The sequence below is a fragment of the Danio aesculapii genome, chromosome 23, assembly GCF_903798145.1.
Source record: "Danio aesculapii chromosome 23, fDanAes4.1, whole genome shotgun sequence".
NCBI classification, from domain to species: Eukaryota; Metazoa; Chordata; class Actinopteri; order Cypriniformes; family Danionidae; genus Danio; species Danio aesculapii.
The window spans coordinates 18,533,026-18,660,129 of record NC_079457.1 but is presented as its reverse complement, the minus strand read 5'-3'; the positions used below and the strand labels follow the sequence as shown (position 1 = coordinate 18,660,129).

The following is a 127,104-nucleotide window of genomic DNA, read 5'->3' as shown; positions in this document are numbered from 1 at the left end:
GCTACCTAATATTTTTGTGCAAACCACAATGCATTCTTGCATTTATTATTCAAATAACTGCATACACATAATAATAATAATAATAATAATAATAATAATAATAATAATAATAATAATAATAATATAATAACAATAATAACATATTCATGTTCATAATATATTCTATCATCATAATAATGGTAATAATCTATTTTTGCTATTCATTTAAAATTTTCCATTTAATATGCTGCTCAAGAAACATTTACTATTATTATGGCACAAAAATAAAATGCTACCTAATATTTTTGTGCACACCACAATGCAGTCATTTTTTATTCAAATAACTGCATAGACATAATATAAAGGTGCTGTTTGTAAGTTTTTGACTCTTCTAAAGCATAAAATACCATGATATGTTTGCAGACATTTAAGAAACATGCCAAGTGACCATTCTTGTTTATCTAAAACACAATGCGGAAGTCAGTTATTCAACTTTTAAAATGCTTTCCGTGCCAGAACGCTGTATTTGTTTTGGTCCCATTAACCCACCCAATGCCAGTTTAGCCAATTATTTTTTACCACCCTGGGTTGCCTTGATGGGAAACTGCGTATTTCATTCATTCATTCATTCATTCATTCATTCATTCATCATTCATTCAGAAAGACTCTCAAAGCTTGCACTCGTGACTGAAACACGACCTCCGATGGACAGTAGAGACTCCGAAATGAGACGCAGATTCAGGGTTCCACATGCGGTTATTAATTAGCAAATAATATAAATATTACGAACGTAAACATTAGGTGAGGAGCTTACATTGTAACCATAAGTCCCAACAACACACTACGTGATGAGATTTGCAGGGATAAGCAATTTGTCATTATTTTCACCAGACGAACAGTAGTATGGCAATAAATGTCATGTAAACGGCATTCAAAACTCACTTTGTTAGCATTTAACACTGAGAGGCAAGAAATATATGCCTTTTGTAATATTTCAATTCGAGGTGTTAGTTAAAACAAAAACTCCTTTTAATATGGAAAATATTCCGTCTATAGCATGTCGTTAAATCTACCTGCGCTTGCATTTGTTTTAATTCAGGAATGTAATACCTAGTTCAACTTCTGGGTGACAAACTTCCATACTGCACCTTTAATAATAATCTATTAACATAATGATAGTAATAATCTATTTTTAGCTGTTCATTTTCATTTTTTTCCAAAATCGAATGTTCATTTTTTTGATGAGCTGTCCCTTTAAGATGATTATAAAATGAAAGTGTAGTATGTGCCTTTCTGCATGTACTGTCCTCTACACTGTGAAGGACACAGGGAGATGCGGAGCGACCAGAATGACCTCGGCTGTAATACGACACTGACTGATGCTGCTGATGCTCTCACAGGCAGCAAGGGCACATGCTGAGAAATGGCACACTGTCTGCTGCACTCACACCACTGGCATAAATAATCCTGCGAACCCTCTGACTTACAGTGTCCTCCAGTAATACTAGCGCACATGGTAAATATATGGGCAAATGCGGCAACAAAAAAGGGTCTTAAATCTTTATTGTTTCTGGAGATTTTGATTGCTCCTGCAAACAGACAGACTGTGATGACACTTTTCTGGTTTTTAATTTTCCACATATGTATGAGTGTGTTGCCTTTAGGGCTGAACGATTAATAACAATTAAATTGCAAAAATTATTGATCATACACACAACAGTGTTGGGCAAGCTACTTGAAAAAAATGTGGTGAGCTAATATATAAGCTACTCTACTTAAAATGTAGCTTTTTAACTAAATACTAAATTTAACTAAAAACTACACTAAAAGCTACCCCCTGGGAAATGTAGCAAGCTTAGGTAAAAGCTACATTTCTCCAAAATGTTACGTCTTCAAAGCTTGTGAAAACAAAAAAACACAGCATACGTTAATGCTTCTAATTTATAGAAGGTTATTTATTAAGTATCTGTACTGTACATGACATGGGCCTGTTGGTTAGAACATTTGTGCAGTGGTTTGCATGTGTCAGATTGTAAAAGTAGACTTTTCAAAAATATAAAAAATAAATAAATAAACAATATCGTACTTAAAAATAATAATAATCATCATTATCATTAATATTCATTCATTCATTTATTTTATTTTTGGCTTAGTCCATTTATTAATCCGGGGTCGCCACAGCGGAATGAACCGCCAACTTATCCAGCATGTTTTACGCCTTCCAGCCACAACCCATCTCTGGGAAACATCCACACACACTTATTCACACACATACGCTACGTACAATTTAGCCTACTCAATTCACCTTTACCACATGTCTTTGGACTGTGGGGAAAACCAGAGCACCCGGAGGAAACCCACGCGAATGCAGGAAGAACATGCAAACTCCACACAGAAACGCCAACTGACCCAGCCTACTGAAAAGCTATTTGGTTTAGAAACAAGCGACGCTACCCGCAACGCTACTGAGAAATGTAGTTAAGCTAGTAGTGTCACTACTTGTAGCAACACTACTGTCCAACACTGCATACAAAATTTATGCATATCTTGTAAGGGAACCACAACTCTGTGTTCAGTAGTAAACCAGAACAGTTATCTTGACCTTCATTACTGTCGGATTAAATAGATTTTGATTTTAAATGTGATTTAGCCTAACTCATCAGTATAGTATGACTCTGTAGTAAATGCTGCTCCATCTGAAAGCATGTGCTAAAAAATCACCTTTGAATAATCGCCCAATAATAATAATTTGCTAATTTCCTATTGTCACTTGTCATTTTGTTCAAGCTCAACAATCCCTCAGCTCGGTTGTTTGGTCGTACTTATGGAGATCAAGTAGACTAAGTGAGTTTGGCCTTTGTGTTACAGTACATCATATTTATACCATATTTTTATCAAGAGTAAATCATTTCCCTCATTCTAGTCACACTAAAAAGATATCAATAGCAGATTAATATCAATAGCAGATATCAAAATAATTTTCCTTGTATTACTTCATGGTTCATCATCTCACATATATCTAAAAAATATATTGTTATGTTTTTCAGACAAAACTGCTGTATGTAATTATTTGTTCTAAATGAAAGAATTTCTTTACTGATCACTACTATTATTTATCTTTCATAGACTTCGGTATAACAAAATATGAGCAAAAATGTATAATAATAATAATAATAAATAATAATAATATTAAAATAATAATGAGAAAGAGAGCGCAAAAGATTGAAAAACTTTTCTTTTCTTTTTTTATCTGCTCATTTTTACCAAGGGTGCCAATATAAGTCAAAGGTTAGAGTCTTAAAAATCATAAAAATATAGAGAGCTTGTAATAAATTATGTCTGTTTTACTTCTCACAATCTGCAGGTGAACTGAAATGAGATGGAGTTGGACTGATGAATCAATAAAACACAATGGAGATTAAGACAAGCAGGGTTTATAATATGGTGTCTTTGGAATCGTTGACATCATGCTATAAGAGTTATGGTGTTGCAGACTGAAGCTGAGCATATGCGTTAAGAGACATGCGATTGGACAGATTTGGGGTGATCAGGAAAGACATGGGCAACCTGTCAAAGGCTCTGAGAGTGTCTCAGTGTCATTGTCATGTCCTGAGAGGTCTGTGAGTAAGACAGAAGAGCAGGAAAACACCAGGGCTTAGTAGAGTCAGACAGTTATTTGTATTGAATCATGTGCAATTTATGTTTGATTTCGGTACGGTGAAAAAAAGTGTTTACATTTCCGCTGAAAGACATTCACAGCATTTTAGAATAGCTCTAATTTTCCTGAATACAAAGAGGTAACTTTCCTTAATTCACAATGGATTTAGTTTTTAACCCTCTTCTTGTAATTTAATTTATTAACCTTAATATCAAATTGTTTGCCAATAAGCCTTTGGTGCTAGTATTTGATAGTACAATAGACTGTAATTACTATGCATTTAATGTGGTTTTTAACCGCTGTGATAGTTGTAAATATTTTGTATGTGAATATATTGACGATTAACATCTGAGAAGTTGTCAGTGTTTTTTTTCTTTTATAATTTGTCTTATTTTATTGCATTACAAGTTTTACAAATAGAAAAAACTGCTTTGATTATTAAATTGTCCTCATGTGTGCACACTTCTAGACATTATATAAAATTCCACACTGCAGTTATTTTTATATGTAAATGTCATTTTACCAGAACATTGACTGACTTTTGAATCTTTTCTGAATCATTACGCTGCACCAAGGCATATTTTCAGAGGTAGATTCTAATAATTTTAGTCTTTAAGCACTAGGTGGCGCTCGAGTCCAACAGTACTGAGGTCTAATTGAGCATCAACACTGGCCTCATGAAAAATGAAACGCCTGAGGAAAGATCAAGGTGAATCATTAAAAACCCTTTGGATTTGAAAACATTTCTTTCCTTCCAACTTAAGAAAAGGAGGATGGTATTTTTTTGTAGCAAATAAAACAAAATTATTTAGGCATAAAAACAAGGCCATATACACATAATTTGTATTGTATAATATTCATTCATTCATTTTCTTTTCAGCTTAGTCCTTTATTAATTAGGGGTCACCACAGTGGAATGAACCACCAACTTATCCAGCATATGTTTTACGCTGCGGATGCCCTTCCAGCCGCAACCCATCTCTGGGAAACGGCCCCACACACACTCACTCACACACTACAGACAATTTAGCTTACCTAATTCACCTAAACCACATGTCTTCGGACTGTGGGTGAAACCGGAGCACCGGAGGAATAAAGGGACTAAGCCGAAAAGAAAATGAATGAATGATACAAATGTATATTTATGTAAATATGCAGTGTTGGGGAGGTAACTTTAAAGTAATGCATTACAATATTGAGTTACTCAAAAAAGTAACTAGTTATTCGTTACTTTTTATGGAAAGTAATGCAGTACGGTACTTCTGAGTTACTTTTTTATACCTGCCTGAGACTTTTTTTTTAAATAGAGGAGCTTCGCATTTAACAACACACTGTATACCCTTCATTTTACAGTTAAAGTCAGAATTATAGCCCCCCTGAATTATTAGACCCCCCCCCCTGTTTCTTTTTTACCCTATTTGTTTAACGGAGAGAAGATTTCTTCAACACATTTCAGAACATAATAGTTTTAATAACTCATTTCTAATAACTGATTTACTTTTATTTTGCCATGATGACAGTAAATAATATTTAACTAGATATTTTTCAGACACTTCTATACAGCTTAAAGTGACATTTAAAGGCTTAACTAGGTTCATTAACTAGGCAGGTTAGGGTAATTAGGCAAGTTATTGTATAACGATGGTTTGTTCTGTAGATATTGAAAAATATTATAGCTTAAAGGGTTTAGAAAATTAAAACTGCAAATAAGACTTTCTCCAGAAGAAAAAATATCATCAGACATACTGTGAACATTCCTTGCTCTGTTAAACATCATTTGGGAAATATTTAAAAGAGAAAAAAAATCAAAGGGGGTTTAATAATTCCGATTTTAACTGTACCTTTAAAAAAATAAGTAAAAAAAAAAGATTATAATAATGTTGCCTGCTGAGAACTTCCTGACGCTACACATGCCGTATATACAGATTAATGAAAGTTGTAAGCAATTGTTTGCTACTTTTGTATTTTTTTTTCTTATTAGTTTAGTAAAATCACTGTCCATTGAGAATATAATCTCCTTGTCTTCCATGTGTTCAGAATAATGAGGATACTTCCAGCACAGAAATGTAAGGCTCTGCCATTTTGGTTTCTGTCTGTTTCCGTGGGGACTGCATTCTCTCATTGAGGTGACTCAACGTGATTACACAAAAAAATTACACACATTACATTTCTTAAAAAGTAACTCCCCTTGACAGCCCTTTTGTTATTTCAGAGAGAGTTGACTCGACTGTTGCATTCTCGCCAGGTTATTTCTTTTTCTACTCTTTTAGCTAGACGAGTCATTCTTATCAAATGGAAACAGGTGATTCCTCCATCACATGACAGGTGGATCAGAGAAATCTTTAGCTGCATAAATCTTGAGAAATTAAGATGTTCATTTGCAGGATCTCTCAAATCTTTTTACAAGACCTGGAATCCTGTTTTAGACTATCAAAGGCTTACCCTGTTCGGTTAATATCAGTTCTAATTCACAGTAAATAATTAAAAGAGGAAATAGTTGACTCAATGCTAAATTAATTTTTTTACTCTTTTATTGTAAACTTGCTCAATTATTATTGTTTAATCAATTTATTTTTATTTTATTTTTTAATTTTAATTTTTTTTCTCAGAGGATATATTGGTTTATAATTCCTAAATTTATTTATTTATTTTTAGAGGATAGTGGGAAATAAGAAACTAAGACTATTTTTCCTATGTTGTATACTAATGTATGGTCTTGTAAAAAACACCAATAAAATAAATAAATAAACAAAAAAAGTAACTCAAATATTATTACTTAATTTTTTTAAGTAATGCGTTACTTGTTTACTTAGAAAAGTAATATTACTACGTAACTTGTGTTACTTGTAATGCGTGACCCCCAACACTGTAAATATGTACAATGCATGCGGAAAATATTCATAGCGCTTCACTTTTTCCACATTTTTTATGTTACAGACTTATTCCAAATGGATTAAATTAATTTATTTCCTCAAAATTCTACACACAATACCCCATTATGACAATGTGAAAACAATATTTTTTGAAACTGTTGCAAATTATAGTAATAAAAACCTGAAAAATCACACGTACATAAGTATCACAGCCTTTGCTGTGAAGCTCTACATTGGAGCTCAGATACATTCAGTTTCCACTGATCATTCTTGAGATGTTTCAGCAGCTTAACTGGTGTTCACCTGTGGTAAATTCAGTGATTGGACATGATTTGAAAAGGCCATACACCTGTCTATATAAGGTCCCAGGGTTGACAGTACATGTCAAATCACAAACCAAGCATGAAGACAAAGGAATTGTCTCTGGACCCCAGAGACGGGATTGTTTCGAGGCATAAGGCTGAGGAAGGTTACAGAAAAATTTCTGCTGCTCTGAAAGTTCCAATGAGCACAGTGGCCTCCATCAACCGTAAGTGGAAGATGTTTGGAACCACCAGGTCTCTTCCTAGAGCTGAGTGATCAGGGAAGAAGGGCTTAGTCAGGGAGGTGATCAATAACCTGACGGTCTGAGCTCCAGCATTCTTCTGTGGAGAGAGGAGAACCTTACATCTGTGCATCAATCCACCAATCATGCCTGTGTGGTAGAGTGGCCAGACGGAAGCCACTACCCGCCTGGGATTGCCAAAAGGCATCTGAAGGACTCTCAGACCATAATCTCTGGTCTGATGAGACTAAAATTCAACTCTTTGGAGTGAATGCCAGGCGTCACATTTGGAGAAAACCAGGCACCGCTCACCACCAGGCTAATAGCATCAGTGAAGCATGTGGTGGCAGCATCATGCTGTAGGGATGTTTTTCAGCAGCAGGAACTGGAAGACTAGTCAGGATAGAGGGAAAGATGACATAGACATCCTGAATGAAAACCTGCTTCAGGCTGCTCTTGACCTCAGACTGGCGCGACGGTTCATCTTCCAGCAGGACAATGACCCAAAGCACACCACCAAAATATCAATGGAGTGGCTTCACAACAACTCTGTGAATGTCCTTGAGTGGCCCAGCCAGAGTCCAGACCTAAATCCTATTGAACATCTCTTTAGAGATCTGAAATGGCTGTACATCGATCCCATCCATCTTGATAGAGCTTGAGAGGTACTGCAAAGCTTATGGCATCATATTCAAAAAGACTTGAGGCTGTATTTGCTGCCAAAGGTGCATCTACAAAAGTATTGAGCAAAGACTGTGAATACTGATATACATGTGATTTTTCAGGTGTTTTATTTTAATAAATTTGCAACAATTTCAATAAACCTTTTTTCACATTGTCATTATGGGGTATTGTGTGTAGAATTTTGAGGAAATAAACGAATTTAATCCATTTTAGAATAAGACCGTAACATAAAAAAACAGAAAAAGTGAAGCGCTATGAATACTGTCCGGATGCACTGTATATATATTATTACAGCAGTATAAAAATCATGTTTGTACTCAGGTAAAAATGCACAATGACAGAAACTACGCATAACTATCATTAATAAAATGCCAATAATTTGCTCTCCAACACAGCTTTATTCCCATCTCATCCTTTATTTTGGTCATGAGCAAGCATCAACTTCACTACAATTATTCCTCGGAATAATAGAAAAGTGAATGAGCTGGAAGGCAGCATCCAACAGTTCTACGACATCCCCATGTTTCATTTCTAGAGCAAAAAAAAAAAATCCAAAAACGTGAACAATGACCACCGAAGGCTGCGAATCTGTGACAGATAATCTTTGATTCAGTAGTATATCGCCATCTACACCACTCCGACACACACGTCCATGTGCCAGTTTACAGCAAATATTCAGATCTGTGTTACACATGCAAAAAAACAAACAAAACAATGCCCCGATAAGACTGCAACCATTCGCAGCGGTTCACATCCAGCACAAACTGCTTGTTTAATATGGAAAGTTTCTGCGTCGGTGTCTTAAAAATCACATCGTTTTCCCTTGAGAACCTGCAGATGAATATATTTGCATCAGGGGAAAAGGAGGGAAGATAGAAACAATTGTGCGATTTTTATTTTATTTCTAAATCTTTCAGTACAAACATTGATTCTACTGAATTTGGTCTCATGGAATGGTCTACATCGATCAAACGTCTCCAATACACCGTGAGCGACTATTACATTTGAGTGAGAAACGGTCATGTTTTGGCTCCTCGTGAATTTCATGCTGCCCTTCACAGCGTTTTCAGGAAATACACCTTTCACTATACACATATATGCAGCCTATTATAATAATAATGTACATCTTTTCAAAGTGAATCTCCTCAAACAGGATTTAGTACAATATTTATTGATGATAACAGTATGGATCTATTTCTATACACATCGACATGAACACGAGACATCTATGCAGGACAATTAAAACGTCCACTCTTGATAAAACTAGCTGTTGATCCCTATGGTTACGAAAATAACAAACAGAATTGAATAAAATCACTTCCCCATACCTGTACCAAATCTAAGATTAAATAATTAAAAATTGTAAAGAACTAAAAAAAATGGCATGGATGAGTGTTTGGTTAGTTGTGTTATTAATGCGCTGTGATAGGCAAAAGGCACTCCCAACTCCACCAGCTGAATTATGGACCATTATTATTCACTTGCTTATTTATTATTTCTTAAAAACCTCAATTTGTGAAAGGGGACCTGATAAAACGCCTACTAATAAAAGGGGTCACAAAAATAGACCTTCTCATTGACTTGTACCTTTTCTGACATGACATAAAATAATTTTCGATCCACCAATCACCGCCACATATTTAGGCTTTAAACTGAGAACAGACATGCATGTAAACAAACGAAGAAGGAACTGAATGCAGTACCCTAAAGCTTCACATCCGTCTTTTACGAAACAATCAGTCAATGTACAATCTCCTAAATAACTGACATTCTTTTTTCAAGCCCAATGGGAGCGGAATAGTGTTTTCCCCAATAACTGACCACTTTCGGAGGGGGGTGCATCCCGAAATGCCCAATCACAGTAAGGAAATGAAATGATGGTACGATTCTGAGAGCGACTACCAGGAGAAATGACCTGCAAATCTGGAGTAGATTGATAGCGTCACCCAAAAAACAAAGGAATAAAAGTTTACCAAATGTAAACAAATATCTTTACACAACTCTGCAGTACAGTTCCATGTACAATAAAATCTAGCGGCCATACTGCAAAAATAGTTGAAAGAGTTGAAGTTCATTCTTTTAACGTGCTGTGATAGGCAAAATAGCCCTTGTTATGCTTTTAGGGGCTTCGAAATGACTAGAATCATGTGGGTTAAAGGAAGAGTTCACCCAAAAAGGGCATTTTCTCAATTGTTCCAAACCTGTATGAATAAAAACAAGATATTTTGAAGAATGCTGGTAACTAGACAAATCAATGGCTACCGCTAGCTGTTTGGTTGCAAACAATCTTCAAAATATCCTTCAAAGTAAGTCTGAAACAAGTGAAGAGTTAATGAAGACGGTTTTTGGGTGAACTCTCTTTAATCCTGAATTATATATAACAAAAATAAACCCCCGTTATGTAACTGAGCATCTTAAGCCTGCACTTCAGCAACTGAAGTCTGTTGCAATGCTCACATTGTCGATAATCACCAGCACACCCATTTTTTCCACATCATTTCAGTCATAAATGTTATTCAGGACTGGGTTATGAGAGTGCGTACCGTGATTCCAAATTGATCTCTATTATTTATTGACAGAAAATACAAGCACTATCACTTCAGAATGGCTTAAATAACTGCAGTGTGCCTAAACTGTACACATACAGTACCACGCGAAGAAGAAGAAAACAAAACAAATAACAACAACCGTATATTCATCACCTGAATGTTGATTATTAGTCACTGGATTTAAAACATTGAAGCCTTGGTGTAGCATTTGTGCCATTGCAAAGCCCAGCTAAAAATTAGCATATGTAAGCACTGAACCAACTCGACAATACGAAACCAACGGAATGAAAGGAAAAGATGCGCACGCACCCACCTCCAAGAGAAAAGACAAAATGAACGACACTTTGCCACAGAAACCTCAGCCTCAGTCATGGGTTTCTCTCCGTGAAGCGGACGTCTTTTTTTGTACGAGCGTGAGATTTACCGAAGTTTTCTGAAACATGCTAAGAGCATCTGACATAAATATTCTACAGCAGGTACACTGTGCCTTTTTTTTTAAGATACCGGAAACCGCTGGTTAGGCTTTCACTAACACACTGACTAATTACATGGTCTTATTTACAAAATATCAAAAAGCGGTTGTATTCTTCCATACCCATGATTGCAAATCTTGCCATGCAATATAAGAGGGAAAAAGGAAAAGTCATCGGAAAGCATCCTCAGAGCAAATCAACCCTAAAACCTCATGGTGCAATATGTGGAGTACACAGTAACTCATTTCCGGAGAAAAAAGAAGAGTGGAAAATGCAAACGTAGGCCAAAATTCCAGAAAAAGGCTGAATAAATTAGGAAGTTGTATTGAGATAGCTGTGATACTATACTACACTGAATACCACCACAATATGATGTCATTAGGGAAGCCTCAGCGGGTGGGAATGAAGCGGACTGCAACACCTGTCACGACAGACACCGGATATATTCGCTTTTATATTGTACATATATCTGCGCTTATACGCATGGCTCCTTGGGTAGGGGGAACACGGGCGTCCCTATTGGCAGAGGGATGTGACTGTGAGGGGTGGCTTTATAGTTGTGTTTGTGTGAGTGTGTGTGTTTGTGATTGTAGTAGTGTGTACTGTGTGGATCAGTAGGTGAGAGTGGAGTCGTCCCACTCCAGCTGCTGCTGTCTGCTGGAGCCCTGCTGGTCCTCCTGTTCTCCGGCCTCATCCTCGCTGCTGTCCGACTCTGCGCTGGTGATGTCGTCTTCCTCCTCTCCGTCCTCACTCTCCTCCTCTTCCTCATCTCCCTCCTCTTCGCTGCTGTGCTGGTCCTCGTAAGTCTGGGAAGAATGAAAGAGTCAGCTGAAATGTTTCCTTGAAGTCCACCACTTTACTTTAGTGTTTCAATAATTTAATAGCAATATTGCATTGCCATGATGCTCTGATGCTGCAAGTACCTGATAAAATATATACTATTTTTAATAAGTGTTTTGGATAGATAGATAGATAGATAGATAGATAGATAGATAGATAGATAGATAGATAGATAGATAGATAGATAGATAGATAGATAGATAGATAGATAGATAGATAGATAGATAGATAGATAGATAGATAGATAGATAGATAGAACTACGGATGGATGGATGGATGGATAGATGGATGGATGGATGGATGGATGGATGGATGGATGGATGGATGGATGGATGGATGGATGGAACGACGGATAGATGGATGGATGGATAGATAGAACGACAGACAGACAGATAGACAGATAGATAGATAGATAGATAGATAGATAGATAGATAGATAGATAGATAGATAGATAGATAGATAGATAGATAGATAGATAGATAGATAGATAGATAGATAGTAGAACAACGGATAGATGGATGGATGGATGGATAGAACGACGGATGGATGGATGGATGGATGGATAGATAGAACGACAGACAGACAGACAGACAGACAGACAGACAGACGGATAGATGGATAGATGGATAGATGGATAGATGGATAGATGGATAGATGGATAGATAGATAGATAGATAGATAGATAGATAGATAGATAGATAGATAGATAGATAGATAGATAGATAGAGAGATAGAGAGATAGATAGATAGATAGATAGATAGATAGATAGATAGATAGATAGATAGATAGATAGATAGATAGATAGACATTAGAAATGTGCTTAAACATGATAAAAATATTAAAGCTGAACATCCAGCAAGAAAGGTCCTGAAACATGCTAAAAATGTTAAAACATGGTAAAAGTATGCTAATGCATATTAGCGATGTTTAAACATTTCATACATGTTAGCTACATCAAACAAACATGAAGATGGTAATAAAACAAGGTAACAATATGCTGCTAACATGTTAACTACATTCAACAATTCCCTTAAAATCTGCTTAACATGATACAAATATTAAAACATGCTAGTAACGTTAACACATTAGCTACATCCAGCAAGAAATGTCCTGAAGCATGCTAAACATTTGTTAAAACATGCTAATGCATATTAGCTATGTTATAACATGGAAATGCATAGTAGGATCGTTGATTATTTATGTTATCTACAGCAAACAAACACGACGACTGTGATATAAAATGCTAATACTATGTTAACACATTAACTTTCTCCAACAAACACATTAAAAATGTGCTTTAATATGATACAAATATTAAAACATACTAGTAATGTTAACACATTAACTACAACCAGCAAGAAATGTCCTGTAATGCTAAAAACATGCTAACAGTATGCTAATGCATATTAGCATATACCATTTCATACACATTAGCTACATCAAACAAACATGAAGACCATGACAAAACATGGTAACATAATGCTAAAACATTAACTACATCCAATAACCCACTTTAAATGTGCCTAACATGATAAAAAATATTAAAATATGCTAGTCATGTTATCACATTAGCTACATCCACCAAGATATGTCCTGAAACATGTTAAAAATGTTAAAAACATGCTACATACAGCAACAAATGTCCTAAAATGTGCTGAAACAGTATGTTATTGCATATTAGGGAAGTTTATTATTAGCTAAGCAAGCAAAACAAAGTAAAAACATCTAAAGTGGTCTGATATTAATCCGTCTAAGCTTTTGTTGCTTTCCTTCACAATACCTTCTTCTAGTCTGCCTTCACAAAAGTGAGGTGCGACATCTTATTTACAAAAACAGAGGGATTCCAAAGATTTTATCCCCAGCTGCTAAAACAGAGTCCCACACTTAAATGATCTCTCTACAAGGGCCTAGTTGAAATGGTCTAGTTTAAACCATGCTGCAGAAGTACAGAAAATCCATAGTTGTGGACAAGTGAACTAAAGAATAAGATATTTTTACACCAGTGCGATGGTGTGGGTTTTGCATTAATTATGTATGAGTGCACAGAGTGACTGAGTCCTGCTTTAAGCACGCACCTCCATTGGGTTGACAGTGATGGTGAGGGCAGAATCATCCCAGTCCATCTCATTCTCTTTTCCGTTCTCTTGGTCCCGCATGGTGCGCTGGTGGGCCGCTCGGATACGGAAGACGCCAAGGATGATCATAAACACCAGGAAGCTCACGCATACAACGATAACAATGGTGGCAGCACTGGGGACGACTGCAAAGATGGAAGAACAAAAATCAGAATTTAAGGTGGGTATAAAAAATTAAAGAGGTTGTCTGAGGTGGCCCTCGCCATCTGTCCAGATGTTGTAGCACTCCTTTATAATCCCTTAAAGTGCGCCATTAAAAACGGGCTAAGCACACGGCGCTTCATAACTGCCCTACTTTTTAAGCGAGTGGCAAGACACTGCATTCAGCTCAACATTATACAGATTATTCGTTTGATTACAAGTCTGGATTATCTTTAATGAGAGATTAGCGCAATAATCTAGGAGAGATGAAGCAGTCAATGAAGCGTCTTTCTCTCAGAGGGAAGCTGAACAGATGGATCAGGGGTAGAGAAGGTGTACCTGAGGCCTGATGTGTGTTGACCAGGTTGTGTCCAGACAGGTCCACTGAAGCGTGCTGGACTTGGCTGATGAACTGAGGCTGCACCATAGCGTTGTTGGCATGATCCATAGGGTTGGCTGTGTGGATCACGTTGACCTGATTACATAAAAGATCAAGACTGTCATACGACTGGCAGCTGCATACTACAATACAGTACTTGTTACAGAATCAATTTGTGTGTCTGCTTATTTGCCTTATTTTGATAGTCTTGTGTAAAGCTTTTTTCTTCTCACATTCACCTGTTTTATATATATAATTTATAAATATGCTGTTTTAAATGACTTTTATAATACTTGTATAAAAAATATATAATATTATTTAAACTGCATTAAACTACCAAAATCAAACAAAAATTGCTCAGGGGTAGCTTAAATAATGTGTCGGTGCTCTTTGGGTAAGGGATTCATCAGAACAAACAGCAAAAAATCTGTCCAAGGCACTCGAAAAATATGAAAAAAAATATTTTAAAAAAACTTTATTTACATGGCTAATTTTCTGTAGGATTTAACAATTTTTTGTTTGTTTGTTTGTTTTAGGTAGTGGCAGATCTTTATTTAATGCAGGGGTGCCCAAACTTTTCCCCAAAAGGGCCAAAAACCAAACTTATTGAGGGCTGTGGGCCAAATATATACCAAACCATATTACCATAAATTTCCCAAGGGGAATTTCCTAATTTATTTGGTAATATTTGAAAAAAATCACATCATTAAATCATATTAACTAACACAGTATCATTTTTAACATTTTGTAATGAACTTATTATAGTAAAAACATAAATAATTCCATTTATAACACAATGGTGTTCAATGCTGAATACACAAGTCAAGCTGCTCCTGCCTTTACATTGACTTGTTCACAGATGTCTTGTGCATTGTCCTCTATCTATCAAGTGACAATATTTCCACTTTAAAAGTCTGATTCATTTACAACATTTAATATGAATCATTTAATTTCAGTTGGCTTTTTTTGTAGATCAACAATAAAACAAAGAAACTGAAGGTTACGTTAAATTTGAAATGGCATTTACCTCAACCAACACCCCATCATTCTCCCTCTTTTCATATGGGATGGTGGGCCAAATCAAAGGTCACCACAGGCCAACGTTGGCCTGCGGGCCCTACTTTGAGGATCTTTGATTTAATGTATAATAAGTAAGTTCTTATTTGTTTATTGTTGACTGGAAAATATTCTTTGTGTAGACAAAAGGTAATTCTGGAGGAGCAATGCCCCCCCTCTAGTCCTCTAGATTTCCAATTATTTAAATCACATTTTTACATTTTGAAGTGTCCATTTAACCTTAGTGTGTGTCTGTGTGTGTGTGTGTGTGTTCGTGTAATTCCATATCTGTAACAAATATGTCATGACAAGAGTACTGGGTGAAGTCAGCCATACCTCGACTTTGAATTCATTGCTGATGTAGCGGCCGTTGAGCTCAGAGCAGACGAGTTTAAACTTCCTGTCAAACAGAGCCTCTGTGTGCCAGTTCCTGTAGCGGATCAGATGCAGGACCTGTTCATAGTTGGCCATGGTGTTTACCCCTGTGGACAGACGCAAACTGTTACTACCTGTTCTTAAAGGCACAGTTCACCCAAAAATGAAAATTCTGTCATCATTCATTCCAAACATATTTCAGTTTCTTTCGTCTGTAGTACACAAAACAACATATTCTGAAGCAAGCTGGACAAATAACAGCCATTGACTTCTATAGTACTTTTTGTTCCTACTATGAATGTCAATGGTGTTTTCCCCCAACATTCTTCTAAATACCTTGTTTTGTCTTCAACACCAGAAAGAAATTCGTAAGAGTAAGTGGAGCAATTTTATGAATGTCAATGGTGTTTTTTCCTTAACACTCTTCTAAATATCTTGCTTTGAGTTCAACACCAGAAAGCAATTAATAAAAGAGTAAATGGAGTAATTTTATGGATGCCAATAGCGTTTTCCCTAAACATTCTTCTGAATATCATGTTTTGTGTTCAACACCAGAAGGAAATTCATAAGAGTAAATGGAGTAATTTTATGAATGTGAATGATGTTTTTCCCCAACATTCTTCTAAATATCTTGTTTTGTGTTCAACACCAGAAGGAAATTCATAAGAGTAAATGGAGTAATTTTATGGATGCCAACGATGTTTTTGCCCCACATACTTCTAAATATCTTGTTTTGTGTTTAACACCAGAAAGAATTTCGTAAGAGTAAATGGAGTAATTTTATGAATGTCAATGGTGTTTTTTCCTTAACACTCTTCTAAATATCTTGCTTTGTGTTCAACACCAGAAGGAAATTCATAAGAGTAAATGGAGTAATTTTATGGATGCCAATGGCATTTTGTTCCCCAACATTCTTCTAAATATCTTGCTTTGTGTTCAACACCAGAAGGAAATTCATAAGAGAAAGTAAACTATCTCTTTAAGTTTGTAGTACTGATATAGTATAGTACTGATTGTTGCCAATAAGATCTAAACTACTAGAAGCAGTTCTCCCAAATCCAATCCAACAGAAGTGCACAACCACACAGTATAAGTCTGTAGATGTAGAGGAGCACCTGTGATGACCATGCCCACATTCGAGGAGCTCATCTCCAGAGCTCTCTGCTGAATCTGAGCCAGATCCACCTCCAGACTCTCATGATCTCCATTCAGATCCTCTCCCACCACAGTCACCTCACACGTGTCCAAGTTGTGCATGATCTCCTCAGACACCACCGTCTCTTGTACTGCCAAAAACAAAACACAATCGTCAGTACATTAGATCAGACTGTCTCCGTTTCATTAGTCTTGTTCAGAAAGAGTCCACCATGCAATTTGATGTCAAATATTGACTGAGTATCTGTAGGAAATACTTACAATGCACTTAAACTTATCGATGAACTGAGAGAAAATCTTTTCCTAAAGCATGAGCTACAAATTTAAGCCCAGAATCCATTACATGGACTGATGATGGCATCAGTTTTTTTAGGCACTTACTCTAATATGAACGTTCACAATATCACTTCAGAAGCAGTTTAATCATATGCATTTTCATTTAATATGCTGTTCCTTCTTACCTGCTTTGCACAAATGTCATACTGACTTTAAAATATGTTATGATAGAATTTTTAGGTTTGAGCTGGACATCCAGGTGGGTCTTAGCTGGTCTTAAATCACGTGTTAAACTCAGTTCTTGGAAGGCCGCAGCTCCGCACAGTTTAGTTCCAACCCTAATTAAACACACCTAATCGAACTAATGGAGTGCTTTAGGCTTGTTTGATACCTACAGATAGGTGTGTTGAAGCAGGGCTGGAACTAAACTCTGCAGGACTCCGGCCCTCCAGGAATTGACTTTGACACCCCGGTCTTGGATGGACAGCAGGCAGATTTCAGAGGGATTTCAGTCTATCTAGTAAATCTAGTCAGTCTGTTTTCTGATGTGTCCCAGAATTCATCATAATAACTCATTTGGATGCCAACACCAGAGTTTCGTCAAAAATATAAATTTAAAGAATAAGTGAACTTATTAATCTTGCACGGAGGACATCAAAATGTAAATAAATTGAAAAATTTAACTATTGTTTTAAGTTATTCCTCCTGTTGCTAATAGGAAATATTACTCGTAGCCGATCATGTTTTTTTGTTTAAATGCATGCATGTGTTATGTTGGAAAAGACAAACTTATTTTGTGTGAAATTGACAGTGCTGTTTAACAGAGAACATTATTTTTAAAAGTTTTATTAGAGTGGTTATTTTTAAACAATAGTTTTAATAACTGATTTTTAATAACTATTTATTTTGTGACAGTAAATCACATTTTACTAGTGTTTTTACAAGATACTTTAATTTAAAGGTTTAACTAGGTTTGTTCTGTAACCAATAAAAAATATATCTAAATAAATAATATATTTAATTATTTATTCATTCATTTTCTTTTTGGCTTAGTCCCTTTATTAATCTGGGGTCATCACAGCGGAATGAAATGCCAACTTATCCAGCATATGTTTTACGCGGGGGATGCCCTTCCAGCTGCAACCCATCACTGGGAAACACGCATACACACTCACTCAAACATTTACACTACAGACAATTTAACTCACCCAATTCACCGTTACCACGTCTTTTGGACTTGTGAAGGGGAAACCAGAGCACGCAGAGGAAACTCATGCGAACACGGGGAGAACATACAAACTCCACACAGAAATGCCAAATGACACAGCCGAGGCTCGAACCAGCGACCTTTTTGCTGTGAGGTGATCGTGCTACCCACTGCGCCATTGTGACGCCCTATTTAATTACTATAATAGCTAATAATATTGACCATTGCAGTTTTTTTTTAAGTTTTACAATATTCTTTCATTAAAGCCAAACTAAAGGAAAAAAAAGATTCCAGAAGAAAAATATTACAGGAAAAATGTCATTTCTCTGTTAAACAGCATTTGGGAACAACAATAAAAATTTCACAGGAGGGCTAATATTTTCGTCTTCAACTGTATATGTCTGCGTAAATTTGTCAGAATGGCTATTTTCTACTATATTTTCTACTTTTCTATTATGCTATGGGGTTTTTCATTTGCCATCATTGATTAATAAACAAATTAGTCAGCATATGCAGAAAAGTCACCACTCAACACTGCAATCCAGCCTAATTTGTCAAATAGTAACAGACTTCTTCTCTTTAATTAAACTTAAAGGTCCCGTGAAATGAAAATGAAAATTTTAGATGTTAGCTTCAGTCTTTTCATTTTAAGCGATATCATACGATACTCTAGTGCGCTCCAAAAACAGTGACACTTTATAATATAAAACTGATATAAACATCCAAAGCTTGCAGTTTGTCACTTTTGTCTAAATGGATCAAGGATTTTTTTTATTTTCACGTCACCCCATATTTCAGTTTCTCATCAAATCTTGACCAATCAAATGCTCTCCAGTATCTGATATGCCCAGCCCCCTTCAAGACGCTTCTCATTTGCTTTTCATTTGATCTCAACCACTCTCACTGGCAGAGCTGCGATAAAAACGAAACACTATTGGCTGTTTATTTAAAGGGGAAGAGCTACTTTATGTCTCACCCTCTCTTCATTTTTAGTTTGAGGTTACGTTAAACATCGAATAAAAAAATGCACATTCAAAGCACTTCACTGGCCCTTTAAGTACTCCTCTTGAACTCCAGCTCAATCTGTTTTCTATTACAACATTTTCTCTCCTTGATTCTCCATTTCCTCCAGTATGTGAATCTGGAATTCCCAGCATACCTGTGGGATCATCCTCTCCTTCAGCCTCAGTCTCGGCCTCCACCTCCACCTCTCGTGTGATGGTGCTGACGATGCGCAGCTCGGGGAACAGCGTGACGCCCTCCACGCTCTCAAATTCAGCTGCTCCACGGGCAAAATGATCAATTCCACTCAGGCTGATCTTTGGCTCCTCTGGCTGGAGAACCATCACATAGCCTTCAGAGTCCGGCACCGAGATACACGTCTCCTCGTTGAAGCATCTAAAAAAGGTAAATCATGATGCATTCATTGGTGTGCTTGTTCTTAACATTCACTTTCTACATTTTGGATGAAGTGAAGGAATGTAAATTTACTTGACGGTGGTGGAGACACGGAGATGGCGTATTCCTGGAGTGGGGAACTGTCTGGAGTTCAGGTAGGAGATGTGCTGCATGACCTTCTCAAAGCTCTCAATGTCGTCTCCCTCTAGACTCAGAGATGACTGGTTAGGGTTAAACTCCACCTGGAGAGACACAGACAAAGAAACATTTATTAAGTTGGACCCCAAGGTTTTTTTATTGTTACTAACTAGAGGATAAACTGAATATAATATTAATAAATAAAAAAATGTTTTTTGTTTAAGTACTAAAATTACTAAAACAAAAATAATGTTTCTTAATAGTTTGAATTAGGTCCTACAGCAGGGATCACCAAACTTGGCACCGGACCTCCAGGAACGAGATTGGTGACCCCAGTCTTACAGTATATTATTTTCAAATTTTGTTAACTTATATATATATGTGTGTGTGTGTGTGTGTGTGTGTGTGTGTGTGTGTGTGTATATATATATATATATTCATATTTATACACATACACACACACACACACACACATATATATATATATATATATATATATATATATATATATATATATATATATATATATATATATATATATATATGTGTGTGTGTGTGTGTGTGTGTGTGTGTGTGTGTGTGTGTGTATGAATATATATATATATATATATATATATATACACATACATACATACATACATACACATATACATACACATATATGTATTTTTTTTGCACACACACACACACACACGCACACATATACATATATATATATATATATACATATATATATATATATATATATATATATATATATATATATATATATATATATATATATATATATATATATATATATATATATATATGTGTATATATGTATATATATGTGTATATATGTATATATGTATATATATATATATATATATATGTATATATATATATATATATATATATATATATATATACATACATATATACACACATATATATACATATATACACATATACACATATATATATATATAAAGGTTTTTAAAGGAAATAAACATTTTAGAGATAATGTCAGTCAGGTGGGCCTTCAAAAATTTATCAGAGGCAGAAATGGGCCCTGTAGTGAAAAAGGTTGAAAACCCCTGATCTACAGAACAAACCACTGTTATACAATGACTTGCCTAATTACCATAACTTGCCTAATTAACCTAGTTAACCCTTTAAATTGCACTTTAAGCTCAATACTAATATCTTGAAAAATATCTAGGAAAATACTATTTACTGTCATCATGACAAAGATAAAAGAAATCAGTTATCAGAAATGAATGATTAAAACTGTTATGTTTAGAAATGTGTTGAAAAAAATATTCTCTCCGTTAAAACAGAAATTAGGGGAAAAAATATACTGGGGGCTAAAAATTCAGGAGGGCTATTAATTCTGACTTTAACTGTTTATTGTGTTTCGATCACCATTCACAAACACTCACCTTGACAGCAGAGGCCACTTCTTCTGGAAGCTGCACGTCGAGCCCCTCCTTGCAGGTGTACAGGCAGTCGATCACCTTCTTGTTCTCCAGTTTTCCAGAGCGGATCATGAGTCCAGCCAGGTTTCCCCGGAAGAACTGAGTCATGCGGGCACTGCCACCTACACAAACCCAGAGGAGGACAGAAGCAGTTAGATACTGAACACGCGCACACACACACTCTCTGCTGAGCTCAAGCATGCTCTGTGACTGATGCTCATGCATGTTAGGAGTTCAGTGCTGGTGCTGCCGATGATGGATGACCTGCGCTTTCATGCAACTCTTGGTGGGAGGAAAAAATAGCAAATGAATGGGAATGAACAAAAAGAAGCACATAAAAAAATAGGCAACACAATTTCATATATTTGCATTTTTCTAACTGTGGGTTTTTGAAGTACGTCTGGTTATGAATATTTGAGGAATGGGTGACCCAAAAAGAATTTGTATTATGTCATGTGAAATTCAGCATGCTGTTATTATTTGTATGCCACATAAAAATGAAGTGTTTTTGAAAAGCCTTGTGTTTTGACTTTTATAGAATGACAGGTAATAGCGAGCACATCTGTCAAGCTTCAAAAAGACAAATATTCACTATCAATTTTCCTACAATATCCTAAAATAAGACTATTTATGTGGTCCAGGGTCACAAGTGTGTCCTATATTATATAAAATGCTGGAATATTCAGAAAAATAATTTATACTGCTGTTTAAAAGTTTGGAATTGCTAGCATTTATTTAGAATTTTATTTATATTTCTAATATTTCAAAAGTCATTTGTGTTCACCAAGGCTGCATTTATTTGATTAAAAATAGAATATTGTGATGTTACAATATAATGTATAATACAATAATATAATAGCTGTTTTCTGTTGTAATGTAATTTATTCCAATCATGGCAAAGCTATATTTTTCAGCTTTCAAAAACATTTTAATGTTTTTAATATTATGATACGAAAATAAAATGCTACCTAATATTTTTGTGCACACCACAATGCATTCTTGCATTTTATTATTCAAATAACTGCATACACATAATAATAATAATAATAATAACAATAAGAAGAAGAAGAAGAAGAAGAAGAAGAAGAAGAAGAAGAAGAAGAAGAAGAAGAAGAAGAAGAAGAAGAAGAAGAAGAAGAAGAAGAAGAAGAAGAAGAAGAAGAAGAAGAAGAAGAAGAAGAAGAAGAAGAAGAAGAAGAAGAAGAAGAAGAAATCATCATAATAATGGTAATAATCTATTTTTTGCTATTCATTTTAAATTTTCCATTTAATATGCTGCTCAAGAAACATTTACTATTATTATGGCACAAAAATAAAATGCTACCTACTATAATTGTGCCCACCACAATGCAGTCTTGCATTTTTTATTCAAATAACTGCATAGACATAATATTAAAGGTGCTGTATGTAAGTTTTTGACTCTTCTAAAGCATAAAATACCATGATATGTTTGCAGATATTTAAGAAACATGCCAAGTGAACATTCTTGTTTATCTAAAACACAATGCTGAAGTCAGTTATTCAATTTTTAAAATGCTTTTCGTGCCAGAACGCTGTATTTGTTTTGGTCCCATTAACCCACCCAATGCCAGTTTAGCCAATTATTTTTTACCACCCTGGGTTGCCTTGATGGGAAACTGCGTATTTCATTCATTCATTCATTCATTCATTCATTCATTCATTCATTCATTCAGAAAGACTCTCAAAGCTTGCACTCGTGACTGAAACACGACCTCCGATGGACAGTAGAGACTCCGAAATGAGACGCAGATTCAGGGTTCCACATGCGGTTATTAATTAGCAAATAATATAAATATTACGAACGTAAACATTAGGTGAGGAGCTTACATTGTAACCATAAGTCCCAACAACACACTACGTGATGAGATTTGCAGGGATAAGCAATTTGTCATTATTTTCACCAGACGAACAGTAGTATGGCAATAAATGTCATGTAAAACGGCATTCAAAACTCACTTTGTTAGCATTTAACACTGAGAGGCAAGAAATATATGCCTTTTGTAATATTTCAATTCGAGGTGTTAGTTAAAACAAAAACTCCTTTTAATATGGAAAATATTCCGTCTATAGCATGTCGTTAAATCTACCTGCGCTTGCATTTGTTTTAATCCAGGAATGTAATACCTAGTTCAACTTCTGGGTGACAAACTTCCATACTGCACCTTTAATAATAATCTATTAACATAATAATAGTAATAATCTATTTTTAGCTGTTCATTTTAATTTTTTTCCAAAATCGAATGTTCATTTTATGATGAGCTGTCCCTTTAAGATGATTATAAAATGAAAGTGTAGTATGTGCCTTTCTGCATGTACTGTCCTCTACACTGTGAAGGACACAGGGAGATGCGGAGCGACCAGAATGACCTCGGCTGTAATACGACACTGACTGATGCTGCTGATGCTCTCACAGGCAGCAAGGGCACATGCTGAGAAATGGCACACTGTCTGCTGCACTCACACCACTGGCATAAATAATCCTGCGAACCCTCTGACTTACAGTGTCCTCCAGTAATACTAGCGCACATGGTAAATATATGGGCAAATGCGGCAACAAAAAAGGGTCTTAAATCTTTATTGTTTCTGGAGATTTTTGATCGCTCCTGCAAACAGACAGACTGTGGTGACACTTTTCTGGTTTTTAATTTTCCACATATGTATGAGTGTGTTGCCTTGTAGGGCTGAACGATTAATCACAATTAAATTGCAAAAATTATTGATCATACATACAAACAGTGTTGGGCAAGCTACTTAAAAAATGTGGTGAGCTAATATATAAGCTACTCTACTTAAAATGTAGCTTTTAACTAAATACTAAATTTAACTAAAAAAAACTACACTAAAAGCTACCCCCTGGGAAATGTAGCAAGCTTAGGTAAAAGCTACATTTCTCCAAAATGTTACGTCTTCAAAGCTTGTGAAAACAAAAAAACACAGCATACGTTAATGCTTCTAATTTATAGAAGGTTATTTATTAAGTATCTGTACTGTACATGACATGGGCCTGTTGGTTAGAACATTACTGCAGTGGTTTGCATGTGTCAAATTGTAAAAAGTAGACTTTTCAAAAAAATAAAAAATAAATAAATAAAAAATATCGTACTTAAAAATAATAATAATCATCATTATCATTAATATTCATTCATTCATTTATTTTATTTTTGGCTTAGTCCATTTATTAATCCGGGGTCACCACAGCGGAATGAACCGCCAACTTATCCAGCATGTTTTACGCCTTCCAGCCACAACCCATCTCTGGGGAAACATCCACACACACTTATTCACACACATACGCTACGTACAATTTAGCCTACTCAATTCACCTTTACCACATGTCTTTGGACTGTGGGGAAAACCAGAGCACCCGGAGGAAACCCACGCGAACGCAGGAAGAACATGCAAACTCCACACAGAAATGCCAACTGACCCAGCCTACAGAAAAGCTATTTGGTTTAGAAAGTAGCGACGCTACCGCCACGCTACTGAGAAATGTAGTTAAGCTAGTAGCGTCACTACTTGTAGCAACGCTACTGCCCAACACTGCATACTAAATTCATGCATATCGTGTAAGGGAAGCACAATTGTGTGTTCAGTAGTAAAACAGAACAGTTATCTTGACTTCATTACTGTCGGATTAAATAGATTTTGATTTTAAATGTGATTTAGCCTAACTCATCAGTATAGTATGACTCTGTAGTAAATGCTGCTCCATCTGAAAGCATGTGCTAAAAAAATCACCTTTGAATAATCGCCCAATAATAATAATTTGCTAATTTCCTATTGTCACTTGTTATTTTGTCAAGCTCAACAACCCTCTGCCGCAAATCACAGCTCGGTTGTTTGGTCGTACTTATGGAGATCAAGTAGACTAAGTGAGTTTGGCCTTTGTGTTACAGTACATCATATTTATACCATATTTTTATCAAGAGTAAATCATTTACCTTATTCTAGTCACACTAAAAAGATATCAATAGCAGATTAATATCAATAGCAGATATCAAAATAATTTTCCTTGTATTACTTTATGGTTCATCATCTCACATATATCTAAAAAATATATTGTTATGTTTTTCAGACAAAACTGCTGTATGTAATTATTTGTTCTAAATGAAAGAATTTCTTTACTGATCACTATTATTATTTATCTTTCATAGACTTCGGTATAACAAAATATGAGCAAAAATTTATAATAATAATAATAATAATAATATTAAAAATAATAATGAGAAAGAGAGCGCAAAAGATTGAAAAACTTTTCTTTTCTTTTTTATCTGCTCATTTTTACCAAGGGTGCCAATATAAGTCAAAGGTAGAGTCTTAAAAATCATAAAAATATAGAGAGCTTGTAATAAATTATGTCTGTTTTACTTCTTACAATCTGCAGGTGAACTGAAATGAGATGGAGTTGGACTGATGAATCAATAAAACACAATGGAAATTAAGACAAGCAGAGTTTATAATATGGTGTCTCTGGAATCGTTGACATCATGCTATAAGTGGTATGGTGTTGCAGACTGAAGCTGAGCATATGCGTTAAGAGACGTGCGATTGGACAGATTTGGGGTGATCAGGAAAGACATGGGCAACCTGTCAAAGGCTCTGAGAGTGTCTCAGTGTCATTGTCATGTCCTGAGAGGTCTGTAGAGTAAGACAGAAGAGCAGGAAAACACCAGGGCTTAGTAGAGTCAAGGGACAGAAAGGCACTTCATAAAGACAGTCAAGGAAAAGAAAGGCATTTCATACATGTTGTCATGCATTACAGTCAAGAAAAGTTTTCATTTCAAAATGGTTATTAAATAAATATTAGTAAAATATAAAGGGGAAAATACAAATACTCATTCATACATATAATCAAACATATTTTCCGTCAATTTTCCGAAATAGGGAAAAATGAAAATACATATTCAAGTATTTAAATTATTATTATTATTATTATTATTATTATTATTATTATTATTATTATTATTATTATTATTATTAATAATAATAATAATAATAATAAGTATTGTTTTTTAAAAAAGGAAAACATTACTATAAATACTGACATGGAATTAAAGCCAAATCTTGAAAAAGTTCTCATTTCATACTGATTATTAAACAAATATTAGTAAAATATCGTGGGGGAAAACAAATACTCATACATACACATAATCAAACATATTTTTGGTCGATTTTCCAAAATAACGAAAAATGAAAATACATATTTAAATTAATCATAATAATAATAAATTTGTATGTTTTTATTAAACAAAAAGGAAAACACTGCTATAAATATTGACATGGAATTAAAGCCACAAAACAGAAATAAGATTATTATTATAAATTAATATAAGACAACATATGAGACAAAAGATATAATTTTATATATTTTAGAACTATTAAAAAATTAAGAACATATGTGGCCAATTAATGCATTGATTTATCAAGTGTTTAATTCAATTTATTAAACACTATTTATTTTATCTGCATCTGGTGACTGAGAATTCAAGTGTTAAGCTGAGTTTGAATCACACTGCGTGTGTTGAATCAATGATCATTAGTGTCTTTACCTTGCCAGCAGGCGCCGATGGTGAGCTGGGTCTCGATCTTGGAGGTGTGCAGAGGGTAATCCTCTGTCACCAGGAACGGCTCAAAGGTGCTTCCATCCACAAACAAAGTCACAGCCGGGAACTCGATGTTCAACACATAGTGATGCCATTCTTTATCACACACCTGGGAAAAGAAACAGGTCTCAGTTGTTTGTTTAATACCATACACTATTTGTCTATTACCATACCAGCTTTATTGGCTATTACATGGCAGATACATATTATTATTATTATTATTAAACATTTAACATAATTTCACAAACACAAACAATGCACTAAAAATAAACACCTTCTCAACTTCAACAGAAATCAAAAACAGTTAAGAACTAAATGAACTTCAGAAAGATTTCAATGAATTTTTAATAAAAATGGTAAAATCCAAGTCCATGAACACATGTTTAAAGTTTGTCCTGCTCAAAAAAACAGTTGTCTTATAACATTAAAAATTGGGCAGTCCAACAAAATGTTTTTAGAGAAAAGTTCGAGTTTAAGTTTGTTTGTTTATTTCTGTATAGAGATTATAGCTGCAGCAGTTGTAGGCGGTCTAACGTCAGACTAAAGCAGAAAATTCATTCAGATAAACTTCTGCGTTGTAAAAAGTGGAAACCTACTACCCCAAAGAGCTATTAGTCTATTTAGAAACACATTAACTGAGGCTCATTGAAAATTCGTGCCTCAGACTAGATTTTTGCAAAACGTAAAATAAGTTGTGCAGAGTACATTTCATTGTGTGTTTCAGATACACACATATGTTCAGATCAACAAGCGAATGACTGACCTAAACCCTTCTCTAAACCTAACCAATACTGTTTTCAAACACAAACAAGAGAGGAAAGTGCTCTGTGACCTCATCGTTTTACCTTGATTTTGCATTGCTTTTATCTGTGGAATGTGGATGGAACCATGCTTCACCGGACTTAAACCAGAACTTAAACTACAAAGTGAGCTATTGAACAAAGGTACCATGCCAGAAAAGTTGTCCATTTGAAATAGAAGAGGCAGACGCATTCGATTACAAATCAGGTATTTACACATCAGGTATTTATTTAGTGTTGTGCACAGAACTCATTTATTCATTTCCCTTCGGCTTAGACTCTATTTCTGAGGTCGCCACAGTGGAATGAACCACCAACTATTCCGGCATATGTTTTACACAGCGGATGCCCTTCCAGCAGCAACCCAGTACTGGGAAACACGCATACACACACGCACTCATAAACTACAGCCAATTTAGTTCATCCAATTCACCTTTAGCACATGTCTTTGGACTGGTGGGGGAAACCAGAGCACCCGGAGGAAACCTACACGAACACTGGGAGAACATGCAAACATGCCACCATGTTGCCCTGTGCAAAGTACTATATATGAAAACAATATTTAATTCTTCAAAATTTGTCTCTATAAGTATCATTAATGTGAACAGGAACAAAAGTCGCTCAATTCAGTGTTTATTTCACCTAGAAACTGTAGCAAAGCATATGCTTAATTACATTTTTACAGTTTTTAAGCAAGTCTGAAGCATGTATTTCCTATGAGTCTGTTGCAAGTCTCTCTTAGATCTCTGTTCTAGCTTAAACCCCTTCACCATTTAAGCAGGTGAAACAAGTGTATTGCTAATGCCTTATGTAATGCAATACATAACAATATTAAAAGCTATGAAATGTTGACAATAGCCGATCACAGCTAAATCCTTTGGTTTAAAATGTTAAAATGCATGACTCAAAATAAATCCGAACTATATATATACGCATCTAAAGTCGAATGCATTTCCCTGTAATTCCGTCAGATTTTGTCCACTGCACATGGACCACTTCAACAGAACAACTTTCAGCATGTTTTTCTTTAATTTAACACATGAGGTGACCTATTCATTCACCACTAACTGGTTAAACATAGCATCTAGTAACACACAAGAGCGTCTTTCACAAACTGTGCTTCGGAGGGCCTTTAGTGGACTCACCTGATCGAGTTTCCAGTGGAATTCAGCAGGTTTGTAGCTCTCTGATTCTGTGGGTTCTTGACGCAGCAGCAGCACCAGGCGACAGTTGTGCACGTATAGAGAATAATGGTGCCTGTTCATCTCTGCACATACAGAAGAATAAAACCACACTTGTTTATCACATGACAGATGGCATGTGGCAATAGTTGATGCTTTTTCACACTCAGATGCAGATGAAAGGATTTATTAGGAACTGTACACCGTGTGCTGTATTTGCTGCAGCCACACTCTTCTAGAAAACAATGAAGCAAGTTGCTATAAACGAGGACATAACTGTGATGTAATCAGCCTTACATAAGACCCAGATGATGAGCTTTTTCTAGCGCATTGGATTTCACTTGACTGACCAGAGAGTGAGATTCCGAATACTACTACAATAAAGCCCTTTAATAACCATCTAAAACATCAAGATGCTACTCCAGTTGTATTTCGCCAACTAATGTGATTTAATATATTTAAATATTTTTAAATCACAGTTTTCCTTTTCAATGAAAGAAAACCAACTGCTGTGCATAGAAAATATAGGGTATTTCTGAAATGATTAAACTTCTTAGAATATTGTTAATAAAATGTTGGACAAAGTGTGATGAAAATGAATTATATTTAGTAGGGCTGCACGATAAATAGTTTTAGCATTGATATTGCATTGGTCACATTAATAATAGTCACATGGCAGGATCTGCAACGTCAAGTTGGGATTATAGCTGACCAGGAATCACATTTCGGAACATTGTGGATAGGCCTGTCACAATAATCATTATATCAACTTATCATGCAATATTTGTACAGGACCTCAATAATTTTTGGCATTGCAATATATATTTACAAATTCATAAATGTACGCCTCGCGCACACACACACGCAGACAGAGTGCGTGCGAGAGAGAGTGAATAGTGGAGGTGAAGACGACAAAACGCAAACTCACTGACTCCTGATTAGAAACTACAGTCAGTTAGGATAAACAAGTCACGATGGTTTCAAAGGCACAGTCTTCAGCTCCGGTGTGGGAACATTTTGGCTTTAAGCCGAATGAGAAAGGAGAGTCCGCTAATGTAAACGAGCTGATATGTCGAATTTGTTTCAAAACAGTGGTAATGCAAAAAAGGCATCACAACTAACCTTAAATCATACCTAAAACATAACCACCCTACCCATTTTTTCAACATGGGAACAACAACTGCAGTTGCTACTGCAGAGGGGTCTTCCAGACAGTTAACTGTAACGGATGTATTTACCTGCCAGTGCAAATATAAACGTGACAGCACGAAATGGCACACAGACAGGTACCATTATATAGCTAAAGAGATGTAGCCATTAATCACGCCAACTGTATCTGTATTTTTAACATTAGCAGGTGTATCACTCTCATCATTCTGTCCTGTGTGTGTGTGTGTGTTCTGTGTATATGTGTGGGTTTTGATGGTTTGTGTAATGTCATAATTATAATTTGTCAAATGACCTGGGTGTGATGTAGGTATTACAACACTGAGGTGGTTTATGAGGACATATGTGTCCTCGTAAACTGTTAAAAATCATCCATAATGTTTTTTTCATTCAAAATTTGCCACCTGTTTCCTGTGAGGGTTGGGTTTGAAGGATGGGTAATACATAATACTGATGGAATGTCCTCATAAACCACCAAAACAAATTATGTGTGTTTAGTGTGTGCGAATGTGAATCACCAGTCTTGTCGGAGTTGCAGAGGATGGTCTCCTTCTCTCGTCCCCCAGGCCCGTGTCTCATCCACACAGAGATGGTGAAGGGTTCCTTCAGGGTGGTGCTCACCACCCCCTCGGGAACCTTGATGGCCTGGGTGCCGTTGAACTCAAACACCTGGTCACTGTCATGCCCATTGTCAGTGGGCAGACCTACAGTCCAATTGGCAGAGTTGCTGGGAGCAGGCAGAAGCTCCACAGTGCCAGAGCTGGCACCTGGATGGGCACACAAACAGATATTCATCAGAGCAGCCCAAATTACTGCTTACATTGTGCTTCAGGATGTACCTATGGGATTACACATGTAATATGATTATGTAAATGAGTTTGAAACAGTTTACACTTGAGTTGATTGTTGCAATTTCCATCTCATTTAAATGACAGTACATATTTCTAAAGGACGTTTTCTCGAAATGCGTTTTTTTCCTGGTATAACCATAATTCTACACTTCAGGATTATTCATTTCTGTATTTGGAAGGTATTGAGGGATTTGTTCATACTAAATTTCACTGATTACATGTAACATTTTATACTATCAGAGAATAACAGAAATCAGAGAGTGAAATTCAATGCCCTTTAAGACCTTTTTTAAGACTCTTTGGGTTTCAAGCAGTAACATTGGTGACATTATAACTCACAGTATATTTACTAAATATTAATTGTAAGAAACTAAACCTAACCTAAAACATTATTCACATACAAAAAAAAAAATGCTAATCAAACAGGTTTCCTCGGTTACTGCAGTAAACAAAGCAGCGAGATGTCAAATTTATCAAGATTTTATAGATCTCATAAACTACACAGCATCCTGATATTCACAGATTAAATTCAGGCAAACTTTAGTATACAAAATTCAATACCTTGTAAAATAGAATTTAAGACTTTTAAATACTTTTTAAGGGCCTTAAACTTCTCTAAACTGACTTAAAAAGTATTAAAAGTTAATAAGACGCCACGGACACTCTTGACTTTAAAAAAATCAAAAACAGAAAACTATCTGGTTTACTGTGGAGCGACAATTTTTTTGACGGACCTGACAGATTTTTGTGTCATAAATATATGCAAATAAGCAGATATTTAATCACACAATGCCTCATTTACATATTTAAACATAACATTTTAAAATGTTTTGCATATTCAATCAGCAGGGAATTACAGTGATTAACTATTGGCAATGTTTTACCCTTATCACCTGCAGCATCTTGCCTCAACATGCATTTCCATAAAATCATAATCACATTTAATAATCTTGATGTTAATCCATTATAATCATATGGTTGGAACTCACCACACAGCTTGTGCAGGGATTTTTCAGAATAAGTGTCTCGATCGCAGCCCTTGCCGATGTGGTTGGTCTCCAGCATGATGCTGGCCTGGATGGAGGTGATCGGCTCCTCACAGGTCTCCAGATGCATGCTGGGAAACAGGGCTAGGCTTCCTGTGCCGGGCTCATACTCGATCCTTTTGTTAAATCCTGTCAACATCAGGCAGAAAATGTGTCATGCACAAAACAGACCGAAAGGCAGTGTTCAGTAACACTTTGTATTAAGCTTGTAAGCTTGAACAAATCTGACCATTTTTCCATACACTTGCATTTTTACAATAACTTTTTTTTCAATTATTTGAAAACATTTTGAAAAGTACTTATTCCTGTGATGGAAAAGTTGAATTTTCAGCCTCACTGTGCATAATCCTTCAGAAATCATTCTTATATAATGATTATCAGATTAGTTCTGGAAATAAAATTCATGAATTTACGTCCAAATTCCACTTTAGATAGAATTAACCTTACAGTGTAAAAAATGCTGGGTTCCACACAATTGATTTGTGTTGAAGGTGACATAAAGGAATTAAATTAACTTTTTTACACATTTAAGTGGACTGAACATAAAAGATTAAGTTGCCCCCCACAAAACTCAAGAATTGTGTTGTTTCAGCTCATTTAAAATAAATAGTTTGAACAAACAGCAAACAATTTTTTGGAGTATAAGTTGAAAATGTGTTCATCTTTTAAATTCCACACTTTAATAAAATCACAAAGTTGTGCGCTTCATCTTCAACAAAACTGACCACGCCTGGCTTTCAGCTTTAAAAAAAAGAGAAAATTGAGCTGAGTTAATTTGAGTATCTGAGGGACAGAAGAGCCAGAGGTCACAGATACCTTGCCAGCTTGGTTTGCATGTGGGCTTGATGTTGATCTTAACCAGGACGTCCTCGGATGCTCGGTTTTTACCACAGTCATACGCAGTCACTGTGAGTTTGTACATGCGTTCCTTGCCGTAGTTCAGCTTCTCTGTGTTCTTGATGTTGCCTGTTTAAAAGCAGAAGTGACAAGGAATGACTTTACAAGCTAAAAAAAGCCAAATCGAAATGATCATGCTTAAAGTCCTTGTGAAATCAACATTGAAGTTTTGGGGTGTTAGTCGCAATATATTAGTCTTAGGGTTATCTACTGTATAAGCAAGTGTGCTCCAAAACAGCAACAACACTTGAATTCAAGCATTAAAGATAGGGATGTGCTGATATGGAATTTTCAGACATTGCTGATAAGACATTACCGATAGCCGATACTTCAGCCGCTAAACATATACATTTTATCATTTTTCTGCATGATTGCAAAAACAAAAAGTAAACACATATAGTGAACATCTGGTTTTATTTTAAAACCTGACCTTTAAAAAGGTTTGAACTGTTCTATTTGACTATTCTTTCTATGGCCAACTTTCTTTCCTATAAAAAGCAAACCAAAATACCAGTAAAATATCTCGTATGCAACAAGCATGTGAAGTGGTTCAACAAGCAGAAATAATACATCATGTATCACCTTAAAAATACAGGCTTAATTTTATTGTCAGCACAATAACGATAACTTTAAAAAGGCATTTATTGGCCAATATCAATATGGCTACTGATATTTTGTCCATGCCTACATATAATACAATATAATATAATATAATATAATATAATATAATATAATATAATATAATATAATATAATATAATATAATATAATATAATATAATATAATATAATATAATATAATATAATATAATATAATATAATTTTTGACCGATATCTCTTTATATTTGAAAGCCGATATTTTAGCAGATAAAACTTTTTTTTTCAATCTGTATGATTGCAAAAACAAACACCCATAGTGAACTTCATAATTTATCTATTTTAAGATATATGCCTAATTTTGTTATCAGACCAATAACGATAACATAAAAAAGGCCTTTATCAGCCAGTATAGATATAGTCGCTGAAAAATTTTGCACCCCTAATTAAAGATATTAGAATTCAAAACTTGCAGTTTCTCACTTCCGCCAAAATCAATAAATTATTCAACAAATGTATATCACCAAAAAAACTTCAGCTTCTCATTGGCTCCTCTGACCAATCAAATATATCTGAATCTATTGCTTCAGCAGAAAGTGGTCATTTTCAAATGAAACCTAAACACTCTCATTTATTAAAAAATAATAAATGCTAGCAGAAAGAGAGCTACTCCACATTTATTGGTTGTAATAATATGGAGAAGAACCCAAAAGGCGACTGAGAAGTGCACTCACCTGTACAGCAAGCACTGAGGGGGGAAAATTATTTCACTGAATAACCACACACACATAGTCAGCATTCAGCCAACTAGGACATTCAAAATGATGCCTGTTCTACATGGTGAATAACATTCTAAGAGGAATAAATGATGGAGACAGAGTAAATGTGCTTTCCTTTGGGGTGAATGAAGCAACACAGGCTTATTAGAAATACATGCTACAGCCTACATTTTTGTAAAAACATAATTAAACATACAATTGACTGCAGTTTCTAGGGTAAAATGAACACTACAGGGCAGTATGATGCCAACAACTTTTGTTCCTTTTCACACTAATGATATTTATAGGGACATATCAATAGATGAAGGACAACAACAAAAAAACTAAAACAAAACAACTTAATGTTGTCCATGATTTGTGTCGAATATGCAGCCTTGGCTACCTTTGTTTGGGTTTCAGTAGGAGAACCATGATTCCAATGTAAAAATCAAGGTTAAACTATGTGGTCACAATGCATTTTTTCTTTTACATTTGCTTTTAAAGTCATTATTGGTTGGGTTTAGGTCAGTTGTTAGCTATGTCATGGATAGGAAGATCACAAAATTACTCTATATGCAGTACCACTTTATTGTGCGTTCCAAATCTACTCACTCTCTCTAGTTTACTCTTTACACTTACTGACATTGTTTACCTCACGCAAATTTCCCGCTCAATTTGAACTTGCACAGAAGACACGATTTGGTGCTGTGCATTCCACATCCTTCAAATTCTTGTTCTAAATTGTAAATGCTTGACAACACCTCCCCAACACCCCTCACCCCACCCGGTCCATGACAAACAGAACAATATGAACACTGGTCAGTGCTTTGAATAAGGTTGGAAACCACTGTGCTATGTGATCTGTAAAACAAGCCCCACCTTCTTGTGGACATGATTTGAAAATATGTAGACAGCGCCCTCTAGTGAATCAGTTTTCTGAAACGTGCAACAAAATGTACCATGAGAAACGTATTTTATGTTTAGCATGAAATGTAGGCTGAGGCACATATTTACTATTAGCCTGGGTTAAAATAAAGTCCGACAAACTAACAAAGTAAAGGCTGCACTGGTCTAGAGACATGATAATACAGAACGGATGATTTACGCAAGTCAGCGAAGACCACATACCATATCAGACCCAATAGAATTCAACACTGTATGCTGTATTTTAAAGCAAAGAAACAATTAGACAAACCTAGCGTTGCTATTATAGTCAGAGCTGCAATATAAACAGAGCGCTATTGGCTATTTTAAAACATGGGAGGAGCTACTTCATATAACTCACCCTGTAATTACGTTTCAGCTGAAATTACATCACACATAGCTTTCCAAATCACTTTAGGGAGTCTTTAAATTCCGGCCACATCTCAAGGTGACAGATGGCTAACGTCAACATTAGAGTGCTACGGCTTGTTTGAACAAATCAATTTTTATATGCGCATGAATAACAATGACCTAGAAGTCAATATCGCTGTTCAGGCTGAGTTTTGGCAGTCACTTACCATCCTTATCAATGGTGAAGGGCACATCCGGGGTGACAATCTCGTAGCTGCAGATCTGACTGAACTGGAAAGAGCAGTCGGCGTCCACGGCCTCCACCTTCAGGATGCTGTCGTACTTCTTGCCCTCGATCACCGTGGCTTTGTAGGACTTCTCTTTGAACACTGGAGAGTACTCGTTCACGTCATTCACTTGGATGTGGACGGTGGCCCTGAGGGACATCAAAGGCTGATTAATAAACTAGAAGTGGATGTGAGGGAATAAGCACACAGCAGTGACGCAGATCCTGTCTGTTAGCAGATGGATGATTCATTTACACATGATCTAAATGGACTTTGAGTAGAGAGCGGCAAAACAAAATAAATAAATAAATAATTAAATAAACAAACATTTATGGTTAGAATATATTTGATCTTTCTTCAAATATAATACCTAAAAGGGGCAGTGATAAAGATCATTTACTGCAGAGGGAAGCTTTTTATATTCGCACAATAAATACCTTGGCTTCTAATGGTTTAAATTTGGATTTTGACTTGAAATCTTTTTTATAATTATATACAGCTGAAGTCATAATTATTAGCCCCCCTTTGAATTTTTTTTCTTTTTAAAATATTTTCCAAATGATGTTTAACAGAGCAAGGAAATTTTCACAGTATGTCTGATAATATTTTTTCATCTGGAGAAAGTCTTATTTGTTTTATTTCGGCTAGAGTAAAAGCAGTTTTTAATTTAAAAAAAAAACATTTTATGGACAAAATTATTAGCCCCTTTAAGCTATATATTTTTTTCCGACTGTCTGCAGAACAAACCATCGTTATACAATAACTTGCCCAATTACCCTATTAACAGTTAGTTATTAAAACTGTTATGTTTAGATATGTGTTGAAAAAATCTTCTCTCCATTAAACAGAAATTGGGAAAAAATTAAACAGAGGGGCTAATAATTCTGATTTCAATTGTATGTGTTTATGCATTTTTGTGCCCAGCAAGCAATTTTGTTTTTAAAAGATGTCTAATAGATGTCTAAACATAGTCGTCTTGGCTAAAACAAGGCTAAATTTGGGCTTTCAGTGAAAATCTAATAGATGTCTAAGAATAGGCCAAAACTAGACTAGTCATCAAATAAAAAGAAATGACTGCTTTTATATGTGACTACACATATAAAGTCTGTCTAATCTGTCTATTTAATGACCATCTAGTTTTGAGCTATTCTAAGATGTCTATTAGATTTTCACTGACAGCCCAAGTTTAGCCTTGTTTTGGTCAAGCTATGTACGTTTAGATGTCTATTAGGCGTCTATTAAACAAAATAGTTTGCTGGGTATATTATTTTTGTAGTCATTTTCTGTTTGTTTCAACTTATGTATTTATTTACTTACTCATAGGGTAATTAGGGTGATTATTGTATGCAGGTGTGATGTGTAGAGTTTGACTATATCTTGAATTCTCATGCATTTCTTGTGTGACCTGATGAAGACCATGTTAAAACGTTGTCCAATTAAATTTGTCTTTTGAGAGCTAAAGTGGGAGTGTGCCTATTTTTTTTATTGGTTTAATCAAGTACCTGCCTTTAAGATTTTCCAAGATGTGCGCACACTGATGTGTTTCGTAGAATATTTTTTACACATCTTGATATTCTTTAATTTATTATCCCCTCCATCTTTACTCTTTATTCAATCAACTTGTGTATCCAAACAATATACGCACTTGTGAGATTTCTTCATGTTTCCGCCGTCGGGTCCCTCTCCACAGTCGTAGGCCTGGATGGTGAAGGTGTGCTCTTTCTGCAGCTCACAATCCAGTTTATCCTTGGCCCGGATCACGCCTTCCCCAGTGGACTTATCCAACACCACCGCCTCGAATGGCACATTCTGCCCATGAATCCTGAAGCCGCAGATCTCTCCTGCAAACGGGCACATGCATGTTTAGTCAAGCCCACCTGTGAGCCAAAGCAACCAGATGCTGCAAATGAGATAAAAAGAAAACCCACAATGAAACCAATAACACGCCACACTTAAATAAGAACAGCCAAAGTTGGTTTGGCAGCCAAAAAGGATTGAAAAACACTGAGGGGAGGTGAAGGTGGAGGTGTCTGTGGAGGAAGCCAGAAGCACTGTGGGATGGGGTGAGTTTTTTAGGAAGTGGAAGGGAGAGTTAAAGGGGGGGTGGGTATACTGAGTGTCTGGTCCAAGCCATTTGATCAAATTGCATCCATTCATGCAGTAAGAAACCCAGAATGCGGACAGGCATTTCACAGGAATACTTAATATACAAACACAGAAAGGAAATGATATGAACCAATGAACAGTTATAATTAATATAGTATTTTAAGGGTCAGTTCATCCTAAAATTAAAATGTGTATTTGCTCACCTTCACATCATTACAAACCCATAAGAAAACACAAATGAAGATATTTTTATTGAAATATGACAGATTTCGCTTTATATGATCAGTATACATATACATACATACATACATTTATACATACGATTTATGGTCATGACGTTATTTAAATGGCGGACTTTGTAAGCAGAAAAACTGAAGGCTTCAATAGACTGATTTCACGCAGCCGCCATTTTAAAAGAGAAATCGAGGTTGCGGTGGGAAGAAACCCGAAAGTATTGCCTGGAGTCACACAGGAACATTATGTACCTGGCTGTATATCTTATCAGTGAAGAGAAAGTGAGATAAATTTATAGTTTCACCGCCTTCAGAGTGACCGAAGGTCCATTCTGAATGGATAGGGAAAATAAAAAGGGATATCAGACCTCATTTTAAGGGAAATTGCACTAGTTAGCTAACGTTTTCTTTCTCAAACACACGTTTTAGATGCCATTTATCAAACTCAAGTTAATGAACTGATTATTTCACTTTATTAAACTTCAGTCACAATACTGAATTTCGGTACTGAAATAAAAAAAAAAAAAAAAACGTCCATTTCCCACTAACATTTCAGCGCCACTGAGCACGTTCTTAAACAGTGCTGATTTGCCATTGGATTCACCAGTGCTCAACAGAAATGACATGACGGTCATCAGTTTAATCGCTCTTCACTGATGTTTACAAAGTGCAAACAGATGAGTAATCGACTTATAGCGTATAGCGAGCATATAGCATATAGCGAGGAAACAGATGTGCTCATGTGAGAGGTTAAAGGTTTAATAATGTCTGTGCTCACATCAATTATGCCATTCAATAAGCATATAAAACAAAGAAATTTATAATAGAAGCCCACATAATTCAAGTTAGAGAAGCGAAAAAGGCTTGATATATTTATGAATATTTAAGTAATATTAAACCCGCAAATGTGTTGTTTTCAATTAATATTTTGTACAAATGCATCTGAAGTGGTTCAACCAGCTGAAATGAACCACAATTTTCAGTCTTTAAGTAATATTACACAAGAAATATGTTTTCTGTTTTTGCTGTTTTGAATTTTTTTTCTAATTTTTTTTTCGTTCAACCAGTAGAAATAATCCACAATTTACTGTCTTTAACCCTTTAACATTTATCCTAACCACATTTATCAGAGTTGTGTCAGTATTATTCAATGCAAGACGCTGGCTAAAATGTTTTTTTTTTTTTTTCAAGGAGTGCACCCTAAAGGGTTAATATGTTGGGCTGATAATTTTATTTTAAAAAAATTATGTTTTTTAGATAAAGATTCATATAATATAGTTACATAATATTAAACAAGCAAAAGGTCCGTTTTCAATCATTTCAACCAGCAGAAATAAACCATCTTTCAAATTTCTTTATATTGAACTGATTTATTTTTTCTTTTTATTTTACAGTCTCTGAACCTTTTGAAACATCAGGAATTAAAGGAACATAAGTCTCTTAAATTTCTTTCAAAATATCTTCATTTGTATTACGACGATTAACAAAAACCTTATGGGTTTGGAATGAAATGAGAGCAAGTAAATGATGGCACATTATCCATTCAGGTGTGAACTAACCCTTCAAAGATCTTTAATGCTGAATTTTGGTTAAAAGTAACACAGTTAAACAGGACAGCAAGGTTAAAATGTTAAGTTACTCATGGGGCGATGAGGAGGATTTATGACAGAGATCCAGCATCCTACCAAAAATTCACAAATTAAAGCAAATATACAAAAACAAGCAAATAACCCTCATTTGGAGTTTAGAATTCCTATTAAAGCTAGATTTTGGTGTGAAGGAAGTCTTCCTGTGCAATGTTGTCTCTCAAACCTTCAAAAAATAAAAATAAAAAAACGGAAAGGATGAAACAATAAAAGAAAACAGAGAGGAGCAGAGGCAGTGAAACTTAAAGGCTGGATGAGAGCCGGGGTTAGAAATATCCATTAGCTTGACATCCACATCTACCAGCAGTATAGTTGCCATGCTGTGTTTTTCAGATTATTGTAGAAAAGAGGCTCAAACTAGAGATCAAACCACACCACAGACCAGACAGCAGAGAGTTTGCATCATTTAACAATCTCAGCGTTTTCGTTTCAGAGTAAGAACTCAACTTGAGATGGGTTGCGCTAAAAACAACCACCCAAAAGATATCTAAGAAAACACACTTTTAAGACGTCGGGATTTGCGTTCCACCCCCCTGAGAATCTGGTACATTATTACCATTTATTTATTCCGTTTTGCAGCTGAAATACTGTTAGGGTCTGCAAACTTCAATGGATGTCTCATGCATAGATATTTCTAGACTCTGTTATCCCCACAAACACACTTGTCATCCAGTTGCTAAATTTTCATTTCCAACAAATTCAAAAGTGAGAGAGAAAAATAACGAAAAACCAAAAGAAAAGACGAAGAAGAACTGGGATTTAAAGAGCATGACAGGAGTTTCCGTGTGAAGTGCCGATTTCTTTAGTTTTTTTTGCGTTAGTGGGTTAATAAAACAGATTACAAGGCAGTAGAAAGAGCCTGTCATCACCTTCTTTGGTGAAGGTCACCTCAAAACTCTCTACGAGAAGGGAGAAAAGATAAACCCAGGTCAGTCAGAGAAAGAATGAGATGCACAGAAACACAGAGACAAGAAAGAGAGAAGACAGATGTTACAGAAGCAGTCCAGGACTCAGAACACCTTATACAAGACTTTTTTTTGCATTGGTACAGATTTTAAGGCTGGATGATATATTTTGAATAGCACCAACGCATTTCTGCAACACTTGCCTTTATCAGGGCATCTACCCTGATGAAGGCAAGTGTTGCCGAAATGCATAGCTGCTGTTTTATAAAATAGCCATGTTAATAAAGGCTTTTACATTTTTTCACATACTTAGAGTGACTTAGACTTATTATTTCATTATTTATCCTTATCAATCCCTTATTCAAACAGCACTGACATATTAATGACCCCTGTAGCACTTTTGGTTTGATTTTGGACTGATATACTTTGAATATTTAGGATCATTTTGCTGTAATAATATAAAATTAAACAAGGCATAAATGTGAAGGCATAAATGACTTGAAGTGCTTTTCAGTCCATTTATTTAAAATGCAACATACTAAAATAATCAAATAATTTAAATATAAATTCATGTTTTAAAGATATAAATAGAAACACATTTGTTTTTCCAGATGTCTCATAATTCAAACCAATATAAAAGGTTCATTCAGGAGGTATAACATACAGTAAATAGTAATAAAATAAAAGGGTAACACTTTATTTTGATGATCTGTTTGAGTATTAGTAGACTGTCTGCTTAATATCTGTTGATACTGCTCCTTCAACAGACAATTAACTGTCTATAAGAAACTTAGCAAGTACATGTCAACTTACACTAACCCTAAAGCTGGGTTTATACTTTCGCCTGACGCCGCATCGCGCACCTCCGCTGACTGCGCGCGCACCTCACGAAACGGATGAGGCTTTTATAGATGCCACGTTCGCCATTGTGATAGTCTTTAAAATGACAGGGGGCGGTCATAAGAAACTGACCGTAAAGATGGATAAACAGAGAAGTAGAAAGTTTCCGGAACTATGTCATATCGTTCAATGTTTTTAAACAAATTATTTTCATACATTATTTTAATGATTATAAGGATTTTTATAACTGTTCAAGATTATTTTTAAATCAAACTTTGAAGCATCACTTGCTTTTGTTCATATCTCGGACAAGTTTATTAAAATATTATCTACGTCAGAACATGTGTTACTCTACCAATATATATTTTTATTAGGGCAAGAATAAAAGCAAAACAAGTACACAAAAAAATATGTTTTTTTTTTTAGATTTAGCCTGCTTCACAATTCACACATTACTGTCTGGCTAGTTTCTGTTCTATACTATATGCTAAAAAGGCAATAATGATCCAACATTCCTGACCATTATCACCAATACAGTCTAGAAAAACAGGGCATCAGTATATTGTAAACCGATAGGTTCAAATACTCCTTTCCAGTTATCAAAGAAATTATTTGTTCCTTAATTATGGTTTTGTTGCTATTAAATTGTTTTAAATTTAAAATTGTAATAAATACATCAGAAAAACCTATGACTGGTGGAAAAACTGTTCTGTGTTTGTGTAACTGGGTCTCCACTTTGCCATGTCCACTTTTGGCTTAAACAAACTTATCCTTCAGGTTTTTCCAAACTTTTTAACAAAAATTTTCCTTCTTTCCCATGGCTATTGCAATTTCTAGCCAAGCATTATTGATCATCTGGTTATCTCTATGATCACGGATCATAAAGATGTACGTACAGTACCCGTTTCAGACAAAATCTCTTCAAAGTGATTCATATTCAACTCAAATCAAATGCGGTCCCGTGCTCGCTGTTCGATCGAGTCTCAAAAAAATCATGCGCTCCACCAGCCGAAATCATGTCGCGAGCACCCAAAGCGAACCTCCACAAACACATCGATGACATCATATTCGCTCCGCGCACTCAAGTGAACTAGCGGACGCGTCGAATATAAACCAGGCTTAACCCCAACCTAACAGTCTACTTATAGTCTAATGAAAATTAGTTGGCATGTAAATGCAATGTAACTTCTATTTAAAAAAACAGACCATCAAAATAAAGTGCGACTAATAAAATTAAATAAATCAAAAATGAAAAATTTGTTCAGGGAAAAAAATACAATGATTAACAGTTAGATTAAATTACAATTAAAATGATTTGCATCTTTATTAAAATGGAAAAATATTAAAAAGTAAATACTGATGATTAACATTTGCCTAGAGGTTTTTTTTTTTACCAAAACACAAAAAACATTGCTGTGTAAAAGTAAAGTCTAGTGTCTAAGAAACTAAATAAATACTGAATAAATGATTAAATAATTAGAAAATGAAATACAATAGAATAATTAAAACAAGCTTTTAAACATATTATTATTCATTAATTTTCCTTTGGCTTTGTCCCTTCGTCCCTTATTTATGTTCAAATGCATAAATTCTGAACTATTTATAATGAATATAATTAAGAACAAGGGGGAATTTTGTTTCCTTGGGACGGTGGCCTATATCAGCTAGCCCTATAGCACAAATTACTTTTACCCTCGTTGGCACTGCAAATGTGTGACACAATCTGCACTGCAATGAGAAAACGCACATCTGTACATCTGCATCTTGCTCATGTTGAAGGTATTCTGAGCCCTGTATTACTGCCAACAGCACAAATATACTCTGATGAGTCCACATTAACAGGCACAGAAACACCAAAAAACAGACTTGACCACAGGAGCAAATAGCCATAGCTTCCCTGTTAGGGTTAAAATACTGAATGGTGAAACTGTATGAAACATTAAAGATTAGCCAAAAAAATCCTTAAGGGTACTGCCATTTATCATAACCTGACCAACACTAAAAGTCTAGGCTTTTTTCCTTTGGGATCTTTTCTGCTTGGCTAGCTACTAAGAGTCCAGTTTGACCCGTAGATCAGTGGCCCCATCCACCCCGTTTTTACCCCTACAATTAGAGATGGATTTTCCATTAGGATCCGCTGTTCAGAGCAAGTCATGCGGAGGAAGCTTTGTGCCTCATCAGTGCATTCTGAGGCTTTAATAACTGTACATCCCCAACACTCCTCCCGAAAACCCAGACCGTTGCCAACCAAGTGCCAACTCCAATCGCCCTCCATTTCCCATCAGGCGAAACACAATGAATATTGATCCCTTCCCTCAGACTGCTATATTGCGCGGAGGAATCAATGAAGACGTAACAATAGCTGAGACGTGAGAAACAAGGCTAACGGAAGGGCTTAATTGTTTATTTGATTTGCTTCAGATTTTTTACCTAGTTTTAGCTGTCTGAAGAAGTTTATGGCCAATGGGTGGATGGGAAATATTGAAACTGACATTAAGCTGGCACTGGACGGCCCTCCACTGATGGGACTGACTGTAAGAGCTCTCTAAAGACTACATCATGTCTGCGGAGGAAATCGATAACTGGAGCTGCTTTATGAAAGGCCAGCAGAACATCAATCACAGTGCTGTGTGCCTGCACCTAATAGGACACTGCGACCTTTGAACCAACTTTTTTTCTTTATATAGACTACATGCACTGATATTTACTTGATAAAATCCTCGAAACATTTTGCACAAAACTTAAGAATAGTAAAATTAGTTTGTAGATATTATGTGAAATTAACTAAATGCTTAATTAAAGTAAATGAAGTAAAAGTGAATCGATTATTTTAAATTTTTTATTCGATTTATTTAAATTAATTTAGTTTTTTTTTTTTTTTTTTAGTATTTTGGCTTTGTTGACAGGACAATATATAAACAGGAAGTGACGTTGGAAAAGAGAGGGTGAGGGGGAAATCAGGAAAGGTCCATGAGCTGAGACACGAACTCAGGACGCCTGAAGTGTATTGCCTCGATATGTCAGGGCACTGCTTACTAGGCTATCGGCGCTAAGATATTAAAATCCTATTAGTTACAGTTAGTTTAACTGTTTTTGCTGACGACATTAATACTGTACTATTAACATTTACTTCATTTTACCATGTTCATTTGCAATCATTAGAAAACATTTGAATAATTCAAGTAAATGAATTCAATTAAAATGTTAATTCATTACATTATGTTGTAATTTTTATTGTAGTAATTAGGAGTGAACATAGAGAGGTCTCTTACACAGGACACTCATGTAAATTGGATCTGTGAAAAACTCCACCAAAAGCTTTATTTTTTTTGCAAAGATAATGATTTTATGGTGTTGATAAGAAAATCGTGTATCTTTTCGCATCAGTCCATATTCAAGAGTGTTATCAAGTGTGGTTTTCATCCACATTTTTAAATAAAAAACCTTTGTTAGAACTGCTATGAAAAGTATAGGTCTTCAAACCTTTACCAGCACTCTGACTCTACACAAGCAATGCACTTTGAATAAAGCGAAAAGAATATATCTCATGTACTCTTCCCATGTTATGATCTTCTACCTTCTGGCAGAAAATACAGAATCCCTCGATGCAAGCGGAATATGCGCAAAAACTCTTATTCCAGTCAATCAGACTGTTGAACACTAATCAGTAATGCGTATGTCTATGTATGAGTTTCATGTGTATGTTTTTAATTCTTTACTGTATCAGGCTATGCTAAAATACTAAAAAAATAACAAAAAAATACAAGTCCACAAAAAAATTCTTTAAAAACTATTTCCACTTCATTTATTACATAAAGTAAATGTGTAATTGTTTAAAGTTTTACATTTAAAAATTGTGACAGCCAAAAAGGTTTTTTTCAGTGTATAAAAGTGTTTTTCAAAAGTTATTTTTCATGCAGTGAGTTATGTAGCTGTTGGTGAATGTAAAAGGCCTGCAAAGTGATTTGATATTGAAATGAGTCGTCAGCAATTCCAGTTTGACTTCTGTAACTGATCCATGTAGATTCACAACACGCTTGCATAATGCCAGTCTACGGTCTTTATTGACTGACTCCAAACAATGTCTACTCTGACCCCTCTCAAACACTTTAGTTTGTTTGTAAGTCAGGAAGCATTTACTGCTGAGAGAAAAACTGTGCAACTTTTGCACTTTCACTAAAAAAACTTCCATTATAATTACTTAAAGCAGTGTTTCTGAACCACGTTCCTGGAGTACCACCAACACTGCATGTTTCAGATGTCTCCTTTGTCTGTCACACCCATTACAGGTCTTTCAGTCTCTGCAAATGAGCTGATGATCTGAATCAGGTGTGTTTGATCAAGGAAACATGAAAAATGTGCAGAGCTGGTGGTGATTGAACATGATTGAGAAACACTGACTTAAAGAGATAGTTCCACCAAACATGAAAATGTATTCACAATTTACTCGCACTAAAGTGGTTCTTAACTTTAATTTCTTTCTTCTAAAGACAAAACAAGATATTCAAAAGAATGTTAGTTAAACCAGCAGCCATTGACATCCATAGTAGGAACAAAAAAAAAACACTATGGAAGTCAATGGCTGCTTTTCCCAGCATTCTTTAAAATATCTTCCTTTGTATTCAACAGAAGAAAGATACTCAAGTAGTTAGTATATTTTCGTTTTTGAGTAAACTACACTTCAAGAAGTTTTCTTATATATTAGAATGTGCCTTGTTTAGTTTTTTTTATCATGAAACACATTAGACATCCTACTGAAATGTAATTCAATGACAGTATTTTAAGTTATATATACGATCAAGCCTTTTTAGAACAAAAAATATTTTGTGAAATATTAAAAAGAGTCCATAATGTACAGCCTGAAAAATTAATTATTTGTCCTTTTAAATTTTCAATTATTATACTTTGCCACTGTACATCAATAGGTCTCATTCGATTGTCAGTTTTTAATAATTAAAAATATAAGAGTTAAGATGCAAAAGCTGCTAAACGCCACTTCCGCTAAAAATGAGCTAAAAACACTGAGTGAATGCTTTAGGCACGTAGTACACGTTCAACAAATATTTTTGCTTCAAATCATCTAAAAATCGCAGCTTCAGCCTATTCAAAAGTAACAGTTTGTTGGCAAAAGCCTCTAAACGCCACTTGCCTTTGAGAGCAAAAGCCGATACGTCCTGAAAACCAATCAGAAGGTGCGAATCGAATCATATGTTTTTAAATGTAACGGCACGCTGATACGCCAGCTTCTTGGGGAGACTGTTTTATTCTGCTCCCTTACCTCAAACTCTGTGCATTATAAGAAAAAGAAAACACAATGTACAGTCGGAAGTGTAACATGCATTCATAACGGGGTTTTTTTTGCGTAGAGACGCTAGTTTGAATGAGTCCGATTTACTATACATTAAATGGCAACTCCATTTCACAAAAGATGAAGTTAAGGTGTCGTTCTTTTATCCCACATGGATGTTTTGAGGATAAACAGGAGACGAAATTAACCACCGCTTACTTGACAGATTTATGTGTTTTTAAATTTTAGGTGTTTTATGTTTGGTGAAATAATTTCTAATTGCATCTTTAGTGATTTTTCAACTAATTACACTGTCTTGTGCTAATAGGTGGATGTAGAGGTTTTTGCAAAAAAATCATAAGTGGAATTAGCTGGTTTTGATGCATAAGAAAATCTACCTTGTTAAAAAGCAAAGAATTGTCTACAGTGACATTTTTGAAAAAAAGGTATTTATTTACTAGCTAATAACCTTATCATTAACAATAAAATGAAACGTCTGATCCCAATTATAGGAGCCTGATGCTATAAATAAAATGCTCATTTACAAAAAAAAGAGGTCTGATGGATTTAGAAGGTTTTGCATCTGAACCCTTCATATATTATCCCTTATTCATTTGAGTATTTTAGAACAAATACGTTGCTACAATTTTTGTATGCAAATATCTGTTATAAGTGGGATGGTAGTCAAACATTTAAGTTATTGTAAAAGGTACTGTAAAACATTTAATATGCTTTTATGTGCATATTTTATATATGTAACTTTATAGGGGACACCAAAATCAAAGCTATACTTGAGTGCTTGTACAGCTCAACAACCTTTTAAAAGTCTGCTCTGCTTTAACCAAATCTTAATGCCACAACAGTCCTCCACAGCTTCTGCCAAGCTTCCTGATCAGAATAAAGTGAGTTAGTCAGCATGGCACCATGTCCTGAGCGAGCAGGACTGGCAGAGAAGCCAAGACTGCAGCAGTCACCCACGCAGCCATGTGATGCTTCAAAGTGAATTTAACACAGCTTCTTAATATAATCAGTGAGCCAAATGTCTGCTGGCTCCCACAAACAAAGCCCGCTCAAACCATTCCTTATGGAGAAATCCTATATTATTTATGAGCTACATCGGGGGATGATTAGCAATGAATAACGACCCAAATGCTTTGAAATATACAAATAACCCAAGGTAAACCACATTAGCGCACGCGGACCAATCTTTCTCCCAAAAGTTAGCTTGCTAGCTGTGTCCCATATTCAGGAGAGAACTAAAACCTTGAGAACGAGGGAGTGCGTTCACAATAGACCGCTGAGATCTGAAATGAGGTCAAAGTAAATCTCCAAGTGATTAAAAATGGCCAATGCTAAGGCTGCACACTCCCTTTAGCAGGAAAACAAGCCGACGTCATTGATCTTGGTATCAGAAGAGCTGGAGAGCAGATGCTTGGCCAACGAGAGGAGCAATTTATTAAAAGTGGCAGGTTTATGGATCGCCTGTACTGATTCAATATGAACTTATTAGTCCAGCATGCTTAAAAGTACCTCAATTGGATCCTCAAACTGACTATCTCCAATATGTCGGGAAATGATAAGGGAAAAGCTTTGCATTCCCATTTATCATATTGGCTAGGGCTGTACAATATTGGAAAATATTACATTGTAATATTTTATTTTTCTGTGACACACATTAAATTAAGTAGAATTTCACCAGATGACTTGAATGCCTCTCTTTGGGGGGAAAAAAAATCATACTTCTGAAGTATTTGAGATATACTGGGAACTACAGTACTGTGCAAAAGTCCTAAAAACTACACCAGCTTTGTTAGCCTAAGACTTTGGCACAATCAGTCTCTTTATTAAAAACAAACAGAAAATAAAAGAATTATGCACAACAGCATATTTCCTCTTAAAGCCTGTTTAATGTGAGATCTTTAGGTTTAAAATGTCATATCTTTCTCTTTCTGTCCAGATGATCTCATACAGCCTCTATAATATTCAGTTCTTGGCTCTGTGGAGGCCATTTCATTTCACAAGTTTTCTTTCTCTAACAGAATTCTCTAAACAGAATATCACTGCAATTAGTGGAACATTATCGTGCTGAAAATGAAAACTATTACCACTGAAGTCTTTTCCAGATGGAATGGCATAATGGATTAAAACCTATCTGTACTTTTCAACATTCACAATTCCATCAATTCAGACAATATTGCTAACAACACTGGTAGAAATGCAGCTCAAATCAGGACAAACAGTCTCTCTCATCAGTCTTTCCCTTGTCTTAAACAATTAAACCAAAATAATTCAAACTCCAACCTAACTATCCCAGCAAACCATACATCAACTGAAAGACACACTCAATATACACTCAATTTTAAAAAATTGACAAAACAATTTACACTTTTGACTTATATGATGGTTTTGTGGTAAAGGGACACATGTATCCACTATGCCATCAGTGAAACAACAGATTTAATACTGGTCTAAAACTTTTACACAGTACTGTATATTAAATAAATAACAAGCATTGAGAAATACAGTAGAGCAAAGACAGAAATATAAAATAAATAGTGCTTTATAGTTTAATGGGAGTCTACCACTATTCAGGTACACAAATTGAATAATCAAATGTAAAATAACATCTTCATCATATATTCATAAATACAATGAATCTTTCATAAAAGCTACAAATATTGTTATTTATTGTGCCCAAATGCTTTAAACTGGCTTACAATGCTTATATAAGCCTTTAAAACACATTCAAATTATACATTGTTTGGTAACATTGTGGAGTTGTTGCAAAGTGTAACCATAAATCATGTGTTTTTTAATAGCTCTAATATTGACTATTGAATTTTTTTATATCAGTGGAAGTGGTGTTTTAAATATTGAGTTTGGCCTACATCTACACGTCTAGGCGTATGAGTAAATATTAAGTCTTGAAGTATAACACAGTGAAACAAACAGCATCATTAACCTATTAGAGCCCGCAAGAATATCTATGAACCATTTAGCATCGAGAGCTGCCTTCACCAATCACATCAGTGCATTATTAAGTTCAACAGGCAGACTGATGATATTAGCTTTTTTATTCAAAATGTAATTATGGTTCATTATAGGGCTATTTTAAAAGTTTAACCCAGTTTACTGAAGATAATGAAACAAATAAACAATGAAGGGAGTAGGAAAGCTTTGTCATATCATCGGTTGTGCATTATTTAACCAAGAGTCCAAAGAAAAGTGATTGAAAACAAATTCACTGAAGGCTTTAATTACACTAGCTAGCTGACTAAATGAACACAAGATGACTTTTAGAAAGTAAAAACTCTTCTGTCAATACCATGATTTATATATTCCATCACAGTCCAAGCAAGTTTTGTTACTTTTAATCAGTTAACTAGTGGGTGTAATATATAAACTGTTTAATAATCTTAAAGTATCAAATGACAAAGAACTAGTGGGGTTTTAAACAATGTCAGAAATCTGCCAACTTTCAGAGAGCCATTGCAAAATAGCTACTTTAGTCTCGCTTATATATTATTAAATTTTTTTGCCAATATTTTCACTTCCATTTTTTAGATGTTCTGTTTTTGTGTTCATTTATAGTAGGTATTTTTATAGTTAGCTTTACATTTATTTGTACATTTTAATCAAATATCTATATAACTTTAAGCTTTATTTTTTATTTGTCAGAACTACAATTACATGATATTGTGAAATGTTTCAGCTAGATTAAATAAATAAACAGAAAATATAGGCAATCTTTCCAAAAAAAACAAAACAAAAGCACAACATTACCTCTTCAAGCAAAAGTCCATGTTTAATGTGGCTTCCCTTGGCAACTCTTTTGTTTTAATTGTTCTGACATTTGCTGAAATAATTTGCTGTGTAATGTCAGGCTTCTTTTAGCACTTTCCAGAGATCTTTTTTTAGGTTTAGAGTGTCATATTTTTCTTTTTCTGTCCAGGTAATGTCACACAGACTCCATAATATTTAGGTCAGGACTCTGTGGAGGCCATTTCATCACTGTCTGTGTTCCTCTATCGATTTTCTTTCTCCAAACAGGATTTCACTGCAATTAGTGGATCATAGTGCTGAAAATGAAAACTATTACCACTGAAGTCCTTTCCATCTGTACTTTTCAACGTTCACAATTCAACTAATTCAGACAATATTGTCTAAATATTATACACTTTATTCAAAATATCTATATAACTTTAAGTTATATTTTTTATTTGAGTTCTGTTAGAACTATAATTAAATGAAAGTGAGAAATGTTCCAGTTAGAAGAAATAAACAATATTTCAGCTTATTCAATTTAGTTTTGTTTTTAAATTGTATTTAAATTAAGCAAATTTGTGTGTGTTTTATATTTGTTTATGAGGTTTTAATTTTAGTTTTTTTTGTAGCTCTCGACCTAAACTAAATATACTAAACTAAACTTAGAAATGAACATTTTTGTTTTCCTTTTATTTTAGTAATGTTTATTTTATTTTAAAGTAATAACATGTTTATGGTATGATTATTATTATCATTTGTGACAATATCGCTGTAGCAAAGGGGACAATCTCAGAAAATGAACAACTTAATTATTTTTTTCTCATTTTAAGATATAACCTGTCTTGAAAAAAAGAAAAATTTATATAAATAGTATATAATCAAAGGCACAAATATATAATTGGTTTTACTTATTTATTTGTTAGTTTGCTCAGTTGTTTGTTTTAAATCTTTACAGTCCCATTCACTTCCATTACAAACAATATGAACCTACAAGACATTTGTTAAAAAAATAAGTAACTAAATGAACATTTAATGAAAGAAACAACAACACAACTTTCATTGATTTATGTGAATACCCCTTTAAGTTTCAGAAAGCATGAGGAAGCAAAATGGCTGCCATCAGAGACCAGAAGATGGAGGATCTTACCTGCGTAGCGCAAAGGAGCATCTTTATCCAAGGCTATCAGAGGAGGGTCCAGCAGAACTTTGTCGTCGTTTTCTGTCACGATACCATGATACGTGGTCTCTATCCACGGTTTGTGCTTATTTACTGTGAAGATGGGAAAAAAAACAAGACAGAGAGAACTTTTGTTTAGTCACCAAATAAAACCAAGGCCAGACAACAACCAATTATTTGGTATTTCTCTGAGGATGTGTGATGTGTCAGCGCAACTGTCCGCCAGCTTAAAGGCAGAATCGCAGGCTGGCGTAACACAGCAGTGGTGTGTGTGTGTGTGTGGTGGCATTTACTTCTCTCAGCAGCTCATTAGTGTTGACTGAAGGCTTTGAGCTCTGAAAGTGGAGAGGACAGATGCGCTGCACAATCACTGCAGCTAGTTTAACCCGGTTTACTCAAGATAATTGACAAGGGAATAGGAAAGCTGTGTCATACAATCAGTAGTACATTATCAAAACAAGAGTCCAAAAGAAAATGGTTTAAAATAATAAAACCGCTTGTGAAACACCCCAATACCCTTCTATTAAATATATCTATTAAAGCTAGCTTTTTCATGTTAAAACTAGTTTTTGTCCTATCAGCGACAGCTACATGCGAAATTTCTAATTTAGAAACAAAAATTTAAAATGTTGCTGCAAAACAACACCATACACAACAATGACAATTATCTCCTCAGGTACCGATCATGTGCTATTTTCAGTGTTACCAATGTGAGTTTGGATACCATTTTACGTGACGCTCATTGCCATACTACTGAAAGCAGCGACAGTTAGTTTAACTCCGATCTGGAAAACGGTTTGAAAATGAATGTCAGTAACAACATCAGCTTATGTACTTTTAATCATGTTAAATAGGCCACATGTGTCGTGTTTGGTACATTCACCAGCAATCTAGTCCATACAGATCACTGGAGAACTACAAATCTACAAACAAAGGAACTACAAATCATGTCATGCACCACACACTCACACCCGTTCCGGTTCTTCTTTGATTACACACACACAGCTGTTCAAAGACTAATTACATGGACCATATGTACAGCACACAAACACACAGACTTTGCTGATTTTTGTTGTCTTGTAACACTACGAAGTGTTCTCTTGTCTTGTCTAGTCTAGCCGTGTTTTGAACCCTTGCCTTGTTTTGTTGTTTTGATTCCTTGCCACCTGTATTGAGTATTCACCTGTTTGTGACTACGATTCTGGATTACCTATATGTATCAGTTTACCCCTGTTTTAACCGTTGCCTGTCTGACTAATTTTATATTGCCCGTTTCCACTGAGTGGTGCGGTATGGTATGGTTGAGTTCGGTATGCTTTTATGGCCATTTCCACAGTTAATAGGTAGCTAATGAACCGTATTCACTGAGTGGTACAGTACGGTACAGTTCGGTACATTTTTTTGGTCATTTCCACTGTCAAAAGATATCTAAAAGCAAACCGTACAGTACCACTTTTTGGGAACCCTTTGCAAAGGGTACCTAGCATGACAAACGGGTACCAAAAGGCGTAGCTAGATGCGCAACTGCGCGCTTTTGGTTTACAGAGTTACGTCACTCGCTCCTGCAACAAGCCAGGAGAATGAAAACAAAGAAACCACCATTTTTAAAAACACAGCCGAGACATTACACCGTAATAATATAAACATAGAATAACAAGTCATGGTTGACCTGAGCTCAAACAAACCTTGTCGTTGTCTTGATGAATAGCCACAAAGCCAAGAAAAAGAGCAGAATCCACCCTGTGCTCCGTAGTTTTTTACAAAGCCGTCTATAGCGGGATCGGTTTGCTTTCTTGCGTGCATTCGCCGCTCGTCTATATTTGAAATAACAACCTTCTTGAGCTGATGAAAATAACGTGCGCGTGATAATTGAAGTGCTTCTGACATCCGATTCTTTCAGAAATGAACAAACGCGAGACTAACGTGCGAAAAACAAAGGAGAAGCCAGAACAATGATTGTTTCAGCAACCTAAAACATGGACAAACTGCCATGTTTAACTATTTTCATCACCTTTTGGACTATTATGAACTTGGAATGACTGAATTACCTTCTAACAGAGGTTAAATGTGCTGGTGAACATTAAAGATACAGATGAGGGGTTTGCACTGACTGTGAGCTATATGTTGCGTGTTGTTTTTGAACCCAAATAAGGACTAAATGTATGTTGTGTGTAGTTTTTCTGTAATTGATAACATATTGGAGATTGTAAGGATCTGTATGTGTTCATATATGTTGCACTTATTTATTTTATATAACTGCAGACGTTACAGTAGGCTATTTCACATTTCCAATTATCACTGATCTGCAGTTATAATCAAATCATGTTCATAGAAAGGTTAGTAATGAACATTTATACACAAGTTTTTATGTGTATAAAGCATCTGTTTTGTGAGAATTGCTTCTCATATGATATGTGAACGACCCTTACAGCTTTATTTTAACATTTCCTCGAGCGAGAATGACGTTGACTGAAACTTTCGGTCGCACACAACGCCCACCAAAAGAGTACCATTGGTACCCTTTTAGCAGTGGAAACGCAAGCTTGATTAAGGTGATCCGTACCGACCTGTACCGTACCGTACTGTACCACTCTGTGGAAACGGGCAATAAATAAACTGCACATGGATCCTCGACCCCGTTGTCCAGAATTGTTGAGCTAGATAGCCAAATTGCCCGTCACTTGAATGTTAGTCACATGACATAAATGTTTGGAATCATGCTTTGAAAAGCTTTCGAAACACCTGCAATTCAGGAACATGACCATCTCTACAAAACGGGTCGATATAAATATTCATAATGAAAAATTAAACTTAAGTCAATAGGTGTCTCCCTCAAGTCGATTAGTTTAAAAGTTGAACTTCTAACATCATCCTTCTGCTCATATTCATATATAATGCAAGTGAATAATGGGCGGGTTATGCAAATTTAAAAACAACATAAAAATTTATATAAGCATTACATTTATAAAAGCATTACATGATACACACACAAAAAACAAAGTGGTACAAAAGATGATGTCAAAAATATCTACCATATTTTGATTTGAGAGCCTTCAGAGACACTAGAATACACGTTTGTTATTAAAGATGGTTATAAAAACAGAGAGGACAGACGAGCTGCAAAATCACTGCAGTCTGGACGCAGAGGGTGATGTGAAGGGCAGATTGCTCTCTTCAACAGATAATCACAGCGCGTGTGGCTGAAATGTGAGCATCAGCACATCAGCAGTTGCTGGGTGAAAGTGGATCCCCCTGCAGTGCTGAGCTCATTGTGACAGAGGAAGCAGGAGGCCGCAGGGAAACAAAACGAGCTCAGCGGACTGATGCCGTCAACATCACTGAATCAGCTGCTTCTCACTGTAATGCTGAGAGACACAGCTCTTCGTCAGTGAGCAGCTAACCAATACGTTAATGTAAAACAGATGTATTAGTATAGATTCCTTTTAACGATTTAAAGGGTTAGTGCACCAAGAAATGAAAATCCTCCACTTGTTCCAAACCTGTTTGAGTTTTATTTCTTCTGTACAAAACTAAACTAAATATATCGATAAATGTTAGAAAAAAGAAATCATTGACTTCCATTGTATTTTTTGTAATCAGTGGAGGTCACTTATTTCCCCAGTATTCTTCATATCTTGTGGCCCATTTCCAATGAGTGGTACAGTACTATTTGGTGCACTTTTATGGCCATATCCCCGGTCAAAAGGTACATAAATGTGAAGAGTACCGTACCACTTTTTGGGTACCTTTTCGAAAGGGTACCCAGCTCAACAAAAGGGTACCAAAAGGCAGAGCAAGACACATGGCTGAACGCTATTGGTTTACAGAGATACATCACTTGCTCGTGGACAAGCAGGAGAAAGAAAACAACAAACTGCCATTTTTAAATAGCCAAGACAATTAACCCGTAATAATATATAAATATAATAACAAGCCAGGGTCGACCCGAGCTTAAACGACCTTTGTCATCGTCTTGATGAACAAAACTTAGCCACACAGCTAAGAAGAATAGCAGAATCTACCCTGTGCCCCGTAGTTGTTTACAAGGCCATCTAAAGCACAAGTGGTTTCGCTTTCTCACTTGCGTCTGTATCTACATTTGAAATAACGGACTTCTTGAGCTGATGATAATACCGTGCACAGGATTATTGAAGTGCTTCTGACATCTGATGCTTTCAGAAACGGACAAACACGAGAGTGAAGCAAGAAAAAACAAAGAAGCAAATGATTGTTTCAGCAACCTAAAACATGAACAAACTGCCATCTTTAATTATTATTGTCATCTTTTGGACTATTATGAACTCGGAATGATGGAATTACTCTCTAACAGAGGTTAAATGTGCTGGTGAAGATAAAAGATACAGATGAGAGGTTTGCACTGACTGTGGGCTATATGTTACGTGTTGTTTCTGAACCCAAATAAGGACTAAATGTATGTTGTGTGTAGTTGTTCTGTAATTGATAACATACCGGCAACTGTAATGGTCTGTATGTGTTCATATATGTTGCATTTATTTATTTATTTTATATAATTGCAGATGTTACAGTATTAAAAACATCTGCAATAGGCTTTTTCGCCCTATCATTGATCTACAGTCATAATCATAATTGTCGATGTTTGCCTGCCATTCTCTGTATAAACAGCATCCATGAACACACCGATTACATAGTCCTTTCTGCACAAACAGGGTCCTCAGAGGCATGCAATTACATATTTTGATAGGCTGGCACAGCTAGGTCTGGGCGATGTGGCAAAAAAAAAAATCTAGCTTTTTTTCATAAAGTTTGACTGATTTATGATTTCGATTTTTTTCTTGTGTAACTAGTCAACTTAAAATATTACAACAACATGCCTGCAGTAACATTCTCTTTATAAGTAACTTGAAAAACCATCTAGGTAAGGAACCAGATTTTGTATTTTTAATGGCAATGCCATACATAAATTGATCAACAAGGTGTAAATAAAATGTAAAACAAATTCACGAGTTAAATATTGTTGCAGAAGATTTGAATGAAATATCAAAGTAAATGTTGTGCAATTTGAATTAAACATTGAATAATTCTGTTCTGAATATATAGTAAGAAAATAACCATTTTAACCAATGTAAACATTACATCAGCCAACTCAAAAAGTTCAGCAAATTTACAACCTTAAAAAAAACAAAAACAAAAAAACAACACTTTGTAGACCATCGTGCAAACACAAAGCATGTTGCTGATAAGTCACATGTAGCTGTTCCTTACAGGCTTCTTGAGAGGAAGACCAGTCTGTCTACTGTTTCAGGCTTTAGAGATGTTATTCTATTTTTCTTTTTTACCCCTTTTAATTATCGATCATTTGATGCGCTTTGATCCACTCTCTGTATTACGCTGCCTGACTGCCTGTCTGGGTTTCAACCATGGTTTCAACTAGGTCCGCTACTGACGTAATGGTGTCGGGTACTTAAAATTTTCACTACTACGGCTGCTCACCTCTGCTTGTGTTCAAACCAAACTAAGAGCGGTGCGTTTTTTTATATGGCAGGTTTTTATCTCCTTCATACATGTTGAGAGATCGAGTTGATCGACTTGATAAAGGGAATATGTCTAGACATAATCCACACAGACGTGACTTAGTAAAGCGTGAAGTCATGTATCATTGTAATCGTTGCATTAGTCTAAATGTAAATCCCCTCATCAGGCAGCACTGGAGCAACGTGAGAGAGTGGACCAAAGAGCATCAAATGATAGGTATTCACAAAAGAAAAATACACAACTTAAGACACTTAAATGCTTGTATTTGTTGTTTTGCACCAGCTCTGCTATGCACGTCCACAAATTCATTCTTGGGTTAAATTAGGCTGTCCAGTCTCCCTGTGTTCAGTCCATTACTACCATGGTTGAAACCCAGACAGGCAGTCAGGCAGCATAATACAGAGAGTGGACCAAAGCGCATAGGTGCAATTATAATGTATCTAATATTTTTATTAAAAAGATTGCGATACCTCGATTTAATAAAAAAATTTATAGTCTTAAAACGTAAATTAGAATTAATTGGAAAAAAATAAATAATTAATCGAAAGAATCACCCAGCCCTAGGTACATCCTATGATAATGTTCAGACCAAACATTTTGATCGGATGAACATTTTTTGATCCTACACCTTCCACAGAATATTAAAATCCATATAAATACATTCTGACCACTTCATTTAATGCTATCCTGATGTGAACATTACATAAATCAATTTGATACATTTTATTAAACAACCTTCTAAAAGAATAAACAAAATTCTCATGGTCTTAAAAACATCTTAGTTTCTGCCACCTTTTCACTCAAGCAAAACAAATGCTTCTTGCGCACACACAAACTCTTCAACATCCAGCGCACTAACAGCTCTTATCCTCCTTTATATCCCTTATAAAATTGCTGTCTGGCAGACGGTGTAGTGTGCAGCTGCTGGAGGAGCAGAAGGATGATTTATTGGCTTGAGCGTTAGCGTGCTTTCTCTGCACCGATGTGTCTCGCGAATGAGCCTGCAGGCAGAAGCTGATCAGTGACACTAATTGAAGGATATAACCTCCACAGCAATAACAGCATAACGTTCACATTACACGCCACATCCAATTTCACACCTTCAGGAAAATAGTACACTTGACAGAACTGGCGCTTCATTTTCGGGTGTTTTTTTTACCCTTGTTCATTTACAGCTGCAATACATTTGTGATTTAAAAACACACACGCTTCAGAAATCTACACATCTTTGAAAGCTACAAACACATGAGGCATGACCGTAATGCTGTGTGCGCTATGAAGAGAGTCAAATTTGTGATCTGGCTCATAAATCGTCTTAGTAAAGGGGGTTCACGTGACCAAAGTGTGCTCCGCTGTTGCTGGTTGTCTTTGGACAGATTGTCAGACCAGACTACCCTGATAATCTGCTTTAAAATCCTAGGTTTATAAAACCTTAAGAGCTGAGGTAAGTCACATGTTTAAAGGGCAAACTGGGACATAATGCTACTAATAATGAGAGCAAGTCGATGACGTATATTGTTTACCTTACTTTAGTGTGATTTGTTAGAAACTGCATGTGTTTGTTAACACTTAAAGGGGAGTGTTAACTTAAAGGCCTGTAGCCAGTCTATTGAAAAGGGTGGTGCTTTTTTTCCCAAAAAGTATAGCTTTTTGCAGTTATTTGTCTCAATTTCTATTAAATTATGATGTTCAAATACTGCATTTTAGGGACATTTTACACACTAATCTTTGCTGCATTAGCTTGTCGAATGGTGATCATAACCACACTTTTTTATGCAACAAAAATATTTCCTACAATTTTGTCAAAGTGCTTACCATACTGTGTTTATTTACAAATGTGCGTTTAAACTGTAAGTTATTGCAGTTTTAGAAATGAGATTATAGTTTATCCTAGGAAATAACAAACTGGTCAGCTCATTTCCTCAGTCAGAATTTGTAAATTCTGACTAAGTAAAAATAAAATTGTCTTAAAGCCTTCTTTTATCGGTTATTTTCACAATTTATGATGGCATACTGTCAAAAATGGGACAAATGTGCTCATATAGTGGCCAAATTTCTGGTCTTTGGCGTGGTTTTAGGTTTATTATATTAATATTGTTGCACCATTTTGCATTAAACTGCACCCGAGTTCATTTGAAATTTAAACTACTCAAATGAATTGCACTAAGAGAGCAACTGTACCACACCAAACCTGACATGTATGAACCCATTATTATTTACATTTTACAACTTATTATAAACAAAAAGAATTCTGAGAAAAGCATATTTGTTCACTGCAGGTCAGATATTTGAGAATAGATATAGTAATGCTGTGGGTTCAATTGCCAGAAGATTAAATGTCTACCTTGTATTAAAGCTTCTGCCTAAACATAAAATATAATCGGGTTTGTTACTAAGTGAAGACTAAACAATCCCACACTGATAAATATCCATCAATATTTCTAACAATCAAAATATTTCTGATAAAAAACATGCACATTACTTAGTACAGTTAATATAACAATCAATAAAGAAAAATAGTAAGTAATGGAGTAATGTTGGCTACTAAAAACAGTTCTGATTTTTAACACTAATAATATTTTACAGTATAACAGTTTTTATGAGCACCATAGTGGCACAGTGAGTAGCGCTGTCAACCAGAAAAAAGGGAGCTAGTTCGAGCCCCAGCTAAGTCATATGGCAATTTTATGTGGAGTTTGCATGTTCTCCCCATGTTGGCGTAAGTTTCCATTAAGTGCTCCGGTTTCCCCCACAGTCCAGAGACATGCACTATAGGTGAATTGGGTAAGCTAAATTGTCCACAGTGACACTGTGTGTATGTACTGGTCCTCCAGATTGGGGGGTTGAGTGTTGGGCTAACAACTCACCTCATAAAAAACTAGATGTTACGAAACACCAATATGGTGTGGCAAAATATTAACTTCAATACAAATGGCCCTGGGAGTAAGTATAACAGTTTTTAATTCATGTTTGGTAAAATAGCCTTGAAAAAAGAGTTCTTTTAAAAGCAACCTCTTGCAGATACTAAACTTCTGTCTGGTACCACATAATAACATAACATTTTAAATGCATAAGGAATGCTAAATGAAAACACCCAAATGTAAATAAAATGACAAAAAAAATCTTTTTTTTAATAAATATGTACAGTCCATCAATTTAATTCACTCAGCGGAGAAAAAGCCTGTTGTTCTGGCCCTTCTAAAATGTCAGCGAAAAAAACTGTAATCTGACTGCTGGCAAACAAAAAGCACAAAATGATTCATTGCAGTTTTTTGCCCATAACATTCACAAACTGGATAGATGTTAACTTATTCTGGTCTCTAGATATGACTGTGGTCCTTCAGTACGACTGCTTAGAAAATACCTAAGAAAGCCCTGCTAAGTTATAAAAAGTAAATCAAAGCACTGCAGCATTTAAGCATATTTTGCATAGCCGAGATGTGAAACACTTGAGGTTAAGCTAGGTTTACCTCAACCAAAAACTATTTGTACTCACAAACCATTCGGCCACAGAACAAACATACTGATTATTAACATCGTTAATCATCACATGTTTACATCTCCCTGCTAACAACCTGTTCACAGACACCGATTATAAAGATACTCTTTTGACAAGCAGACAATTTAATGAATGAGTCTTTATTTGCAAATGTTTTGGTACATCTCAATAAGGGTCCTCGAGACCTCTTGGAGCGCAGTCAGCCGTGGCAGAGATCCCAGCTAGAGAAAACCACTAAAGACAGCAGCCAAACACCTGCTAAACACTGGCGACACTCCCACACACACACACTTCATAAAACATATGGCACACATATCACTCCTGCTCTTACCAAAAACACATTTACCAATCAAACTGCAATTACGATCTTCTTTCAACTTCCTGGAAGCCTTTAATGAACCATTAAAAACAGCTTATGTTTGAAAAGCCCACGCCAATGTCTGGTGTGCGTCATTGTAAACTAAACGAGCGGGTATCATAGAGGACGGGCTGGTTAGCAGGCTGCCGGAGAATGAATCTGATTACTGAAGGAGCTCTGATGTGGTGGGTTTATAATCTCTGAGTGCCCTGCAGCTCTGGCACAACTAGGACGGCAGGCGGCCAGTTGGGCTGTTTTTACATCTATTCAGCACATACAGTGGAGATCAAATTAGAAACACTTGATTTTTGGGGGGAAATAATAAAGTCTTTATCAATCAAAATTGTAGGCAATTTAGCTCTGGCTATACCATACTAGTAGAGCAGTGTTTTACATAATAACCAAGACGCTTCAACAAAAAAGCTCAACTTTGTCCACACGAACACGGGAATTTTAAAACCACACTATTTTTCTATGCGCTTTTGGTCATGTGGACACATCAACTGGAGTTTACACCTCATAACGTCAGCGTGCGCTCTGTTTTTTCCTTTCTGATTGGCCAACATGGCTGGGTTCACACCAAACGTAGAAAACTCAAATGAGGCAAAATTCTGCACATTTCATGGTGTTATCTGGTGGAATCTGCCTCTGTTTACAAGTTTGCATTGATTTCTATGCAAATGCTTGATTTCACATGTGAACCCAGCGTAAAATTGTCATTATCACCGCCTGTTGGTTCGGCATGTCCTTAACATGCATCATATTGTGTTTCTGCATTTTTATGTGAAAAATGATTTTTAAATGAAAGCGAGGAAAATCTGATTTATAAAAATACCCGTGTATGTGTGGACATTATGGAGACCCGGAAGGGACGTGATGGTGGGGAAAAATTGGGTGCAAAAAAAAATTGGGTGAGAGGGGAAAAAAGAATGAATGGAAGAAAAAAAAAACAGTGACAGGAAAATGTTTATGTTTTTGCGCACCCTCGCAAAGATGTTTTGCATTCCCTCGTTTTTCTACAAACACTTCTTGTTCACTTCATACATTTTAACCCTCCCGTTTTTGCCAAGATTCTCCCATATGTTAAAATTCTATCCCGCTATCATCCTATTATTAAGTATTTCCCCATATTTCTCCCATATTTTTAATCTTGAAGCCACATTGAAATTAATATAAAATGTCTGCATTCACTTTCTTTCTATTAAAGCTGTTCGTCGATCATCGCCCTTCATATACAACCTCTGAATCAAATGCATGTATAAGCGCTGACTGACGAACACGTTTCATATGATAAACTGATACCAGAAAACATGGGAAAATAATTCATGACAGGATGATAGCAGGATAGAATGGTAAAATACAGGAAATTCCTGGAAAATACGGGAGGGTTGACATGTATGAAGTGAACAAGAAATGTTTGTGGATCATCATGGATTTCTCAATTAACAAGCTAATTATCTGAATCAGGTGTGTTAAGTAAGGAAGACATTAGGTGCATCCCAAATCGCATACTAATGCACTATTCTACGCCATTTTGTAGTATAAACAGTGCAAGTAGTGCGTTCACTCTGAAAACTCTAAAAATAATAAGTACACTTTAATTACCTGGATGATGCACTTATTCAACCGGTAAATAAAGTGTGGAATGATGGACACTACACGCACTCAACGACCAGTTTGCTTATGTAGCGGAAGGGGTGGAGCTATTTATGTTTATTTTGGATTGTAAAAGCAGTATTCTCCTGCGAGAGTGATTATACCGCCTACCGATGGTGAATGCCGTTATACTCATGGCAGGTATTATTCGGTATTTTGGTCATTTATTTCACTAATTTGGCAACCATCAAACATCATCAGGGAAATGGTTTGAATTTCCGCTTTGTAAAAAACAGGGGGGGGGGGGGGCCGAAACTGAGAACCACAGCAACAACTGCAGCACCAAGAAAGATTATTACTAAAATTTCCGAAGGTTGCAGCTGTCAAAAAACAGTAAGATGTGTAGAATATCACTGGTCTCTCACTGGACGTCACTAGCCCCTCACTGGACGTCACTAGCCCCTCACTGGACGTCACTAGCCCCTCACTGGACGTCACTAGCCCCTCACTGGACATCACTAGTCCCTCACTGGGCATCACTAGTCCCTCACTAGACCTCACTAGTCCCTCACTGGGCATCACTAGTCCCTCACTAGGCATCACTAGTCCCTCACTGGACATCCCTAGCCCCTCACTGGACATCCCTAGCCCCTCACTGGAAACATCATCAAAACATGTAGCAGCTGCCTAATACAACCCTGCAGAAACTGTAAATACACGACAAACACAGATGATATCAAACAGAAGATTAAGCTGCTTTTATTGATTCAATGTGACTAATAATCACAGCTAGAGAATCCTCTCACAGAAAGATTTATTTCAGACACTCAAACTGAAGTTAGGAAGTGGGTTTGGAGTAAATACATGTTATTAAAAATGTGGTATTTTCACATGCTTTCAGATGTAGCAGCAACACAGAGCTGTAGATAAGAGAGACGCTATGAAAACAAGAGTAAATTTCTTTGATTCCAAAATTGCGCCAATTAAAACGATGGCGATTTTTCCATAGCTTGTCAGTGAACTATGACTCTGTGTAGTAAATCCTGTTCAATCTGAAAGCACATGCTGGAGATTTATGACAATATCTGATAAAATGCACATAAAAATAACTTTTTTATGATTAATTGTGCACCACTACTTGACGTCATAGCCTTATCTTGGGTTCTCAAACAGTTTGTGTTTGGTACCAATCTGTACTGAAATTTTAAAAACATCTATTTCCTGCTAACATTTGAATGCTTACTTAAACACGTCCAATAACAGTCATTTCTGTTGAGCACGTAACCACAATGGCCAATTATTGGTGTCTAACTATGCACCCAATGTTGGTGGGAAAAGTTTTTACATTTCAGTAACACTTGGTACCGAAGTCGATACTTACGACAACCCTATCACAGTCAAAAAACAAAATGCTAAAATCTTGGTCCTAGATTAAAACTGATGTCATGGGATTTTTCACATCGGTAAAATTCATAAATGAAAGTAAACCATTGTAAAGAATTCACACAAGTGTTCTGTCAAGTTCAACACAAAGACACCTTCAGTTCCCCAGATGAACTGATGGGGGAGTCAAACACTAGTTAATTATGTAGAAATGTTATCCAATCATAGCAGTGGGTGTTTACTTTCACGTCATCAGAGCAGACTGTGCAGAAAATCTGCACGTTCTCTTAGCCGGCTTCAAAACTAGGCTAGAAAAAAAAACGTATTACTTATTGATTTTGATGTTTTTGAAAGTAAAAACCATGCAAACGTCATAAGTAGACCTAAGACAACAGAAAAATATTATTTAAATAAACAGTTCATGACCCTTATAGAAATTTTATATATGGCACTATATGTAAATTAAATGACATATATGGCATACGAGTTCATGTATGGATTGCACATAGAATGTGTATACAGTATATGCAAAAATGACCATTTACATTTTTTTCAGTCATTGGAATTACAAATGCGAACATACAATAAATTTATGTTAAAATATTTTAGTTATAATTATATATTCTTTTTAAAGTGTGTTCATATATAGCCACATCTGAACTCATGCATGAAATTATAGCTAATTTAGTTGAACATATGTACATATTTGTAATGACTGAATACTACCATTTTTGCAATATTCATTCAATTTCCTTCGGCTTAGTCCATTATTTATCAGGGGTTGCCACAGCGGAATGAACCACCAACTATTCCAGCATTTTTTTACGCAGCGGATGCCCTTCCAGTCAAAACCCAATACCAGGAAACACCCATATACTCTCATTCACAAACACACACACACTCATACACTACGGCCAATTTTGTTTACCCAATTCACCTATACTGCATGTTTTTGGACGGTGGGAGAAACGGGAGCACCCGGAGAAAACACACACAAAACAGGGAAAACATACAAACTCCACACAGCCAGGACTCGAACCAGCACCCTTCTTGCTGTGAGGCGACAGTGCTAACCACTGAGCCACCATGCCACCCCGTTTTTTGCAATATATGAATATATATCAAATATGAACTGATCATATATATCATATATGTAATTTGCATATATTGACAGCTTTCACAGAAAATTACCACCAGGCTCCAGATTACCACAAATAACCTGAAAGTGTTCTCTAAGGCCGCATTTACAATGCAGATCTTAATGGGTGTTGAGTGACAGCTGATAATAAAAGAGCGCTCTTTTCTCAATTCATGCATTTAATCTGTTTGCAGGGTTTCATTTTTTAAATTCTTTTTGACAAGCTGTTCTACTATAGTTTGACAGAAAAGTTCTCATTTGGCCATCTTCTTTTAATCTAGGCTTGTTTAAATCAGTAGGCATTTTATTGTCATGTCCATAGCATGATTTATGCACCTGATATATGCAACAGTTTTATATTAGTTTATATTGGTTACATGGTGGATATTGCGCTCTCTCTCTCTCTCTCTCTCTCTCTCTCTCTCTCTCGTTAACATTAAATACTTGTGCTACATGACAATATAAAAGCTTTTTTAGTCCTCGTGTATGAGATTTAAGGTTTGGGACTCGGGTGCTGAAGTCTGTTCTGAAATGAAAGCGTCAGGCTTGACATCATTCGCTATGGTTTTTAATGACGCACGACTCACACTGACATGTAAAAATCCGATCTACCTGCTTACACTGCAGACACGAGGGCACGGATCTGATTCATATCGGATAAATTACCACACATGAAGAAGGCCTGAATCTGATTTGAGTAAATCGGAATCAATGTGATTTTTTTCCTGCTTAGACATACATTGGCCATATACGATCTGTGCCACATGGGAGAAAAACAATCGGAAATGAGTCACTTGAACCAAGTCTGATCTTCAAATACCTCACTTAAGTTATTTTATATTGTGACACAAAATATTATTCAAAACTGCTCTTTTACTTCTCTTACAAATAACTTGAATAACTCGACAGTGAACTTAACATTTAGGAAACTGTATAAATTGCTGTCATTTTAATCTGTACTGTTAAACCAATAGCACACTGCTAATACAATGTAACCATGGCAATGAAAATCTCATCTCAATGAGAGAATTGTTTAATAAAAAAACCCACAAATGATGACAGCACACTAAAAATATGATTTCATAATGACAGAAAGTACAGTCGAAATGTGGTTACAGGCTAGAGACTGCTATAGATAGAAACGCACTTTTATCGATGTCTGAAGAGGTTGTTACAGCATGGCATTTTATAGATGAAAGCCATGTAAATCAATGTTACATAACTGGTGCATTAGAGCGGCACTGATACTTGAGCACAGTGGAGTAAATATGCACAGAGAGATCACAGTTCAATCACTTTCATTCAGACGGATTCATCTGCAGCATGATTAAAGGACAGTAATATGTTTTTTTGAAGTCCGTAGGAGAGTGGAACAGAAAGGAAAGAGCTCAAGAATAGTATAATATAATATAATATAATATAATATAATATAATATAATATAATATAATATAATATAATATAATATAATATAATATAATATAATATAATATAATATAATATAATATAATCATCATAAGTTTGTTTACTATTACCGTTGATTAAATTTAATTTTTGGATATTAAAGTCACATTTATTATTATTATTATTATTATTATTATTATTATTATTATTATTATTATTATTATTATTATTATTATATTATTATTATTATTATTATTATTATTATGGCTGCACAATATCGGAAGAATCTAACATTGTGATATTTTATTATCATGCGATTTATATTGCATTATGAAAACAATTTCACCAGACAACTTGAACATTGTTATTTGGAAAGATTTTATAATGTTAGAACACATAAATTATAACTTTATTATTATCTGCAAACATAGATAAAAGACATAAATTAAATACACAGTGTTTTATTGTTTTCCAAGGAGTTTAACAGTATTCAGGTAAACAGTAATTGAATTATTAAATGCTAAATATTACTCTTTGTTATATAATTAATCCAATAAATTTAATTATTTCAATAAAATTAATTAATACAATAAAATTAATCATTAGTGAAGTTTCAAACGAAACAATTTCAACACTGCATATGCTGAGATTTGACTATTGTGAATGATCACATTTCAATATCGATGCTGAAACGATATATTGTGCAGCCCTAATTATTATACTACTACTAATAATGCTACTACTACTTCTAATAATAATCATAATAATAAAATAAACTAACATTAACATTGTATAAACATGTATTGTTAACATGATATATAAATACCAATATAAAAAAACAACAAATAACTTTGATAACAATAATAAAAGCAATAACATTATATATGATGTTTATAATAACCTTATTATCATTCAGTAGTAATGATTTCAACGTCATGATGGCTTTAACATTCAACAAAAATACACACTGTTTAATACTGCATATTTATTATTTAACATTTTCATTAGACAACAGAACTGCAGCGCAAAAAAATACCCCCCTTCACCTTCAACAGTCAACGGAACATTATCATTAAAGCAAGAGCACCTTTACAACTGCAGACAATATTCGTATTTGACAAGCCGTTTGTCACCATCCATTCTCCAGATTACAGTCATTTGGATAATATCCACAAATTAAGCCATTTAGCCGTAATCAAATCTTTTGTACGCTAGCAGGCACAAATTAGTGGATAATGATGCAGCCGAGTGAGGAAACACAGTTGGCCTGGAGCTTGAAGCTTCTTTCAAGATTATCAGATCTCAGACTAAAACTGAAGAAATTCAGAATAGAGCAATCCCTTTGCATGCTTTTTGTGCAGTGACCAGCACAAATGAGTACAGATTTATCAGAAAACATGGTAACACTTTACAATACACTAACAAACAATAAACTCTGCTAGGACACATTTATTAATTACAGTAACATTTACTAATGCATTATTAATATCAAATGCTGTGCTTGCTATCATTAGTTATTAGACAGCTATCTAAAATACTCAATTCTGATTGGTCAGTCACAACTTTCCAAGGTATGTTATTCCCAGACAACAACTGCTGAATAACACAGGCTTATCCCGAAACATTGAAATGTCTTGACCGTTCGCATACAAATAGCCAACATACACTAACATTCATAGGAATGTGCTAGTCTGTCACACCACTGTTTATTCAGCAAAAACAACTGTCCTGGATGTACTTTCTCCCTAGCTTAATGCACTGCGAGTTAACATGAACTAACAATGAACAACTCTATTGATTCATGTTTATTAATGTTAGTTGATGAAAATACTTTAATAAATGTATTGTTTCTTGTTTTTTCATGTTATTAAATTTATTAACTGATTTTAACTATGTGTCCCATAAGTGTAACCCAAAACACTTATTATGCTTTAAAATTAATAGTTTTAATGGGATCAATAAAAAGTATTTACATTAAATAAGCCAGTATCAATGCCAAAACGGGAACTATTCTAATAAAATAATTTCCAGGGTTTCTGCAGGTTTCAAGTCAAATGTAAGACTTTTAAAGACCCTTTAGGACCATTAAGAATAAAATTTTAGACTTATACAGGGTTAAAGACTGTTTTTTTTTTCTAATGGCCCAGTATTATCATGTGTGATTGTTTTTAGTTGTTTTTCCCTGATTAGAGAGTTTAATTAGGGTAATTTGCTGTAAAAATGTCTAACAGCTGTTATAAATTGAATCTTTTTGCAATAAAAAACGTAAATATAAAAATGAGGTTTTATTGAGATGTAGGTCATTGGATAGAAGTCGGCTTGACTGAGGAGCTCTACTTGGACAAAGCAAAAATAAAGCCTGTTTAAAATGATTTAAGAACAAAAACACAAGATTTCAGTGAATTAAAGACTTTTAAGTGCCTAAAAGTTTGTTTTTGAAATTTAAAGATGTTTCAAGACTTTTTAAGACCCAGCGGACACCCTGAATTTTAGATCCTGGTGCAAAAATTAAAGAAAAATATTAACTTCATTAATTTGTAATAGACTAAGTTGTGAATATATTTAAATTTGGTTGATTTAGTTTATTTTTTTTTCATTCTTTGTAGGTTGCATTTATTTTTTTGAACATTATTTGAACATTATTTTCTCATCCTAAATACATCAGGCCACCACACTGTTAAGTTAATCATAATAACGGTTTAATAAAACTGTTTTCTAATCATACATATTGTCAATATTGTTCTATAATTTATATATTATGCACTAATTAAAATATTTTTTTTTAATCGTAGTGTTCAAAATGGCTGTATTGTGGGTCTGAAGAGCTAAAAAAAAAACATGACAGTCTGAGTGAAGCAGAGGCATCCGGAACAAGCCGGCGGCTTTATATCCACACACATTCCAAGCTACATATTGGAGTTGGCAAGCAGAGAATCGTCTAGTCACAGTCTTTTCCATGCTTTATCCAGCACAATTAGATTGCATCACCGTGACCGTCTAGGACACAGAGCATGTGCTGCTATCGCTATGTTATCTGATCAATGAAAAATATTATTTCAAGGACTTAGGCCAGAGAGCATGCATGGGTTTGGCGCAGATGGGGGGTCCAGGTCAGGCTGTATTGTGCTATGCCCGGCATGCAATCCTGTTAGCCATCATGTAAACCCACTGACACCTAATCCCATAATGAGATGCTCCCGTTTCATTCACTTACAAGGTCACCGACTTTACTAAGAACTGTGGAGTGTCGCATATGGCGAGTCAAAAGTTTACTGCAAGACGGCTGTGAGAACGGTCTGATAACTTAAGCCCAAAGTATACTACATAGTGCGAGTTAACGTTTTTGTGCACAATTTTTATTTTCGGAGGTTTTTTCTTTCCATTTAATGTGCGGTATCAAATTCCATTAAAAAGCACTCTTCCACCAGTCACGTGTCAACAAGCTTGCCTCCCCCCTGGCCCCCCTACATTTGTACGCATATTTTTGTGTCAAAACGCCATGGAGAAGCGAGATCAACCATCGGTGGCAGACGTCGGAGATATGACCGAGGCCTCTCTCTGCGCGCTCTAGTTTTCTCTCGGGTACACGCTCCCACGCGCACTTGCTCTCTCTGTCAGTGACGGTGCTGCGCGCATTAGCCTAGTTCCTCGCATTCGTCAGAGGTTGACGCCCATATTGACACAGGTAATGGCGATTTTAACACTTTTAATATAGGAACTCCTCGGCTATGCAGAGACTATTATTAATCAGAAATCTAGTGTACATAATTTTACTTTAGGAAATGCAGTATTCAACTTACAAACAGTCAGCAAGTGCCAAAGATCAGATGTAACACATTCATCAAATGCAGTTATCAGTCACGCTCATGTAAGTCATATTCAACTCGTTTAGTTTTGCCTTCATTCATTTTTGATTTCCGCCTTCAACACATTATTTACAACACATTTTTAAACACAATAGTTTAACTAACTAATTTCTAATATCGAATTTTTTTATCTTCCCCATGGTGACAGTCAGTGCATCAGTTTACTAGTTATATATAACATTTTACCCCCCAGTTTCTCTTGTCTAGAACCACCACTTACTATAACATGTATGACAGGATCATGAAAGGAACATTCAAAAAGCAACTCATGTAAACACCTTGATCATATTGTTGTCTTATTCAGATTAAGGCAAATCATTAGATTACTGATGTCCATGTAAACATAGTCACAAGCCCCAACCCTAGAAAAAAGGAGTTCAGTATTTTGATGACAGCCTTTCCACAGGTTAGTAGTAAGCTAATGTAATTTCATAATGCAAATCTTAAATTCATGCTAACCAACAAATGATCAAAGGAAATATATTAATATAATTCAAATATACAAAAATATGAATTGATGTTTACTTTAAACTTTAATTATATTCTTCTATTAAACTTATTAAGTAACTTACAAAGATTTTGTCAAATAAAACATTTTTCTAGAGTCATCAACCATAATTTTGTGGCTCAAAAGTATCGGTTTAGGCACCATTTTGGCCCCGGTACCTTTTTAAAGTTTTGATTTAGCACCTGTATCGAAATAACCCCAAACGATACCCAGCTCTAGTTTCTGAACAATCATATTATTCACCTTATTCTTTGCGTACGAGCAGGCGCAGCCATTTGAATCTTTTTGGCTTGAGATTTCCGGTCTTGTTCACTTTCATTCATTTTTAGACGTTAAAAACAATTCGTTGTACTTCTTGATGTTGCAAACTGATATTTTCTTATTATTCTTTTTGTCTGTAAGTCATGCAAATACTGTTTATAGAGCAAGTAGTTTAACCGTTTTCTGCGGTTTAATATTCTTAGTCATTTCTCCCATTGGCAACTGAATCAGAAGTTCTAAAACATACGCAAGAATGAGCACACTTCTGCATTGAAGAATAAGGTCAATAGAGCCTGGAGTAATGAAACCGAAAGTCTGCATTGTAGCAATAAATACTATTTAAATGTATATAAAAAACAAACAAAAAACAAAACTGTAATAGTATTTAGTACTATTTATTACAATTTATTACTAAAAGGGTTCTTCCAAAAAACGTTATAAATACGTTTATAAAATGTTAGAAATCCTAAAAATGTTATAAATCATATATGTCATACTTATTATCAAAATCATACATCATACCAATTTTTTATATGGTAATGTACATAAAAAATAGCATTTCATAAAAAATAAGTGTTTAAAGAAATTCCTGAAATGTTATGTCAAGACAAATTCAAAGACATTCCATTCCATTACTAACAATAAACATAAAATAGACATTACAAACAGTAGCAATGCTTTAAATATATGTTTACTTCCATATAACTTAACACAAACCATCAATAATCTCTGCAGCTGCCGGTTTTAAATTAAATCTAATTATATAGATGTTGTGGCAGATTTGAGATTACCACTTGTTGGGTGGCGGCACTAAAGGAAATCAACAAGTTCTTTTCCTGTAATTATCCACTAGTACATTACTCCACAGGGCTAACAAAAGTCTCCAATAATGGCAAACGGAAGCAATTAATTCGCTGTTGGCTCAGTAACCCATGCAAAATTGTTTCTACTGCAGTGGAGCATAAAGCAATTCTGCAACATACATTGTTCAGCCTAATTTTCACTATTATTTGACATGGGGGGGTTGGGGACATGCTGGTGAATGGGCGTCTTAAAATGGGGAGAGAGGCCGAGTGATATTCTTGGAGGTCTGAATTAAACTGGCAGACCTCTGAAACAATAGTCGAGCGTGAATGTGGGTTTCCTGCATTATGATTTGATTGATGAGGGGAGGCTAAAGGTTATAATGTCAGCTATGCTTGTTCATCCATCTGCCAGAATCCCTGTGAAGACAGAACTGCCTGAACACTCATGTATAAAGCAGCTGGCCAGCAAAACCACATATGAGCCAAACACCATTCAAAAAAGACCAGTTACCTAATGTCACAGACATTACAGAATGCTTAGACATAAGTTTCAAGCATGCGCGCACCACATTTAAAATAACATATCATGAAAATCATACTCTTCCCATGGTTTCTGTGTATAAACTTTGAACAAACCCAGAAAACATGAATAAAAATCCTTCCTTTGGTTTCTACTGACTACACTGCCAGCCATAGAGGACATCCAGAAGAAACACTGTCTGCGCAGAGCACGCAGTATTCTTAAGGACACCTCTCACCCTGCTCACAGACTGTTTTCACTCCTGCCTTCCGGCAGGCGCTTCAGGCTTCCCCGGACAAAAACCAGCAGACTGAGACTGAGAACAGCTTTTTCCCCAGAGCTGTCTCCCTTTTGAACTCTGCCTCTCACTGACTCTTTTGCCCCCCGAACACACCCCCCCACACTCCTCTAACTTATACCCCTCACAATCACTGCACTCCTCATCATTTAACAATTGCACATTTAAAAATTTGCACATATTTATTGCACTGATTCACTTATTTGAACTGTACATACCCACTGCACATGGACATTTGTAATTATGTTTATCTATCTGCACACTTCTGATTATTAATAGCATCCTGTCCTATATTCATTTATTGTAAATCTCTGTTCATAGCAACCTGTATATAATGTTCATAGCACATCCATCTGTAAATATACCATAGTTTTTCTATAACTGTACTTATAACTTATACCTGTATCCTGCACTTGCTGCTATTGCCACTGCTGGTTAGACCGAAACTGCATTTAGTTGCCTTGTACCTATACATGTGTAATGACAATAAAGTTGAATCTAATCTAATCTAATCTACTTGATCTAGAATCCTCTCACATTCATGATCCTCCAATCAGCATGTTTCCTGCAACAGTAGCCATTTTGGGTTATTTACTAGAAATTAGAGATTTACAATGGCTGTGCCATAAAACATTATTATGTGTGTATGTGGATGCACCAACAAACATAAGAATCTACAAAGATCTGAGCATATTCTGGTTGAATTGATTTTTGAAGAAAATGAGCTAAAAATGTTGGTAAAACATTGTATTTTTGGGAAAGATATACTTTGGACTGTTTCAAGTACAAGGGTCAGTTCAACACCGAAAAAACAATGGTGTGCTTGGTTTTAAGGTAACTTTATTCTTTCATGAGTTATTTACAAGCCCCCTTACATATACTAATGTGCCACAAACAGGACGTAAATATCACCAACCATTTCCTTTTTATTAATGTGTATCCATATAAATGGCCCACCCTGTAGTTTGGTGCCTCATTGCTGGTGTGTATGTAGAATTTGCCATGTGTGCAAGATGCGTTACAGCGGTTTTCAGATTTATGCATTTTACAGTAACAGAAACGCTATTGTCATGTAAACAAAACAGGCAAAGCACATGCAAAGCTTTTGCCTGTAAATAAAGTGTAAATGGCCCCTAAGTCCCCTATAAATGGTTCACCAATAGGTGGCTTTTTCCGGTCAATGTGACTCAGAAACCTTTTGGTGCCAGCGTTCACAGCCAATGTGCGATTCACCACAGCCTTTGTCAATTAACAGCACAGACGCCTCCGTTCTCACCTTGAGTGCGAGGGAGCTGTGAGTTCTCACCGAGCACACAGCTGCTTTACAATTTAAGGTCTAGTGGTGCTAGTGTAAGATAACTACTGATCCACACCGCGGCTGAAATGCATTTGCCTTCACACTTGATGGGTTTGAGGCCATTTCTGAAAGAGATTTATAACAGCTTCTTTTTGAAGCATCATGCAGAATTCATTGCTGTGGTTTGACGTCTTTGCTGAGCAGAGCCTATTCTCATGTGAATAACGCAGGACAATGGGCCATCCCAAGATCTCAATACAATGGCCTGCTACGATGCAAATCGCTAAGCAAATGATTTGACACCTCCAGAACTACGGAGACAGCTTTCTTCAACATGAATATACAAATCATGATGGAAGAAGCCTAACATTTCAATGCAAAACTCCATGTTAATTACTACATGTTGGAAAAGACTTTAAAATAACAATAGAAAACCTTATGTCTCTGCTTTTGAATGCAGTATTTTTCACCAATGCTGGCTATATTTGAAATCGTTGTAACTAGGGCTGAACAATATATCATTTGAGCTTTGATATCGCAATGTGTATATCTGCAATAGTCAAATCTCAGGATTAGGTTATTTAATAAAGCTTTAAAGATCAATAATTAATAAGATATATTATTAAAGATATAAAAATATAATTAAAGATAATATTAAATATTATTTTTAAAAATTACAGGACCCATGTTATTTTATGCTTGATTGTTCAGTTTCTACTTGAATACTGTTAGATTCTCTAGAAAGCCATAAAGCACTGTTATTTAACTTTTACTTTTGCTCTGTCATATTTATATTTGCTAGCGATTAATTTTATTTTATGATGATCTTCCTAGTCTGTCTAAATTAATGAAATATATCTAAATATAGCTATTCAGATTATCTGGTGAAATTATATTCATATCGCAGCAAACCAAAATATCACAATGTCAGATTTTTCAAATAACTTGCAGCGCTAGTTGTAACATTATTTTTTACAGCACTTGTAATCACTTTAGTCTAGATATGGATGCAGAAAATAAGAAAATCTGTTCAAATATGTACTTTTTCCTAACTACTAAACATTTTACAAAATTTCCTCACGCTCAATACAGATAATTGCCAGATACACCAATTTACCTCATCTATCATAATGCTCCCTTTAACAACAACTCATAAATGATCATATTGCTGCGATGGGACAACAATAGAAACATTTGTTTAAAGTTTTTTACACCAATTTCCACATACAGACAACAACACTACCAAAATGACCCCTATTCACACAGATCTGCAAAAAATGACTAAGAACTAAGGAATAACCAATTTGGATTTTTTTTTTAACTGATACTGATAACATTTTATATTAAGAAACCAATAAACAATATCCGCTTGTTAAGTGTGACATCACGCGAAGTGGCTTCTAGGTCTAAACGCTCTATCAAACTGTATGGGGAGACTCAAATAATGCTAATAATAAACGTTTATTAAGTGCTGTAATACTTTCGAAAATCAGGATCGCAATTCAATCACAGAAAGTGATTTTTTTTATAAATTGTTAAAATATTGGCGTCTGTGATGCAGCAAGTCCAGAGGCTGTTGTGTACACCATGATTTTATATACTAAATTTATTGTAATGTGTGAATAAAAAGTGGTCATAAATGAATATTTTTTTCAATTCAAATGAGTAGCGGCTTGGACCCGGACACATTATTTCTCACGTCAAACCTTGACAAGCGGATGAGCCTCATTACAAAAGTGCAAACAAATACAGCAGACAAAACAGTTTTTAATTTAAAACCTTAATTCTACCAAAACAAGATAACTTCAGGGGAAAAAAGCCAATCACAAAATGGTATTTTTGTAGTTTTGAGACATACCAGTGTTGTTTTTGCACTGCGAGACCATGAGAAATTGTTATTTCAGGGCCAAAAATGTTAATGTTCTTATTTAAAAAGCCACAGCATAAACATATCCTATTTTTTACACTCTTTTACAAATAGCTTTTGCTGGTTGTTCAAAATACTTATTTAAAATGAGCTGAATCAACAACTCTTTTTTTATGGGAGGGGAGGGGCACTTAATTGTTTTGTTCAATCCACTAGAGGTGTGAACCTAAACTGGTCTCACGGTTCGTTTCGGTTACGATTATCTTGCCATCGATGGTGCATTGACGATGCTTTCCATACAGAAATTTATATTTTACTTCACTGCACAAGAATTCTTGTATTAAAATGTATATTTTATAAATACATTATATGTATTTATAATTTACAATTCTGTTGTTTACTACAAGCAGTAAATGAAAACACTCTTTTTGAATGTATCAAGCTAAACTTAGTAAAATGAGAGAACAACATGAGCATTTAAAGCAAATAAACAAGTGTAAATATTATCCCGCTTGCTTTTTGAGCGCTGTCAAGCAAGTTTAACGCCTATGATTGGTCAACAGAAAAACAGAAAAGGCTGTGCAGCAAATCACAGTGCACAGAAGAAACAATTAATTTTGACACCCCTACAATCAACTTACATTTGCAAGAACAACTTAATCAATTTGCATTGTGACAACATAAAGTATTGCTGTGCATTTTTTACAGTGTAAGTTGTTCTAAACTTTAAAGCCACACTTAAATGTTTGCACACACATTTAAAATGCCACTGCTTGTTAAAACAGGTCAGGGAATCGATTGTTCATAGAGGTTTAATACCCTGTAAACAAACGCGAAAGGAAATCTCTGGAGTCAACTGGCCAACATATCTCCCAGTAGAAAGGGTTCATAGCCAGACCAAAGCAGAGGGTCAGTGTGGTACTCAAGGAAGTATCTGTTTGTCCACCAGAGCAGTCGCAACAGAACAACAAGGCCCAGACGTTTTAAATGGGGGTGGGGGCAGGGCGGTGTGAACGCGGCTCAATCACAGCTCAGTATGGAGCGCACAAAGGCCCAGTGAGAGTGAAAGTGAGCTGTAGCCATAGAACACAGAGCTGCTTTTCAGGTCTCCGGAGGCCAAGCCGCACAGACTTCAATCCACAGGTAACACCCACTCTCTGGTTACCTGTTCCCATGGAGTGGTGCTGACGTGATGAGGCGCGGAATAGCAGAGGGACGCATTTATCAAGCTAAACAAAGGGGCAAAAACCCGGACAGACACTGAATGGATGGGCTCTCTCTTCAGAGAACTCAACATGTGGACTGGGTTGACCTGAAATGTAAGGAGGTTATGGGTAGGGTTACTGTTCAAATAGGTTTCAATTGGGTCCACATTAAGGTCTCAGTTTTAGGGCACTTAGAGACGCTCTTTATTTCATTTCTTGCAATATAATGGTAGTAGTTTTTAGATTTAGGTAAACTCATGACAGAAAATCTGGAATCTTTTGCAGCTTTCAATGGCAAAGGAACCCTCAAAAGGCATATGGCTGATGCAACCAATCAAAGCCCATGCTATATATTGACGTTTAAGGATGTGACGTTTATTGATGTCTTTTAGTCTATGGAATAAACAACACATGTTTTTGAAAAGTTCAAAGAGGGGTATGTGGGACAACTAACCAGTTGCCAAAAAAACACTTTGTCTGCACTGATAGCCTCATGGGAAGTGTGCCAACATGTTGACGAACTGCACTTTGGGCATCCTAAATTTGAATTCCGACTCACTTTCCCAATCCCATCCTTCTCTCCATCTTCAATTTCATTGTCTGTCCAATCACAATAAATCTTGAGAGTCTAATCACAATAAAAAAAAGAGAGACAGAAGCACATTTTTCTTTATTGTTTCTAATATTTATTACAGTTACTAATAAAAGTTTCAGTAAAAAAGTTACAGTACTAATAAAGTTTCTAATAAATATTAAATTTCATATGTGATATGTTAAAAGTTCAAAATTAACACCTCCAAAGTGTATGTGAAACAACTATTGTATTTATATTAATATATTTATTCAGTTAGTTTGACTACGATTAGAGCAAGCAGTCATAACCAAATCAAGGATGCAATAAACTGGTTAATATAATTTCTGACCATGTGACACTGAAGTCTGGAGAAATGGTTCATTAAAATTAAGTTAAACAATGCAAATAAATAATATGGATTTAAACTTTATTAGAACTGTTAAAATTAAATTACCATTTCACAGTTTTTACAAAAAAAACCCCTTAATATTCTTTGTGCTTGGTCAACTACCCAAACACACATCTAATCTGGGACTAAAGAATGTGAATCCTGCATTAATACCTTGTGCCTTCAGATTAGACCATGTGATTGTGAACCAAACTTCTAAAATGAATTCAAATATATTCTCAAAATCTAAAAAAAATTTAATAAATCAAAAAAGCACAGTAAAACTTATTTCAATACAATAACACAACCAGACTACCCTCTTAGGAGAGACACTACTTGATCAACAAAGCATTAATCTGAGAGACTAGCCCTACTAACAGCCATAAAATGTATAACTTTGAGATGGAAGGATTCTAAACCACCTACTACTTCCATGTGGATTAAAAAAAAGTGTCATTTTATATGCATTAGGAAAAAATTGCGTTTCGTTTGAAAAAAACGGCAAGATTTGTTTGTCAAATACTGGGGCAGCTTCATTTCTTACTTGGGTATAACAGGACAGAATGCTTAGAACCTGACTTTTTTATGTTTTCTTGTTGAATTTATTCATGGTTTATTTGTGCCACTACGGGTTGGAGGTTTGGGGCATGTATAGGGCAGTATGTGTGTGAATGAAAGATCTTTAGATTATTCTGCAATTTGTGTTTAATTTGGAAAAGCCCAATAAACAATGTTCAAAAACACAACCAGCCAAAACATTCAGCATGCGTACTTTACATGCACCATATTGTTTTAGGAAGATCAACAATAGCAGTCGACCATGCCAAAAAGACAGACCTTATATTGAGTACATAATGACCTATTCTTGACAGATCACTGACTCAATTCATCTCACAAGGGGGCCAATGAAATGACCACTGACTGCCCGGCTGTCACAATGACTAAGAGCTGATTGTTTGAAGGAATCTCAAGCCACACTGCTATACAAAAACTGAAACTTTAGCATTTATAAGAAAAACAACGAGCAATACTTTTTATTCTGTTATACTTACAAAGTCCTTGGAATTCTAGATTGGTACATAAGTCAAATAATTCCAACAGTGGGCGCTTTGTGACGTGATTATTGCAGCACGCGGCTTTGAGCTCTCAGCCAAGAGACCCTTTGTTTCCCAGAACACAAATTCCATGAATAAAGAGCACAACATATGACACTTGGGTTCTCAGCCATGCATAAAGCAATTCATGAAACTGAAAGAGAAAATAGAAGGACAAAAAAACAATGCATTCATACAAATATGAGAGAAACAAATTCATAAATGCTTTCAAAACACTACAAAAAAGCCCTAAAAGTAATTAAGTTCTAACAGCATGCATCAACAACAGTCCCTGTGCGTTCCCAGCTTCACCAAGAGGAACAATGAGTCTACTGCCTCCTCCTGAGAGAAAGTCTGCTCAGCTTATTTTATCCATCCTCTATGCTGTGTGTATTCTCTTCTTGCCACTGTTCTCAGAATTAATGGGCCCTCCACAGCCTGCATCGAAACGGAGATCTGCTAATGGACGCCTACCCTATCTACAAAACCAACACTTCAAAAGTCTTCTGGTTCCTATGGGAAGAATCTGCAAGATTATCCATCAAGCCATCTGGAAGTTAAGACTTTCTGCTACAGGACTTCACTTACACGGATAAAACAATTGACTGGGGGCCATGGGAGTCAAACAAGCAGCTGTTTATACAAAATCGCCTTTCATCTGAAATGTTTAAAGGATCTAGAAGTACAGCAATCTTACAAATAAAGGGTCCAAACAGGGGTCCAAAAAGCAGTGATGCCATAAATGAACTATTTTGGTTCCAGTAAAGAACACTGTCATCAAAAGTTCTTAAAATAACAATTTTTTTGTCTTCGAGTGAATAACAATGATCCCAAAACGTTTTTCCACCGCAAGGAAACATCTAAGGGTATGAAAATTTTCCATTTATGTTAAATGTTGTAAATGGAACCATTAATTGCAAAAAAATAGAAAAGAAAAAACATTTATTTTTGTGTGAAGTACACGTTGTAAAAATTAAATCATCTTTATAACCTAAAAAAGAGATATATTGCATCTGAATTAACTGAAAATAAACTTCAAAAAATACCATAATTTACAAGAAGTTTCTTGTAACTTCTCGAGTCTACTTAAAAACATTTAATTTATATGAATTATTATATGTTATATGAGTTATCATGAGTGATTCAATGACTCGTTCATAAAGGCTTGTTTGACAGCTGGATGGATCAGCATTTTATTAAGTATTTAATATTAAATAAAAATTTAGTTGAAGAATCAAGTTACTTCCTAAAGGGGATTCAATCTATTTTAGTTGTCAACTTTTCCAGCAGGCACACAACATCAATATTAGGTTAGATTTAGGTCATGATGTCAGGTGACCAAAATTCAACGTCTAGGCAGCGTCTAAGGACAATGTTTTTTGACGCCCAATAGCGACGTCAAATTATGTTGATATATAATTGATTTTAGGTTGTGTTGAAGAGCGACCAAAATCCAACGTCTGATAGATGTCATAGTGGTAACGTTCACACAACATCAAGGTGTAACATGATTAGACGTTGATATTTGGTTGATTTTAGATTGAATGTTGGACATTGATTCGGCCTGACCTTGGGTTCTGACGTCAACCCGATTTTCATTTCCAATCAAAATCCAACGTACCCACAACGTTGGGGTACAACATCAATATAACATCATGCTGACGTCCTGTGCCTGCAGGGTTTACTCAATGAGCCTTTATATCCAAGAAACAAACATTTATCCCAATACTTCTGTGATCATTTCAATGTACTTAAAACATAAATAACTTGTGGTTAAAATAGCATTTTGGCATTCAATTAAATAAAAACAGCAATGGCCTCAAAACTGATTTTAAGGTGAAAGTTTTTGAACATTGTTACTATTTTTTAGTAAATTGTTAATTAATAGTAAATCGTTAGTAAATTGTTGTCACTTAAATGCATATAAATGACAACTTCTCTTGCTATCAGCAGCAGAACAAATGAAGATTTTAATGTTCTGATTTAATGCTCTGAACTGTTCTCATCTAGGAATGTTGGTCCATTCAATTGAGATTGTGATCTTAACAATAAATTGTCTGGCCCTTGGTAACTTCACAAAGATCTTGTCTGACTAAATCCACATTATAACAGTGAAAAAAATCTTTCACATAAAATCTGCTTTCCATATTGTAAGAGCTTTGTGAGCACCGGGTAAATTAATGCATTGCGTTAATTGACATCTTGACATATTTTCAAAACACAGCTTTTGAGGACTTTTATAATTCAACTAAAAATACCCACAGAATATGAGTTTAGAGCACCCTGGCAGCAGGAGAGAGAGCAAGGTGGGGTTTACACTCAGCTGATAACAGCAGGGAAGCGAGCAGGTGTGTTTCAACAAAGCCAGTCAAACTCAAAAAAGAGACTCTGTCAAATGCATCAAGGGTAATAAAGTTATCCAAGGCTAATAAAAACAGAGTGAGACAGAGTAATCATCAGTGGAGGTGGACATTTAAATCGGTTAATTCAGAGAGTCTGTGAAGGAGAAAATGGAGGACTTTGCTTGCCTGTGAATTTTAGACAAGTGCTACTCTAAAACACTTTATTTGCGCTATCAAGAAATGCCAATTTTGACAGTGATAAAAAAACAGCAAACTCCAATCATATGTAAGGAATTCGTTGGCATAGTAATGATCAGAAGTGCTTTAGGCATCATTTAGAAATAAAACTATTTTAATTATTGTTGGCCATAGAATAATTAAACATCAAAACCTTTTAGATAAAGCAAAGAACAATGCTAAACTGATTTAAGGCATGGGCCGGTGTATGATTCTGACGGTATGATAACCTTAGATAAAAATATCATGATTTCACGGTATTAAGATTATTGCTCTAAAATATATTCTTTTTAAATATCTGGGTAAAAAACAGTAACTTTTTTCCCCTTTGAACACAATATATTTTATTTCGAGAAACATTTAAAATATTTTGGAGCAGTAAACATGTCAAGCTAAATAATTCAAATAAATCATTGACTTCTGCTCTTGTTTTAAAAACACAGATTTGTTTAAAATTTAAGACGACATCTTTGGATTGCTTTTCTGCTGGAGATACTGTTGTCCTAAAACACAAACAAATAAAAAAAAAACATAAATAAAACATCGTACACATACCTTAGGAACGGTATAGCAGAAAATGTTGGCGGTTTTAAACCCTTGACTTTTCCAAACCGCGGTATACCTTAAAAACGGTTCTCGTCCCATGCCTAATCTACACAGTGTATTTTAATTCAGAACCACTGGTATATGAATAGTTGGATACTACTGACATTTGGCCTGTTGTCTGGCAAATAAACTTCAGTTTTTCATACTTTTACTATTACTCAGTTGATGAAATGTAAAAAAGCTCTATTTTGTATAGTGATGTTGAATTCTCTATTTTATTTCAAAGATATCTTTGTTTTAAATAATTGAGGACTATGTTGGGTCTCCTCTTGAAGGCCAAAGTCAACCAGTTGAAAACCACTGATAAAATCGTTAAAAATGTAAAATCTAAAAGCATTTAAGATGGTCGCATGATCAAGTCTGAACCATTGAATTGCACCACAGACCACAATATAATTTGTTAATCACGTTATATGTCAGTGGCCTCAAGCCATGCATTCTCAGCTGCCTCACATGGCAAAAACATAATGACTGACAATTATTAGCACCCTATTAATGAACGATGATATTTAGGATTTGTTTTGTACGTGGGTCATTAACAAACAAGAACATAAGCATATTCATTTAAATTTTAAGAAACACGCTTTGAAAAAATCTATTGCTTTGTTCAGGTTGGTTTTTATTTGTTTTTGATTTACCAACAAAATACCTTGATAATAAGTATTAAACAAAAGTGTAATCATAAAGTAGCCTACTAAAAGACTTCTATCCACCTTGAAACTCAATGTTGTCTTCACCTCTCAAAAATGTAACATCTACATGATTTTTGAATGAATCAGTAGACAGAATCTCTCATTATAAAACACTATAATGTATTTTTCTCTTGCATCTGATTTGATTCAGACAAAAAATAAATAGAGAACATGTTATTATTTTTATCTCAATAGATAGATAGATAGATAGATAGATAGATAGATAGATAGATAGATAGATAGATAGATAGATAGATAGATAGATAGATAGACGAATGGAAACTCTTTCATAAAATCCTTATTAAAGTTAAAGTAAATTCATTTTGTACCTTTAAGAATAACAACCATGTAACTGAAAAGCAAGATATTACTGGAATGCAGCGTTTCACAGGCAAATGTTTCGCACATCGAGCTCTCTCTATATACGTGTGTGTCACATTGCTGTAATGTCTGCGCGTGCACCTGCAGCGATGTCCTTCAGTCATATTTAGCTGCGCGTGAGCCGTTTCAAAGATGAATTTTTAAAACCAGAACACACTGTATTCCACACGGGACCTGCAATGCGGACTGCACACTTCATTTTATCTCGATACACAACAATCCAAACCAAAACCAAGTAATGTTATTGCAGGACACCTCCCGCGCTGCCTTTAAAACGGGAGTGCAAACCAAGCACACAGATTTGATTCCCAAGCAAAACGCTGTGATGTGTCCTGGCCACGGGGTGTTGGCACACAAGACTGTTATGTTAAAGGATTGACACTAAAAAAATAGCTGTCAATTGAAACGGAACCGTGAGGGAAATTTCACAGCTGACAGGCCACGGCAATTATTTCATCACATCTTTTCGGGATGAGACGGAGATGGATTTTTCCTAGGCTGCGATATATGCTGGACGCATTACTCACTTATTGATTTTAAGCCATTATTTCAGATTCCTGCTAAGAAACAGTGACCGAGGAACAATAATGAGCTTAAAAATAAATTACAATACATTCGTAAGCTTGATACATTTTAAACGTGGGGAACTATTCATATTATATTCGCATATTGTCATTATATATGAATTAAAAAGCTCTTAAATCTTACCTTTGGTTGCCTCCACCGCGTAAAATAGTCCTAAAAGCAGACCGACTGCAGAAGCGAAAGGTTTGACCCCGCGGATCCGCATCGCGTCTTCGTAATAAAAACAGGGAAAGATTAAAACTGCGTTACTCTGTCTCCTCTCGCCCGAAACAGTGTGATTGGGCTCGGCGTCGCAGAAATATCCAGAAGATGTATATCTCGGATTAGTGCGGTAGTTTTAAGATGGCTGCCGCCGCCACCGCCGTTCAGCTCTCTTCTCTTTCAATCACCGTTCAGTGTCTCTCGCCGCTCCGCTACTGCTGCATCCAACGGGAGCGGTGACGGGCTGACGTCACGCGTGTTATTGTGGGACTGAGTGCGGGCCGCTTTCCATAGGCAACCTCCGACTCTCAGAGAGGGTGTGGATTGAAAAGCTGTGGGGTGGATATTATTTGCACGTGTAAAAATATGTTGTGTGACTGAGAAGGATGTTTTTAAACCATCTTTTGACAGTTTACTAATTAATGATTTTTCATAGGCTAGTCATTATCGCTATCATAGTGTTTCATGAACTAGTCAGCTAGTCAAAATACACAGAAAAAAATTACATTGGCTGTTTGTTCAAACTACTTATTTAAAATGAGCTGAAACAACACAATTATTGAGTTGTTTGTCGGGACAACTTAATTGTTTTATTTTCAATCCACTTAAAGTCGTAAAAACTATTAAGTTAATTTAATTCCTTCATGTTGCGCCAACACAAATCGATTGTGTGGAACCCAGCATTTTTTTTACAGTGCTACTATAATATATACCATGTACTATAATACTATAGGGTACCGCAATAATAAAAGCCTAAATAACATTTTGCTACACCTGGCTGGTTTGGCTACTTGAGAAAATATATTGTTTAATAACTTTACTTTTCAAGTTTAATTTAGAAATTAAGCATTTTTTTCAGTATGTCATATTTTAAACAGTAAATAATATAGTTTTATTGTATTAGGCAAGGCAAGTTTATTTATATAGCACATTTCATACACAATGGTAGTTCAAAGTGATATAAATAAACAAGAATAACAGAAACAAGAAAAAAAAATGATTAAAACAGATTAAAATGTGTTAAAACACATTTATGAAAGAATGAAAAAGAAAGAAATACAATGGTGCGATCTGTCGGATGTAGCACAGTGCTCATTTGGTAAAGGCGCAGCTAAACAGATGTATTAGTTTTAGTTAGCATAATAACCCTGGACTGAAATGTGTAATTATTTTAAAAATCCAATATTTAGTTATTGTGAAATCTTTTGGGCACAATAACCATTACAAAAAAATACTACCACAAAATTATTCACAAACTCACACCAATGGTTGTTGACTTGTTGTTGAAATATTTGTATCAGCTAAGAAACTGTGTATTTATTTTGTAACGTAAAAAGCTGAAACACACTGATAGAACATCATTTTTAAAATATAAATAATTGTATCATTATTATTATTTTTAAAATACCAAACTGCAAAAGGTTATAGTTGAGTTTCTTTGCTTTCAAACATGAAACAATAGTTTTCAATGTGGCAGAAAAATGCTTTTAAAATGCTTCTCTCTTGTTGATGACACATTTATAAAGTACATGAAGTTGTTTGGTCCACTCAAAATATAGTTCTGTGGAGCAGCAATGACAAACCAAGCTGTTCTGACACATTGTTATGGTTTGAAAAGATAGTGTTGCACGTCCGATTACATACTTGTATAAATACAGTGCAGTCTTTGAGATCTGATAATAAAACTAAACCTAACACAGCAGTCTGAGAATTAAATAATAATAATAATAATGTTTACCAGGCAACTGGAAAGTAACACTGTTTCATACATGTGACAACAGAGATTGTTTTTGCAAGTGTTAATTTTAGGCCCGCTGACATTTTCAGTGGGGTTTTTTTCTACACCAAAATGATGTAAATTTCTGTCGGATGTGTCCTTTGCATATCTGAATCATCATGAATAGTCTTAAAATGAGAAGTTGCACTTGTTGTACGCTAGTTTCCTTCCTCTTGTACACAGAAAGGGTTGGACATGCAATTACATTTTTTATTTACATTGGATCTGGTAGAAAGAAACCTGTTGAAAACCTGTGAAACATGTTATGTTTGAACGTGGCATGATAAAAATGACAATATATGCTTAAACCAGTGATCAAATTGTTCAAAATTCATAAATTACGATGCTATGATAAATGAAAGCTAATAGTTTTTCTTCCAAAAAATCTGATATAAAACATGCTTTGAAATTCAGCTCATTTCTATATGCAGCAAAAATGTGTTGTCTTTTGAAGATTTGCTTTCAGCAACAGCATATGATTGGATTTTTTATTTTTATAGACATTTTATAACACAATGTAGATCATAGGGAGGGATGGAGATGGATTTTCTGAAATAAGTTAAGAAGAAAGTGACGGTTATTGATACTTCTTTTCAGAGGCTGATGGCTAATTGCTCTGGTAACTCTCTGGATGACAACAATCACAATCTTATTAAAGTTATTAGGGTATTCTTATGATATTATATCAGTGGATTGTCTAAAAGGTAGTGGCTGCACCAGTCCTCAAATTATATTCTCCCATTTTGATTTATGAGCAATTGAGTACACATAAATTGTTCTCCTATTATATACTGACTGCATCTGCAATATTATGTTTACTGATTGAATGTTTTAAATTAAATTTAAAATGATTTCACCACAATATTATTTGAAAATATAAAGCTGAAACCTATGTATAATAAAGTGTGTGGTTTGTGTAAAAAGATGTTGCTGCTCTCACAAATACATAGTTTACATAATTTAACATTGTACCAAGCTAAAATAAAAGTGACTAGTGCTTTAGTCTCCTCTGTTAAGTCTACAAAAATTACTTCTGAGGACAAAAAAAATATGTTATTATTGTGGTTTATTAATTTTTATTTTCTATCTATCTATCTATCTATCTATCTATCTATCTATCTATCTATCTATCTATCTATCTATCTATCTATCTATCTATCTATCTATCTATCTATCTATCTATCCATCCATCCATCCATCCATCCATCCATCCATCCATCCATCCATCCATCCATCCATCCATCCATCCATCCATCCATCCATCCATCCATCCATCCATCCATCCATCCATATTATTGACTGATACATATTTATTTTATTGTCTGTTTTAATGTTAATCAATCATTTGAATTAGTTACAGTTATTTTTTATTTAATTCTGTTGAGTGTTTTCATCATCTTTATTTTAGTCTACAAAACTTGAAGTATTTTTTGTCATTTAGTCTTAGTTATTTTAGTTGTAAAATAAGCATAATGAAATTGTCAAACTTTTCTCTTGCATCAAGCTGAAATAAAATGAGTGTTACATTTTTATTTAGTAATAAAGTAATTGTTTAATACATTAAGCGAACTCTGGAATGATATCCCCAATGAATTCTAACTCTTTTAAAAGGTCTATACTGTAATATATTACAGTTTTTCTCAGTCGCTTTGGTGCTTTTTTCACAACACTATTTACATTTGCACAACAGTTAGTGCATTTCTCAAAACAATTAGTCATTTGTGCACATCATAGTAGCAGTTTCTCATTCCTTCCAACAAATTGCAAATTCTTTTGGACATGCATCAATTGCTTTCATACAACTCTCTGCTGTTTTATAACATTATCAGGTTAGAGAGGTTTCCTCTCGTTTTCCCCACAGTCCAAAGAAATGTGCTGTAGGTGAATTGTGTAAGCTAAATTGTTCATAGTGTATGTTTGTGTCATGGTCCTCCAGATTGGGGATTAAGCAACCCACCTCATAAAAAATTAGATATTACGAAAAATATAGTGCGGCTAAATATCAACTTCGATATAAATGGCCCTGGGAGTAAGTAATAGAGTTAAAAGTTTTTAAAGTAATTCGAGAAGAGCACATGATTTGATGGATCACAGCTGTTCTTTCATCCGTAATCAGTAATAAACCAATAAGACTGATCCAAGCCCACAATAAATAGACCGGTTTCACCCTACTGCCATATCTTCATTTTGGAAGAATCCCCCTTCCACCCCATCTCCTCCTTTCCCTTCTTTACTAGGGGGAGCTCTCGAAAAGTACCTGATCTTGGGCACTCTTACATGCTAAAAGACCTGGCGGGAGCCCCTGGCTCAATTATCTCCAAGCTCAGGGTTCTCTCCCCAGACAGTATGTCAAACCTGCTAATAGTGTCAAGCAATATCTAAGTGTGAACTCTTAAAATTAGATTTACACTAAAAATGCAGATTTGTTTCAACCCAAATTTGGATAAGATGTCATAAACTAAAAGACATTTTCAAATAGTCATCATCAGGCCAAAATGAGAATCAAATTATAACAATTTTTGTCGATATTTTCCATATGTTTACTCCTGAAATTTGCAAAAAAAAAAAAAAAAAGTGTATTCCAAATCGCATACTTATGCACTATTCTACCCCATTTTGTAGTATAAATAGTGTAAGTAGTGCGTTCACACCGAAAACTCACAAAAAAATTACCTGGATGATGCACTTAATCAACCGGTAACATGAAGTGTGAAATGTTGGACACTTCATGTACTCAATGGTCGCAGCTTTACTCATGTAGCAGAAGGGGAGGAGCTATCAAGCACACATGTTGGATTACATCATTTATTTTGAATTGTGAAAGCAAAATTCTCCAACGAGAGTGATCATATCGCCTCCAGATGGTGAATGTGATTATACTTATAGGTATTATTTGGTAGTTTGGTCATTTATTTCATTAACTTAGCAACCGTCAAACGGCATCCCGGAAATAGTTTGAATTTCCAACATTTAGGATGCAGAGAGATAATGAGAAATGTCTTTCCAATAAATGGAGCTGAAGAAACGTTCTGGCCCACCTGTGGCTGTGTTTCCGTCAAGATCTGGCTTTTCATTTCTCTCCGCCATTTCATCAGTGAGTCACATCACGCCAGAGTACATGGAAACACAGCACTTCTCCTCAAAAACATCAAAGAAACTGTACTCAGACTGAAATCACTCAATTCTCCCAAGCAGATTCAGCATCTCGGCCTCAAAGCCACAGAGAAGCTCAAGTCTCTATTGGTGGGATTTTAGGACTGGAGTTTATCACGATACGCCGATGCTCTTCTTTCATATCAACCTTCAGTCTCTATCTTTTTCCCCTCCTGTTTCCAATAGTAACAGACTGCAGAATAAAGGCAGTCATGGCGATCTGAGCTCTTTTGTGATGGAGGCCATATGTAGTAAAAAACAACAACATTCATGGTTTGACGTACACTTTTCTGTTAACAGAATAATATTAGAGATGTCATACTTGAAGTGACCTTTGGATATCACCCAGTCTCACTCTAGTCAGATAAACACACTGTATAATGAGTTGCAATCAATTGACCTTTATATAGGCTAAGAATGATAACTGACAGCACCTTATTTATCCCTTATTAATCTTTTTCTTAAGTATGCTTGCTAAATTGTGGAATACTTTGGACACTTGGATATTTTACACCATTATGGATGCTACTAACATTTACTCATTAAGTACAAACGTATATGGATACTATAGTGAGAGATTTTCTACCTTTATTTCTGAAAGCATGTGTTTGTATACGAACGGCTTAGCTCCCCAGTATTTTAGGGAGCTCTTGGCGTATTATAGCCCATCATACCCACTACGCTCAATTAATTCTGGACAATTGATTATTCCAGAATATCAAAATCTACTCTAGGTGGTAAATCTTTCTCATATCTGGCACCTAAACTCTGGAACAGCCTTCCTAGCACAGTTTGGGAAGCAGACACACTCTGTCAGTTTAAAACTAGATTAAAGACACATCTCTTTGCATTAGCATACACATAACACACAAATTCTTTTGAAATAAAAATCCTCTAAAGGACTGTTAGTCTGCATTGTTTAAGCCAACTGGAGCCGGGAACACTTCCCAAAAGACATTATAATTTGAACGGCATCTGCACTTATGTTAGTCAGTTTTATTATTCTTGAGGTTTCCATAATCCTGGACCAGGCCGTATCCTGAGCAGCTGCTGTGGTGGTCATGGAGGAGGGGAGAGCATGAGACTGATTCCTGTAAGACCCCAGTGACGGACGACTCTTCGCATTGATACTGAAGGGCCAGCCTGTACAGCAGCCGGTGACCTCTCCCACCTGCAGCTTCTCTATGATGGACGTCCAGTCTACAGCTCGGCACAAGAAGTTTGGCCAAAGGAGAACTGGTCGTGCCCAACTGAGCCTGGTTTCTCTTGAGGTTTTTTCCTTCACTTTCGTCAATTGGTGAAGTGTTTTCCTCGCCACTGGCTTGCATGGTTTGAGACTTATGGAGCTGCGCATCGATGGATTTGCTCTTCAGTGTTTGGACTTTCAGCAGGGAAAATTAAACAACACTGAACTGAACTAAACTGCACTGACACTGTTTCAATTTAATAGAACTTCTATGTTAAGCTGCTTTGATACAATCTACATTGTAAAAGGGCTATAGAAATAAAGATGAATTTAAATGAATTGAATATAAGTGAATAGATATTAATTCTTTTTGCCACAATAACTATGCAGTGAAAAAAGTTGTTATCCTGACAGCCATATACAATATATAATATAATATAATATAATATAATATAATATAATATAATATAATATAATATAATATAATATAATATAATATAATATAATATAATATAAAATTACAAAGTATATACAAACAGTACCTTTTCCTCTATTCAACATATCCTAAGCATGTCAGGATTCAGGAGCAAGGTAATTTTGGCTTTAAGACAGAAAAAGGTCACATGGTTGAGTGTAACTGTAAAGAAATGTTTATGAGAATGGGTTGAAAAAAATTATGAAGACCCTTTATGTAATTGTATAGAAAATTAATTCTTATATACATTTTAGATTGACGTGTCACTGGTTCACTCCCATACACTCCTCACTCTCTTTCAGGCTTTATGAAAAGCCACACAGTTCCTGACTCACAGTGAATGAAAAACTTGGAGTGCGTACTGTATTACAACACAAAATAACATCTATTTAGTTAAGGCATTTTCACACATACATTTTTTATAACACAGGCCTTCGGGGGTGGAGGGGGGGGGGGGGGGGGGGGGGGGGGGTTGGGGTACAGTGTTTGACTGCTTAAAAATAGGAATCCTGGTGTGACTTTAGTTAATCAGTTTTGGCCAATGCAATAATGACATAAGCAGAGTCATCTTCACTACTGTATTGTTTTTAAATAGAGGAAACATTTGACAAGTAACTTTTATTCCAAATCTTGGACCTTATTATTGACAGAAAACATGACCAATAAAAAATGTGAAGCACTTTCAGAAGAGAGGCTAGAAAAATTGTGGAGCTCTAAATTATTATTATTATTATTATTATTATTATTATTATTATTATTATTATTATTATTATTAATTCTTATATTAATTATAATTATATTATTAGAATATTTTATTATTCAAATAGCCACTTTCTGACTGAGGAAAGTTAAATGTGCTGGCCAGTTTGTTATTTGCCTAATAAATTACAATAGACTACATTTTTAAGTAAGAAATTTGCATTTAAAAAATAAATACTTATCATTGTTCTTTATTCTAAATATTTAGGAAATATTTTTGGTACATCAAAAAGTGTGGTTATGATGACCATATGACAAGCTAATTTAGTCAAAAATAGTGCTTAAAATGTCACCTAAATTGTTCATTATTCCAAATAACATATAACATGCATGCTTTTGTATTTGAATGAATTTGCTTTTGTCAGTTTTGAAAGAAATTAACACTTCTTTTGCAACAAGGAGACAAAATGTATCACTGTTTTTTCCAAAAATTATTAAGCAGCACATGTGTTTTCAACATTGATAATAATAAATGTTTCTTGAGCAATTCAGCTTATTAGAATGAGTTTTGAAGCATCATGCGACAAAGACTAGAGTAATTATGCTGAAAAAGTAGCTCTGCATCAGAGAAGAAAATTACATGTTAAATTTAATATAGAAAATATTCATTTCAAATCATAAGAATATCTCACTGTATTATAATTTCACCAAACCACAAAAAATATTTTGAGCAATATGAAAATTTGGAAAAATTGAATATTGAGTACTGAACTTCCATAAACCTGTCACTTCCATAAGTAGCATTCACTATGAAACTCCCACTCCAATTGGAAACAGTTATTCTGCATCTTTAAACAGAAGAGAAAACTTTGTCTCTGAATGCGTGATGATTTCTGCCGTATTGTGCATTTTCATTCTCTCCTCTTTCTAATTCTCCTTTGTTTGATGATTCTCTTTGGTTAATAGAGGCACCATTTTCCTCTCCAACTCTTTGTAGACGTTCTTTGTTTTTTTTGTGCGAGTGTATGTTTGTTCTTGAATCTGCCCTGATTTTGAAACCACAAAAGTGGAGAGACTCTGTTGTGTGTGCGCGTGTCTTCAAAACTAGCTCTGAGACATGAAAACAGATAACAGTTCCCTGTCGAAAGTGTTGGCAGATAATAGGCTTTCAGCTGTCTGGCTTTTGTGTGAGGTCCTGTGAGAGACGTGAACAAAAGAGAGAGGAAGAACTGGAGTGAGATTTCAAATGACACATTAAAAAATACTGTCATATAACGGGGGTTAAAAATGTTTTCATGGTCTCTGACATCTGACAAAACCTTTCCCTCCTGAATCCACCGTTACTTTTTGCCTTTACATGGGGAATTAACACTTACAGTATGAATCATCATTCTAAAGGAAATGTATAATAATTTGCAATGAGATGCTTTAAAGAAGTCCATAGATGATCATATCATTAGCTTTATGTCTAGTCTATTTCATGCATATTGAGCAGAGAGTATTCAAAGCATCAGTATTATGATTTAATCATTCCAGTCTTGCAGCAAATGGAAATCAGACATCTGTAATACTGCACAAGGTCAATTACCGATTAAACGTCTGTCTTATAAAGAAACAAGAGTGGTCTGAATCATTTATAGTCCAAAACAGAAGTTCTTGAGTTTATATCTCAATAAAGAACTCAATGAACCATTTGAATCATTCTTGACTCTGAATGGGTTTTTCCAATTTACTAAACTGTGCTAAAATTTCCTTCATAGGTCAAAACAAATATAATTTGGATCAATCCTAAATTCTTTCAACTCTCCATTAGATTTACATAATGACCCAAAGACTCATTTATTCAAATCAATCTTTAGAATTGGATCTTGTCAATTTATTGGTTGACTGGTCTGAATCATTCAAAGTCCAAAACTGAACTTGAATATTTTTCAGATTTTTTTTTCAGTCATTGAAGTTGATACTTCAATGACTCTATAAGACCTCACTGGATCATTCTTTTGAGTCAGAACCTGATATTGAATCATTTGTCCTATTCATTTATTAAACCAATCAAAAGAATTCCTTCATAAAGCAAAACTTAACCGGATCAATCCCAATCTCCTTTTTAACTCTCCAGTTGACCACATAATAATTCAAAGACTCAAATAATCATTCAAATAATTATTTTCAGTCAGATCTTGTCAATGAATTGGTTCATCTGTTCAGTGAACTGATCAGAATGATTCATTCACAGATTCGTGCCAGCAACAATGCAGCACTCGAGTTGATCACTGATTCATTGACTCAAACAATTAAATGATTCTATTATTTATTTGAATCAGTTATGTCATTACTGGAGGTGATAAACAAAAGTAACACAGTTATTTACAATATGTCCCACTGCTAAAAGCCATGCCTTTTTTTTTTGCTTCCACATTAGAGTTTGCAGTGCACTAAAAAAATGATGTCTGCAAAATTGTTGCAAACAATTGATACGTGTTGAATTTAAACAAATTAAATTTTATAATGTTCAACTTAATTTATTTGTTTAAATTGAGCCCAAATAAATAGTTTACAACCACTTAACTTTAAGTAAATCCAAGGAATCATCTTTGAATAATTTTTTTTGGATTTAGATGTTTAAAAAAAAATTTAAATTCTTCAAACAAAATGTAGAAAAATGTAACATATTGCATTGTTGGATTAAACATTTAATGGAAGTGAAATTTAAAATGAATTTTGCAAAAATAAAGGACAAAATATGTTTGCAGTGAACATTATCAACACTGTAAAACCCAACAGTCAACTTTATCAAATGAAAAGAGTGTAGTTAACTCAAAATTCACAAAAAGTGAATTCTACTCATTTGAAAGAGTTTTGAACTCAATGTTGAAGGTAATGAGTTAATTAAATAACTCCTTACTTCAACTTAAATGGAGTAAGTTCACAGTACTCATTAGGATTAGTTTTTGAACTTAAATGGTTTGTAGCAATCGGTTTCCTCAAACGATTTGAGTTGCCTTAACTTAATGGGTTTTACAGTACTCAGTTGGTTTGAGTTCTCTTCATTTATTGGGTTTACTGTGCTCAAATTGCTTCATTTACTCAAATGGATTAAGTTCACAGTACTCATTAGGATTAGTTTTTGAACTTAAATGGTTTGTTGTAATCGGTTTCATTGCTATAAACAATATTAAGCCAGAAAATAAAAAAAACAAGACTAAGCCAGAAAATTTAGCAAATATTGTTGTGTTACTTTTGACCCACCTGTGTGTTACTTTAGTCCATGCCTATGGGGTCAAAAGTAACAATCTGCAACTTTTGTTCAAAGTGAGATTATATTAAAGCTGATCTACACTGATACAAAACAACACCTGATTTTTATAGACCACTCTTGTGAGTTAGTAACCACAGCAAAATCTTTCAAATCTTTTAACTCCCCCCTACAATAATGAAAATACACATAGAGCAAGTTAAATGGTGCTGTAAATGTATACAGTATTTTTGCTGTAGTTGATTCACTTTAAGTTACTGGTTAAATGCTGCCAGTAAGTTACTGTGGAGTCTACAGGAAATTGTTAACAGTGTATATAACTGATTGCTTATTTAAACATTCACATTATAGACCCATGTCATGTGTTATGTTAGCATTTCAAAGGTTTATATGCAGATGAAGAGATCATTTTTTACAAACATGTCACACACCCGCAATCACTGAGAGACAGCACTGTCAGAGGCCTGTCAATTATGGAGATGTTCCCTTCTGAGGTGTTTCTACTCTGCCATGGAGAACATTTTCATCTGTTGCCTGGCACAGAAGTCCTCAGAGAAAATACTCAGTGAGTCACAGTCAAACACAACTGAAGACAGCAACTGTGTTCTTTACAACCACAAGGTCTTTTTAGGACGATGCTCAGTGTCTGGAGCTTAAAGCTGGAAGGGGGGAAAAAATCTTCCCCTGGAGAAAAGACTAGCTGGAATATGACCTACATTAGACTTGCCCTAATATCTTCTAATGTGCTCTGACTTGTTTATTATGTGAAGAACATCTTTCAGGCTCAGATAATATCTATGTGACATTACTCAGTTATGGAAGAAAGATAATAATAGGAATGACATCACTGTATATGTATTAAAAATTAATTAGCTAGCAGTTCTGGCCTAAAATCTGAATGCTCCATGTGAATCTTGAGATTTGGGTATTAAATAAAAACATCTTGATGTGCATTTTCAGCTTTTTCAGATGAAATACAATTTGAGTGAAACGCGAAATGCACAGAGAAAATTTAACACCCTCAAGATATATACACACACACACATATATATATATATATATATATATATATATATATATATATATATATATATATATATATATATATATATATATACACACACACACACCACACACACACACACACACACACACACACACACACACACACACATATATATATATAAAGCATTTAATGACTGCAGTACACACGACTGGCCTCTACACACGACTGACATCTGACTTTAAAGGAGCTGACCTCTGACCCCAACAAAATGTGATATGTTGACGTACCATATCAGGCCCTTCAAGTAAATGCCCTTCATGCTTCTTCACAACACAGAGCAATCAGAAACATGTATCCTATCCGGCATCAAACACTTGCACGCACACGCACGCACACACACACACACACACACACAGCCATCACTCACCTGCAGACAACCATCCCAGGAGACACTGAGGTTAAACCTTTAAACAGGTTTGAGCCCATTAGTGCAACTGCAAGTCTGCATGGGTCAATGCAACTCTGGAATGAAACCAGCACAAACCAGAAACATACAGCATGCTGTAGACCAATGCACAAAATAGCAAAGTTAAAGATATATTTTGCCTAAATATTAAAATGACCCCATATTTAATGACCCAGATCTGAAAGATTATAACAACTTTAACACACACCTTTCAAAGTTGTGTGTCACAAAAACACTCCGTAATCCACTCAAAACGCTATTGAAACCTATTTTCGGATCGCAAATTACCGGTTGTAAACGCTTTAAATGGAAGTTCTTAACATTCTACCAGAAGACGCTGGTCACTATGGCGCCCTCCATGCAGTAGCCAGTAAAAAGGTCTATAATTGTAACTAGTAGGGGTGTGAATCTACACTGGTTTCACGGTTTTGGTTCGGTTACGATTATCATGCCATCGCTTCGGTTCAATTCGATATCTCGGTGCATCTCAGTGCATTGACGATGCTTTCCATACATAATTAGATTTTTCTTCACAACAAAAGATTTTTTTAAAAATCTATAAATATATTTAAATATTATTTGTAATACAATTTTGTTCTTTAATACAGCAGTAAGATATATGAACTGTACCCTTAATTTGACCACCTCAAAGAAAACACTCTTTCTGAATGTATCAAACAAAACTCAAATACATACACAGAAGACAGCATGAGCATTTATAGCAATAAACTAATATAAATATTATCCCTTGCTTTTTGAGCGCTGACAAGCGAGGTCTTACACCCCTATGATTGGTTAAAGTCTTCACATGCTCAACAGAAGGGCTGCGATTGCTTTAGAATTAAAGTTCACCGATGGGGGGGAAGAACAGCTGCAGTTACAGTCTGTTTGTGCATAATACGCGGTTATCACAGGTAATCCGTAATAGACACAGTGGAGAAAACTTGCACCCCAGGCACGCTCGTGTCAAGTATCGCTTTAACAGCCAAGAGGAGAGGAAAAGTTACCTCATAAACAGGTCAGCGGGTCAAACGTCAAAGTGAGAGAGAGAGAGGCAGAGATGTTTTAAAGCAGAGTTAAAGCAGAAGTTTTACAGCATTTCTCCATAGTAGTGAAATAGCGGCTCATGTGCTGTGCCCTCGCCTCCTTCGCCATAGTATTCTACTGCGACATCGTGCGTAGGAGATAAATGACGTCAGTATGTAATAACCAGTTATGATCTATTACTGAACCGATATCAATAATTTTGACACCGAAAATATGTACTGAAGTAAAAGTGGAAGTAGGAGAAAAAAACTGTACTCCAGTAGAGTACAGATACAGCCTTTTAGTACTTAAGTACAGTAGTGAAGTAGTTCTACTTCGTTACTATACATCTCTGATAGGGATGGATTATTTTTGAACAAAAATGATGCTCCAGGATCGCATCGTATTTGGCAAAATCATGACATCCGCGAACCTACAGTGAGACTCATGGTCTGTAATTGTATGTTTAAAGGTAAAAACGTTCTTTTACCGACCCTGACAGAAATGAAAGCTCTAATTTCCCCATCTCTCTTTTCGCATTCATATGTGAATTCGTAAGTCGATTTTTGTGTATAGTGTACAGTTTTTGTTTTGTACTTTGTTTTGTTGTTTACCTCAGCCGGTGTGCTCACCTCTTTCCACTTAAGTTATGAACTGTATTGTACTCTTAAAAATAACATGCTCTTACCCGAGCCTGCGTGAAATCCTTTGAAGAAGAAAGTGGTTTGTTTGTATCGCTGTGTGCTTTTAACAGAGCCACATCTTTCAGTGAGTGTTCAGACTTGCAGCTGATATGGCTAGAGGCTGAGCGTCTCACCTGATTATACCGTGACCATCTTTACTGATAGAAGCCTGGATAAATCTTACTTCAGTCTTATTATTGTCTCCTAGAGAGAAGCCCCATATTGCTTTCCACAGGAAACTGTAAACAAATCCAGCCGCCCCCAATTGACAGAGGTGTAATTCCTTCCTGTGTCTGGGCAACTGCTTTTTCTCATATATTTGCAGGAAATTATTAGAACAGAAGAAAATATTGAAGTATATACAGTTGAAGGCAGAATTCAACTGAAGCCCTCGAGATTATTTTTCCCCAATTTCTGTTAAAGGAAAGAAGATTTTTACAACACATTTCTAAACCTAATAGTTTTAATAACTCATTTCTAATAACTGATTTATTTTATCTTTGCCATGCCAACTAATTAGATTGTAAGTAGACTGTTAGGTTGGAGTTAGGGTTAGGTTTAGTGTAACTTGACATGTACTTGCAAAGTTTCCTATAGTCAGTTTAATATCTGTTGATGGAGCATCTAAACAATCTACTAATACTCAAATGGACCATCAAAATAAGTGTTACCAACAATCGAAACAAAATATTTCTTAAAGGGGGTAGTAATATTGACTGGTGGCGCAGTGGGTAGCACAATCGCATCACAGCAAGAAGGTTGCTGGTTTGAGTCCTGCTGGGTCAGTTGGCATTTTGTGTGGAGTTTGCATGTTCTCCCCGTGTTCGCGTGGGTTTCCTTCAGGTGCTCTGGTTTCCCCCACAGTGCAAAGACATGCGCTATAGGTGAATTGAATAAACTAAATTGTCTGTAGAGTGTGTGAATGTGAATGAGCATGTATGGGTGTTTCTCAATGCTGGGTTGCGGCTATATAAAACATATGCATGAATAGTGACAGTTCATTTTGCTGTGGTGACCTTTGATGGGTCAGAGACTAAGCTGAAGGAAAATGAATGAATCTCAAAATTCTAACTTCCCTTATATCTCATTAGTTTATATCATGCAATCTAGCAAAATGTTTTCTTCAGGACCATGTCACATTCTAAGATTATATTATGAAATTATGACCTTTGTTTGTCCACAAGACTAACAGTTTAGATAATTTCACAATTTAGATAGTTTACTGCCATTTGTTTGTCGTTGCAGTTCTTGCAAATATGATTTTGAAAAATTCTTGCAGATTTGTTTAAATCTTGTAATTCTGACTTTACATCTCACAGTTTTTACTTTTTTAATTCAGAAATGTTTTGTCATATAATACAGACCTGGCTTTATAACTATTTAGTTAATTTCATGTAATTTAGTTTTTTTTTTTTCAGAACTGTTTATTTGTCACAATTCAGAGTTTATAATACAAAAGTATGACCCCCCCCCCCCCCCCCGCAGTTCAGAATGTCACAATTTACATTTTTTTACTCAGCCATGCGTTTAGGTTTTCTGTTTATTTAGCACAATTGAAAGCTCCCAAGTCACAATTTCAACATTTTTTACTCAGAGCCATGAGTTTATGCCACGATCTGCAATGGGGGGACTTTCCCCCTTTAGAATTGTATTATTATCTTGCAATTTTTGATCGATTAAGTTTAAGATTTTTCATTCTGGGCTCCCATAATGACCACAGGCTTCCATAATCATAGTACAATACCACAGTGTAATAGCATCGCATTAACGTGCAATAAACTTCTCCTCGTCAAGAGAATTAGACAGGACTCACAACATCCTCAGAGATCATCTCATATTGGTTTGCTTCTTTATTTGATTATTAAATCCCATATATAATACTGTTTTGTAATGACAAATTGGGCACAGCAAATAAGATCATTGTGTTCCATGTGTCTCCATCCACACGACCAATAATCCTCATCACACACACAAACACACACACACAGCAGTTCAGCCACTCTGTGTGACCTTTCCGTTATTGATCCTCTCCAGCAGCCGTGGCTCTTCTCTCACTGGCCGCATATTAAATTCCTGGCTCTAGAATACCTGCAGCATCAGCAGAATCGCACAGGGTGATTCATCTGAGGCTGTCAGACTGAGCACACAGCCCGCCGAGAGGAGGAGATTTACACACCTCCTAACATCAGCTCTGACCGAAGAGTAGCAGAGATGAACTCATCCAGACACTGCCTCATCATTTACATAAACATTTATGTCACAGAGGTCATTTTTAAACCACCATTTTACCACAAAGTATAGATTTTCTGGTTTTTCATATAGGCACAAACCCTGGTAATAAAATGCATAGGCTACTGTTTTAAACTGATAATGTTAACAACAAAATAAACATGCATCATTTATTTTTCTCGGCTTAGTCTGTTAACTAGGTCTCCACAGCAGAATGAACTATTCCAGCATGTTTTACACAGCGGATGCCATTCCAGCTGCAACCCAGTACTGGGAAATAAACAAAATAAACAAATAATTTAAATCTAGATTGTGTCAACTTTATCTAATGATTTAAAGGGGTAGTTCGTCATTAAATTAATTAATTAATTAATTAATAAAAATACATTCAATTTTCATTTTAAAACAATAATAGCATTAATGATATTAAGCTCTTAAAATTGTTAATGTTTAGTCACAGCATTAAACTTAAAGGGGACCTATATGCAAATATTTTCAAGATGTAAAATAAGACTTCGATGTCCCTAGAGTGTGTATCTGATGTTTCAGCTTATAATACCCTACACAATTTTATAATAACTCTTGAAACGGCGCCTTACGGGCTTTTTTAGGATCCGAATTGTGCGATTTTGATGACTGACACTTTAAATTCAAATGAGATTGTGCTCTTTTGAAAAGAGGGCGGGCTACAAACGCCTATGTGTCAACATAGCGGCAGATTCAAAACATAACTAAAGTTTTCTCTGTTAAATTAGAGATTTACAATGGCTGTGCCATAAAACATTATTATGTGTGTATGTGGATGCACCAACAAACATAAGAATCTACAAAGATCTGAGCATATTCTGGTTGAATTGATTTTTGAAGAAAATGAGCTAAAAATGTTGGTAAAACATTGTATTTTTGGGAAAGATATACTTTGGACTGTTTCAAGTACAAGGGTCAGTTCAACACCGAAAAAACAATGGTGTGCTTGGTTTTAAGGTAACTTTATTCTTTCATGAGTTATTTACAAGCCCCCTTACATATACTAATGTGCCACAAACAGGACGTAAATATCACCAACCATTCCTTTTTATTAATGTGTATCCATATAAATGGCCCACCCTGTAGTTTGGTGCCTCATTGCTGGTGTGTATGTAGAATTTGCCATGTGTGCAAGATGCGTTACAGCGGTTTTCAGATTTATGCATTTTACAGTAACAGAACGCTATTGTCATGTAAACAAAACAGGCAAAGCACATGCAAAGCTTTTGCCTGTAAATAAAGTGTAAATGGCCCCTAAGTCCCCTATAAATGGTTCACCAATAGGTGGCTTTTTCCGGTCAATGTGACTCAGAACCTTTTGGTGCCAGCGTTCACAGCCAATGTGCGATTCACCACAGCCTTTGTCAATTAACAGCACAGACGCCTCCGTTCTCACCTTGAGTGCGAGGGAGCTGTGAGTTCTCACCGAGCACACAGCTGCTTTACAATTTAAGGTCTAGTGGTGCTAGTGTAATATACTACTGATCCCACCGCGGCTGAAATGCATTTGCCTTCACACTTGATGGGTTTGAGGCCATTTCTGAAGAGATTTATAACAGCTTCTTTTTGAAGCATCATGCAGAATTCATTGCTGTGGTTTGACGTCTTTGCTGAGCAGAGCCTATTCTCATGTGAATAACGCAGGACAATGGGCCATCCCAAGATCTCAATACAATGGCCTGCTACGATGCAAATCGCTAAGCAAATGATTTGACACCTCCAGAACTACGGAGACAGCTTTCTTCAACATGAATATACAAATCATGATGGGAAGAAGCCTAACATTTCAATGCAAAACTCCATGTTAATTACTACATGTTGGAAAAGACTTTAAAATAACAATAGAAAACCTTATGTCTCTGCTTTTGAATGCAGTATTTTTCACCAATGCTGGCTATTTGAAATCGTTGTAACTAGGGCTGAACAATATATCGTTTGAGCTTGATATCGCAATGTGTATATCTGCAATAGTCAAATCTCAGGATTAGGTTATTTAATAAGCTTTAAAGATCAATAATAATAGATATATTATTAAAGATATAAAAATATAATTAAAGATAATATTAAATATTATTTTTAAAAATTACAGGACCCATGTTATTTTATGCTTGATTGTTCAGTTTCTACTTGAATACTGTTAGATTCTCTAGAAAGCCATAAAGCACTGTTATTTAACTTTTACTTTTGCTCTGTCATATTTATATTTGCTAGCGATTAATTTTATTTTATGATGATCTTCCTAGTCTGTCTAAATTAATGAAATATATCTGAATAGCTATTCAGATTATCTGGTGAAATTATATTCATATCGCAGCAAACCAAAATATCACAATGTCAGATTTTCAAATAACTTGCAGCGCTAGTTGTAACATTATTTTTTACAGCACTTGTAATCACTTTAGTCTAGATATGGATGCAGAAAATAAGAAAATCTGTTCAAATATGTACTTTTTCCTAACTACTAAATTTTACAAAATTTCCTCACGCTCAATACAGATAATTGCCAGATACACCAATTTACCTCATCTATCATAATGCTCCCTTTAACAACAACTCATAAATGATCATATTGCTGCGATGGACAACAATAGAAACATTTGTTTAAAGTTTTTTACACCAATTTCCACATACAGACAACAACACTACCAAAATGACCCCTATTCACACAGATCTGCAAAAAATGACTAAGAACTAAGGAATAACCAATTTGGATTTTTTTTTAACTGATACTGATAACATTTTATATAAGAAACCAATAAACAATATCCGCTTGTTAAGTGTGACATCACGCGAAGTGGCTTCTAGGTCTAAACGCTCTATCAAACTGTATGGGGAGACTCAAATAATGCTAATAATAAACGTTTATTAAGTGCTGTAATACTTTCGAAAATCAGGATCGCAATTCAATCACAGAAAGTGATTTTTTTTATAAATTGTTAAAATATTGGCGTCTGTGATGCAGCAAGTCCAGAGGCTGTTGTGTACACCATGATTTTATATACTAAATTTATTGTAATGTGTGAATAAAAGTGGTCATAAATGAATATTTTTTTCAATTCAAATGAGTAGCGGCTTGGACCCGGACACATTATTTCTCACGTCAAACCTTGACAAGCGGATGAGCCTCATTACAAAAGTGCAAACAAATACAGCAGACAAAACAGTTTTTAATTTAAAACCTTAATTCTACCAAAACAAGATAACTTCAGGGGAAAAAAGCCAATCACAAAATGGTATTTTTGTAGTTTTGAGACATACCAGTGTTGTTTTTGCACTGCGAGACCATGAGAAATTGTTATTTCAGGGCCAAAAATGTTAATGTTCTTATTTAAAAAGCCACAGCATAAACATATCCTATTTTTTACACTCTTTTACAAATAGCTTTTGCTGGTTGTTCAAAATACTTATTTAAAATGAGCTGAATCAACAACTCTTTTTTTATGGGAGGGGAGGGGCACTTAATTGTTTTGTTCAATCCACTAGAGGTGTGAACCTAAACTGGTCTCACGGTTCGTTTCGGTTACGATTATCTTGCCATCGATGGTGCATTGACGATGCTTTCCATACAGAAATTTATATTTACTTCACTGCACAAGAATTCTTGTATTAAAATGTATATTTTATAAATACATTATATGTATTTATAATTTACAATTCTGTTGTTTACTACAGCAGTAAATGAAAACACTCTTTTTGAATGTATCAAGCTAAACTTAGTAAAATGAGAGAACAACATGAGCATTTAAAGCAAATAAACAAGTGTAATATTATCCCGCTTGCTTTTGAGCGCTGTCAAGCAAGTTTAACGCCTATGATTGGTCAACAGAAAAAACAGAAAAGGCTGTGCAGCAAATCACAGTGCACAGAAGAAACAATTAATTTTGACACCCCTACAATCAACTTACATTTGCAAGAACAACTTAATCAATTTGCATTGTGACAACATAAAGTATTGCTGTGCATTTTTTACAGTGTAAGTTGTTCTAAACTTTAAAGCCACACTTAAATGTTTGCACACACATTTAAAATGCCACTGCTTGTTAAAACAGGTCAGGGAATCGATTGTTCATAGAGGTTTAATACCCTGTAAACAAACGCGAAAGGAAATCTCTGGAGTCAACTGGCCAACATATCTCCCAGTAGAAAGGGTTCATAGCCAGACCAAAGCAGAGGGTCAGTGTGTACTCAAGGAAGTATCTGTTTGTCCACCAGAGCAGTCGCAACAGAACAACAAGGCCCAGACGTTTTAAATGGGGGTGGGGGCAGGGCGGTGTGAACGCGGCTCAATCACAGCTCAGTATGGAGCGCACAAAGGCCCAGTGAGAGTGAAAGTGAGCTGTAGCCATAGAACACAGAGCTGCTTTTCAGGTCTCCGGAGGCCAAGCCGCACAGACTTCAATCCACAGGTAACACCCACTCTCTGGTTACCTGTTCCCATGGAGTGGTGCTGACGTGATGAGGCGCGGAATAGCAGAGGGACGCATTTATCAAGCTAAACAAAGGGGCAAAAACCCGGACAGACACTGAATGGATGGGCTCTCTCTTCAGAGAACTCAACATGTGGACTGGGTTGACCTGAAATGTAAGGAGGTTATGGGTAGGGTTACTGTTCAAATAGGTTTCAATTGGGTCCACATTAAGGTCTCAGTTTTAGGGCACTTAGAGACGCTCTTTATTTCATTTCTTGCAATATATGGTAGTAGTTTTTAGATTTAGGTAAACTCATGACAGAAAATCTGGAATCTTTGCAGCTTTCAATGGCAAGGAACCCTCAAAAGGCATATGGCTGATGCAACCAATCAAAGCCCATGCTATATATTGACGTTTAAGGATGTGACGTTTATTGATGTCTTTTAGTCTATGGAATAAACAACACATGTTTTTGAAAAGTTCAAAGAGGGGTATGTGGGACAACTAACCAGTTGCCAAAAAAACACTTTGTCTGCACTGATAGCCTCATGGGAAGTGTGCCAACATGTTGACGAACTGCACTTTGGGCATCCTAAATTTGAATTCCGACTCACTTTCCCAATCCCATCCTTCTCTCCATCTTCAATTTCATTGTCTGTCCAATCACAATAAATCTTGAGAGTCTAATCACAATAAAAAAAAGAGAGACAGAAGCACATTTTTCTTTATTGTTTCTAATATTTATTACAGTTACTAATAAAAGTTTCAGTAAAAAAAGTTACAGTACTAATAAAGTTTCTAATAAATATTAAATTTCATATGTGATATGTTAAAAAGTTCAAAATTAACACCTCCAAAGTGTATGTGAAACAACTATTGTATTTATATTAATATATTTATTCAGTTAGTTTGACTACGATTAGAGCAAGCAGTCATAACCAAATCAAGGATGCAATAAACTGGTTAATATAATTTCTGACCATGTGACACTGAAGTCTGGAGAAATGGTTCATTAAAATTAAGTTAAACAATGCAAATAAATAATATGGATTTAAACTTTATTAGAACTGTTAAAATTAAATTACCATTTCACAGTTTTTACAAAAAAACCCCTTAATATTCTTTGTGCTTGGTCAACTACCCAAACACACATCTAATCTGGGACTAAAGAATGTGAATCCTGCATTAATACCTTGTGCCTTCAGATTAGACCATGTGATTGTGAACCAAACTTCTAAAATGAATTCAAATATATTCTCAAAATCTAAAAAAAATTTAATAAAATCAAAAAAAGCACAGTAAAACTTATTTCAATACAATAACACAACCAGACTTACCCTCTTAGGAGAGACACTACTTGATCAACAAAGCATTAATCTGAGAGACTAGCCCTACTAACAGCCATAAAATGTATAACTTTGAGATGGAAGGATTCTAAACCACCTACTACTTCCATGTGGATTAAAAAAAAGTGTCATTTTATATGCATTAGGAAAAAATTGCGTTTCGTTTGAAAAAAACGGCAAGATTTGTTTGTCAAATACTGGGGCAGCTTCATTTCTTACTTGGGTATAACAGGACAGAATGCTTAGAACCTGACTTTTTTATGTTTTCTTGTTGAATTTTATTCATGGTTTATTTGTGCCACTACGGGTTGGAGGTTTGGGGCATGTATAGGGCAGTATGTGTGTGAATGAAAGATCTTTAGATTATTCTGCAATTTGTGTTTAATTTGGAAAAGCCCAATAAACAATGTTCAAAAACACAACCAGCCAAAACATTCAGCATGCGTACTTTACATGCACCATATTGTTTTAGGAAGATCAACAATAGCAGTCGACCATGCCAAAAAGACAGACCTTATATTGAGTACATAATGACCTATTCTTGACAGATCACTGACTCAATTCATCTCACAAGGGGGCCAATGAAATGACCACTGACTGCCCGGCTGTCACAATGACTAAGAGCTGATTGTTTGAAGGAATCTCAAGCCACACTGCTATACAAAAACTGAAACTTTAGCATTTATAAGAAAACAACGAGCAATACTTTTTATTCTGTTATACTTACAAAGTCCTTGGAATTCTAGATTGGTACATAAGTCAAATAATTCCAACAGTGGGCGCTTTGTGACGTGATTATTGCAGCACGCGGCTTTGAGCTCTCAGCCAAGAGACCCTTTGTTTCCCAGAACACAAATTCCATGAATAAAGAGCACAACATATGACACTTGGGTTCTCAGCCATGCATAAAGCAATTCATGAAACTGAAAGAGAAAATAGAAGGACAAAAAAACAATGCATTCATACAAATATGAGAGAAACAAATTCATAAATGCTTTCAAAACACTACAAAAAAGCCCTAAAAGTAATTAAGTTCTAACAGCATGCATCAACAACAGTCCCTGTGCGTTCCCAGCTTCACCAAGAGGAACAATGAGTCTACTGCCTCCTCCTGAGAGAAAGTCTGCTCAGCTTATTTTATCCATCCTCTATGCTGTGTGTATTCTCTTCTTGCCACTGTTCTCAGAATTAATGGGCCCTCCACAGCCTGCATCGAAACGGAGATCTGCTAATGGACGCCTACCCTATCTACAAAACCAACACTTCAAAAGTCTTCTGGTTCCTATGGGAAGAATCTGCAAGATTATCCATCAAGCCATCTGGAAGTTAAGACTTTCTGCTACAGGACTCACTTCACTTACACGGATAAAACAATTGACTGGGGGCCATGGGAGTCAAACAAGCAGCTGTTTATACAAAATCGCCTTTCATCTGAAATGTTTAAAGGATCTAGAAGTACAGCAATCTAACAAATAAAGGGTACAAACAGGGGTCCAAAAAGCAGTGATGCCATAAATGAACTATTTTTGGTTCCAGTAAAGAACACTGTCATCAAAAGTTCTTAAAATAACAATTTTTTGTCTTCGAGTGAATAACAATGATCCCAAAACGTTTTTCCACCGCAAGGAAACATCTAAGGGTATGAAAATTTTCCATTTATGTTAAAGGTTGTAAATGGAACCATTAATTGCAAAAAATAGAAAAGAAAAAACATTTATTTTTGTGTGAAGTACACGTTGTAAAAATTAAATCATCTTTATAACCTAAAAAAGAGATATATTGCATCTGAATTAACTGAAAATAAACTTCAAAAAATACCATAATTTACAAGAAGTTTCTTGTAACTTCTCGAGTTCTACTTAAAAACATTTAATTTATATGAATTATTATATGTTATATGAGTTATCATGAGTGATTCAATGACTCGTTCATAAAGGCTTGTTTGACAGCTGGATGGATCAGCATTTTATTAAGTATTTAATATTAAATAAAAATTTAGTTGAAGAATCAAGTTACTTCCTAAAGGGGATTCAATCTATTTTAGTTGTCAACTTTTCCAGCAGGCACACAACATCAATATTAGGTTAGATTTAGGTCATGATGTCAGGTGACCAAAATTCAACGTCTAGGCAGCGTCTAAGGACAATGTTTTTTTGACGCCCAATAGCGACGTCAAATTATGTTGATATATAATTGATTTTAGGTTGTGTTGAAGAGCGACCAAAATCCAACGTCTGATAGATGTCATAGTGGTAACGTTCACACAACATCAAGGTGTAACATGATTAGACGTTGATATTTGGTTGATTTATAGATTGAATGTTGGACATTGATTCGGCCTGACCTTGGGTTCTGACGTCACCCGATTTTCATTTCCAATCAAAATCCAACGTACCCACAACGTTGGGGTACACATCAATATACATCATGCTGACGTCCTGTGCCTGCAGGGTTTACTCAATGAGCCTTTATATCCAAGAAACACACATTTATCCCAATACTTCGTGATCATTTCAATGTACTTAAAACATAAATAACTTGTGGTTAAAATAGCATTTTGGCATTCAATTAAATAAAAACAGCAATGGCCTCAAAACTGATTTTAAGGTGAAGTTTTGAACATTGTTACTATTTTTTAGTAAATTGTTAATTAATAGTAAATCGTTAGTAAATTGTTGTCACTTAATGCATATAAATGACAACTTCTCTTGCTATCAGCAGCAGAACAAATGAAGATTTTAATGTTCTGATTTAATGCTCTGAACTGTTCTCATCTAGGAATGTTGGTCCATTCAATTGAGATTGTGATCTTAACAATAAATTGTCTGGCCCTTGGTAACTTCACAAAGATCTTGTCTGACTAAATCCACATTATAACAGTGAAAAAAATCTTTCACATAAAATCTGCTTTCCATATTGTAAGAGCTTTGTGAGCACCGGGTAAATTAATGCATTGCGTTAATTGACATCTTGACATATTTTCAAAAACACAGCTTTTGAGGACTTTTATAATTCAACTAAAATACCCACAGAATATGAGTTTAGAGCACCCTGGCAGCAGGAGAGAGAGCAAGGTGGGGTTTACACTCAGCTGATAACAGCAGGGAAGCGAGCAGGTGTGTTTCAACAAAGCCAGTCAAACTCAAAAAAGAGACTCTGTCAAATGCATCAAGGGTAATAAGTTATCCAAGGCTATAAAAACAGAGTGAGACAGAGTAATCATCAGTGGAGGTGGACATTTAAATCGGTTAATTCAGAGAGTCTGTGAAGAGAGAAAATGGAGGACTTTGCTTGCCTGTGAATTTTTAGACAAGTGCTACTCTAAAACACTTTATTTGCGCTATCAAGAAATGCCAATTTTGACAGTGATAAAAAAAACAGCAAACCTCCAATCATATGTAAGGAATTCGTTGGCATAGTAATGATCAGAAGTGCTTTAGGCATCATTTAGAAATAAACATATTTTAATTATTGTTGGCCATAGAATAATTAAACATCAAAACCTTTTAGATAAAGCAAGAACAATGCTAAACTGATTTAAGGCATGGGCCGGTGTATGATTCTGACGGTATGATAACCTTAGATAAAAATATCATGATTTTCACGGTATTAGATTATTGCTCTAAAATTATATTCTTTTTAAATATCCTGGGTAAAAAAACAGTAACTTTTTTCCCCTTTGAACACAATATATTTATTCGAGAAACATTTAAAATATTTTGGAGCAGTAAACATGTCAAGCTAAATAATTCAAATAAATCATTGACTTCTGCTCTTGTTTTAAAAACACAGATTTGTTTAAAATTTAAGACGACATCTTTGGATTGCTTTTCTGCTGGAGATACTGTTGTCCTAAAACACAAACAAATAAAAAAAAAACATAAATAAAACATCGTACACATACCTTAGGAACGGTATAGCAGAAAATGTTGGCGGGTTTTAACCCTTGACTTTTCCAAACCGCGGGTATACCTTAAAAACGGTTCTCGTCCCATGCCTAATCTACACAGTGTATTTTAATTCAGAACCACTGGTATATGAATAGTTGGATACTACTGACATTTGGCCTGTTGTCTGGCAAATAAACTTCAGTTTTTCATACTTTTACTATTACTCAGTTGATGAAATGTAAAAAAGCTCTATTTTGTATAGTGATGTTGAATTCTCTATTTTATTTCAAAGATATCTTTGTTTTAAATAATTGAGGACTATGTTGGGTCTCCTCTTGAAGGCCAAAGTCAACCAGTTGAAAACCACTGATAAAATCGTTAAAAATGTAAATCTAAAAGCATTTAAGATGGTCGCATGATCAAGTCTGAACCATTGAATTGCACCACAGACCACAATATAATTTGTTAATCACGTTATATGTCAGTGGCCTCAAGCCATGCATTCTCAGCTGCCTCACATGGCAAAAACATAATGACTGACAATTATTAGCACCCTATTAATGAACGATGATATTTAGGATTTGTTTTGTACGTGGGTCATTAACAAACAAGAACATAAGCATATTCATTTAAATTTTAAGAAACACGCTTTGAAAAAATCTATTGCTTTGTTCAGGTTGGTTTTTAATTTGTTTTTGATTTACCAACAAAATACCTTGATAATAAGTATTAAACAAAAGTGTAATCATAAAGTAGCCTACTAAAAGACTTCTATCCACCTTGAAACTCAATGTTGTCTTCACCTCTCAAAAATGTAACATCTACATGATTTTTGAATGAATCAGTAGACAGAATCTCTCATTATAAAAACACTATAATGTATTTTTCTCTTGCATCTGATTTGATTCAGACAAAAAATAAATAGAGAAACATGTTATTATTTTTATCTCAATAGATAGATAGATAGATAGATAGATAGATAGATAGATAGATAGATAGATAGATAGATAGATAGATAGATAGATAGATAGACGAATGGAAACTCTTTCATAAAATCCTTATTAAAGTTAAAGTAAATTCATTTTGTACCTTTAAGAATAACAACCATGTAACTGAAAAGCAAGATATTACTGGAATGCAGCGTTTCACAGGCAAATGTTTCGCACATCGAGCTCTCTCTATATACGTGTGTGTCACATTGCTGTAATGTCTGCGCGTGCACCTGCAGCGATGTCCTTCAGTCATATTTAGCTGCGCGTGAGCCGTTTCAAAGATGAATTTTTAAAACCAGAACACACTGTATTCCACACGGGACCTGCAATGCGGACTGCACACTTCATTTTATCTCGATACACAACAATCCAAACCAAAACCAAGTAATGTTATTGCAGGACACCTCCCGCGCTGCCTTTAAAACGGGAGTGCAAACCAAGCACACAGATTTGATTCCCAAGCAAAACGCTGTGATGTGTCCTGGCCACGGGGTGTTGGCACACAAGACTGTTATGTTAAAGGATTGACACTAAAAAATAGCTGTCAATTGAAACGGAACCGTGAGGGAAATTTCACAGCAGACAGGCCACGGCAATTATTTCATCACATCTTTTCGGGATGAGACGGAGATGGATTTTTCCTAGGCTGCGATATATGCTGGACGCATTACTCACTTATTGATTTTAAGCCATTATTTCAGATTCCTGCTAAGAAACAGTGACCGAGGAACAATAATGAGCTTAAAAATAAATTACAATACATTCGTAAGCTTGATACATTTTAAACGTGGGGAACTATTCATATTATATTCGCATATTGTCATTATATATGAATTAAAAAGCTCTTAAATCTTACCTTTGGTTGCCTCCACCGCGTAAAATAGTCCTAAAAGCAGACCGACTGCAGAAGCGAAAGGTTTGACCCCGCGGATCCGCATCGCGTCTTCGTAATAAAAATAGGGAAAGATTAAAACTGCGTTACTCTGTCTCCTCTCGCCCGAAACAGTGTGATTGGGCTCGGCGTCGCAGAAATATCCAGAAGACTGTATATCTCGGATTAGTGCGGTAGTTTTAAGATGGCTGCCGCCGCCACCGCCGTTCAGCTCTCTTCTCTTTCAATCACCGTTCAGTGTCTCTCGCCGCTCCGCTACTGCTGCATCCAACGGGAGCGGTGACGGGCTGACGTCACGCGTGTTATTGTGGGACTGAGTGCGGGCCGCTTTCCATAGGCAACCTCCGACTCTCAGAGAGGGTGTGGATTGAAAAGCTGTGGGGTGGATATTATTTGCACGTGTAAAAATATGTTGTGTGACTGAGTAGGATGTTTTTAAACCATCTTTTGACAGTTTAATAATTAATGAATTTTCATAGGCTAGTCATTATCGCTATCATAGTGTTTCATGAACTAGTCAGCTAGTCAAAATACACAGAAAAAAATTACATTGGCTGTTTGTTCAAACTACTTATTTAAAATGAGCTGAAACAACACAATTATTGAGTTGTTTGTCGGGACAACTTAATTGTTTTATTTTCAATCCACTTAAAGTCGTAAAAACTATTAAGTTAATTTAATTCCTTCATGTTGCGCCAACACAAATCGATTGTGTGGAACCCAGCATTTTTTTACAGTGCTACTATAATATATACCATGAACTATAATACTATAGGGTACCGCAATAATAAAAGCCTAAATAACATTTTGCTACACCTGGCTGGTTTGGCTACTTGAGAAAATATATTGTTTAATAAGTTAACTGTTTACTTTTCAAGTTTAATTTAGAAATTAAGCATTTCTTTCAGGATGTCATATTTTAAACAGTAAATAATATAGTTTTATTGTATTAGGCAAGGCAAGTTTATTTATATAGCACATTTCATACACAATGGTAGTTCAAAGTGATATAAATAAACAAGAATAAAGAAACAAGAAAATAAAAATGATTTAATCACAGATTAAAATGTGTTAAAACACATTTATGAAAGAATGAAAAAGAAAAGAAATACAATGGTGCGATCTGTCGGATGTAGCACAGTGCTCATTTGGTAAAGGCGCAGCTAAACAGATGTATTAGTTTTAGTTAGCATAATAACCCTGGACTGAAATGTGTAATTATTTTAAAAATCCAATATTTAGTTATTGTGAAATCTTTTGGGCACAATAACCATTACAAAAAATACTACCACAAAATTATTCACAAACTCACATCAACGGTTGTTGACTTGTTGTTGAAATATTTGTATCAGCTAAGAAACGGTGTATTTATTTCCTAATGTAAAAAGCTGAAACACACTGATAGAACATCATTTTTAAAATATAAATAATTGTATTATTATTATTATTATTATTATTATTATTAAAATACCAAACTGCAAAAGGTTATAGTTGAGTTTCTTTGCTTTCAAACATGAAACAATAGTTTTCAATGTGGCAGAAACAACAGGGAAACTTCTCTTTTAAAATGCTTCTCTCTTGTTGATGACACATTTATAAAGTACATGAATTTGTTTGGTCCACTCAAAATATAGTTCTGTGGAGCAGCAATGACAAACCAAGCTGTTCTGACACATTGTTATGGTTTGAAAAGATAGTGTTGCACGTCCGATTACATACTTGTATAAATACAGTGCAGTCTTTGAGATCTGATAATAAAACTAAACCTAACACAGCAGTCTGAGAATTAAATAATAATAATAATAATGTTTACCAGGCAACTGGAAAGTAACACTGTTTCATACATGTGACAACAGAGATTGTTTTTGCAAGTGTTAATTTTAGGCCCGCTGACATTTTCAGTGGGGTTTTTTTTCTACACCAAAATGATGTAAATTTCTGTCGGATGTGTCCTTTGCATATCTGAATCATCATGAATAGTCTTAAAATGAGAAGTTGCACTTGTTGTACGCTAGTTTCCTTCCTCTTGTACACAGAAAGGGTTGGACATGCAATTATATTTTTTATTTACATTGGATCTGGTAGAAAGAAAGCTCTTGAAAACCTGTGAAACATGTTATGTTTGAACGTGGCATGATAAAAATGACAATATATGCTAAACCAGTGATCAAATTGTTCAAAATTCATAAAGTACGATGCTATGATAAATGAAAGCTAATAGTTTTTCTTCCAAAAAATCTGATATAAAACATGCTTTGAAATTCAGCTCATTTCTATATGCAGCAAAAATGTGTTGTCTTTTGAAGATTTGCTTTCAGCAACAGCATATGATTGGATTTTTTATTTTTATAGACATTTATAACACAATGTAGATCATAGGGAGGGATGGAGATGGATTTTCTGAAATAAGTTAAGAAGAAAGTGACGGTTATTGATACTTCTTTTCAGAGGCTGATGGCTAATTGCTCTGGTAACTCTCTGGATGACAACAATCACAATCTTATTAAAGTTATTAGGGTATTCTTATGATATTATATCAGTGGATTGTCTAAAAGGTAGTGCTGCACCAGTCCTCAAATTATATTCTCCCATTTTGATTTATGAGCAATTGAGTACACATAAATTGTTCTCCTATTATATACTGACTGCATCTGCAATATTATGTTTACTGATTGAATGTTTTAAATTAAATTTAAAATGATTTCACCACAATATTATTTGAAAATATAAAGCTGAAACCTATGTATAATTAAAGTGTGTGGTTTGTGTAAAAAGATGTTGCTGCTCTCACAAATACATAGTTTACATAATTTAACATTGTACCAAGCTAAAATAAAAGTGACTAGTGCTTTAGTCTCCTCTGGTTAAGTCTACAAAAATTACTTCTGAGGACAAAAAAAATATGTTATTATTGTGGTTTATTTAATTTTATTTTCTATCTATCTATCTATCTATCTATCTATCTATCTATCTATCTATCTATCTATCTAATCTATCTATCTATCTATCTATCTATCTATCTATCTATCTATCTATCCAATCCATCATCCATCCATCCATCCATCCATCCATCATCCATCCATCCATCCATCATCCATCCATCCATCCATCCATCCATCCATCCATCCATCCATCCATCCATATTATTGACTGATACATATTTATTTTATTGTCTGTTTTAATGTTAATCAATCATTTGAATAGTTACAGTTATTTTTTATTTAATTCTGTTGAGTGTTTTCATCATCTTTATTTTAGTCTACAAAACTTGAAGTATTTTTTGTCATTTAGTCTAGTTATTTTAGTTGTAAAATAAGCATAATGAAATTGTCAACTTTTCTCTGCATCAAGCTGAAATAAAATGAGTGTTACATTTTTATTTAGTAATAAAGTAATTGTTTAATACATTAAGCGAACTCTGGAATGATATCCCCAATGAATTCTAACTCTTTTTTAAAAGGTCTATACTGTAATATATTACGTTTTTCTCAGTCGCTTTGGTGCTTTTTTCACAACACTATTACATTTGCAAACAGTTAGTGCATTTCTCAAACAATTAGTCATTTGTGCACATCATAGTAGCAGTTTCTCATTCCTTCCAACAAATTGCAAATTCTTTTTGGACATGCATCAATTGCTTTCATACAACTCTCTGCTGTTTTATAACATTATCAGGTAGAGAGGTTTCCTCTCGTTTCCCCACAGTCCAAAGAAATGTGCTGTAGGTGAATTGTGTAAGCTAAATTGTTCATAGGTATGTTTGTGTCATGGTCCTCCAGATTGGGGATTAAGCAACCCACCTCATAAAAAATTAGATATTACGAAAAATATAGTGCGGCTAAATATCAACTTCGATATAAATGCCCTGGAGTAAGTAATAGAGTTAAAAGTTTTTAAAGTAATTCGCGAAGAGCACATGATTTGATGGATCCACAGCTGTTCTTTCATCCGTAATCCGTAATAAACCAATAAGACTGATCAAGCCCACAATAAATAGACCGGTTTCACCCCTACTGCCATATCTTCATTTTGGAAGAATCCCCCTTCCACCCCATCTCCTCCTTTCCCTTCTTTACTAGGGGGAGCTCTCGAAAAGTACTGATCTTGGGCACTCTTACATGCTAAAAGACCTGGCGGGAGCCCCTGGCTCAATTATCTCCAAGCTCAGGGTTCTCTCCCCAGACAGTATGTCAAACCTGCTAATAGTGTCAAGCAATATCTAAGTGTGAACTCTTAAAATTAGATTTACACTAAAAATGCAGATTTGTTTCAACCCAAATTTGGATAAGATGTCATAAACTATAAAGACATTTTCAAATAGTCATCATCAGGCCAAATGAGAATCAAATTATAACAATTTTTGTCGATATTTTCCATATGTTTACTCCTGAAATTTGCAAAAAAAAAAAAAAAAAGTGTATTCCAAATCGCATACTTATGCACTATTCTACCCCATTTTGTAGTATAAATAGTGTAAGTAGTGCGTTCACACCGGAAAACTCACAAAAAATTACCTGGATGATGCACTTAATCAACCGGTAACATGAAGTGTGAAATGTTGGACACTTCATGTACTCAATGGTCGCAGCTTTACTCATGTAGCAGAAGGGGAGGAGCTATCAAGCACACATGTTGGATATGACATCATTTATTTTGAATTGCTGAAAGCAAAATTCTCCAACGAGAGTGATCATATCGCCTCCAGATGGTGAATGTGATTATACTTATAGGTATTATTTGGTAGTTTGGTCATTTATTTCATTAACTTAGCAACCGTCAAACGGCATCCCGGAAATAGTTTGAATTTCCAACATTTAGGATGCAGAGAGATAATGAGAAATGTCTTTCCAATAAATGGAGCTGAAGAAACGTTCTGGCCCACCTGTGGCTGTGTTTCCGTCAAGATCTGGCTTTTCATTTCTCTCCGCCATTTCATCAGTGAGTCACATCACGCCAGAGTACATGGAAACACAGCACTTCTCCTCAAAAACATCAAAGAAACTGTACTCAGACTGAAATCACTCAATTCTCCCAAGCAGATTCAGCATCTCGGCCTCAAAGCCACAGAGAAGCTCAAGTCTCTATTGGTGGGATTTTAGGACTGGAGTTTATCACGATACGCCGATGCTCTTCTTTCATATCAACCTTCAGTCTCTATCTTTTTCCCCTCCTGTTTCCAATAGTAACAGGACTGCAGAATAAAGGCAGTCATGGCGATCTGAGCTCTTTTGTGATGGAGGCCATATGTAGTAAAAAACAACAACATTCATGGTTTGACGTACACTTTTCTGTTAACAGAATAATATTAGAGATGTCATACTTGAAGTGACCTTTGGATATCACCCAGTCTCACTCTAGTCAGATAAACACACTGTATAATGAGTTGCAATCAATTGACCTTTATATAGGCTAAGAATGATAACTGACAGCACCTTATTTATCCCTTATTAATCTTTTTCTTAAGTATGCTTGCTAAATTGTGGAATACTTTGGACACTTGGATATTTTACACCATTATGGATGCTACTAACATTTACTCATTAAGTACAAACGTATATGGATTACTATAGTGAGAGATTTTCTACCTTTATTTCTGAAAGCATGTGTTTTGTATACGAACGGCTTAGCTCCCCAGTATTTTAGGGAGCTCTTGGCGTATTATAGCCCATCATACCCACTACGCTCAATTAATTCTGGACAATTGATTATTCCAGAATATCAAAATCTACTCTAGGTGGTAAATCTTTCTCATATCTGGCACCTAAACTCTGGAACAGCCTTCCTAGCACAGTTTGGGAAGCAGGACACACTCTGTCAGTTTAAAAACTAGATTAAAGACACATCTCTTTGCATTAGCATACACATAACACACAAATTCTTTTGAAATAAAATCCTCTAAAGGACTGTTAGTCTGCATTGTTTAAGCCAACTGGAGCCGGGAACACTTCCCAAAAGACATTATAATTTGAACGGCATCTGCACTTATGTTAGTCAGTTTTATTATTCTTGAGGTTTCCATAATCCTGGACCAGGCCGTATCCTGAGCAGCTGCTGTGGTGGTCATGGAGGAGGGGAGAGCATGAGACTGATTCCTGTAAGACCCCAGTGACGGACGACTCTTCGCATTGATACTGAAGGGCCAGCCTGTACAGCAGCCGGTGACCTCTCCCACCTGCAGCTTCTCTATGATGGACGTCCAGTCTACAGCTCGGCACAAGAAGTTTGGCCAAAGGAGAACTGGTCGTGCCCAACTGAGCCTGGTTTCTCTTGAGGTTTTTTCCTTCACTTTCGTCAATTGGTGAAGTGTTTTCCTCGCCACTGGCTTGCATGGTTTGAGACTTATGGAGCTGCGCATCGATGGATTTGCTCTTCAGTGTTTGGACTTTCAGCAGGGAAAATTAAACAACACTGAACTGAACTAAACTGCACTGACACTGTTTCAATTTAATAGAACTTCTATGTTAAGCTGCTTTTGATACAATCTACATTGTAAAAGGGCTATAGAAATAAAGATGAATTTAAATGAATTGAATATAAGTGAATAGATATTAATTCTTTTTGCCACAATAACTATGCAGTGAAAAAAGTTGTTATCCTGACAGCCATATACAATATATAATATAATATAATATAATATAATATATAATATAATATAATATAATATAATATAATATAATATAATATAATATAATATAATATAAAATTACAAAGTATATACAAACAGTACCTTTTCCTCTATTCAACATATCCTAAGCATGTCAGGATTCAGGAGCAAGGTAATTTTGGCTTTAAGACAGAAAAAGGTCACATGGTTGAGTGTAACTGTAAAGAAATGTTTATGAGAATGGGTTGAAAAAATTATGAAGACCCTTTATGTAATTGTATAGAAAATTAATTCTTATATACATTTTAGATTGACGTGTCACTGGTCACTCCCCATACACTCCTCACTCTCTTTCAGGCTTTATGAAAAGCCACACAGTTCCTGACTCACAGTGAATGAAAAACTTGGAGTGCGTACTGTATTACAACACAAAATAACATCTATTTAGTTAAGGCATTTTCACACATACATTTTTTATAACACAGGCCTTCGGGGGTGGAGGGGGGGGGGGGGGGGGGGGGGGTTGGGGTACAGTGTTTTGACTGCTTAAAAATAGGAATCCTGGTGTGACTTTAGTTAATCAGTTTTGGCCAATGCAATAATGACATAAGCAGAGTCATCTTCACTACTGTATTGTTTTTAAATAGAGGAAACATTTGACAAGTAACTTTTATTCCAAATCTTGGACCTTATTATTGACAGAAAACATGACCAATAAAAATGTGAAGCACTTTCAGAAGAGAGGCTAGAAAAATTGTGGAGCTCTAAATTATTATTATTATTATTATTATTATTATTATTATTATTATTATTATTATTATTAATTCTTATATTAATTATAATTATATTATTAGAATATTTTATTATTCAAATAGCCACTTTCTGACTGAGGAAAGTTAAATGTGCTGGCCAGTTTGTTATTTGCCTAATAAATTACAATAGACTACATTTTAAGTAAGAAATTTGCATTTAAAAAATAAATACTTATCATTGTTCTTTATTCTAAATATTTAGGAAATATTTTTGGTACATCAAAAAGTGTGGTTATGATGACCATATGACAAGCTAATTTAGTCAAAAATAGTGCTTAAAATGTCACCTAAATTGTTCATTATTCCAAATAACATATAACATGCATGCTTTTGTATTTGAATGAATTTGCTTTTGTCAGTTTTGAAAGAAATTAACACTTCTTTTGCAACAAGGAGACAAAATGTATCACTGTTTTTTCCAAAAATTATTAAGCAGCACATGTGTTTTCAACATTGATAATAATAAATGTTTCTTGAGCAATTCAGCTTATTAGAATGAGTTTTGAAGCATCATGCGACAAAGACTAGAGTAATTATGCTGAAAAAGTAGCTCTGCATCAGAGAAGAAAATTACATGTTAAATTTTAATATAGAAAAATATTCATTTCAAATCATAAGAATATCTCACTGTATTATAATTTCACCAAACCACAAAAAATATTTTGAGCAATATGAAAATTTGGAAAAATTGAATATTGAGTACTGAACTTCCATAAACCTGTCACTTCCATAAGTAGCATTCACTATGAAACTCCCACTCCAATTGGAAACAGTTATTCTGCATCTTTAAACAGAAGAGAAAACTTTGTCTCTGAATGCGTGATGATTTCTGCCGTATTGTGCATTTCATTCTCTCCTCTTTCTAATTCTCCTTTGTTTGATGATTCTCTTTGGTTAATAGAGGCACCATTTTCCTCTCCAACTCTTTGTAGACGTTCTTTGTTTTTTTTGTGCGAGTGTATGTTTGTTCTTGAATCTGCCCTGATTTTGAAACCACAAAAGTGGAGAGACTCTGTTGTGTGTGCGCGTGTCTTCAAAACTAGCTCTGAGACATGAAAACAGATAACAGTTCCCTGTCGAAAGTGTTGGCAGATAATAGGCTTTCAGCTGTCTGGCTTTTGTGTGAGGTCCTGTGAGAGACGTGAACAAAAGAGAGAGGAAGAACTGGAGTGAGATTTCAAATGACACATTAAAAAATACTGTCATATAACGGGGGTTAAAAATGTTTTCATGTCTCTGACATCTGACAAAACCTTTCCCTCCTGAATCCACCGTTACTTTTTGCCTTTACATGGGGAATTAACACTTACAGTATGAATCATCATTCTAAAGGAAATGTATAATAATTTGCAATGAGATGCTTTTAAAGAAGTCCATAGATGATCATATCATTAGCTTTATGTCTAGTCTATTTCATGCATATTGAGCAGAGAGTATTCAAAGCATCAGTATTATGATTTAATCATTCCAGTCTTTGCAGCAAATGGAAATCAGACATCTGTAATACTGCACAAGGTCAATTACCGATTAAACGTCTGTCTTATAAAGAAACAAGAGTGGTCTGAATCATTTATAGTCCAAAACAGAAGTTCTTGAGTTTATATCTCAATAAAGAACTCAATGAACCATTTGAATCATTCTTGACTCTGAATGGGTTTTTCCAATTTACTAAACTGTGCTAAAATTTTCCTTCATAGGTCAAAACAAATATAATTTGGATCAATCCTAAATTCTTTTCAACTCTCCATTAGATTTACATAATGACCCAAAGACTCATTTATTCAAATCAATCTTTAGAATTGGATCTTGTCAATTTATTGGTTGACTGGTCTGAATCATTCAAAGTCCAAAACTGAACTTGAATATTTTTCAGATTTTTTTTTCAGTCATTGAAGTTGATACTTCAATGACTCTATAAGACCTCACTGGATCATTCTTTGAGTCAGAACCTGATATTGAATCATTTGTCCTATTCATTTATTAAACCAATCAAAAGAATTCCTTCATAAAGCAAAACTTAACCGGATCAATCCCAATCTCCTTTTTAACTCTCCAGTTGACCACATAATAATTCAAAGACTCAAATAATCATTCAAATAATTATTTTCAGTCAGATCTTGTCAATGAATTGGTTCATCTGTTCAGTGAACTGATCAGAATGATTCATTCACAGATTCGTGCCAGCAACAATGCAGCACTCGAGTTGATCACTGATTCATTGACTCAAACAATTAAATGATTCTATTATTTATTTGAATCAGTTATGTCATTACTGGAGGTGATAAACAAAAGTAACACAGTTATTTACAATATGTCCCACTGCTAAAAGCCATGCCTTTTTTTTTTGCTTCCACATTAGAGTTTGCAGTGCACTAAAAAAATGATGTCTGCAAAATTGTTGCAAACAATTGATACGTGTTGAATTTAAACAAATTAAATTTTATAATGTTCAACTTAATTTATTTGTTTAATTGAGCCCAAATAAATAGTTTACAACCACTTAACTTTAAGTAAATCCAAGGATCATCTTTGAATAATTTTTTTTGGATTTAGATGTTTAAAAAAAAATTTAAATTCTTCAAACAAAATGTAGAAAAATGTAACATATTGCATTGTTGGATTAAACATTTAATGGAAGTGAAATTTAAAATGAATTTTGCAAAATAAAGGACAAAATATGTTTGCAGTGAACATTATCAACACTGTAAAACCCAACAGTCAACTTTATCAAATGAAAAGAGTGTAGTTAACTCAAAATTCACAAAAAGTGAATTCTACTCATTTGAAAGAGTTTTGAACTCAATGTTGAAGGTAATGAGTTAATTAAATAACTCCTTACTTCAACTTAAATGGAGTAAGTTCACAGTACTCATTAGGATTAGTTTTTGAACTTAAATGGTTTGTAGCAATCGGTTTCCTCAAACGATTTGAGTTGCCTTAACTTAATGGGTTTTACAGTACTCAGTTGGTTTGAGTTCTCTTCATTTATTGGGTTTACTGTGCTCAAATTGCTTCATTTACTCAAATGGATTAAGTTCACAGTACTCATTAGGATTAGTTTTTGAACTTAAATGGTTTGTTGTAATCGGTTTCATTGCTATAAACAATATTAAGCCAGAAAATAAAAAAACAAGGACTAAGCCAGAAAATTTAGCAAATATTGTTGTGTTACTTTTGACCCACCTGTGTGTTACTTTTAGTCCATGCCTATGGGGTCAAAAGTAACAATCTGCAACTTTTGTTCAAAGTGAGATTATATTAAAGCTGATCTACACTGATACAAAACAACACCTGATTTTTTATAGACCACTCTTGTGAGTTAGTAACCACAGCAAAATCTTTCAAATCTTTAACTCCCCCCTACAATAATGAAAATACACATAGAGCAAGTTAAATGGTGCTGTAAATGTATACAGTATTTTTGCTGTAGTTGATTCACTTTAAGTTACTGGTTAAATGCTGCCAGTAAGTTACTGTGGAGTCTACAGGAAATTGTTAACAGTGTATATAACTGATTGCTTATTTAAACATTCACATTATAGACCCATGTCATGTGTTATGTTAGCATTTCAAAGGTTTATATGCAGATGAAGAGATCATTTTTTACAAACATGTCACACACCCGCAATCACTGAGAGACAGCACTGTCAGAGGCCTGTCAATTATGGAGATGTTCCCTTCTGAGGTGTTTCTACTCTGCCATGGAGAACATTTTCATCTGTTGCCTGGCACAGAAGTCCTCAGAGAAAATACTCAGTGAGTCACAGTCAAACACAACTGAAGACAGCAACTGTGTTCTTTACAACCACAAGGTCTTTTTAGGACGATGCTCAGTGTCTGGAGCTTAAAGCTGGAAGGGGGGAAAAATCTTCCCCTGGAGAAAAGACTAGCTGGAATATGACCTACATTAGACTTGCCCTAATATCTTCTAATGTGCTCTGACTTGTTTATTATGTGAAGAACATCTTTCAGGCTCAGATAATATCTATGTGACATTACTCAGTTATGGAAGAAAGATAATAATAGGAATGACATCACTGTATATGTATTAAAAATTAATTAGCTAGCAGTTCTGGCCTAAAATCTGAATGCTCCATGTGAATCTTGAGATTTGGGTATTAAATAAAAACATCTTGATGTGCATTTTCAGCTTTTTCAGATGAAATACAATTTGAGTGAAACGCGAAATGCACAGAGAAAATTTAACACCCTCAAGATATATACACACACACACATATATATATATATATATATATATATATATATATATATATATATATATATATATATATATATATATATATACACACACACACACACACACACACACACACACACACACACACACACACACACACACACATATATATATATAAAGCATTTAATGACTGCAGTACACACGACTGGCTCTACACACGACTGACATCTGACTTTAAAGGAGCTGACCTCTGACCCCAACAAAATGTGATATGTTGACGTACCATATCAGGCCCTTCAAGTAAATGCCCCTTCATGCTTCTTCACAACACAGAGCAATCAGAAACATGTATCCTATCCGGCATCAAACACTTGCACGCACACGCACGCACACACACACACACACACACACAGCCATCACTCACCTGCAGACAACCATCCCAGGAGACACTGAGGTTAAACCTTTAACAGGTTTGAGCCCATTAGTGCAACTGCAAGTCTGCATGGGTCAATGCAACTCTGGAATGAAACCAGCACAAACCAGAAACATACAGCATGCTGTAGAACCAATGCACAAAATAGCAAAGTTAAAGATATATTTTGCCTAAATATTAAAATGACCCCATAATTTAATGACCCAGATCTGAAAGATTATAACAACTTTAACACACACCTTTCAAAGTTGTGTGTCACAAAAACACTCCGTAATCCACTCAAAACGCTATTGAAACCTATTTTCGGATCGCAAATTACCGGTTGTAAACGCTTTAAATGGAAGTTCTTAACATTCTACCAGAAGACGCTGGTCACTATGGCGCCCTCCATGCAGTAGCCAGTAAAAAGGTCTATAATTGTAACTAGTAGGGGTGTGAATCTACACTGGTTTCACGGTTTGGTTCGGTTACGATTATCATGCCATCGCTTCGGTTCAATTCGATATCTCGGTGCATCTCAGTGCATTGACGATGCTTTCCATACATAATTAGATTTTTCTTCACAACAAAAGATTTTTTTAAAAATCTATAAATATATTTAAATATTATTTGTAATACAATTTTGTTCTTTAATACAGCAGTAAGATATATGAACTGTACCCTTAATTTGACCACCTCAAAGAAAACACTCTTTCTGAATGTATCAAACAAAACTCAAATACATACACAGAAGACAGCATGAGCATTTATAGCAAATAAACTAATATAAATATTATCCCGCTTGCTTTTTGAGCGCTGACAAGCGAGGTCTTACACCCCTATGATTGGTTAAAGTCTTCACATGCTCAACAGAAAGGGCTGCGATTGGCTTTAGAAATTAAAGTTCACCGATGGGGGGAAGAACAGCTGCAGTTACAGTCTGTTTGTGCATAATACGCGGTTATCACAGGTAATCCGTAATAGACACAGTGGAGAAAACTTGCACCCCAGGCACGCTCGTGTCAAGTATCGCTTTAACAGCCAAGAGGAGAGGAAAAGTTACCTCATAAACAGGTCAGCGGGTCAAACGTCCAAAGTGAGAGAGAGAGAGGCAGAGATGTTTTAAAGCAGAGTTAAAGCAGAAGTTTTACAGCATTTCTCCATAGTAGTGAAATAGCGGCTCATGTGCTGTGCCCTCGCCTCCTTCGCCATAGTATTCTACTGCGACATCGTGCGTAGGAGATAAATGACGTCAGTATGTAATAACCAGTTATGATCTATTACTGAACCGATATCAATAATTTTGACACCGAAAATATGTACTGAAGTAAAAGTGGAAGTAGGAGAAAAAACTGTACTCCAGTAGAGTACAGATACAGCCTTTTAGTACTTAAGTACAGTAGTGAAGTAGTTCTACTTCGTTACTATACATCTCTGATAGGGATGGATTATTTTTGAACAAAAATGATGCTCCAGGATCGCATCGTATTTGGCAAAATCATGACATCCGCGAACCTACAGTGAGACTCATGGTCTGTAATTGTATGTTTAAAGGTAAAAACGTTCTTTTACCGACCCTGACAGAAATGAAAGCTCTAATTTCCCCATCTCTCTTTTCGCATTCATATGTGAATTCGTAAGTCGATTTTTGTGTATAGTGTACAGTTTTTGTTTTGTACTTTGTTTTGTTGTTTACCTCAGCCGGTGTGCTCACCTCTTTCCACTTAAGTTATGAACTGTATTGTATCTCTTAAAAAATAACATGCTCTTACCCGAGCCTGCGTGAAATCCTTTGAAGAAGAAAGTGGTTTGTTTGTATCGCTGTGTGCTTTTAACAGAGCCACATCTTTCAGTGAGTGTTCAGACTTGCAGCTGATATGGCTAGAGGCTGAGCGTCTCACCTGATTATACCGTGACCATCTTTACTGATAGAAGCCTGGATAAATCTTACTTCAGTCTTATTATTGTCTCCTAGAGAGAAGCCCCATATTGCTTTCCACAGGAAACTGTAACAAATCCAGCCGCCCCCAATTGACAGAGGTGTAATTCCTTCCTGTGTCTGGGCAACTGCTTTTCTCATATATTTGCAGGAAATTATTAGAACAGAAGAAAATATTGAAGTATATACAGTTGAAGGCAGAATTCAACTGAAGCCCTCGAGATTATTTTTCCCCAATTTCTGTTTAAAGGAAAGAAGATTTTTACAACACATTTCTAAACCTAATAGTTTTAATAACTCATTTCTAATAACTGATTTATTTTATCTTTGCCATGCCAACTAATTAGATTGTAAGTAGACTGTTAGGTTGGAGTTAGGGTTAGGTTTAGTGTAACTTGACATGTACTTGCAAAGTTTCCTATAGTCAGTTTAATATCTGTTGATGGAGCATCTAAACAATCTACTAATACTCAAATGGACCATCAAAATAAAGTGTTACCAACAATCGAAACAAAATATTTCTTAAAGGGGGTAGTAATATTGACTGGTGGCGCAGTGGGTAGCACAATCGCATCACAGCAAGAAGGTTGCTGGTTTGAGTCCTGGCTGGGTCAGTTGGCATTTTTGTGTGGAGTTTGCATGTTCTCCCCGTGTTCGCGTGGGTTTCCTTCAGGTGCTCTGGTTTCCCCCACAGTGCAAAGACATGCGCTATAGGTGAATTGAATAAACTAAATTGTCTGTAGAGTGTGTGAATGTGAATGAGCATGTATGGGTGTTTCTCAATGCTGGGTTGCGGCTATATAAAACATATGCATGAATAGTGACAGTTCATTTTGCTGTGGTGACCTTTGATGGGTCAGAGACTAAGCTGAAGGAAAATGAATGAATCTCAAAATTCTAACTTCCCTTATATCTCATTAGTTTATATCATGCAATCTAGCAAAATGTTTTCTTCAGGACCATGTCACAATTCTAAGATTATATTATGAAATTATGACCTTTGTTTGTCCACAAGACTAACAGTTTAGATAATTTCACAATTTAGATAGTTTTACTGCCATTTGTTTGTCGTTGCAGTTCTTGCAAATATGATTTTGAAAAATTCTTGCAGATTTTGTTTAAATCTTGTAATTCTGACTTTACATCTCACAGTTTTTACTTTTTTAATTCAGAAATGTTTTGTCATATAATACAGACCTGGCTTTATAACTATTTAGTTAATTTCATGTAATTTAGTTTTTTTTTT

General features: G+C 35.2%; 2 protein-coding genes across 5 annotated transcripts in view; both read right to left on the bottom strand.

Annotated features, from left to right (window-relative positions):
- The window catches only part of LOC130217494 (calsyntenin-1-like), an 8,870-nt gene extending 5,277 nt beyond the window's left edge, over positions 1–3,593 (bottom strand). The window contains exon 1 of the mRNA XM_056449606.1: positions 3,547–3,593. The gene's annotated coding sequence lies outside the window, so the exon portion shown is untranslated. The remainder of the gene's footprint in view (positions 1–3,546) is intronic.
- A 6,978-nt stretch (positions 3,594–10,571) lies between these two features.
- Positions 10,572–84,620, bottom strand: LOC130217191 (calsyntenin-1). Of its 4 annotated transcripts, XM_056449248.1 has the most exons (19): positions 84,303–84,620; positions 51,733–51,855; positions 40,658–40,687; positions 37,449–37,644; positions 35,744–35,952; positions 32,808–32,957; positions 31,935–32,120; positions 30,613–30,861; positions 28,892–29,013; positions 26,893–27,055; positions 25,931–25,981; positions 21,287–21,444; positions 19,818–19,966; positions 19,486–19,724; positions 16,804–16,974; positions 15,650–15,795; positions 14,218–14,353; positions 13,678–13,862; positions 10,572–11,566 (listed from the first exon to the last, which is right to left on the bottom strand). In XM_056449248.1, the coding sequence occupies exons 1-19, from the start codon at positions 84,382–84,384 to the stop codon at positions 11,372–11,374; spliced, it is 2,940 nt and encodes a 979-aa protein (XP_056305223.1). In that variant the 5' UTR covers positions 84,385–84,620; the 3' UTR covers positions 10,572–11,371. The 4 variants fall into 4 exon arrangements, with proteins under 4 accessions (XP_056305223.1, XP_056305226.1, XP_056305225.1 ...); XM_056449251.1 differs by lacking the exon at positions 25,931–25,981; XM_056449250.1 differs by lacking the exon at positions 40,658–40,687.
- Between the last annotated feature and the right edge of the window lie 42,484 nt (positions 84,621–127,104).

Coding starts and splice junctions, on each gene's coding strand:
- LOC130217191 (XM_056449248.1), bottom strand. CDS start 84,384: ATGCGGATCCGCGGGGTCAAACCTTTCGCTTCTGCAGTCGGTCTGCTT. Junction 40,688..51,732: donor TGCTCCTTTGCGCTACGCAG/GTAAGATCCTCC, acceptor CCCTTCTCGTAG/AGAGTTTTGAGGTGACCTTC. Junction 27,056..28,891: donor TCCACTGGAAACTCGATCAG/GTGAGTCCACTA, acceptor TTCTTTTCCCAG/GTGTGTGATAAAGAATGGCA.